This window comes from Bubalus kerabau, chromosome 19 (genome assembly GCF_029407905.1).
Source record: "Bubalus kerabau isolate K-KA32 ecotype Philippines breed swamp buffalo chromosome 19, PCC_UOA_SB_1v2, whole genome shotgun sequence".
Classification (NCBI taxonomy): Eukaryota; Metazoa; Chordata; class Mammalia; order Artiodactyla; family Bovidae; genus Bubalus; species Bubalus kerabau.
Window position 1 is genome coordinate 69,706,905 of NC_073642.1, and position 136,023 is coordinate 69,842,927.

Here is a 136,023-nt window from a genome sequence, read left to right on the forward strand (position 1 = left end):
CTGAGCTGCTCCCAGACTGCCGAGCTGCTCCCAGACTGCCGACCACCCTCATGGCCAAGTCCAAGCCCGCCAGTGTCACCCAGCAGCCCTTCTGAGGCCTCCTCCGTCCTGGTGTCCAGAGGGATACACCTCTCCCACCCAGGGATCAGGAACCAGGGGCACAGCACCTTCCCAGATAGACCCACCTCCACCTGTCAGGAGGGGCCCCTTGGCAGGTGCACCTTGCCAGCTAGCTCTGCCTCCCCTCCTTTGCAGAGCGGGCCCTGCTGAACCTGGGCTTCGAAGAAAAGGTCTCCCATTCGCAGCACCCCATCTCCCACCCCCTTGGTGCCTCAACACAGACTGCCAAGGGCGGGTGTGGGACCGAGGCTGTCCAGAGAGTCCAACCCCAGGATTCTTCCTCCGAGGAATCCAGGCAAGGAGCTGCTGGAAAGACAACGCCGATGGGGTGGAGCTGAGCCTGGGGATGGAGAGGCCCTCCTGACCCCGCTCACCCCCACCATGACTCCCGTCCATCAATTCCCATCAATTCTACCTTCTCTCTTCCACCAGGTTGGGGTTCTGACCCAGGCACCCAAAAGGCTCTTGACTATTTCTGCATCCCTGGACAAGAACCACACATGGTCCCTGGGGCCTTCAGGTCCCTGGGTCCCTCAGCTGCCTTGAGGGTCCAGAGCGCCATTTCTGCCTTCTGGTGGCTTCCCCAAGTCAGGCACAGCAAGGATCGCCCTGACTGTCCTCTGCCTGGCCAGTCCCCCGAAGCCCAGAGAGGTGAGTGTATTCAGGAAGGGGCCCTACCTGTGCTTGCTCAAGGAGGCGCATGGCCCAGGGTGGGGTGAAGCTCAGCCCCTAGTTGCCCGCACCATCGGACAGAGGGGTCACCGCTGCACCTGTGCCTCATTCCCACACCTTAGAACCCACCAGCCCAGCCCAGCTCCCATTTTTGCAGTTGGGAGAGACCTGCAGAGAGATGGGGGGTCTGGGAGCCCCTTCCCCTCCTGTGCCTCAGTTGCCCCCCCTGCCCCACACATAACATGACAAAGGGAATTTGCCATAATTCCAGAAGGGTGGGAAAGCAGTGCAACCTAATGGAGGGGGACGGGGTGGGGTGGGGGGGCGGTGGGAAGCCATAAAGGGTGTCCCCTCCACCCCCTTCCCGAAGGGGCTGACGCAGAAGCCAGAGGAGGGCTTCAGGGTCTCCCCACTCTTAGGTTGATGGTCTCAGGGATGAGCTGCATGGGAGGATGGGGGCTGCTCAAAGGCTCTGAGCTGAGGTTTCCCAGCCTGGGGACAGAAGCCATCGGTCACGGCTGGGGGCGGGGCATGCCTGTGCTGGGCTGGACTCAGGACAGCCCTGAAGGCTCTGGGGTCCCTGGACCGAGCTGAGGGTGTCCCTGAAAAGTCCCCGGGCTGGAGCCCCTGGTGTGGCCTGGGTTTGCTGGCTGAGTATCAGATGCCCCTCCGTGCTGGCTTGTGGGGCCCCTCGAGGGGGCTGAGGAAGAGCGGCGTTGGAAAGAACCCGCAGCGTCCCAGGGCCAGGCAGGGAAGAAGGGCCCGAAGCCTTTCCGCCTTCTCTTCCCAAGGAGACAGATGGCGGTGGGAGCGGCCTCCCCCGTTTTCCGGAGCATGACTCAGACGCAGCTGCCTCCTCAGCCCCACACAGCGGCCTGCCCTCCCTCCCGCTCCCCCAGCAGGGGACCAGGGACCCCCAGATCCACCTGGGGCACGCATGGCTGAGGAGCTGGGAAACTCCCGCCAAGACCCCCACCCCAGGCCTAGGCAGAGGGAGAGGGAGGCTGCCTGTCCCCAGTCTGCACTGACCCTGCGGAGCCCTCTCCCGCCCCCTGTTGGTACCACCTCCCCAAGCCCAGGTGGTAGGGAGACCGGCTTGTTCTGGGCCCCCCAGGTGTCCGCAGTGGGGGAGGGGTGGGGTGGAGGTGGGGCAGCGAAGAGACGGGACCAGGCGCCCGGCTAAGCGCGGTTCCCCCCGGGGCGGGGCTGAGGGGAGGGCGGGGCTGAGGGGAGGGCGGGGCTGAGGGGAGGGCGGGGCTGAGGGGAGGGCGGGGCTGAGGGGAGGGCGGGGCTGAGGGGAAGGGGCGGGGCTGAGGGGAAGGGGCGGGGATTCGGGAGGGTGGGCGGGGATTCGGGAGGGTGGGCGGGGATTCGGGAGGGTGGGCGGGGATTCGGGAGGGTGGGCGCGGCTGCGGGACCCCCGGGGAGGAGGACTAGAGGTCTCCAGAGGCAGCAGGTGTGACGGGGAGGGGTCCATGAAGAACGGCGCTGTCGCCCCCGTGGAAAGCGGACAGGCCGGCCTCCTCCCATGAGAATGTGGGCCAGAGGCGCTCAGGTCACCCAGGAATTCCCCCGTGGACACTGAGTTCAGGATAGTGTCCCGCCGCCCACCACGCCCTGCCCCTGGAAGCCTCCAAGGGCACTCCTGGCGTGAGCCTGGAACCTCTGGACCACCGATAGGAGCCCTGCCAGCCCACCCCTCCTCCCCCGCCTGGCCTGGACGCGGGCGCACACATGTACACACGAATGTACACACGCATGCACACACGCATGCACACATGCATGCACACCCTGAAAACAGAATTCCGTAGTTGGAAGGCCTCTTCCTGGAGCTCCACCCTCACCCCGCCCCTTCAGTCCTAGCTGCCAGTGGGCCGCGAGGAGGGCAGCTTGCCCTGCCCAGAGCAGCAGACCTGGCCCCAGAGGGAACCACGCAGTTCCCTCCACCGAACATCCCCACTTGTCCCCCATCTGCGCTTGTGCCCAGGACCCAGGCCCGTCCAGCCACGTAAGGCCTCCTCTGGGAGGGCTCGGCACCTGACCTGAGGGTCACCTCCCAACCAGGAACACCAACGCTCACGTGTCCTGCTGGGTCCCTGGGCCTTCCTGCACCCCAAGGGCCCCCTGAGAGCTGCACTACAGGCCTGCCTCTGCCCTCTGGGTATCTCCAGTGCGGTCCTGTGATCCCTCCCAGGCCTCGCTGACTGGGCTGCTTCCTGCTCCAGCCTCAACGTCTACATCTGTAGGTTGAGGACAACCAGACCTCACCCCTAGGTCCCAACCCAGCCTCTGGGAGGAAGTGGGTGGGGTGAGAATGTGAAGGGGTGCAGGGGAGGGGAGAGGGGTGCACAGAGGGGCATGGTCCTCCCCAGGGTGGGAGATGCCCACCCCAAGGTAGAGCTGGTGCTGGCAGGAGGACCCGGGCTATGGGCTCCAAGCCCGGCCACGGCGCCTGCTCTCCATGGCCGTGAGCGCACCCTTAGCATCAAGGACCCCATCGGTCAACAGGTGACAGCTGCCAGCAGAGCCACACGAGGGTGAAGGAGGCGAGTCTCTGCAGGCACCTGTGTCCAGTGCTCAGGGCGCCAGGGCTGGCCTCCTGGTCTTCTCTGCCCACTTGGATGCCTGCTTCACTTTCTGGGGCCCTGGGCGTTGACCCATATCCCTCAGTGAGGTGAACCACGAAGCCAGGCTACACTGAGCCATCCAGAGACAGCCAGAGAGACACGGAGCTCTTGGGGTCCCAGGCCTGGTGTGTCTCTGTCACTCTGATGGTTTTAAGCCCAGGACCCGTGGGAGAGCTAGCCACCCCAAGGGGCCTTTCTCTAGGCAGCCAGGGGCTGAACGGGGCCTGAGGCCCCAAAGGAAGGCAGCACTATGATCGAAACAGGTTCTCGAGCATCCCCAGCCTTTGTAAATTGCCAGCTGTTCCCACCGGCCAAGCTGACTTCATCACCAGCGAATGCCAGGGGGCCTGCGCGGCCGCCTTTGCTGCTGGACACTTGAGTTGCCCCCCTCACCCTCATCCCAGTCTTCCCAACACCAGGCGGTGCACCTTCTCCCCCCCGTAGAGTGAAAGCTGACCTCCCAACACTCTCCCACATGTGCACGCCTGTCTAACCCCCACCAGATCCCCCATTACAGCCTCGCCTGGCCCTGCCCCACTGGGATCTTTCACGCCAGAAGTCAAGGTCCCCCACCCCGTCCCTGCTCAAACCTTGAGAAATGGAATATTTTCTGTCATATCTGTAAACAAAGGGTGACACAGTCCCCAGGGTCTGCAGCCCCCCACTGTGAGCTCATGCGCTCTGGGGAAACTCCGAAAAAGAAAACCCAGGAACCTGGCCCCAGACCGCTGCGGTGCTGATCAAAGGAACGGTTGCAGTGAGCCTAGACTCTTGCATGTTCCCATACACAGTAAAGCACTAAATTCTTTAACTTGGATTATACGGGTTCCTTTAATTAAGAATCATCTTTTGACATTCAGACTATCTACCTTCTGTTGCAAAACTTGTAGGTAACCTGGCTCCTCCCCTCACCCCCTCAGAGCAGTTCACTCAGGGTCACTTGAGATGCTGCCTCTCAGGCTTGAAGTCCTAAAGATTCCCACCAAATAAGACATAACTCTCGACTCTCAGGCTGTGAATAATCTTCCAGTCAACAGCCCCTTTGAATCCTTCCTGCTCCCACGTCTTCTTACCCCGCACGATCTCCGCCCTGACTCTGATCTCCACCAGGCAGTGTGGGCAGTGGTGTGAAACGAGATCTTAAGTCCCTGCCCAGGAATTGAACCTGGGAATCCTGGGTGAACACCAGGAATCGCAGCCACCAGACCAGCAAGGGCTAGAGGCTAGAAGCTATTTTTCCCTGGATCTTTGTTCCCAGTTTAAAAAAAAAAAAACAATGCATTTATCACAGAGGCAGAAACTGTAAACGCAGGCACAAAGTTTATTAGTAGAGACAAAGCACAACAATACGTGGAAGAGCACACAGAGGAAACTGTGGAGATGAGCTGGCAGCAAGGCGGAGGCACGCACCCAGACAGAAAGGGTGTGGGCACCCCACCGTGAGGGGGGGCACCGCACGGAGGCGGTTAGGCCATTTATTTAGGTCAGTTCTTCTGGGTCTTGCTTACCCTGAGCAAACTTTCTGATTTCTTTTTCCATACCTGACCTACCCTGGGACCCTCCCCTGGGTAGGACCCTCACCTCAACCAAGATGGATCTCGAAGTCTCGAGATGAAGGTTTCTGGGATGAGCAAGAGTCATTATGACCTGGCGTTATTCCTTGACTTTTGACCCACAAGGAAACTTTCTGCACATGTGTGGTGTTTCCCTTGCCCCCACAAGGGGGGAGCGGAGATCCCTTAATTCTTTACTCAAACAGGGTCTTGCCCCTCTTTGTCCCTGAGCTGAGTGTCCCCTTGACTATTGCTGTGAGTATTACCTTAGGGTGTTTACAAGAGACAAAGAAGGCCTGTTGGCCCAGTTTCTATTGTGACTTCTGCTTTGGAGGCCAAACAAGAGGTTGATTGTAAATTCCTCAACTGGAGCCCACCCATCTCTGGTCTCAGGAAATGCTTGCAGCTGTAAGTATCCGGCCTGAAGCCCACTTCTTTGTGCCCATGAAATGCACACCGGAGCCAGCAGTAAACGTCTAGCCTGGAGCCCATCTACCCGAGCCTCAGGGCTCCCTCTTGCCCGCCTGGCCTGTCTGGAGGAACTGTCCCTGCCCCAGTGAAGCTGCCCGGCACCGCCTCTCCTGGACTTGAGCCAGGGTGCCCGCTCGCACTTCCTGACACTGCTAGAGGAGCAGATGGGAAGGGGACCGCTCAGAGGACCGCCCCCCCCCCCCCCCCGCCACAGTGGGAATGTCACTGCTTTCCCCCTCAACGGGGGCAGGGGGCCCAGCTCTGAGCAGCCAAGGCCAGGCAGCTTATCAGCAGCAGAAACCAGATCTGGGCCTGGGCCGTCCGGCTACACGGCTCCTGGACCGGATTGCTGGACACCACCACCCACCATCTGCAGCGGTGTGCCTGGCTTCCAGCAGGCCGGGACAGGCCCGGAGCTCTGGAATTCTGCCCATGGGCAGCACACCCTGGCTGCACGGGGCCCAGCCCGCAGGCCCTGCAGGCCCCCAGCCCACACCAAGCCTGCCCATTCGCCACTCCCCTCCCCTTCAGCTGCTCTTCCAGATGACGCGGGCCTGAGTCAGCGGCTGCAGGAGGACATGGCCACTTCTCTGCCAACACAAGGTGGAAGGGGGGGGGTGAGTGGGGGGAACCAGAAAGGCCCAGGCTTTGTTAGCTGGGGTCAGCAGGGACCCTGGCCAGGGGCTGCCCGTTCCCAGAGCCCTGTGTCCGTCTTCTGGGGAAAGCTTACACACACATACACACACAGCCCACCCTGGGGCGAGCTGCAGCCGGAGGGACCACAGCCCAGCCGTGGAGGAGGAACCAGAGGCAGTGAGGCGGGGTCTTTCTGGGCTCCCCACCCACATGCCAGCCAATCCACACCCAGCTACCTGCCCATCACCCAGTGCCTCATGCCGGGCCCAGGAGCAAATGAGCAAACAGAGCTGTGCCTTGCGGGGTGCGGGCCTGGGGAGAGGGGCACCGGGTGGTGGAGACCCACAGATGGGAAGCAATAGCATGGGGGTCAGAACTCCCCAGATGCTAAAGCAAGGAGGGGGGCATCTTCCTGCTGCCCTCCCCCTATATAGCCTGGTGAATCTGGTCTTAAGTAATGCGTTCAGGGTTCAGTAAATAAATTGATAAATTTAAAATGTGAAAAGTTAAAAAAAGAACATGCCTTGATAGCCATCAAGGGAAAGCGTGGCGCTGCGGCTGTCCCTCGCCTCTGCAGTGCCAGATGTGGTTCTGGCTGCCTCCCCTGGTGTGGTCTGGAGAGGGTTGGGGTAAGACTCGGGGTAGGACAAGAGTGCCGGGCTTAGGGCATGGCTTAGCACCCAGAACCCTGCGCACAGCGAGGTTCCCGCCCCCGCCCACGGATCCTCCCACACCAGGGCGCTCAAGCAGCAATCGGCTGTCCCTGAGCGCTCCGAGCCGCAGTGCTTGGTCCGGCACCGCTCGTCAAGTTACAGCTTGATTTCTAGTTACCTTTCTAGTTACCTTGGCCGAAGTACCCAAGCATGCCATGTCCGAGGGCACTAAGGCTGTCACAAAGTATACCAGCTCCAAGTAAATATAATATGCCTAGCCACTGTTAACGGAGAAGGCAATGGCACCCCACTCCAGTACTCTTGCCTGGAAAACCCGTGGACAGAGGGCCTGGTGGGCTGTAGTCCATGGGGTCGCTAAGAGTTGGACACGACTGAGCGACTTCACTTTCACTTTCACTTGGCGAAAGTACGGCCAAGGTAATCAGGACCTGATGGACGAAAGGAAACGGTGTGCCACCCGGGCGGCCACAGAGAGGAGGGCTGGGTGCAGAGCTAAGGGGGATGGAGGGCGCGCAGGCACAGAGAGCCTGGCAGGTTCGGAGCTGCACACGCAGTGGGAGCCCCACAGAGGCAGAGCGCGCAGGGTTGGGAGTAGCGAGGCGGCTGGCGCTCACTCCTACCTCCCACCCCCACATCCTGGACACTTGGGGGCTGTTGGCACCCCGAGCCGCAGCCACTCCCCGACTGGAGCTCACAGTCCAGCCAGGGAGCCCGATGGCTGCCCCACAGGACTGGGCACGGAGGGCTGAGGTCCACGGTTCCTGAGAGAGGGGAGCACAGTGATCCTTCCAGGGTGGGGAGGATTGGAGTCGGAGAATCCCTGCAGAGGGGTCCTGGCGGGGGAGTTCTCTAGGAGGTGGGGGAGGGCAGTGCACAGGAGTGGGAAAGACAGTGGAGTCTTAGACCAGGCACTGAGCAGGCAGGAGAGGTGGGTGCAGAGGATCATACTTGGGTTTGGGGTTATTTTTAACCCTTAAACCTCCCCACTGTTCTGGAGGGAAAAAAGGAGAGTTCTGCTGGGGTCAGGAAGAGGCTGAGCAAGGGGTGGGCCAGAAGGGGCGGGGACCCCCAAGGGCGTGGGCCAGGAGGGGCGGGGACAGAGATGTGTCCCAGGGCCTTCGGGGAGCAGAGCACCTCTGGGTGGCGGAGGGGCCACAGGAGCCCCTTCCTCTGCCCACTCACCCCCACCCCCCGCATGAGATCTATAAACTCTTCCTGCACGGGAAAGCTCAGATGCCAGCGGATTCTTCTCCACGGAGGAGAGGCTCAGAGCCTAATTCAAGGATGGCTGGGAGCCAAATGGAGCCAGCTATTCTGGGCTGAGCAGGGGGCTGCGGCGGGGCGGGGCCTGGGGTCTGGAGGCGCGAGGGGCGGCTGCAGCAAGGCAGGCCAGCCGGGATCAGAGACCCGTGAGGCCCGGGCTTGGCCCTGAATCTCTGAAAAAGACAGCCCAGTGGCCAAAGCCAGCAGCAAGGATTGCGGGTCTGGTCTGTCGTGTCAGTCACTCAGTCGTGCCCGACTCTTTGCGACCCCATGGACTGCATGCAGCCCACCAGGCTCCTCTGTCCATGGGATTTTCCAGGCAAGAACACTGGAGCGGGTGCCGTTTCCTTCTGGTCTGTAGAGTCACCGCAAACACTGAACTACGGAGAACTGAGCCATCACCCTGGGGGAGCCCAGAGTCAGGGTCCTCAGACCACGTGGCTGAAATAACAGCCAATCGATACATGACCTTGCTCTGTGTTCCCTACTGTTCAAAGACACTGCATTTGGTACATATTGTATTACTGGTTCAGGAGCCCTGAACCCAAGGCAGCTGCCCTGAAACTCACATGGACAGGAAACTCCCCAAACACACGTGTTTTCTCTGTGAAACACACCCAGCCTTCCTGCACTTAGGGACACTGGACACATTTAGGGCTGGGCCAGGGCCACGTGAAACAGGACTGTCTCCCCCAAAAGCACAAAAATGTGGAAGACTGAGTGCTAAACTGGCCGTGTTTGCAGCGTGAGATTGAACAAGAAAGCCCAGAGTGGCTCCTTCTGACCTCAGCTGGGGACTCAGAAATTCTGCTGGTCTACGCATATCAGCAAATGATTGTGAGACAAGTACTGATTTTAGGGTTACAAATAGATTTTAGCGAGTAGGGAAGTTCCCAAATGCAGAATCAGCAAATGATGAAAATCTCCTGAGTGTGTGAGTGACCCTCAAAGGAAGAGGCTAGACGTCACTGACCTACCAGAGCCTCTGACTGACAATCCAGCCCACCGTCCCACCGGGGTCCCCCCCTCCCCTCCCCAGACCAGGGATGGGCCCTGGTCCATCCTCCTGCAGGAGAGGACGTCCACTTCCTGCCCTGAGAGGGTGTTGAGGTTACAGCAGCTGGAGCTGCCGGGCTACAGAGGAAAGGGGCTGAGGCAGAGGAGTGGATCCAGGGCCAGAGCCCCAGCCGCTGCCCCACCAGAGCTGACCTTTCTGGAGATGAGGAGAGTGGTCAGGCCCCAATCAGCAGGACCAGAGGCAGAGCAGCTGCCTGGGGTGCCACGGCCACTCTGTAGCAGAGCTGGGTCCCACCATTCTTGCTCACCAGGAAGACCTAGTCCTGGACGGATGAGTGGATGGATGAGTGGACAGATGGATGGATGGAAGGATGGATAAGTGGATGGGCATAATGAGTGGATGACTTTGTGGCCGAACTGCAGATTCCCAGCCAATGCCAGGCTTCCCTCTTCAGCCTCTGAGAGGGAGGTTCAGGACTCTGCCTGCTCCCCGCCCCGGGTGGGTAAGAGTTGGGGATCTGGGGCGCAGGACACACCCCTGCTCAGCACTGGTCTCACAGCTGGGTCACCCTCCCCAGCCCAGCCTGAAGGCTGGAAGGTCACTCCCCACCGTCTTCCCCTGCCCTCCTCTGTCCTCTGGATCCACAAACACACCCACTGACCACAACCGGCTATAGCCAGGTGCCAGGCTGGAAGACCGATGAGTCAGTGACTAGTGCCAACCCCCCCTCCCCTACTCTCCCGGGAGGGGCCCACTGCTGCATCCCAGGGAGCATGGAGAGGCCTGAAACCCAGCTCAGGGGAGCTAGGAAAGCTTCAGGAGGTGGAGGAGAGGGCCAGGGCGCCAGGCAGGGGTGCCAGCCAGCCTTCCAGGCAGCGGCATGTCCGCAGAGCTAGGATTTGCGCATTCCAAGAACGGCTGTCCCGGCACGGGCGGCCGCCACACGCACAGGTCCCTGGCTTGACGGTGTCCAGGAACCAGTGCGCCCTCCTTGGTGGCTCACCTGGCACACCCGGCACTCATTCCACACTGGCCTGTTGCCAGAAGCTGCTCCCACACCAGGGCCGAACCAAGGAGACTCCAGGGGCTGAGGCCGCTGGACGGGCAGGGACTGCATCCGCCAGTCTCAGCCCTGCCCCCGCAGGGGTGCACTGGGCACCAAGGGGTGTGTGCTTGGCCCCAGGGAGAAGACGGAGCAAGGCTGTGAAGCCACCTGGACCCCTATCTGAAGGGTCTGCTCCCAGCCGCCCACCCGCTGTGAGCCCTCAGCCCCCAGCCCCACTCCCCTAGGGTCCAAAGGCCACGGTCTCTGGGGAGATTTGATAAGCCAAAGCCTTCAGTGCAGATGTTTCACCCACTGTGCTCATCTCACCAGTAAGTAACCTTTAGGCCGAACTGTCCATCTCTGTAACAGATGGGGAAACTACAGCTCAGCAGTTCAGGTCAGGCCCTGCCAGCACAGGACCCTGCAGGCAGGGTGGTGTCTCCCCCACCAGGCCTGGCGCTGAAGGCACCCTGCCCTTCCCCCAGGGGCTGGCCTCCTGCTGTGCCATGCGGGCCTCCCCCTCCCCACCCTAGTCTGTAGGAGTGATGAAGCAGGACAGAAAGAGGGGGCGGCACTCAGGCCTGCTGCCTACAGCCAGCAGCGTCCAGGCCCAGAGACCACTCAGACCGCATCTCTGCTGGGGACCGGGGACCAGGGACCAGGTCCCGGGCTGGCCCCCCCACCCCGATGGGGACGCTCTGGAATCCAGAAGACCAAGCTACCATGAGGGGACCCCAGGCGTCAGTTCGCGGGGTCAACTGGCCCGAGGGGGCTCCCCCGCGGGGTTCAGCGAGCACGGTCCTGGAGGCTGGTCAACCTGCCGCCAGGCTTTGACAGGAAGCCTCAGTGGGTGAGCCGGTTACCTGGCGCGCTGCCAGGGCCTGCAGGAGGTTTGTGGGAGGGGGCGGAGCAGCGGAGCCCAGGGAGGGGGGCAGGCAGAGAGGGCTGAGGTGGGGGTCCACTTCCAGAGCTTTCCCGGGACCCCCACTCCCCGCTCCGTGTGTCCCACCCCCCAGAGCCACCCCCACCCGGCAGGAGAGAAACTGGGAGGGCCGGGAACAGACCGAGCCCTGGCGGAGGTGGCGCGGGTATTTACGGGCTTGGGGAGAGTCCCTGGGCGCCCCGCCCGGGGGGCAGCGGTGGGCGGGGCCTCTCTAGGAGCCCCCCCCCCCCAGTAGACTCCGCCCCGGGCCCGCGCCCGCTCCCCACGTGGCCGCCAGCGGGCGGGGCTGGGCGGCGCCTCCTCTTCCTCCCGCGCGCCCCTCTGAGCCTGAGCCCCAGCCCGAACCCGAGCCGTGCGGAGCCGCAAGGTGGGCCGGCAGCCCGCGGCCCCCTCATCCGACCCCGACCGGACGCTGGCCCCATCCCCGCCCTCGGCCGCCGTCCCTGTCCGGTAAGTCCGCGCCCTCTGGGCCGGCCGGGAGCCGCGGGGAAACTGAGTCAGGGCCGTGGGGCGCTTGCGGCTCGGGAGCGGAGTTGGGGTAGCGGCGTGTGCAGCCCGGGGGACGGCCCGCAGCCCCGTGGCGCAGGGCAGCTGGGTCCCAGCTCCCGGGCGGGGATCCCGCGGCGCCCCGGCCCCGTTGGCTCGCGCCCCGCCCCAGACTGCCGGCCCCGGCGCGGAGACGCCGCCCGAGCGCGCGCTGCCCGCGAGTGGTGGGCCGAGGGCCGGCCGGGCCGCCGCCCTATCCAGTGCCGGCAGGTTTCCCCCACCTTGTGGCCGCCACATCCGGACCATGAATCAGCCACAGTTGGGAAAATAAACTTCATTTTCGCGACCGCCACCCCGGTGACACAGGGCACGCGGTAGCCTGCGGCCCCGGCTGAGGTGCTGGGTCTGTAGATGCCAGGGAGCAGGTGGGCGCAGGGGTCCTGGGCACCCCTCAGGCAGGCCTTGGGGGATTGAGCCCCCGGCCCTGCCCTCCGTCCTCCGGGGTAGGGCTGGCAGTCTGGCCCCTGCTCCTCCAGCCCCACCCTGGGACCCCTTTCCTGGGGAAGAACCTGGGGAGTGACCACAACCTCAGGAGGGAATCTGTGCCACCCCCCACCCCCGGCTGTGCCCACCTGACCCCTGAGGCCCCAGGCTGCCCCTCCCCAGCCAGACACACCAGGAGTCAGAGGCCCTGTGATGGCCAAGCCCTTGCCCGAGCCAGGAATCAGGAACAAGGCCAGAGGTCGGGCACACCCAAGCAGGATCAGGGGTTGGGAAGTCCCCTCCCCACCAGCCCTTCCCCCTTCTCCCTCTGGCAGTGGGAACCGGCCAGGACTCTGGCCTTCTCTGGCCTCAGTTTCCCTATCTTCACCCGCAGTGTGGGGACAGTGGCTCAGGCCTGGACCTCCTATGTCGCCCAGCAGTGGAGGAGTTGGGGACCTGGAGCAAAGCCCTAGACTCCCTGGCATGGCTGTCCAGGGCAGGGGAGGGGGCAGGGGGGTGGCGTGTATGCTGCGGCCCTCCTGCAGCTGCTGCCAGGGCCTTGGGTCCCAGTCTGGAGTCTGAGACCTCACACCGTTCCCACCCACCCCTCTCCAGCCCAGCACCAACTTTCTGCTCAAAGCCCAGTTGGTACCGTCGGCCCCTTCCAACCACTGCCGAGGTCCACCCTTCCAGGAGCTGCCAGTGCCCAGCTTGGAGCTGACAGGTCATCAGGGCAGGTGTGGGTGGAGGGGGCGCTGGCGTGAACCCAGGTGACCGGTGGGGCTGCCCTCCTGTGACCCACGCAGGTGGCCAGTCCCCTGAAGGCTCTGCTCCTTCGTGACAGAGAGTTAACCACCAGGTGAGGCCCCCACTGCGTGGAGGTGCTGACGGGCTGTCGGAGCTAATTGCACACACCTCCCCCTTACACCAGGCCCGGGAAGCTGTGCCCTGAATAGACTCCGTTTGCCTTTCGTCAAAGTGCAGTTCTCTCCCGGATTGGAAAAGTGAGCTGGTTCGTGAAGGTGGCGGGAGGGAGGGATGGATCCCGGGTGGTGAGAGGGGCATGGCCCTGTGTGCAGGCATGACTAGCTGGTCTGGCCTGGACCCGGGCAGCAGTGTGCCCAGAGGTGGGCTCGAGCCCCTGGCTTGTGAGGGCGGCCAGAGGGGGAACCCAGAGGTGAAGTCCCCGCCACAGCCTGAGGGTCTGTGGGCCGAGTGAATGGAGGAGAGGAATCAGTGAACTGGCCTGAACGTCCCCACCTGCTCTCTGACTATCACGCCCCCGGGTGAGGGTTGGTTGTGTTTCACAGAAGAGGAGACCAAGACGAGGTGGTTGGTTGACAGGATCAGTGCCCGCCGTCCTGGAAAGAGGAGCCAATGAAGCCCCTACTGTTTGCACCAGCCTCTACAGGCCTGGAGCGCGGTGCTCACCATGCTGGGCATAGGGAAAGTACTGCCCCGAGCGGGAGAGAAGTGGGCAGCCTGGGGATCCAGAACCCGGAGGCCGGGCTGTCCCCCTGCCCCTCGTCACCCCCGCAGTCCCCACAGGAACAGCAGGCACGTGGGTGCAGCCACCTCAGGGTCCCGCCAGCGACGCTCTGGGAGCTGGGGGAGCTTCGTCCTGGCCGAGCAGTGCCCCCTGCCCCTGGGCCTGCAGTGGGGGGCAGGTGCTGGCCCACCCTCAGGGCACCCCCCTGTGTGACTCCAGAGCCCAGCAGCCCTTGCAGACAGATGGTGGCGCTGGACGCCAGGAGCCACATGTTCTTTGAGGCAGCGGACCCTCCTAGGAGTGGGAGAGGGGGCAGACATGGGTGGAGGGCCCCCCTGAGCTGTCTGAGGACCGAGGGGCCAAGGGCGAGGGCGAGGCCACTTTCCTGCAGCCCCCGTCCCCCCACCCCTCCCTCACCCCGATTCTTTCCAGCTGCAGCTCCTGAGGGCCCCGCTCAGGCATCCCCCTGCTCATGGGCTAGTCCTGAACCCTCCAGCCCCCGACTTGGCGAGCTGAGTCCCCATCAGAGCACCCTGGGGCCTGACAGGGAAGGAGGCTGGACTAGGGGACCACCTGCTCCCACGAGGCTGTGCCTGGACCCCGACAGGGAAGGCAGACCTCCGGGAGAGGCTGTGCGGCCTGCACTGCTGGGAGGCCCGCTCGACTGGGGCCATCGAGCGGCGCCCTCCTTAGATGGGAGGCCAGCCTGAACACACGCTTGGGGAGGTGCAGGAGAGCGTGTTTTGCACCCCTTCTGCAGATGGTGCCACTGAGACCTAGCATCAAAGGTGAGCGCTGTGCGCTGTGGGTCGGGAAGGCGGAGAGGGCCGTTCCGCTCTGGCCTCATGAACAGCCCTGGGTGGTACTTTCCCAGGGCTCCTCGGAGTCCGCACTGGGCTGCTGTGGGCAGAGGCCCAGCCCCTCGCCCCCCAGACAGTGGTGGTCCCCCAAGCACACCCACGTACACACGCTCTCCCAGCAGACTCCGCTGCTGGGGCAGGCACTGCTCCATCCCTGAGCTTGGCCTTGATCCTTGCCGATGCCCTGGGCGTGGATACCAGCGTGGGCCCTGCCCAGCTGGGTGAGGGGGCCTCAGTCTCCCCGTCTGGCCTGGTGCCGGGTCCTCTGGGACCCTGGGACGCAGCCTCAGTGTGGAGCCTGCCTCCCTTCACCCATGCGCCTGTACCAGCGTCCCCATTTCTGCTCACGCACAGCTCTGCAGGGCCGCCCGCGCAGCAGCCAGGAAGCAGACATCTGCTCTTTCCCAGGCCCCCGGAGCAGGGGGTGTGGGGGGCGCTGGCCATCCCCCTTTCCCGCCTGGCTCTGCCGCCCCACATGCACGAGCGTGAATGGCCTGAGAACACCAGCCCGGGGTGCCCAGATCAGCTGCTGCCCACTTTGGGGACACCCATGCCCACCACCCCGCCCCTGTGCTTCCGGGCTGTTCCCTGGGGGCAGGACCAGGCTGTCCAGACGGAGGCGGCAGTAATGGAGGCACGGCCAGGACCTGGGCGGTCACCTCTGAGAGGAGGAGGGGAGCTGGCCAGGCGGGCCCGGCCCTCTGCAGGCGGCAGTGGCTCAGCCAACCCAGGTCCCTGGACAGCATCCTGGCCATTTTACAGATGCGAAAACCAAGTACAGGGTGGGCCTGGCCCTTGGTGCCTGGCAAGGAACAGCATGCAGGATCTTGTGCCCAACACTCAGGATCCTGCTCGCCCGGTCCAGTCGGGCTGCTGGCACCGGCCACGTGGGTCGGGAGGCCCAGGAGTGCTGAGTGGGGCCCTGGAAGGCGGTGACCCTCCCGCTCAGCGTCACCCAGTGAGCCAGCCGAGGAGGTGGCAGTGGGCAGGGGCCCGCCCTTTCTGGCAGTGGCAGGCCTGCTTTGCAGCTGGCATCCACGGATCTGTTGGCAGATTAGGGGGTGGGGTGGCATCAACCTGCTTATCCCTTGGTGAAGACAGGAGTCAGGGCCCAGGGGTCCTGAGGTCCGTGCCCAAGGGACATGGCTGGTCCGCAGCAGAGCCTGGTCTCAGCTGGAACCTGAGCTGTTCCCTGCCCCCAGGCCCTGGCCACAGCCCCTTGGTGGTGCCAGGCTCTGGAGGCTGGGCCCTCCCCCCCACCCCCCACTCTGCAGCTTTGTTCTCCCTCCTCTGGGCAGGCAGCCTGGACCGGGGACACAGGACAGGCGGGGCTGCGGCTGGGGGGACCCCGGGGCAGGCAGTGGGTGGCCTTCATGTCTAACCCCAAGACCCCCAGACAGGCACAGGGTGGTCAGTGACTGAAGCTGGCCTGACCCCCTCCTTTACGCAACTCCGCAGATCCTCCCTGAGCGGCCTTTCCTGTAGGGTGTAGGGGCCAGGGGAGGGACCCTACACTTCCTGCCCTGAGCTGTGTCTGCTCTTCAGGGAGAGAACCCGAGCAGAGGGGACGCTGGCAGTGAGCCCCGGGTCTGCGTGCGGCCCAGCAGAGCCTGCAGGTGTACGCTGTGGCCAGACACCTTGTCCCTCGGGGCGCCACCAAGTTCCTCACCCTCTAACCGCAGGCCTGCACACGTCACTTCCCTCAAACGCCACCGCTGACTCTGCGATAGACGGTGGCGGTGGTGACCACTGTCCCCGTCGGCCCCCGAGCCGCTCCCCATCTTTCCACCTCAGGCCCCTGGAAGCTTGACCAGAACCCAAGACTGGCAGAGGTGGCCAGGCCTCTGAGCACTCCCTGTTAGCCCGGCTTGTTGTGCACCTGGAGTGCTGAGCCCAGAGAGGGGGTGACAGCGGAAGGCAAGGACAGACGTGGCCCCTGTGAGCCCGCAGGGCAGGTGGAAGCGAAAGCTGGGCTTCCTGGTGTCAGGTGCCTCCACCCTTCCTGTTCTCTCCCTGCACCCAAACCCGAGCCGGCTCATCCTGGGGGAGGGGGACTCCCAGATCCCCTCAAGCCGGTTCCCAAAACCCCACACCCGCAGTGCCCAGCTCAGGGTGGACCCTCCTCCCAGTGCGCCCAGCGCAGGGGCGGCACCACCCACCGCCTCCAGTGGCAAGTGTTTCCTGTCGAGTCAGTCCCCTACTAGGGGCGCCCTGTGGGGCCCCCACCAACTCCTGCTCCTAACGAGGACGGTGGGGTCCAGAGAGGTCTGTGTGTGTCACCCCAACCTGACCCAGGTCCTGGGGCACCAGGGACCAAGCCCCGGCCTGGCTCCTCCGACTGCTGGTGCAGCCCCCCCGGGCCCCGATCCTTCTCCACTCACAGCGCAGGAGACCCGGCTCCTGGCTCTGGTGACAGAACTGGGGACAGAGCCGCTCGGAGCCCAGGTCTCCCTGTGAGATGCGGCTGGTCGCCTTCTGCCACTGTGCTTGCGGACTCCCTTTCTCATTGTGAAATGACCATATTCCCCCTGGATGCAGCCTCTCTTAGTATCTGGCGTGTGTCCTGTGTGACACACCCCATTTCATGTGGTTGGAATCCCACACAGTGCAACCAGCCTTCTGGTGGTCATCTCTGTTTCATAGTTCGGCACTGCCCTGGATGTCTTGGTGTCCACCCGCCTCCCTGGTCCCTCTCTCCTGCTGCTGGGTGCCACGGTGGCCAGCCAGCCTCCTCATGTGCAGTGAGGCTCAGGAGGCAGAGGCCTCGCACCCCATCCTGGAGACGTGGGTGGAAGTGGGCAGGAGGACTGTGTGGACAGGAGATGGGCCAGGGAACCGTGGGACCCTGCATGCCTGAGGCCCTGGGGACTGCGCCCATGCACGGGTGGACGGTGGGCGGACACTCAGTCTCCTCCCTGAGGCCCCCTGTCTGCAGGACCCCTACCTGGGACGAGCCCAAAGCAGGTGACCCACACAGGTCAGTCGAGATCCCCAGAGGGCTCAGGGCCTGGTGAAGATGACACAGAGAAGCAGAGATTCTGGAAAGGAGGGAGACAGGAAGTCACGGCAGGGCAGCCTCAGCTCCCCCTCCCACCGGGCAGGGCCTGGGCTGCCCCTGAGCTCCAGGGAGCTGCCAGGAATGTAATCCAAGAGCTGCCAGGCAGTGGAAAAATTTTGGTTTTGTAGGAGCTAAAAATATTGTGTGGCAGCCCCTGCCTCCCAGTTCCGGAACCCCGCTCCTGCCGGTTTACCGCCCACCCCTGGGGAGACGAGCTCACTCTGTGCGCCCCGCCCCCAGCCTTGCTGGCTCTGGGCCCAGAAGCACCCCAGCTCAGTGCTGATGCCAGCAGGGCTGCCCCAAGCTGTCTCCCCAGCTGCTAGCAACCGTTGCCCGTCACAGGTGCCTTCCTTAGCCCTCATCCCCGCCCCGGCCCCAGACCCCTCACCCTGCACCCCTCACCAACAGGGACTGCAGAACAGAGAACCCCACCCACTTCCACAAGGCGAGAGGCTCAGTCCCGTGGCTGGGCTGCCCACCCACCAGGCTGCCCAAAGCCCAGTGGGCCCTGGACCCCTCCAGGGCCTCCCAGCCGCAGCTCAGTGCGTGTCCAGGACACAGCCCAGTGTCTGCCCATCTCAGCTTCTCCATCTGCAGGGGCTGGTCTCTGGGGTCTGGGAGGCCAACTTTGACCCTGCCCCCTGCTACACACACACACACACACACACACACACACACACAGTTGGATTATTGTAGGCAGAGGTAATGGCTTCCTGTTGGTCAGCACCGCTGCTCGGGTATGAGGGCACCCAGGTGGAGGGGCCAGCATCACCATGCCAGGCTGGCCATGTGCAGGTGAGCCAGATGGGTGTCTGAGGAGGTGGCGCCTGTGTGGGCTGGGTGATGCCCCTGAGCAAGACACCCAGATCAGTGAGTGGACCCTGGGAAAGCTCAGAGGGAGACCCTATCTTCCAGAGCCCCAGTCGGATGGGGAAGGCATGACCCCTTCCCAGAGGACACCCCACGTTAACGGAAGAAGAAAGATGAATGCTAAGAATCCGTGGGCAACGTCCCACTAATGTCAGAGCCTCGGGGGCTTTCCCTGCAAATGGCCCTTCCCTTTGTCCGCTGTAGATTCGGTGCGGGGTGGGGTGGGCTGCTTGGAGGACAGAAGAGGTGCTGAAGCACCTGACCTTTCAGATGCCCAAGGCACAGGGTCTGGCCTGAGCCTCTTGAACGTGGACCCTGGGAGCTCCAGACTTTTTCAGCCTGCGGTGCTGATTCCAAACTCTGCGCAGGCCCTGCCCTTGGCGGGCTGGCCACGCCCCTCGCCTGAGGGAGCCCTGAACGCCGGGAACACATTCCTGAGCTCAGGGCCCCGCCCGGAACAGAGCTGCGACCCGCCCCCTCTGGGCCGAGGCCCCGCCCCTCGAAGCCCTGGTCTCAGCGCCCGGCCTGGCTGCAGGGTGGGCGCTCAGCCCTTGGACAGGGCAGGCCGAGGCTGAGCACGGCCAGGGCTGAGAGCCGGGCATCCACGGACTGAATGACCACAGCCGTGAGAGCCCTGCGCGCTCGCCCTGTGCCCGTCAGGCCCAAGTTTCAGTATGAAAACCCGCTGCGGCCCTCCTTCCGGCTCGCTGCCTCCCACGCAGGGTCCCTGCGTTGTCCCCAAGGGCCGTCGCCCACAGCCTGTGCTCCTGAGAGCCGTAAACGTTGGTTCCCTCGAGTCCCTCCAGTGTTCCCTGGAGAGATGCTCAGTCACCACCCAGAAGGGAACAGGCAAAGCTGTTTATTCAGAATTGCAGCAGCCAGGGAATCACCGCCGTGTGGTTACTATATACATAGAACGCTACCTACACACCCTTAGACTATGTAACACGTATTACTATGTTAAACTATTTTCTGTGTATAGAAAGCTTCTTGATAGGACGGGGCTTCCCAGGTCCTGATGGGGGCTGCAGGGCTGGGGCAGCTGGACGGCTGAGGAGATGAGGGCCCCCATGCGGTGGCTGGGCGATGTCCTGTCCTGTCCAGCTTTCCCTGCTTTGTCCTCAATGGGAAGCAAGGACAAAGCCCAGGAAGCTGTGGGTTACCGATGAAGGCTGTGCCGCGGGGGGATGTCCCAGGGCCATCGTAGTGCTTCCGGTGCTTCCGGGGCTGTCGCTAGAGATAGCGGCCTGACGTCCTGCAGGTCTGGCCCACAGGGAGCGGGCTGCGTCCTGGGCTGCTTCCTGTGGGGTGCTGGGTGTTCTGGTCTGGTGGCTGCAGCTGTGGGTCAGAGTTCTGTGTATGGTCTGGCTGAGGTCCATTTAATATATTCACTCTTTATCCTGAAAAGGGGTTGGAATGTTTCTAGGAAGATGTCCTTGGCCTGGGGCCTGACCAGGTGGACCCTGGATGAGGCTGGCAGCCTGGTAGGCATCAGAGGGAGAAAACGCACCCACCTCAGCCTCTGGGTCCCTAGTTGAGCTTGCTCTCCCAGCTGGATGCCCCGTGCTCACTGGGCCGTGTGGGATGCGGCCTGTGGAGCCCTTTGCATCCTCTCTGACTGGCTCTGTGCCTGTGTGTGGAGGGGGATGCGGACAGCCAGGGCAGCTCGGCTGCAGGACACAGGGCCTAGGGTCAGGCGGACAGGCGGGCAGACTGGGCTGGTCACCAGCTGTGCCTCCCCTCCCGTCAGACCCAGGGGCTCCCCTATGGGGGGTCTTTCGGGGCAGTGAGCCCATGGCCCTGGGAATTAGGGGTGTGTGGGGGAACCTGGGTGGCACCGGAGGGGCAGCTCTGGTGACCGGGTGGCCTCTGGGAGTTTGTTTCTCCACGTCAGGGACCCCTGGGGCTCTTGGCTGGAGACACACTTGGATGCCAGAGTGCTGGCCTGGGAGAGTTCTGCTGTGTCCGCCCAGCCTGTGCCAGGCAGCCGGGGCCTCAGGCCAAGGGAGGCGGGGGCAGGAAGGGAGGGTCAGCTCTGGGTGCTCCTTAAACAGCGGCACCCACGGCCGGTGGCAGTGTGTGCGGAGATCTGTCTGTCTGTCTGCCGGGCTCTTCACGGTACTGGTGGGAGTGCCCCTCCCCCACATCGCGAGGCTGCCGGGGAGGGGCAGCTGGGCGCGTCAGTGGGCAGCAGAGATGAGAAGCCAGGGGAGTGCGGGGGGCGGCCCCAGGCAGGGCCCAGCCTGGGTGGGCAGAGGCAGCCGGAAGGTCCTGCGTGTCTGGGTGAGTGCCTGGGGGCCTGGAGGGTGGGTTAAACCTTGCAGCCGTGGGGCGGGCCAGGTCCAGCACAGGGCCCAGGCCGCAGGGGCCCCTGGGGGAGGGCTGAAGGACACCCCGCATGCCCCCACCCCCACCCCACCAGCTGCTGCAGCAGCCTGACCTGAGGCTCGGCCAGGGTCTGCTGAGAGGGCCGGAGCTGGGAGCACAGTGGTCAGTGCCCCCCCACACCCCCGCTGCCCCAGCCAGTCTGCCTCCTGGGAGGACCCAGGGGTCCTGCAGGGCAGGGGGAAGGATGAGGGATGGGGTTCCCCCTGCAGACAGAGGAGGGGCTGCTCAACTACCAGGAGGCCCCCAGAGGGGTGGGGGGAGGCTCCGGAAACTCAGGTGTTGCCGAAATCTTGGCTCCCTGTCCACCAATGCCGAATAGAAGAAATATAGAAACAGAGCTTGGTGGAGAGAAACGGGCAGCCTCACTATTTGCCAGGCAAGAGGGAGAGGCTTCGTGACTCGTGAAGGCCTTGCCCCCTCTCTCGGGAGAGGGAGAGGCTTCGTGACTCGTGAAGGCCTTGCCTTTTTTTTTCTTTTCCCTTTCTTTTGCAAAGTTTCAAAATGGTCACAGCTGACATCGGGCAACTCAGCTGACATCACCAAGTCTGGTGTCCCTGAAGTTATCAACTCCTGATCGTCTTTTTGAAATGTAGAATGCTACACGTGTGGGGCTTCCCTGGTGGCTCAGTGATAAAGAATCCACCTGCCAAGGCAGGAGACCAGGGTTCAATCCCTGGGTTGGGAAGATCCCTTGGAGAAGGAAATGGCAACCCACTCCAGTATTCTTGCCTGGAGAATTCCATGGACAGAGGAGCATGGCAGGCTACAGTCCATGGGGTCGCAAAGAGTCAGACACGACTGAGCGACTAAAGCAACAGCAAGAGAGGGTGGGAGGGTAATGCCCGACACAGAGTCCAGCGCGCCTGAAGTCAGAAAGTGACTAGCTCTGCTGAGGACAGGTCTACCTACGGGTGTTTGTTAGTGGCAACAGTTAAAGAATAACTAAGATTTTTAAACTCTTTCCGGCCTGTTTACGCTTTTTCCCCAGCCTGTTCACTGATTCCTTATTCTCCTTGTCTATCAGGAAAGTCTCATTTCTATCTAAGAAAAGCCTCACGTCTATTTTGCTGCTGCAGATTCCCCACTGCTGGCTCATCCCTCCGTATCAATGGAGGAAGGGAAACAGGCATCGTTCCCGTCAAACTGAGGGCAAAACTTCAGTTCTGCTCCCGTTTGACAAACATCAGCTGCCTGGCCCAGCGGCCGGTCTGTCCCCTAATTCACAGGGGAGGACACCCAAGACCCTCACCCAGGTCGGGGGGAAGGGCCTCCAGGAGTGAACAGCAAGTGCTGGGGACCCCAAGCCCTGCCCAGCAGCGGCACCTGGGCCCTTAGCCCATTCAGCCTGTCTCCCGCATGACCCCAGCTGGCCTCCGGGGTCTCCCCCGTAACTGGCCAGAGCCAGCAGCCTTTAGGGTGATGCCACAGTGGGTGCCAGCCTCTCAAGGGCCCCAGGCCACCTTCTGGGGGCCAGCCTCGCTCTACCATTTCCATCTCTGGGACTCTGGGCACGTGCGTGACCCTACTTCCGTGGATGCTGCCTCCATTTCCCTCCTGTGAAGTGGGGGGTGTACCGTGCCCCGCTCCGGGTGGTGGGAGGTCAGAGGTCACAGTGGGCAGTGCCAGCGTGAGGCCCCCCGGCATGAGGTGCAGTGGTGTTGCTGTGCCCTGCCCCTTGGGCCTCCAGCCCAGGAGCTCCACGCTGCCCCGCTCACACGCTAAATACAAGACCATACATGGTCACAGAAGAGCCTGGGCTACCTCTGACCCTCTGGGCCAGTCCCAGGGCTCGGGTGGGGGCCCACATCACAGCCCTGGGCCCCAGGAGAGGGGCTCAACTAGTCATAGTGATGACACGAGAGACTCCCCGCCTGTCCCACTCTTCTGTTCTGAGAAGGGAATGTTTGGGAATGTCCTGACCTGGGCCACCCCCCACCCTCTGGGGGATGTTCTCTGGGCCGCGATCAGACTTCCTGTAGCTGAATCCAGGTCAGTGTCCGAGAGCCCCGGGCCTGGGGGACGCTGGTCCCTGCCCCCTGCATGCTGACTGACAAAGTGAGGCCTGCAGAAGCTGGGGCCTGGCAAGGCTGCTCCCCAAAGTTCCCTGGTTGGGCCTGGAATCGAGTGGGCCTTGCATGTGACCCTGGAGCCAGCCACATTCCTGGTGCCGTGGGCAGTCTGGAAATGCCCCGGGTGTGGAATTGTCCCCGCCCACCCTATTATCTCCATCTGAGCCTGTCCACTGGGCAGGGGAGCACCCTGGGGCCCAGTTGAAGGAGCCCCAGAGACACCATTTCTGCTGCCTGAGCACCACGGGGTCAGTGGCCTTCCTGCCAGTGAGGCCTCCTGGGGTCTTGGTGCCTACCGTGAGGGCAGGGGTGCGGCCTCCTTGGTTGCTATGACGACCGAGACGGATGGGTGTAAGAGGTGCTTGGCACAGGGGACACCCGTGGGGAGTGGGAGGCCTGGCGGGATGAGGGATCGCCAGCACAGCGGGTCCCCCGGGCGTCAGCAGGCGAGTCCTCGGTCGGCAGGTGGAGACACGGGGCAGGGGACACTGCCTGCCCCCGCCTCGCTGGGCCGCGGGTGCCCTGTAGGCCCCGGGCTCACATCCGTCTCCTCCCGCCCGCAGTTGAGCAAGATGTCAGTGAAGGAGGGCGCGCAGCGCAAGTGGGCGGCGCTGAAGGAGAAGCTGGGGCCTCAGGACTCGGACCCCACGGAGGCCAACCTGGAGAGCGCCGAGCCCGAGCTCTGCATCCGGCTGCTGCAGGTGCCCTCCGTGGTCAACTACTCGGGGCTGCGCAAGCGGCTGGAGGGCAGCGACGGTGGCTGGATGGTGCAGTTCCTGGAGCAGAGTGGCCTGGACCTGCTGCTGGAGGCCCTGGCGCGCCTGTCGGGCCGTGGCGTCGCTCGTATCGCCGACGCCCTGCTGCAGCTCACATGCGTCAGCTGCGTGCGCGCCGTCATGAACTCCCAGGAGGGCATCCAGTACATTCTCAGCAACCAGGCCTACGTGCGCCAGCTCTCCCTGGGTGAGGCCCGCGCGCGCGCGCGCAGGGTGGGAGCAGGGGCGGGCCGGCCAGTGGGAGGGGGTAGGGCTTCCTGGAGGAGGAGCCAGTTTCCCCGCCCGCCCACTCTGAAGCCGGGACACTGCAGCGTGATCCTCTGTCCGCTCTGCTCTGTGACTTCCCCTGCGTTTCCGCCCGGTGCTAGTCCAGGCTTTGCCGCAGCCTGAGGTTTCTCTGGCCTTGAGGGCCCCGTCCACACCGTGGCAATTGGAGTCACCCGGATCAGAAACACATGTCCATCTGAGGGGGCCCCCCTCCACTCTGCCTGGTTCCCAGCTCCTCGGCCTCAGCCGGGGCTCAGCTCCTCAGGTCTGGTCCCCCAGCTGGCATCATTCTCCACCCCCCACCCCCGCCTCTGCACTGGCCTCCTGGGGGCGCCTCCTCCCCCACTCAGGCTGCGGTGCCCACGTGAGTCCTGCTCACCCTCTGAGCTCAGGCTCACTGTCACCTCTTTTAGGGAGTCTCCCCAGGCTGTGGCCAGACTTAGTCCCCAACCCGGAGGAGACCCCAGGTGGCCCTTGGTGGGCAGTGGTCACTGCACACTCCGCCTGCCAGACTGTGCTGCCCCCACTGATGCATGGGGCTGCAGGGCAGGCAGGGCCCATGTGGGCGAGTGAACCAGAGACCACCCGGCCCAGGCCCGGCCGTTGCCGTCTGCAGAGTCCTTTGTGTCTTAGTCTCAGCAGGGTCAGCCAGGAGATACCCCCAGAGCTTCCCCAGCTCCAGGAATGTGGTGGAAGGCAGGGGCTCCCGGGGACAAGGAGGCTTCGTGGGCTGTCAGTCATAAACACGGTTGCTCTAAGTTTGGAGAAAACATGGGCTCAGTGCTGGGAGGGGTACCGGTGTGGGCCTTGGGCCAAGAGCCCCCAACTTAGACCTGAGGGCCATTGGGATTAGAACCCCAGTGACTGGGGCTGCGCCTGCCTCCACACCCCTTCCGGGGGTCCTGGGGGCAGCCAGCATGTCCAGAGACCAGTGCCTGATGTGGGCAGTGGGCCCTGGTCTCTGCCAGCCCAGCAGGTTGGCAGCTGTAGGGTGGGAGCCTGGGCCGGGAAGCGGGTGCAGGCAGGGGGAGGGCAGGACCGGGAGGAGGGGGCCCCAAGCCCCTCTGAGAGGCCCCTTCCCCCGGCAGCTCTGGACACGTCCAACATGATGGTCAAGAAGCAGGTGTTTGAGCTGCTGGCCGCCCTGTGCATCTACTCGCCAGAGGGCCACGCCCTGACCCTGGACGCCCTGGACCATTACAAGGTGAGCCACGTGTGGCGGGGCCGCACCGGAGCCCGGGGGCACACTGACCCCTGCCCGCCCCCCCACCCTGCAGACAGTGTGCGGCCAGCAGTACCGCTTCAGCGTCATCATGAGTGAGCTCTCGGACAGCGACAACGTGCCCTACGTGGCCACCCTGCTCAGCGTGGTCAACGCCATCATCCTCGGCCCAGAGGACGTCCGCGCCCGCGCCCAGCTGCGCAGCGAGTTCATCGGTAACCTTGACCTCCGCGCCAGGCCCTGGCTACCCGGCCTGCGCTGCCCACTTCTGGGGCGATGCCCCTCGCCCCTCTCCAGGGCCCCGGGGCAGGCTCTGCTTGGGCCTGGGGAGCCTCCTGCCCTCCTGCGCCCTTCAGTGGACGCAGGGCCTCAGGACCCCTGGACGGTAGTGCTGGAGGGATCCTGGTGCAAGGCTGCCGCGTGGAGGGAGGCGGGCGCGCCGGCTGACGTCCAGGCCTGGCCCTGCTGGCTATGGCGTGACTGTTCCCCGGGCACCACGCGTGTCCAGTGCGGTCTTCCCAGAGCCCCATGCCTCCAGCAAGCCGAGGGAGCGGGTTCCCCTCCTGCCCCACAAGCTGGGCACTGTGGGTGGTGGGAGTGAGTCCGGGGAAAGGGTGGAGGGGAAAGTGTCCCACGTGCCAATGATCTGCTTGTCCCTTCCCAGGGCTGCAGCTGCTGGACGTCCTGACGCGGCTGCGGTGAGTCCCCACGCACCTCCCCCCAGCTCCCAATTAGCACCTCCGGGTGGGTGGGGACGGGGGCTTCCCGGAGTAGCCCCGACAGGCCCACCCATCCTGGGACCAGGCCCAGGGAGGACCCAGCCTGCCATCCCTAGCTGGACAGGCCATTCTGCGGAATTTCCCCCAGTGGCCAGCAGCTGCCCCAGAACCAGGGTCCCCGGGTTTAATACAGGATGCCCAGTTAAACAGGAGCGTACCCAGACTGTCAGTGTGTGTCCCAGATATCGCGTGGGACACACTCTGTTTATCAGTGGACCTTTAAAGAAGCCCATGTAGCTAAGAACCCCATCCTGGTCCTAACCAGGACCACGCTCCCCTCAGGGGAGAGGGCGCGGGGCCACCCCATGAGGAGGCTCCCAGCTGATGTGACTGGTGCTGAACTGGCCTTAGTGGAGAGAGGCCTGCTGGATGCAAGGACTGGTCAGGGCTGGCTTTGGTGGGCACAGCACCCCAGCTCAGGCCAGCGCCGAGGCTCGGCGGGCCCCCCAGAGGCCTTGGTGCTCCCCTGCCCTCCACCCCACTCCCCACGCAGCGCAGCCGTGCCGTCTCTACATGCAAGTGTGAGAACTCACGCTTCCTGTTCCAAGGGGGGTGGAGCTGACCGGAGAAGCCCACCTGACAGACCACAGCGCCCCCCGCCTCTGCTGTGGGAACCACAGGCCCTGCTCAGGGTGGTCTGCATGTCTGTCCAGGGAGGGGCAGCTGGCGTGGGGGGGCGGCCAGCTGAACTCTGCCCCCCCCCCCCGCCTCCCTCACCCCAGAGACCTGGAGGATGGGGACCTGCTGATCCAGCTCGAGGCCTTCAGGGAGGCCAGGGCCGAGGACGAGGAGGAGCTGCTGCGGGCCTTCGGCGGCATTGACATCAACAGCCACCAGGAGGTCTTCTCCGCACTCTTCCACAAGGTGCGCGCCGCGGGCAGCGCCTCCCAGGACTCGGGGAGGCGGGGGGGGGGTGGGGGGAGGAGGTCCAGGGCTCAGAGGGGCGTCCTGTCCCACTCACACCCCGCCCTACTGGGCCGCGGGCAGCTCCAGAGCCACACCCGGAGCCCACAGGGGTGGGGGACTGCAGAGGCGGAGCCTGGGGCGGGGACCCAGCAGGACAGGGTGGCTGCGTGGTCCTGGGCCTAGCAGCCCGGCCGCTGTGGGGTGGTCCAAGGGGACGCTGGGACGAGTGAGAGGCTGAGACGGAGCTGAGTTCCAGTCCAGCCCAGGCCCCGTCTTCCCTGAACCCGGCAGCTCTCAGCCAGGGGCCGGGGTCTGCAGAGGCCGTCCAAAAACAGCTGGAGACATTGGGGCTGTCACTCTGGGCAGGGGCGCTTCCAGTGGGCGGGGACCAGGGGCACTGCTAACACCCCACAGGGCATGGGCAGCCCCCACACGCTGACCTGGCCCCTGATGTCACCAGTGTGCCCATCGGGGAGCCCTAACTCAGGCTCATTACCGGGGCTCTCCTTGTAGCTCAGTAGGTAAAGACTCCACCTGCAATGCGGAAGACTTGGGTTCAATTCCTGGGTGGGGAAGATCCCCTGGAGAAGGGCATGGCAACCCACTCCAGTATTCTTGCCTGGGAAATGCCCATGGATGGAGGAGCCTGGCAGGGCCTACAGTCCATAGGGTTGCAGAGTTGGACACCACCGAGCGACTCCACCACCACCACCACCTGGGGCGTAGGGACCCTCGCGGGGGCGGGTGACGCCCACCAACCCGCACTTCTCACCCGCCCCCCAGGTGAGCTGCTCCCCCGCGTCTGCCCACCTGCTGTCCGTGCTGCAGGGCCTCCTGCACCTGGAGCCCAGCCTCCGCTCCAGCCAGCTGCTCTGGGAGGCCCTGGAGAACCTGGTGAACCGGGCGGTGCTCCTGGCCACAGACGGTGAGCCGGCGGGGCTGGGGGAGGAGCACAGAGCCCACAGCCCCAGTCTGCGTCCCCCTCCCCGACCCCAGCCGGGTGGGCAGGCGGAGTTCTCGGCCTGCGGGTGGAGGAGGCCAGCCTTGGCCCCTGACCCCATCCTAAGCCCGGATGTCCCCACCCCAGGCCAGGAGTGCACCCTGGAGGAGATGGTTGAACGCCTCCTGTCCATCAAGGGCCGGCCCCACCCCCGCTCCCTGGACAAGGCCCACAAGAGCACCCAGGCCGACCTTGGCCAGAGCCAAAGGGGCAGCTCCCCGCAAAACTCTGGCGCCCCGACGGCAGACCTGGGGGACCAGCAGCCAGCTGCGGCCCTCGGCAGCCCTCTCGTCGCCAGCGTCCAGGGCGAGCGCGGGCCGGCACCGCAGCCAACAGCCCCGGAGCAGCTGGAGCGCCCCCCGCCCCCGCCGGCGCCCCCGCTCCCTGGCCCCACGACCGTGCCCCCTCCCCCGCCCCCTCCCCCGCCGCCCCCTCCCCCGCCGCCGCCCCCGCCCCCGCCCCTGCCGAGTATGAGGGCTGCATTCCCCTCGCCCCCGCCGCCCCCGCCACCCCCACTGCCTAACTCTGCTGGGACCATACCGCCCCCACCGCCCCTCCCGGGCCTGGGGGGCCCGCCCCCACCTCCCCCACCGCCCCTCCCGGGCCTGGGGGGCCCGCCCCCACCTCCCCCACCTCCCCTCCCGGGCCTGGGGGGCCCGCCCCCACCTCCCCCACCGCCCCTCCCGGGCCTGGGGGGCCCGCCCCCGCCGCCACCCCTGCCCGGGGTCTCCGGGCCCCCTACCGCGGACGGCGTGGAGGAGATCATCGTGGCCCAGGTGGATGGCGGCCTGGGCTCGGCCTGGGTCCCCCGCCACCGGCGCGTGAACCCTCCCACCCTGCGCATGAAGAAGCTGAACTGGCAGAAGCTGCCATCCAGTGTGGCCCGCGGTGAGGCCCGGCCCCCACGGCTTCCCTCCCGGGGCAGGGGGCGGGGACAGGTCAGGGGTCGCCCCTCAGGCTCCTGTGCTCCCACACGCCCCCTGGAGGCTGGCGGGTCTCTGCTGCTGGGGCCCTGCACTGCGTGGGCCCAGGGGCTGGGCGTGCTGATGCGGAGAGAAGGTCAAGGCCAAGGGTGGCTAGAGGCCAGGTCACCGGCCGGCCTGGACACGGGGCCCTGGGCACGCGCACGCACGTACACAACATGGCATCAGCTGGAGGGCTTCTTTGGCTGGGCATTCATCAAGTGCCTGCTGTATGCTTGCCCTGGGCCGGGCCCCAGGCAGGGCACCCCTGCCAGCCCTCCAGGCCTGCACCAGCTGCCTCTGGACTTGGGGGTCAGGCGTGAGCCTGATTGGAGCCCCCTCACCCACAGAGCGCAGCTCCATGTGGGCAACGTTGAGCAGCCCCGACACCGAGGTGGTGGAGCCCGACTTCTCCAGCATCGAGCGGCTCTTCTCCTTCCCCACGGCCAAACCCAAGGAGCAGGCCGTGGCCCCGGCCAGGAAGGAGCCCAAGGAGGTAGGGATGGGGATGGGGCTCAGACAGGGCTCCGTCGCCGCCCTCCAGGTACTGACGGGCTGGGGCTGTTTTACAGATCACTTTTCTGGACTCCAAGAAGAGCCTGAACCTCAACATCTTCCTGAAGCAGTTTAAATGGTGAGCATCCAGGATCTCCATGCCTGGGTCAGAAGCCCAGCCTCTGCCGTGGCCCATCTTGGGCTCAGCAGTGCCCTCTGCAGGCCGCCCTGGGAAGTGTACACCCCATCCCTGGGACTGCAGTCAGTCAGATAATAGCAGCAAAGGATTCCCGCTGGGGGCCCTGAAGACCACCAGTCCAGCCTCCCTGGGGAATATGAGACCCAGAGAGTGGCAGGGATCCCCTAAAGCCACAGATGGGTGGTGGCAGCGGCGGGCCAAGGACCTGGCCCTGCTTCCCTGCCCTGAGTGCTTCCTAGCGGTAGGTGCCCTGCCCAGGAGCTCACTAGGTACCGCTGAGCCTTCACCCTGTGTCCTGAGCAGCCCCCTGGAAGGAGGCAGGGGGCGCTCGGGCAGCTGGGGAGTGCGTCATTCAGCCGCGACCTGGGCAGGTGGCCTGCCTTCTCTGTGCCCTGAGACTCCCTAGGTGGAGGGAAAAAGCCTGCTGTGACCGGTGTGGGGCTGTGGGCCCAGGGCCATCCCAGGCAAGCAGGGTCCCAGGAGGCTGAGAGCTGTGGCTCGTGCCGTCCTTGGCCACCCCCACCCTCTTGCCCCTCCAGCTCCAACGAGGAGGTCACCGCCATGATCCGGGCTGGGGACAGCACCAAGTTCGACGTGGAGGTCCTCAAGCAGCTCCTCAAGCTTCTTCCGGAGAAGCATGAGGTGAGTAAGTGGGGCAACAGGTGAGCCCGGGCCCCTCCATGTAGAGCTGCTCCTGTGAGCGGGCTGCAGTGAGCACATGTGGGCGCCTCCCGCAGATCGAGAACCTGCGCTCCTTCACGGAGGATCGGGCCAGGCTCGCCAGCGCCGACCAGTTCTACCTCCTCCTGCTGAGCATCCCCTGGTCAGCCGGTAGACCCCGGGGTGGGCGGGGGTTGAGGGCGGCAGCTGGGCCTGGGCCCAGAGCAGACGACAGGGCTGTGCAGACCCCTGCCTGGGGTTCCATGAAGGGTAGGGGCCGACATCTCTGGTGCAGCCCCCAGCCTCGGGGCCCTCCAAGGGGCCCTGTGGGGTCCAGCCCTTCCTCCAGGCCAGGGACGTTGTGGGGGTGGGTGGTGGGCAGGGCTCCATGGCCTCCTGCAGGCCGGCCCAGGCCCTCCTGTGTGATCCCTCTGCTCTAGGAGGGGACTGTCCCACAGAGGGCGACTGCCCTTGTCCTCGGCACCTGGGGGCTTGTCCAAAGTGCTCTTGCTGAGCTCTCCCAGTTCTGGCGGATCCCATGTGGGGCCTGGCCCGGGAATGTGCATGTTGAACCAGGCCAGGCCATGAGACCCCCGGCAGCTCCGAGCTGAGAGGACCCTGCGGGTCCCAGGCAGGTGGATGGGGGCCACTGGAGCCTGAACTCCTGCTCTGCCGCCCCAGCTACCAGCTTCGGATCGAGTGCATGCTGCTGTGTGAGGGCACAGCCGTCGTGCTGGACATGGTGCGGCCTAAGGCCCAGCTGCTGCTCACCGCCTGTGAGAGTGAGTGCAGATGCAGGGCTGGGCGGGCTGGCCCTGGACAGCGCCTGTGGGTGCTGAGCTTCCCCTTCCCACAGACCACCGCCCGGTACTGAGGGCCATGCCATGCATGCAGTCACGTGTGCACACGCCATGTGGTCACACACACACACATACACATGCCCACACACATGTTCCCACACATATATACGTGCACGTATGCACACGTGCATGTGCTTGGAAACACCCACACGCTCTCACATATGTGCACATGCACACGCTCTTGCACACTTGCACACATGTAGACACGTGCATGCACACTCACAGGTGCACACACATGCACACATGTAGATGTGTGTATACATGTGCTATCACACAGATGCCCACATGCATGTACACGTGTGCACACGTTCTCACACGTGCACGTGCACGTGCTCTTGGACACATGCAGACATCTGTGCGTGCACATGCTCTTGGTACACATGTGCACATGCTCTCGCACGCATGTACACATGCATGCACACACATGCGTGCAGGTATGTACATGCATGTGCTCTCACACGTCCACAGGTGCACACATGCATGCACATGCTTTCACACACATGCACACACGTCCCACTTTCCCTGAGCGAGGAGCCAGGGAGTCACCACAGCCACGTGGCAGGGACATGGACGGGATGGACCGCCGAGGCATAACCCGGTTCTGCTGGGCATGCATTCAGGGATGATGCCCCTGTCACCTCGACCACAGAGCCGAGAGCCAAGGTGGCTGCAGGTTCCAGAAGGTCCCCTCAGCGTCCTCGCCCACAGAACGGGCACTGGGGTTCAGGGAGCACTTGCTGGTGGCATGCCCCAAGCTTCCTGGGGTCAGGGCTCCACCGCCCTGCCCCTCCCTCAGGCCCCGCGCCCCTGTCCCACCCTGGGCGGAGCCTGGGGGCCAGGCCAGGGGGAGGCATGAAGGGACCTTGTCCTGCAGGCCTGCTCACCAGTCACCGGCTGCCCGTCTTCTGCCAGCTGATCCTGAAAATCGGGAACTTCCTCAACTACGTGAGTGGATGGCACCCAGCCCACCCCTGCTCCCAGACCCCCGACCCACACCCCTCTACCAGCCCAAGGGACTCCGTCCCCGCCCTCCCCTCACAGGGCAGCCACACTGGGGATGCTGACGGCTTCAAGATAAGCACACTGCTGAAGCTCACAGAGACCAAGTCCCAGCAGAGCCGGGTCACACTGCTGCACCATGTGCTGGAGGTACTGGTGGCGAGGAGGGGGGTGCCTCCTGAGTGCAGCACACAGGTCCAGAGGCCCTGGGGGCCCCACCCAGCCCCCCAGGTCTCCCCTTTGCAGCACTGTCCCGCCCTGCAGCCCGCACCCACTCTGACCAGCCCCCGTCCCGCCCCAACCCTGGGACAGCAAAACTGTGAGAATTGCAGTCAGGCCCAAGGGAAGCCCTGGAGGCTCAAGGTGCCGGGGGTTTCCCCGAGGGACGTGGACCAGAGCTGCTGAGGGTGGGGCTTGCATGGCGGCCTTGGGTGTGTCGCCTCAGTGGGCCTCACTGGACACGTTGTGCTGCAGGAAGTGGAGGAGAACCACCCCGACCTCCTGCAGCTACCCCAGGACCTGGAGCTGCCTGCCCGAGCCGCAGGGTAGGTGCTTCCCCTCCCCTGCCCACTCCCTGGCCGGTGCAGCTGGGCTCAACTGGGCTGCTCCAGTGCTGGGGCCCCACCCTGGACCCCAGATCTGCTGCCTGACAGTCTCCCCCTTTGGCACAGGGCCTTTTGTCCACTGTGGCCTGTCCCTGCGCAGCCTAGAGGGACGGGGAGTGACCCAGCCACGGTCACACCAGGGGCTGGTCTAGCACGGCCCCCTCACGAGGCTGACTTTCATGACATGTCCATGCTGCCCCCATTGTACAGTCAGGGAAGCTGAGGCCCCAGGAAGTAGGGTCAGGTCTGTGGGATCACATAGCCCAGGGGCTTCTCGGAGGGCAGGGTCCACACTCAGCACTGGCTGGCCCAGCTCCATGCCACCGTGGAAGGTTCTCTGGTCCTGGGGAGGCTGAGCCTTGCAGAGTCAGGCAAGGAGGGCAGGCTGAGCCGTCGGGGTCACTGTCCTGACACCACCAGCCCAGGACCTTCTCAGGTGGGCGTTTGACCCCACACTGCTCAGCCCACCCTAGAGCTCTGACATGCCTCTGGCAGCCAGCGTGCTGTCGGGGGCCGCTGTCCCTGAGGGTGTGCTGTCCGGGGGCCCCGCTGTCCTAGCAAGGCTGGACGGCAGCTTTTGACTGGTGCCTTCAGGATCAACCTGGATGCCATCCACTCGGAGTCCAGCACTAACCTGAAGAAGCTCCTGGAGATGGAGCGGAAAGTGTCCTCCTCCATCCCGGAGGTGCAGGAGCAGTACTCCCACCGCCTCCAGGCAAGTGCTGGGCGGGCACAGCCCTGTCCAGGGCTGGAGTGTCTGCCGGGCCTGGGGTCTACTGTAAAGGGGGAGCGCGAGCCGGGTGGGTGAGCCTGGGGAGGAGAGAGCTAGAGCGAGGGCCCCTGCAGGAGAACAGCCCCTGCTCCTGGCCCCCAGGCGGTTTCCGCAGCTGAGGGGTCTCGCCTGATGTTGGGCTGAAGGGCTCAGCCCCCCGGCCCTCAGAGCCCTGGCGACGGCTGCCTGCAGGGCTTGTGCTAGTGGCCGGCCTGCTGTGGCCGCACCTAGCGCTCCAGAGGCTCGGGAGCAGGCATCTCCCGTGACAGCGGGTGGGGCCCTGGCCCCGGCCAGCCCCTGACCCTTCGCAGGCCCCGATCCCGCCCCCGGCCCCCTCCCACCACAGGCCCCCGGCCCCTCCCACTGCAGGCCCCGACCCCGCCCCCGGCCCCCTCCCACTGCAGGCCCCGCCCCCGCCCCCGGCCCCCTCCCACCACAGGCCCCCGGCCCCTCCCACTGCAGGCCCCGACCCCGCCCCCGGCCCCTCCCACCGCAGGCCCCCGGCCCCTCCCACCGCAGGCCCCGACCCCGCCCCCGGCCCCTCCCACCGCAGGCCCCGACCCCGCCCCGGCCCCTCCCACCACAGGTCCCCCCCCTCGGCCCCACCCCTTGCCCCCCAGGCCATGACTCGCTCCTCCCCGCGTCTCCCCTCTACACAGGCCAGCATCACAGACTCGCAGGCTCTGGAGGAGGTGTTCCAGGCCATCGAGCAGAAGCAGCTGGAGCTGGCTAGTTACCTGTGTGAGGACGCCCAGCAGCTATCTCTGGAGGACACGCTCAGCACCATGAAGACCTTCCGGGATCTCTTCCTCCGCGCCCTGAAGGTGGGTGGGAGGATGTGTGGTGGGCTTGCGGTCCCCGCTGTCCCCGAGCAGAGCAGGCGGAATTGGGGTGCCGGAGGCTTGGGGTCACGGGCTGCGTCCGTCCCGCAGGAGAACAAGGATCGGAAGGAGCAGGCAGCCAAGGCTGAGAGGAGGAAGCAGCAGCTGGCAGAGGAGGAGGCCCGCAGGCCGCGGGGCGAGGGCGGCAAAGCCGGTGAGCCGGGCAGCGGGCGGCTGGGGACCACCCAGTCTGGGCTGTGGCCTTTCCTCCCTCCTCGAAAGTTGAGGAGCCACTGCCCCTCCCTCTCGGGGTCTCTGGGGACGCTGGGCAGTGTCCCTGAGGGTCTCTGGGCTCCTCAGCCAGGAGGGGAGGCGGGAAGCAAGAAGAGGTGTGTGTCATCGACGCCCTGCTGGCTGACATCAGAAAGGGCTTCCAGCTGCGTAAGACCGCCCGCGGCCGAGGGGACGCAGAGGCAGCCAGCAGGGCAGCCGCCACCGACCCCCCGAGGAACAAGGCACCTGGTGAGACCCTCCACCACCTCCCGTCACCCTTCCCTTCTCACCATCCTTGCAGCCTAGTGCCTCCCTTCCTCCAGGAAGCCCTCCTTGATTGCACAGGAGAGCCTGCCCCTCTGTTGCCCTGAGATAAGGGGCACTTCACTCCCATGATGCTTGCACACATCTCTGCTGCAGCAGAGGGTTCCCTGGTAGCTGTGACAGCCATTCGTCCGGCCCCCAGGCGGGCAGGAGAGCTGGGCCAATGGACTCGTTGACATATGCCCTGGGGCTCAGAGGGGCTCTGAGGTGGCTGGGGGAGGCGGGACGAGGCTCTGGGGTGGGACCCTCCACTGCTGGGCAGGCTGCCTTGGGGGCTCAGGGGGAAGGAATGACATACGTCATCGCCGTGGGCCCAGTGTGCCCTGATCCCCCACGCTGGGCACAGACCATGGAATCCAGGGCCCAGGCCTGCCCCGTGGGAACCCACTCGACCACCAGGGAAGGCTTCCCAGGGAGGAGGCTTCACAGGACAGGCGGTATTGACTTGGGACATCCTGAGCAGGGCCCTGGGGGTTGGGTTCACTCAGGGGGTGGGGCCTGTACCCTCCACTGACCGGTACTTCATCCACAGCCGCCACCAGGGACCCCGTGGGAGGTGCCAGCCCCCCCACCTCTGAGCCTGGTCTGGACACTGCAGCCGCCAGGGAGCCCCAGGGCTGGGACCTCGCGGATGCCATTCCCACCAGCCGCCAGCCCGCTGGAGACTCATCAGAGACGGGTGGCCCTGGGGCCCTGGAGAGGCGCTCTTCCTGGTACACAGATGCCAGCGATTTCCTGCCCACGGAGGACCCCCAGGGCCCCCAGCCCCCTGCAGGGGCTTGGCCAGTGGTACTGGGAGACGCTCAAGCCCTGAAGCCCCTCGACTTCAGTGACCAGCGCCCCAAAGCCATGGATCTGAGCCCAGACGCTGAGGAGCCCCTGGCCACACTGGGTGCCCGCCAGGCTGAGGCCAGCAGTGCAGATGAGGGCCTGGAGGACGCAGCTGCCCACTGCCGCCGCGCCGGCCTCCCCGCTGCAGGCCCTGACGAGGACGGGGACGGGGAGCTCACGGCCCCAGACTCCGCGCTGGACACCTCCCTGGACAGGTCCTTCTCCGAGGATGCCGTGACTGACTCGTCAGGGTCCAGCACCCTCCCCAGGGCTCAGGGCCGGACGTCAAAGGGCACAGGCAAACGGAGGAAGAAGCGCTCCTCCAGGAACCAGGAAGGTAACTCAGGCCCTGTCCCTCCCCACCCTGTGGAGCAGGGGTGCCGGGCGGGCGAGTCACGGGGCTGTGTTCCTCCCCACCCTGCGGAGCAGGGGTCCTGGGCGGGCGAGTCAGCGGGGCTGGGGGCATCGACATGTGGTCCGAGCTCATCCATCCCACGCCGGGGCCTGGACCTCCCCTGAGGCCGGCCGCTGCCCCCGAGTGGGTGATTCCCCGACCCCCCACACCTGCCGCAGAGGAGACAGCAGTGTCTCTGCACCGGGGAGGGCCCCACCCGGCAGCTGCACCCCTAACCCACTACCTCTGCCCGGTGATGCCAGCCCCAGCCGGGCGTGGCGGGGGGCCTGGGGAGCTGCTGCACTTCGACTCCGTGTCCATGTGGCCCCAGCCCCGACTCTGAGTCCAGGGTCGCTCGTGAGGGATGAGCTGTTGAGCGTGTCTCTTTTATTTGGAAGCAGAGGTTGCCCCCGACCCTGACGATAATAAAACAAAAAGGCTCTGTGTGATCCAGTGAGGTAGGTACCCGCCTGGCGCTCAGCACTAACTGGCGGCAGGGCCAGGCCTGCACCGGCTCTCCTGAACACTAACTGCTTCCCCCAGCCCTCCCCGGGACCCTCCTGGTGCCCGGCTTCCCCTCCCGCCCTCTCGGAGCCTCGCTTAGCTGCCTTCCCGTCTCTTCCTGGGGCAGATGGGGCCTCTGCCGCCTGCAGACGGGTGAACGGGGCTCCAGGGCCCTGAGGGTGGGAGAGAGGCCCTCCTGCCTGAGCGGCTGGCTCACTCCCACCCCCAGGGCCTCCCCTTTCTCCGAGTCTCTCCTCAGGGCACCCTCCTCTGGCCCTGGTGCGAGCCACACGCATCCCCAGGGAGCCAGAGAGGGATAGGCAGGCTGCCCGCCTCTGCAGGGGTGCTCAGGCCTCCTTTCTAGGTGGGGAGGAGACCTAGGGATGGGTCTGTAGGTGACTCCCCGGTGACGGGCTCCGGGCCTCCCAGGACCCCTGAAAGTGGGCGGGCCAGTTGGGGTCTTTGACAAGGCTCACAGGTGTGACCAGAGCAACAGGCCTGGGTCCTCGCCACGCACCGGCCTGGGCTGTGGACCATGATCGGATGTGGGGACTGGGAGCCCTGCGGGGTCCGGAGCTGCACGTGGGTGGCCCTGGTTCTCCACGCACCTCCTGCCCGCTGGACTCGAGGCGAGGTCCAGCAGGTGCTGGAGGCTGGGGCAGGGGTGTGGTCCGGGGCAGCTCTGGCCGCCGGGCACAGCCTTTCCCTATGCTCCAGGGGTCGCCCCGGGGGGTTGCCAGCTGGGCTCTCTGCTCTGACACACCTGCCTTCACTTTACAGGAGCCCTGCACAGCCCTCGGGGCCAGGATCCTGCCTTGCAGCCCTAGCTGCTGGCCCTGGGTGTGGGGGACCTTGCGGGGTGCCTCTGTGGGTTTGGGGACAGCAGCCACATGTGACCACTGTCTGGTGAAGATCACTGAGCCCAGTGTGGGGTCTGAGCTCCCTCGAGCTCCCCCCGCCAGCCCCTCATCCCCGGGTTAGGAGGGAGGGAGAGCCCCTCCTCTTTGTCTCCCCGCTTTTTGTTTGGAAAAAAACTTCAAGTTGAAGGAAGATTTGTAAGAAGGTCCCAGTGGACACCATCTACTCTTCACCTTGAAATTTCAAAAACATGCAAAATATAGGAAAACTGCTAACATCTGCTTCCTTCTCCCACCCACACCCGCTCCCCACGCACCTTCACAGATCAGTTTGAGTCGTCAGGACACTCCACCCCTGGGCTCGTCCCTGGTCCCCAGGTCAGGGCTGTTCCCCACCACATACCTGGACGGCGAGCCAGCCTCCCCTGCAGCCTCAGGGCGGCCCCGCGTCTCCGTCTGCCCGTTGTGGCCATTGCTTTGCTTTTCTGGACCGAGGTCCTACTGGGACCGCACACCCAGTCGCCCCCGTCTTGTGTCACGCTGAAGACACAAGTCACTTTGGGGGCATGCTGTTCGTCCCCCGCCGGGTCCAGATTGCGTTGGGGGCAGGACCCACACCCAGTGACAGGAGTCCTCCCCAGAGCACCGCAGGAGGGGCTCACAGGCCCGTCTGCCCCGTGCTCAGCGGCACGGACACCAGTTGAGAGGTCAGCTGGCGGTTTCGGCGGACCCTCTGCTGCCCGAGTGTGGCTTTCACTCTGGGATGAGTGAGCAGCCAGTGGGCGAGGCCAGGGGTGGCTCTCAGTCTGCACTTTGGTTTCTGTCCTGTCCTTCCTCCCACGAGCTTCCCTGCTGCCCTCGCCCTGGTGGGCAGTGTCAGGGGCGGGTGGTCTGTGCCCACGCTGCAGTGCTCCCATGCCCACGGGACGAGTGGCCTTAGGCCGCCTCCTCGGGTCCTTTCTTAAGGACAGCCGCGCCCCCTCCATCTGCCCACCCCCGCCGGCCGGCCCCTGCCTGCCGACTCCTCGTGGGGCAGGGCCCCAAGCGGGAGTGACCGACCATCTGCTTCTGCCCCGGTTGTTCTCGTCTGTCTCTTCCGAGCACTGATGCCCACGCCCCACGAGCTGCCTGGGTCCGTGGGGGCCAGGAGAGCAGGGCCTTTGGGGGAAACAGCCAGGCAAGGGTCCCTGGACTCGAGAGTGTGGAGGGCACTGGGTGCACACAGGAGCAGGAATTGGGGGCCGGGGGGTGCTGGTGCCCTGAGGATGGAGCAGAAAGAGCGCAGGAGGCCCCCCCTGAGGGGCTGGTGGTGAAGTGGCCGAGTGAGCCCCAGGGAGAGCCGGCGATAGTGGGCCGGAGAGTGTGGCCAGGGTGGGACTCGGGAACAGGACACCGTGGAGACCCTGCCTGCCCGTCTCAGGCGAGAAGCATGCCTGGCAACCCCGGTCTGGACAGGTGGACGGGAACCAGCCTGCTGGGGGTCAGCTGGCACCTGCCGCCTGGGGGCACCTCGCTGCTCCAGAGAAAGGGCCTCTGAGGTGGGCACCGTGCCACGGCCCCCAGCCAGGCCGCTCTGACCACGTTCTCTCCTCTCCCCACAGGCCTCAGGCCCAGGTCCAGAGCCAAGTAAGAGGAGCCACAGCAGGGCTGCCGGGCGAGCTGTTGGTCGGGGCCCCGGGCCAGACGGGGCCAGCCCCCGGGAAGCCCAGACTCCGTGCCTTACCCGGCCTCACTGCGGCCTCTCGGAGCCTCGGGCCGTTGAGGCCAGGATCCCCTGGCACCCCCCTGGCCTGCCTGCACGCCCCTGCCCTCGTGGTCTGCTTTCTAAATGCCGCCGCCCAGCCCCGACCCACACCGCATGCACCATGGCCCCCACCCGGCCACCTGGGGGGGTGGGTCCAGTGGCTGCGTCCGGGGCACCCCGAGCTTGTGACCTGGCTCCCAGATTCCCCTGGGGACAGGCCCTCACAGACCTCCCCGCCGAAGTGGCGGAGCCAGGGAGGACCGGAGCCCCGCTCCACAGCTCTGCCCCCAACTCAGTTGGGCTGAAGCAGTCGTTTTTAACTGAAATGGGATGATCTGTGGGTTTCTACTGTTTTATGTGGCCAAGCTGGGGACAGGTAGGTGGGTGAGAGGACCCAGGGCCTTTGGGTAGAGGCAGGCTGTCTGGCCGTGCACAGGAGAGCCAAGGCCCCTCTACTCAGAAGAGGGAGACCCCCATGGAGTTGGCACCCACCCCCACACCTCCAGCCCTGAGGTGGGGAGGGGGCTGCCCTTGGGGTCCCTTCGTCAACAAGACACTGGGCCTGCACCTGCTGAGGGGAGGCCAGGATCCAGGCCGAGGGGCCAGAGGGGCTGCCATCTCCTCACTGACCTGTGGGCCCCTTGCACTGTCCCCGCCCTGTGTGTGTGCTACCAAGACTGGAGAAACTTTGGCCAATAAAGAACAAGGCTAGCCCAGCAGGGACTATGATGTGTTTACAACTCATGGGTGAATGTGGTGTGACCACAACGGCTGTGATGATGTGGGTGGATGGACGGATGATGGACAGATGGGTGGGTGGATGAATGGATGTGTGGACAGGTGAGTAGAGGAAGGGAGGAATAGACAGGTGGATGGATGGATGGGTGGCTGCGTTGGCAGGAAGGTGGATGGGGGGATGGAGGGGCCTCGCTGCCTCCACAGAGCACCTGGGAGAGCGGCAGGGCGGACGGCGAGCAGACGCAGCGCCCTGGTGAGACGAGCATAGCCCCATGGGGCCGTAACTTACACGCGTAAACGTTGCCCGTTGTAAGTGTGCATAATGCAGCTGCCTTTCCAGCAGATTCACAAGGCTGTGCAGTCGTCACGGTCTACTTTTGGAACACTTCCGTCCTCGCCCTGAAGCTCCTGCGTTCCCCCTCCCCACGGCCCCAGCAGCCGCTGCACTGCCTTCTGTTGCTACGGGTTGACCTTCCGTGGACATTTCACTTGAGCAGAATCGGACAGCACATGGCCTCCTGTGACGGGCTCACTTCCTCTGGTGTGACTTGGAGACAGCTGCGCTGTGTGCACTGTTGAGTGTGTCAGGACGCCATTCTTTCGTGTGGCTGAGTGGCGTTCTGGTGGACGGACACACCACATTCTGTCCGTCCGTTCTCCTGTCCGTGGACACCCTGGCAGTCTCCGTGCAAGGCTCTGTGAGCCACACTGCTGTGAATCTCTGTGTTCTGCATGTCCGTCTTCATTGCTCGGGGACAGATTCCTAGGACAAGAATGGCTGGGTCATATGCCAAGTTTTATATTCAACTTTTTAAGAAACCGCCAAACTTTGTTCCAAAGCGTCTGCACCAGCGTTCATTCCTGCCCTGTCTCAGGTTCAGAGGTGTGTGTCCTGGGGCATCGTGTGCGGTGTGCAGTGAGGTCACACAGGGAGCCCTGTGCTGCCCCAGCTTTGGGGACAGACCTGCCGCCTGCAGGGCTTCTGCTGGGGAGCGTTCTAATTCGGGCTGGGCCGTGTGACTGGCCGGGCCCCAGCTGCCCGGCCTGGACAGGGCTGTTTATAGAAAAGCCCAACTCCCCCCACCCCCTGGCATGCTGGCTATTTATAGACCAGGGCCTGGGGGAGCGGGTGCCTCAGCCAGCACCTGGCTCTGGAGCCTGTCTGAAACCCCATGGCACTCCCCTGGCCCCCCCAGGCCTCCATCTCACACCTGCTGGCCTGGAGCCCCGGGGTCTCCCCCGGGCAGGGCTCGGGGCAGCAGCCCCCGCACGGGCCCTTCAGCACCAGTGACGGACAGGGAAGCACCCCACTGCCTCAGCAAAGCCCTCTCCAGGCTCCCGGTGGGCATCCTGAGACAAAGAGGAGACCCCCACCCCTCCTGCCCTACCCACCCTCGGTCCCGCCCACCACGGTCCCGCCCCCTCAGCAGGGACACGGCCCGCCTCCCACGCCCTCATTCCCGAAACCCTGCGCCCCCACACCGTGCTCCCAGCAGCACCCCGCGGCTCACCCACCTTCAGCCTCCGCAGCCTTGCACCCAGCCCGCCTGCAGCTGCTCCGGAGGATTCCCAGAGCGGGTGGCCCGGGGGTGGGGGGATAGGAGCATTGCCCGTCCCGTCACCGTCACCGAGGGAGGCCTGGCACCCGACCTGTAACCCGTGGTGTCCCCGTGTGAGAGAAGAGGGACTCGGATACAGGGGCCAAGCGACCTGCCCAGGGTCGGAGCCTGGCTCTGCCCAGGAGCCCAGGGGATGAGGCTGGGGGAGGGGGGGGAGGAGGGAGGGGGAGGATGGGGCGCGGCGCAGACCCCCCTCCCCCTGGCTTGAATCCCTAATCCCCACGAGGGTGTGACAAGAGCAGGCAGGGAATGTCTGGTCTCCCCCTGCCTCGGGCCTGGGAGCCCAGGGAGCTCGGTGGCTCTCTGAGCCCTGGGCAGAGGCCAGGGGGCAGACTCCAGACTCCTCCGTACCAAGAGTGCCCCAGGAAAGGAACTAGAGGTACTGACTCCCAGCCCTGGGGCAGGGGCCGCATAGACCACCCCTACCCCCTGGGGCCTACCCTGACGTTTCTATGACTTGTAGGGCCAGTCATATCCAAGCCCAAAGTCCACCTAGGGTGTGCTGGGCTGCAGTGCACTCAGCCCGAACACGGGAGCCCAGCAGACCATGTGCACCGTCTCTGGGCACCCAGTCTCTGCACAGGAGGAGCAGGAAGGAAGTTTCGGGGTGGGGTCTCCAAGAGACCCACTGTGGCCAGTGAGCACTGAGGCCACCCTCTCCTGTGCCGGCCAGGTGACCTGAGAACACCGTCGCTTCTCCCTGGACCCACAGCCCTGAGAACCGAGGGCAGCTGGAGGGCAGCCACACTCCTGGATGGATGGAGCCCGCCTGCTGATGCCGGGGTGCCCTGTGACAGCAAGGGGGGTCCCCACCCGAGCGGGTGGACGAGGGGACGGGCTGTCTTCTCTGTGGCCACCAGAGGGCGCCCACGCCAGGCCGGGGTCCCGAGTTCACCGCGGGGCAGGTGAGTGCCCAGAGCGCCCCGCGTGGAAAGCAGAGACGCAGCTCCCTTTGGGCAAATTGCAGGCCCGCCCTGGAGGGGATCTGGACCCCCAAAATGTGGCTTCGCCGGGTCTAGGCCCCGCCACGGGGAGGACGAGCGCGATCGCCCCCAGGAGCATGCCCGGGTCGCTCCAGCCCGGCAGCGCGGGAGGGACCCCGGAGCTCGCCTCTGGCCCGCGAGCCCCGGCCCCACCGGGCCCCGGGTGGCGGCGGGGGCGGGACCAGCGGCCCCGAGGTCCAGGCGGCGCGTCACGGCGCCCGAGAGCCCGCCCCAGCCCCGCCCCCCGCCCCGGACCGGCTCCTTTTAATGGCGCGGCGCGCGGGTGCGGCGGGCTCTCGCGCGGCCCAGCGCAGAGGACGAACCGAGCCAGCATGTCCGGGACCCGAGCCTCTAACGATCGGCCCCCCAGCGCGGGCGGCGTCAAGCGGGGGCGGCTACAGCACGAGGCGGCGACCACCGGCTCCCGGGTGACCGTGGTGCTGGGCGCGCAGTGGGGGGACGAGGGCAAAGGCAAGGTGGTGGACCTGCTGGCCACGGACGCCGACATCATCAGCCGCTGCCAGGTGCGGGCCGGGCGCCGGGCCCCTCCCCCACCCCGATCCAGACGGACCCTGCCCTCCCTGCCCTCCCGCCCTCCCCAACACGCCCCTTGGACGCCTTCCCTCCGGGGACACCCTCCCCAGCCGCCACCCCACCCACTCGGGGCAGACCGTCTTCCCTCCCCCACGGTCTCCCCCAGGGACCCCGCCTTCCCCGCCGGCCCCACCCCCAGGGCCGTGGGCCAGGGGCCGAGCTATAAATACAAGTCGCTGAGTTGGGGACACTCGATCCTCAGGGGGTGGGGTGTACCATGGGTGTGACACTGGGGCGGGCACTGTGGGGGGCGAGGCGGAGACCCCAGGTCCCCAGTGGCTTGGAGGCCACCCAGACTCCACACTTCCTCCTTCTGTCTAGGGCTGGGACAGGGCTGGCTGACCACAAGGGGTCAGTGTGCGGGAGGAGGCTGCCGGCTGGAGCCCAGAGTGGGAGCAGGCATGGCCTCTTGGAGCCGTGGAGGGTCAGCCAAGCAGGGGCAGAGACCCGGGCAGGACTGCTGGCCAGGGCCCGAAGGAGGAGAGGGAGGAGCCTGGGTCTTCTGGCCAGGGTGACCCCGAGGCTGGGGGTGCCACCCAGGATGCCAGACACAAGCTCTGTCCCCCAAGGGCCCCTGCCCACTGCGGGCTGCTCTCTGTACCCCGTCTGTTGTCTCCTGCACCCCTCGGGGCCATGCTGCGCTTGGGGTGCAGGGGGTTGGCCTGGAGGGGTACACTGCTCCTGAGGCTCACAGCCCCATGCGGGGAGGCTGCCAGAAGTGAGGAAGGGCCGCCCCCTGGGCACCTCACACCTGAGCTCCTGCCAGGCGGGGCCCAGGACTCAGCACCACCGTGGGGTGGGGGGCAGCGTGCCCACTGGGGCAGACGCTTCTCGCAGGCCGACTGTGGCCTCCTGGAAGGTGCCTCCTGGAGTAGCGGGAGCCTCCCACCGTCTCAGCCCCTCAGCCAGAGCGAGCAAGTCCACACCCCCTCCCCTGGCCCCGGGGGTGCAGCCTTCTGCTGCATGTCCCCTCGGGGGGCCTGCCTGCTTCAGCCGTGACGCCCAGGGCCCTCCGTGTGACCTGCCCGCTCTGGGCAGCCTCACCCACCCTCCTCGAAGTGACCTCGGGGCTTGGTAGGTGTCCGTGAGGGCCCTCGCCTCGGAACCGCTGGGCTCCCCACTGTTGACGCGGTTCTGGAGGAAGGCCCTCCCTGCTCTGCCACCTGGGTTGGCAGGCCAGGCCCTGCCCTCTCCTGTTGCTTGTGAGAGCCATGGATGGGACCAAGCAAGGGCAGAGCCGCCTGGAGCCCCCCGCCCAAATGGGAGCCCACACGGCACCCTCTCCCTGACCCAGCTTCTCCCTGAGATCCATTCTCCCCCTGCAGGCCTCCAGCTGTCCTGGGAGCCCACCGTGATTTCTCCCCTCCAGCCTCCAAACAAGCTGCTGAGGCAGGGAAACGGGACCAGAGCCACTGAGCTGTTAGAAAAAGAGGCACATATGGGTCCTCCCGCGTGCCACACCCGCCTGGCACCAGTGCTGGGCTCCGGCTGGCACAGGGAGAGTCCAGCCCCCACCCCAGGAGGACTGCTTTTGCCTGGAGCCCAGAGTTGTGGCCTTCACATGGCACTTGGCCCCAGAACTGGGTCGATCTCGGAGCTATGGGCCAGGGCAGCGGGCAGCGGGCAGCTGGCCGCAGAGTCACGGGTGGGGGGCAGGGTGGACTGGGGCCCCAGCCCTGCCTGGGTGGCTGTCTAGAAGGGCTGACCAGCCCTTGACCAGAAGGGTCGCCTGGCCTGTCACCTGGGCCTGGGGTTATCCCGAGTGGCAGCCGCAACCCCCGTGGCCTCCCGGGGACCCTACTCTGGTCCTGCCGCTGCACCCCCTCCCGGCGCCCGCAGGCCCGTCTTCCGTCTGGGCTTTGGTCCACCTGGGAAGCCTTTCAGCGGCCTGGCTCAGGGGAACTCACTTTCCACCTGCCCAGAGGCACCCCCAGTGGCCACCCTCGGTGCTCCCCATCTCGGGGGTTTGGGGCCCACGGTCAGCATGCACCGCAAGACCCCCAAGGCCTTCCTTAGGGTCCACAGACCTGGGGCTTAACCCCCTGCTGTTCTTTTTGCCTCCGTCTCCCCTTGTGGATGGGGCCCGACCCTCCCCCAGCGTCGGGAGGCCCCCTGCAGCCTGGGCGCAGGTCCGGGGGCTGCTCCGGGCCCCCGCGGCTCCAGGGCTCCCTTCTCCCCTCACTCCCCGCCCAACGCCCCCTCCCTCTTCCTGGCCCAGGTCCCGCTGCAGCCACACGACTGCGACCCCTAGCCGCCTCCGCCTGCCGCGCACTCCGCCCACTCCCTGGGAGACCCCGCCCCTGCTCCGGGCTTTCTCTTGCGGTGCCTGCGGGCATCCTTCCTGCTGTTTGACTTGCCTCACCTCCTAACCCGTCCAGATGGAAGCCGGAGAGCCCACGCGCTTGGCCTGCCTGTCAGGGCCCCGGTCACGGCCCCTCCCACGCCGCGTCCTGTCCCCAGGACACGGTGCCAGCCCTCCCTCCGTTTCCAGAGTTACCTTCAGCAGGCTTTGGGCCCCACAACGGCCCTGAGGCCTCAGGGCGACCCGTGCAGGATTTATATACAATTCCCCCCTCCAAGGGCAGTGAGGCCGCTCGGTGCAGGAATCCAGCGCGGGATGCCCTGGTGGGCGCCATCAGCTCCTGGGAGCTGTGACCAAGGGCACAGTGGTCTCACTCCTGCGGGGTGAGGGACCGCGTCCTGTGGCTTGCCGGTGCTCTGGGATCTCTCTCCCACGGAGGGAGGCCGGGAATGCCCGCCCCCCCTCCCCGAACCCCAGGCTGGTCCAGGGGCCTCCCGGGTCGGGGGCACTGGGGGAGACGCCCGGTAGTGCCTCCACGTGTGCAGCCTCTGATGACACCTGTCCCCCAGCAGAGGCTCCAGGGGGAGAGCCTCTGCAGGGTCACCTGGGCAGTCGTGGCCCTGGGCAGGGGAGACCTGTGCACCCACCTGGGGCTCCTGCCCTCCCCTCTCCCTCACTCTGGTGCCTCACACGCAGAGCAGTTCTGTTTGGGGTGAACGGATGGATGGGTGGACCGATGGTAGAGTCCCTCAGAGCAGACACCCAAAAAGAGGCACGCGAGGACTGCCTGGGCTCGCGACCTCCACGCTTTCACCCAGACCTCGGTGGGGGTGGGGGTCAGTTCACAAGGCTCTCCACCCGGAGGGCAGACCCCTGGCTGCTGCCTGCTGGGCAGGATCCTGAAAAAACCCGCTTCTCCGTGGCCGCCCAGAGGCTCCACCCCCGGCCAGGCCCAGGGCCGCGAGCCGAGTCACAGCCTGGGAGGCCTGCCGCCCACACCCACCCTCTGTGCCTTGTTCGTCCACTCTGCGCTGGCCCCAAAGAGGGTGGGCTGGAGGACACCTGCAGAGACAGGAAGCATCGGGGCTGGTCAGATCTCGGAGTGGGCCGGCCTTGGTCCTGTTGCTGTGTCCTTGAGTGGGAAAGCTCCACGTGCGGCACCTGGTGGGGGCATCCACTGGGGACTTTGAGTGCCCGGCCAGGCCGTGGGGGCGGTGTCAGCGTCCCTGGGGACTCTGAGCTGACTGTTCCTGCCCTGAGGCTCCATCACGGAGGGGAGGACCTGGAGGGAGGCAGAGGTCCCCCCAGGCATGAGAGAGGGGTGAGGCTGGCTCCCGGTCACTCCGGATGGGAGCCTCCAGAGCCTGTCCACCTGGGGGGACAGGGAGACAGTGCAGCCCGGGGGCGAAGGCCCTGAGGGGGCCGCCAGGCTGGGCCTGGGACTCTGAACCAGCTGTCCCTTTAGGTGGCTTTTCCTAGCCATGCCCCCAGATCTCCCGGCCTGTGGACTGCAGACCACAGAAGGGCTGGGGCGTTAGGAGTGGGGGCGGGTGGTATATCCCTGCCCCGGCCTCACCCACGCCCTGGGAGAGGGCAGACGGGGGTCTCTGGGATGGTTGCCTGGACCTCTGCAGAGCTGCCGGGAAGGGCGCCCTCAGGTCAGCCGGCCCCGAGCTCAGTGTCCAGGGCTGGCTTACACTCCGGGAGTGGACCATGGCCTGGTGCCTGGGCCCTGTAGCCAGTGGGGGTCATTTGCCGCCCAGGGACCCACGGCGGCCTGCGCCTGTTCCTAGGCACTGGTGTTTACCCCAAACGAAGGTGGAGTGTGCTCGGTCCAGCTGACGCTGGCACTGGGCACTTGAGAACCAGGGAGAGGGCAGAGTGCCTAGGCCCCCGCCACGGCAGGCAGGACGCAGCTGGGGGCGGGCCTGGCTCACAGGGAGAGTGTCTGCAGGGAGGCCGTTGGCCCGCCACCCGGTCTCGCTGCAAACTCCTTTCCTGGGATCTCGGGTCCCCCCACCCTCCGCCAGGCTGCCCCACCTACATGGCAAAGGTCACCAGGGGCATGAACTACACAGAGAACCTCGTGTATGGGGAGGCGCTGTATGTGTCCCAAGGTGAGGGCAGAGTAAGGATGGGGCCTCTGGGGGTCACTGGCCCCAGGACACACACCAGGACCCCAGTGACCCCAGGGGTCAGTTAGAGGCAAACCTGCCCCAGCCCCCCAATCCCGGGGTCATTCCAGACAGGCCTCTGCACATCCATGTGACACATGGAACACTTGGTGTCTGCAGGGCCATTGGGGGCGGCGGGGCGGAGGCTGGGAAAGGGGCGTTGAGGGGTGCTTGGGCTCCGGCCGCTCTCCTTAAATTGCCTGAGTGTGAAGTGAGGGAGGTCCAGGAGAAAGTGCCCCGGCCCGGGTCCCCCCCACCCCTACCTGGGCCCTTTCTGTGGGGGAGACGGAAGGTGTGTGAACCTCCCCAGCCCTGCTGCAAGGAGCAGGTGCCCCCGGGGAAGGACACGGCCCTCGTTTGGCCAGGCCTGGCCAGGCAGGGAGTGACCACGCGCATGTGTGGGGCTCGTCTCTGCTGGGCCCTGAGGGGTGCAGGTGCTGGAACCCTCAGAGCCAGTGGCCATCGCCTCCTCTGCCAGCCAGGAGGACAGTGGGGCGTGGAGGGCAGGGGCCCAGCCGTGAAGGGGCCCCACGGATATCTGAGTGCCTTGCAGGAGCTGAGCTGGTGGGGCTCCGAGGCCTCGGGCAGCAGCCAGGACGCGTCTCCTCCCCGGCCCCTGCTCACTGGCTCCGTGGCCCCACGTTGGGGCCCGCACTGGCCTCTAGATCCCAGACCTGGGACTGGAGTCTTGCTTCCCTCCTGCGTGGGGCCTCCTCCTGGCTACCCCCACACCCCAGTCGGCCTCAGGATGGTTTTTCCCACTTGATTCCTAGGTGGGAGGCGAGGCCCAAGGGAGGGCCTGCTGTTGCACGCCGGCTCCTGGTCCCGGAAAGGCTGTGCTGCCCGCCCTCTGTCCCCTCAGAGCTCAGGCTGTGTGGCAGTGGGGCCTGAATCCGTGCTCCCTGCATCATCCCTGCATCAGAGGAGGAACCCCAGAGGGAGTCGTGGGCGGGCAGGCAGGGCTCTGAGCCCGTGGAGGCTTCAGGGGCTTCACTGAGCCGGCCTTCCCGGAGCATCAGCCCAAGAGGGTCCTGGATATGGGGGCCGGCCTGTCTCTTGGACCCAGTGCCCCGGTCAGGCCCTGGCACCCCAGACATGCATCGGAGCCAGCCACTGGACCAGGGTCCCCACGCCCAAGCAGAGATAGCGTCTCACAGTCCTGCCACCCGAGCAGCGCAGAGGGGGCTCCTGAGCGCCTGCATTTAGAGCTGCCCGAGTGAGCCGGGCGCCAGGCAGGCTTCCCTGGGTGGACGCTGATCAGATTCCTGTCCCCAGGGAGGCAACAATGCTGGACACACCGTGGTGGTGGACGGCAAGGAGTACGACTTCCACCTGCTGCCCAGCGGTATCATCAACCCCAAGGCCGTGTCCTTCATTGGTGAGTGCCCACCTGCCCGCCCGCCTGCACCGCAGCCCGGGAACCCATGGATGTGAGTGGAAGAGGCCTGGACGTCATCGAACCTGGGGGTCCATACACAGGCTGGACGCAGCAGGGCGCAGGGCTGGGCCCAGAAGGTCAAGGTTCCAGCCCCACCGAGACCCCTTGCAGAGGCCTCTGATCTGGGGACCCCGCCTCGGGGCCGCACTCGGAGCCCAGGACCCCCTCCTCCCCACACCTGGGATGGAGGGACGGATGGAGGGTGCAGGAGGCTCCCCGAGCGCTCAGACTCCCCGGGTGTGTGTGTGTGCAAGCCTGTAGGCATGTGTGTGAGTGAGTGAGGGTGTGGGTGTGCATGCGTGTGTATGGCAAGTGTGGGTGTCACGTGTGTGAGTCTGTGTACATGTGTGCGTGCCTGTGAGTGTGTGCGCGTGTGATGCCCATGGGTGAGTGTGCGAACGTTGTGGGTCTGGCTCCCTGTGGGTCTGCGTGGGGCTCTCCATGGGCAGCTGTCCCCTGCCCTCCTCTAGCCCCTGGGCAGCCCCCTCCCCCACCCCTTCCCATCGCCCTCTCCTGCCCATCCCTCCAGGACACACTCCGGGAGCTTCGGGGACTTTTCCTTCTGGCTTTTTCCACTGCTGAGCAGGGCCACACGCGTGACTCACTGCCCCGCCCCACCCCCACCCCAGGAAGCAGGGCTGGCGCAGCGAGTGTGTGCCCGCTGGTGGCGCGGGTCCAGCCCTGGGTGTGAGCCCAGGGACGCTATGGCAGCAGTGGACCTGGGGGGTGGTGGGTGGTCAGGCTGAGCAGGAAAGGGCGGTGGCCCATGGGCTTCTCCATGGGTGTGGACTGGGCCCCAGTGGAGGCTGAGGACCCCAGCTCACCAGGGACCCGCACCCAGGGGCCAAGTCTTTGCCCCAGGAGGCTGCTGGGCACGACTGGGTGGGAACCAGGCCAAGGAAGCACCGCTCACTGCGGGGAGGGGAGAGGAGTCTGCCCGGTGTCCCGGGAGCCGGGGGTGGATGGGGCCAGCGGCCCCCAGGAGCATGGGCAGGGGCCAGCCCGGCCAGACACTGATGGGAGCCCTTTGGCAAGGGCGGGACGTGCCAGCGCTCATGCAGCCCCCCCGCCAGGCCCCGCCCCGTGGCCATCGCGGGGCTCCTGGCATTTAGATGACCTTTCGAGCTTGGTGTGGCTTGCCGCCTCTGAGCCACTCCCATCTGGACCTGTGTCCCAACTCCCTCTGCCAATCCCGGCGCCCGGGGGACTCACCACCCAGGAAGGCCATGGGGGCCCCACCCAGCGGGCTTTGGTCTCAGAGGAAGGGGCAGCCTTGGCTTCAGCCTGGGCCCCCAGTGAGCTCGTGGCCGTGGTGAGGCCCCTCCTTGGCTGGGCTTGGCGCCTGCCCTCTGCAGACCCCCCTTCACTTTTACGGGGATGGGGAGGCCTGGCTCCCGAGACCAAACAGCTGGAGGCTGTGTTTCTCCCCACCTCCTGCTTTCCCGTTTCCGTGTAAATCAAGCACGACAGCTCTGTTGAGGTATAACTTACGCACCATGAAATGTGCCCCGGGAGGGTAGGATGGTGCATCCGTCCCAGGTCAGTTCTAGGACACTTTCTCCCTCCTGAAGACCTCCCGCAGCAGCCGTCATCTGCTGTCTCTGTAAATGAAGGCTTTTGTTTGGACCATTTTTTATTTTGATAGAGTGTACACATAATATAAACTTTCCATCTTTCATAAAACAGAATTTATTTTATGTAAATTCATGTATTTTCTTCTAAATTTTATGCCCTACTTCCTTTCTGGGTATTCAGATTCCCTCTATTTGATGAAACAGTGGCCACATAGTTTTTTTGTAAATGCCCTTTTGTGGCAAAACAGTTGGCAACCCCAGATCTGTGCACTGATTGTTTTTGAAATGTGGAATCTTCTTAGAAGCCCTGGGCAGCTCAGTTGCCTGACAGCCAAGTCTCAGGAGGGGACAGGCAGGTCTGAGTTGAGCAGATGTGAGCTGACCACATCTGAGCTGACCCTGACCCACCACACAGCTGACAGCGAGCTATGTGACAATCGGGGAACATTGGCCCAGCGTGCAATTTAACCACTCATTTCTTCCGAACTGCATCTTGGGAATTTACCATCTTAATAAGAATTATTAAGCTCCTTCTCATGGCAAAAAAAAAAAAAGAGTTTCCATCTTAACCACTTTTAACCGTCCAGTTCAGTAGCATCGAGTACATTAGTCATGCAGCATCAGCATGTCCATCTGCAGAGCCCTGTCCCCCCTGAACTCTCCATCCCCTTTCCCTCCCCTCGCCCCCAGCACCCTGCCCTCTGTCCCTGCAAGTCTGACTCCTCCAGGGACCTCGTACAAGGGGGGACCTCATACAAGGGGGTACCTCGTACAAGGGGGGACCTCGTACAAGGGGGGACTTCATACAAGGGGGTCATACAGAGACTGGCCTTTAGTGTCTGACTTACTTCACTTTATTTATTATTTATTTCACAGGGGGCTTCCCTGGTGGCTCAGATGGTAAAGCATCTGTCCTGCCATGCAGGAGACCCAGGTTCCGTCCCTGGGTGGGGAAGATCCCCTGGAGAAGGGAATAGTTACCCACTCTGGTATTCTTGCCTGGAGAATTCCATAGACAGAGGAGCCCGGCTGGCTACCATCCACGGGGTCACAAAGAGTCAGACGTGGCTGAGTGACAAACACTTCCACAGTTCCTTCACTTTATGTAGTGTGTTACGTCCATCCGTGTGGCAGCCTGCGGCAGCATGCCCTTCCTTTTCGCGGCTGTGTGATAATGCCGTTGTGTGGCTGTGCCACATTTTCTTTATCCGTCTTGATGCCCACTGAGGACGGCTGGGCCGCTCCCCGTCTCAGCCATCATGAACAAGGCAGCTGTCAGCACAAGCGCGTGAGTTTCACGGCGTTTTAAGTGTGGGGTCCCTCTGTCTGTGACCCAATCCAATCTCGTGTCCATGTGTCTCAGGCAATGGAGTGGTCGTCCACTTGCCGGGCTTGTTTGAAGAGGCAGAGAAGAACGAGAAGAAAGGTAGGTCATGTCCCCGCGGAGCCGCGCCGCCCAGGGGCCGTGCACGCTCCCCGCGGAGCCGCGCCACCCGGGCGCCGTGCGTGCTCCCCACGGCTGAGTTGACGGCGCTCCCCATGTGGTTTCTGCCGATGGTGGTGGCAGGTGGGTGGGTGGTGCGGCTTCCACGCTGGCCCCCGGCCCGGGCCTGCTGGCCCTGCTCACACCGGAAGCCTGAGCGCAGGCAGTCAGTCCAGGGGCCCCAGCCTTTGGCTTCAGGCCACAGCCTCTCTGTCGCAGGCGAGCTTTCATGACACTGGGGACCAGTGATGTCAGGAGTTGCAGACGCGGGCTCTCCAGGACAGAGCCCTGAAGCCTGGGCTTTGACCCTGATGTCCCGAGACTGGGGAGGGTTGGGCCGACATCCCTGCAGGGAAGGGTGTGGTCCCTGGGGGCTGCTCAGGGGCAGGAGGCGGGCAGGCAGTGACCAAGGCCGCCGGCCAGGTGTGTGGGCAGGTGGGCCCCCCGGTGGTTGTCGAGAAGCAGGTGGGTGACATTGCAGCCCTGAGGTGCCCTGGACGGAGCAGAGCCTCCGCCTCGGGGCCCAGACTCAGCGCAGGCGCGAAAGGAGCCAGCGGGCCCTGGCCCCGGGATATGGGCTCTGGGAGGCGCCGGGACGGAGCCCATGAGGAGACAGAGCCGCCCGTGGGGACGCGGGTGGATGTCCCCAGGTCCCCGGGGGAGGGCCCGTCACCGACCGCATGCCGTGTCCGCAGGCCTGAAGGACTGGGAGAAGAGGCTTGTCATCTCTGACCGGGCCCACCTTGGTGAGTCCCGGGGCCTCCCTGCCCGCCTGCGAACAAGTGACCCCAGACCCCCCAGGCCTTCTCCGAGGCCGTGCCGGGTCAGGATGACTGCCAGCACAGGCAGATGGGGAAGCTGAGGCCTGGGGCAGGGGCCCGTGGTGTCCCCAGAGGCCCCGTAACCCTCTGTCTCTCTCGCCCGCGATGCTCCCGCCCGCCCGGCCGGCAGTGTTTGACTTTCACCAGGCGGTGGACGGGCTCCAGGAGGTGCAGCGGCAGGCCCAGGAGGGCAAGAAGTGAGTGGCGTCTGCGCTCCCCCCAGCCCCAAGTCCGTGGCCGTAGAGCTGGGGGCGTGTCAGGTGCAGGGGGGGCGTGCGTCCACCAGGAGTCCCGAGGACAGTGTCCGTCAGTTCACCCCACGCCTCCCCCACCCTGAAGCTCAGGCGAGCCGCCTCTCCCGGGGCCATGTGGTCCTCCCCAGGGCCACCCCCAGGAGGGCCCGTGCCGTCCATCACCTGCTGTGCCCCCCGCCCCTGCTGGAATCCCAGGCCAGCCTTGACCGAAGCTCCAGCGGGCGCCAAAGCCTGCCTAGCCGCCTTGATGGCCAGTCACTGGTTCTCCAGAGATGTTCACTGCAGTGGGCCAGGGACAGTGTCAAAGCCGGGACGGGAGCGAAGCAGGCCAGAATCCTGCCTCTCACACACGTGTGCACACACACACAAGCAGTGCATGCATGTGCATAGATTATACACACACGGCCTTGTACACTCATACAGAGGGACACACACGCACACACATGTAGGCACAGCACACGCTCACACGAAAGTGCACACACGCTCACATATGAACATGCACTCACACACGTGCACACACATGTAGGCACAGCACACACTCACACGCAAGTGCACACACGCTCACATATGAACATGCACTCACACACGTGCACACACATGTAGGCACAGCACATGCTCACACACAAGTGCACACACGCTCACATATGAACATGCACTCACACACGTGCACACACATGTAGGCACAGCACACGGTCACACACGTGCACACACACGCTCACACACAAGTGCACACACAGGGCTTGGCCACACACAGGTGGCGATGCTGAGCATCCACACTCGCTGACCTGGGCTGGGCTGTGGTCGGCAGTGGGTACAGGGTGGCATTGCCAGGTTCCAGCTCTGAGGAGATGGCAGGTGCCCAGAGCAGCAGCCTCGGTGCTGGGCAGAAGGCAGCAGGGCCAGGGAGGGCACCGCCGGGCACTGGGCCTCAGGGGGCCACGGGAGGGCCAGGCCGGGACTTGGACCCACGTGCTGCCCCCGCAGCTCCCAGTCCTGGAGCTTGCTGTCAGAGGCATCCAGGGGTTCCCATGGCAGCCCAGCCCTTGGGGCTGCAGCTCGGAAGGGCCCTCGGGCGTCGCCCGGCTCGACCTTGGTTTACGGGGGTGGACGCTGAGGGCTGGCCGGGGGCCCCGGTTCCCAGGCTCCTCCCCCAGTTCCAGCAGGCCTGCCTGGGCCCCCCAAGCTCACGGCCCTCGGCCTGTCTTACAGCATCGGCACCACCCGGAAGGGGATCGGGCCGGCCTACTCGTCCAAGGCCGCCCGCACCGGCCTCCGCATCTGCGACCTCCTGTCTGACTTCGACGAGTTCTCCTCCCGGTACCTGACCCATCCCTGGCCCTGGGCTGGGGGAAGCTGGGCCAGGGAGGCGGGCGCGGGGCTCTGGGCAGACGGGGTGGCAGTCGCTGTTGTTTCCGCAGATTCAAGAACCTGGCACGCCAGCACCAGTCCATGTTCCCCAGTTTGGAAGTGGACGTTGAAGGTCAACTCAAAAGGCTCAAGGTAGAGCTGAGCACCCCGGCGTCGGGCAGGCCCGGCCCTACTGAGGGTCCCTCCACAGCCGCGCACGCTGCCGTGGCACCCCTGGAATAGGGCCTTATTTCCCGGTGGCTGGGCTCGGGGACCACAGGCCTCCTGTGGGAGCCCCCAGTCGGCAGTCTTCTCAGGAGGCCAGGGGCTCACCCGCTGGCCTGGCCCCTCGAGTCCTCTCTGAGGAAACGACCCTGGACACGCCAGGGGCCATAGGAAGACCCTGTCGGTCTGGGGCAGGAGGCAAAGGCATCCCAGCTCACTGCTATAGGGACGGAGCGGGTGGGATGGACATGCTGGGGGACAGAGGCCAGCCCCGTGCATCGCGGGCAAGAGCTCGAGGTGTCCCAGCTCACTGCTAGAGGGACAGAGCAGGCGGGAGACAGGGGGATGTCCGCACGGAGCCCTTCTGGAAACCTCCAGGGCCCAGCTCCTCCAGCCTCGTCTGGGGCTCTAGATGTAGACAGGGATGGACCCACAGGGATGCGTGCAGACCGAGGGCCTCGCTGGGCAGGAATTTGCTGGAAGCCAGAGGCTGTGAGGAGGAGGCCAGAGCCGGGTGGACCCCCTTCTTGCATCCTGGCCCCTTCTCCCAGGGCTTCGCCGAGCGGATCCGCCCCATGGTCCGAGACGGCGTTTATTTCATGTACGAGGCGCTCCATGGCCCCCCTAAGAAGATCCTCGTGGAGGGTGCCAACGCAGCCCTCCTTGACATTGACTTCGGTACGTCCCCAGCCAGAGCCCCACGAGCCCTGCCTTTTTAGTCTGCCGAGGAGACAGCTGTGGTGGGCTCGCCTTCCATACCAGGCTGCCCTCTGTGCCCGGGAAACAGTGCTACTGCCCTCTTCCTGCAACCTCAGCCAGGAGGGGGGAGAGGAGGCCAGGCTGGGGATGAGGGACGGGGTGGGGATGAGGGGTGGGGATGGGGATGAGGGGTGGGGATGAGGGGTGGGGATGGGGGGATGAGGGAAGGGGATGAGGATGAGGGATGGGGATGAGGGGGGATGAGGGGTGGGGATGAGGGGTGGGGATGGGGGGGATGAGGGAAGGGGATGAGGGACAGAGATGAGAGATGGGGATGAGGGACAGGGATGAGGGCCGGGGATGAGGATGAGGGATGGGGATGAGGGGGGATGAGGGGTGGGGATGAGGGGTGGGGACGGGGGGATGAGGGAAGGGGATGAGGGACAGAGATGAGAGATGGGGATGAGGGACAGGGATGAGGGACGGGGATGAGGATGAAGGGGGATGAGGGGTGGGGATGAGGGACAGGGATGAGAGATGGGGATGAGGGACAGGGATGAGGGACGGGGATGAGGATGAGGGATGGGGATGAGGGGGGATGAGAGGTGGGGATGAGGGCGGATGAAGGATGGGGATGAGGGATGGGGATGAGGGCGGATGAAGGATGGGGATGAGGGGCGGGGATGAGGGATGAGGGGTGGGGATGAGAGGGGATGAGGGATGGGGATGAGGATGTGAGGGAATGAGGGACGGGGATGAGGGGCAGAGATGAGGGACAGGGATGAGGGGTGAGGGACGGGGATGAGGGAGAGACTGGCTGGGCCCGGGAGCCCTGACTGCCCCACCTGGGCCTCTATCCCCGCAGTCCCCGCTGTCCCCACTGTCCCAGGCCCAGGGGCACACCAGCCCCGAGGCCACCTGAACTGTCCAAACCCGAGGGACCCTCCCCCTACCCACCCGCACCAGCTCACACACACCCTGTGTTGGCCACACCCCGTGGATGGTCCCTGGGACCACTGGGGTGACCCCTCGCCAGAGATCCTGAGGGGTGGCAGCCCAGCTGGTTCTGTCTCGCAGGGACCTACCCCTTCGTGACATCCTCCAACTGCACGGTGGGCGGCGTGTGCACCGGCCTGGGCATCCCGCCCCAGAACATAGGCGAGGTCTACGGCGTGGTCAAGGCCTACACCACACGCGTGGGCATCGGCGCCTTCCCCACTGAGCAGATCAACGTGAGTCTCCACCCCCGGGGGACCGCGGGCGCCTGGTGGAGGGACCGGGGAGGCCGCAGAGAAGATGCTGAGGCTGTAGCTCCAGCCGCCCCCCAACTGCCGTGTGGCTGTCCCGCAGATCCCCCAGCTCAGGAAGGACGCTGAGAGCCTTCTCTCTGGCCCCATCCCTCTCTGGGTGCCCAGGCTGCCTTCCTCCTGGGGCTGAGCGAGCCTGGGTTTGGTCTCAGCTGGATAAGAGCAGGGTGGAGCAGTGCCCACCAAACTCCCCAGCAAACTGCCCTCCAGCCTCTTGGGTGTCTCTGGAAGCTCAGGACGGCCCCCGCCTTCCTCTCCCCGGCCTTGTGCCCACAAGGCTGGAGGGACACGAGGCTCCTGTCCTGAGCAGGCAAGCGAGGGCCAGAGCAGGAAGAGGATGTGCTGGGCAGGGTTATGAACCCCGGAGAAAGAAGCACAAAATAAGCATACAGCCTGCTCGAGGGCAGCTTCGGGGTCTGCAGATCCACTCTCACCTGCCCAGGAGGCCAGGGCAGGCCTGGTCACGAGGCTCAGCTCGGGCAGGCGTGCTCAGGGCCTGGGGCAGCGAGCGGGCGTGAGGAGGGGTGGCCATCAAGGGGCCTGGGGCAGTGAGCGGGTGTGAGAAGGGGCGAGGAGCGGGCGTGAGGAGGGGTGGTCGTCAGGGGGCTGCAGGAGGGTGGGGTGGGCGTGAGGAGGGGCGAGGGGCGGGCATGAGGAGGGGTGGTCGTCAGGGGGCCGCAGGAGGGCGGGGTGGGCAGCCGGCTTAGGCTCCATCCCCACAGCCCCCAGGCCCTCCCTGTCACTCCGCAGGAGATCGGAGACCTGCTGCAGAGCCGAGGCCACGAGTGGGGCGTGACCACGGGCAGGAAGCGGCGCTGCGGCTGGCTGGACCTGATGATCCTGAGATACGCCCACATGGTCAACGGATTCACCGCGTGGGTGGTGCTGAGGCGCCCTCCGCCCCCCGGGCGCCCATCCCCCGGGGGCCCAGACCAACTGCCCAGACGCCGCAGGAGCAGGGCCACCGGGCCTCGGGCTCAGGGCCACAGTCCTCCCCACACAGGGTGACCTCGCCCGCGGAAACCTTCCACTCAGCAAGGCCACCGGGGGGTGATGGGGAGGGATGTCCAGGGCGCCCTGGGGCTGGCCCTTCCTTGGCTCCTGAGCGCAGACAGGGAAGGAGACATCTCGAGGCCAGAGGGTGGCCCGCCCCCGGAAGCGGTGCAGAGGCTCTCCTGGAGCCGGGGAGGGAGCCCAGAGCAGAGGGCCTGCACTCGTCCAGACCCCTGTTCTGCTGGGCCGTGGGGACGGGGCAGTGCTGGGCTCCCAGCCTAACCGTCGGGGCTCTGCCATCCTCTGTTCTAGTCCTGCAAACAGAGGAGCGAGGGGTGGGGCTGGGCGGGAGCTGCGACGGCGGCTGACCGCCCTCGGCTTCTCCCTGTGCTCTGGACAGGCTGGCCTTGACGAAACTGGACATCCTGGACGCCCTGGACGAGATCAAGGTCGGCGTGGCGTACAAGCTTGGCGGGAAGCGGATCCCCTACTTCCCAGGTGCGGGCGCCGCCACCCCCCTGCCCTTGGCCGCTGGTCTTGGGCAGAAGGGACAGTGTGTGTGCGTCGGGCACACAGGGCAGCCTGTGTCGGAGGCTCTTTCCACTTCTGTCCATGGCAGATTCTCACCCCGAGCAGAGGCCTGTGCGTCCGCACTCTGGGGAGAGCTCAGAGGGACTCAGGGGCCAGCCTGACCCCAAGACCCTGGGGAACCCCCAGGGTCAAGGCCCACCTTCCGGGAGCTGGGGACTCACCTGAAATAGCAGACATGGACTGTGGATGCTCAAAACTTGGGACAAATAGGAAGATGATGTTAACCTAAGAAAACACATGTTTTTGGTTAGATTTTTTAAGGTCTCCCTGAAGTTTCTGTGACCAAGCAAGTGTCCCTTCTAAAAAGCGTAAAGGCAGTGATGTTCTCCTGTGTGCCTGGCCTGGGGTCATGGATGATCCCACCCGCACCAGCAGCCGTGGGCGAGCTGCCCCCACAGGCCCCCAGCATGTGTGTGCAGACTCTCGGCTGTGGGAGCCCCATGCGTCCTCTCGGCCAGTGTCCCCCAGACTGACTGACTCTGAACTCCGAGAGGACACAGCAGGGCAGTGCTGGGACTCAGGGCATGTACTTGCGGTGGACAGCTCCTTCCAGCAATTTCTGACCACAGGGGTGGTTGGCGTCTGCTGTGAGGCCAGGAGTCCAGACCCAGTGGGATCCTTGCCCTGAGGAGGGGAACATAGATCCTTCAGGAACCCTAACACTGCAGGACCTCAAATCCCTTTAGAAGCAGGGGCCTCAGAATTCCTTAGCTGAGGTGTTCCCTGGAATCCGTGTCCAGGGTGGTGTGTCCCTTGGGCTGGAAGGGGAGCAGGTAGCATCCCAGAACCACCCCCCAGCCCTAAGAAAACCAGGAAGGGCTGCTTGCCTTCTCTGCCCCTGAACGCTGGGGCAAGCAGACCCTGGGCTGGGGGTCCCAGGCCCGTGGCTGCGCGGACATCTGTGGCACGCGGCTCACCCAGCCCATGTCCGCAGCCAACCAGGAGATCCTGCAGAAGGTGGAGGTGGAATACGAGACGCTGCCAGGGTGGAAGGCGGACACCACGGGTGCCCGGAAGTGGGAGGACCTCCCCACACAGGCCCAGAGCTACATCCGGTTCGTGGAGAACCACGTCGGCGTGGCAGGTGGGTGCCCTGTGTCCAGCCACCCCCTCCACCCGCCTCGCCCCAGGCTGAACCTCCCCTTCCCCTTTCAGTGAAATGGGTTGGTGTCGGCAAGTCCAGAGATTCGATGATCCAGCTGTTTTAGACAAAGCCGGAGCTGACCCCAGCAGCGTGGCCCGCATCGTGTCCTTTCCTCGGCCGGCAGAACCAACGCCGTGAACAAAGAGATTTGAAAGCTATTTTCTGTACTTTTGTATTTTTCTTTAAGCCTTCAGCCCAACCCTCTGATTTCTACAACTTGAAACATTTGAAGGCCAGTGTCATGTACGTTTTTAAACATCCTGCTATTTCACGTGAGCTCAAACCAGAGCCCTTTTCTGGCTCGTGAACTGTCACGTGGCTGCCTGTGCAGCTGGAGCCGCTGAGCAATAAATCCCACAGCCGCTGAGCAGCAGTGAGCCGTGCAGGTCTTTTTCTGACTTCGTCACCGTTGCTTCGACTTTTAGCTGCTGAAAGGTCCCACTCGGCAGCATCAGCGGCCGGGGTGACTCACGTTTTCAGTGTCAGGAAGCAACAACTGTCTGTTGCTCAGACAACAGAATGGGAGCAGCCCAGGGGAGGAGGACCATGGGCGTGAAGCATGTTTTCCCAAACGGAACGTCTCCCCGCAGACTCGCTCTAGACCCCAGAGCCCTTCCCCACACGGCAGCCCCTGCGTTTCAGTGGGACAGCCTCTCCCCCGCCCTGTGTCCCCTGGAAAAAGAAGACGCTTCTCAGCTGGCAGAACCTGCAGAGACCCTACTGAGGTCTGTGCTCAACTGGAAGCCGTACTCGGCTCATTCAACGCTTCAGAGTTTGTGGTCAGTTTAGAAAAATAATTGGCCTTTTGGTATCATTTCAGAGAGGGAAGGGTTTATACACATGGAGAGACTAGGAGTCTGGTAGGCCTAAATCCTCACTTTCTAGAGCTGAGGATGCCATCTGGGTTCACTGACACTGGGCAGGTGCCCACCCGGCTTGCTTCCCGTGGGCCCCGCCAGCCCCAGGAAGTTCTGCGGGGCCCAGTGTCACCGGCTCGTGCCCTGGAGCCCCAGACCCTTGTGACAGCCTATTAGGTGAACAGGCCACATGTTGGGAGTATGGCTTCACACATGCTAGTGAGCTTTTCCAAACAGCCAAGAATGGCCTTCGGTGATTTGAAAGAACGCAGGAGCACGTGTGTACCAGCTTCCTCGGGCAGCAGGGCTAGAAGTGAGAAACACCAGAAGAAACTGACCTTGGCGTTTCCCGAGAATTATTTCCCTTCACGACAGAGCAAAGGGGGGGAAGGAGAGAGCCCCACGGCAGGGTGAGCTCTTAGGGAAGGAGAAGGTGGACCCCAGCTCTCCTCCCTGTCCCCGGGGACTGTGCTTCTCGTGACCAGATGACTGTTTCATCCCATCCTGCTACAACAGAGGGGTGCATGCTCTGGGCAATCAACCAGAGCGGGCATTTTTCAGAAGAAAGAGAAATCACTTTGTTCTGTGTAAAAAGCTGCACTCCCGGCTCAGCAAGCTCCGCCTGCAACTTAGATTAGAAAGCTGCCGCTAAATCCTTCACTCCAGTACAAGTTGTTTTTCCCTTCCAGCTCTGGGCTATATCCTGCGGAGGCAGCCGCAGGCAGTATGTCTGAGTATCTGCAGAAGTTTTACAGAAAAGACACCAAACTCGAGGGGCGCCATTCTCGGCTGCACCAGCATCCTCGCCCTTGTGTGGCCCAGAGATGGGAGGGTGGGGGCTGAGGTTAGCCGCCTTCTCTCAGTATCAGGTGCTGTGAGGGTCTGAGCAATTATAACCTGGTGCCCTCTCTCCTTGGCACCAACAGCAGACCCCCAGGGAAGAGGAGCTTACACTGGTCTCAATTGAATGTGTGGGGAAAAGATAAGTAAGTGATTCGAGGATGTTGCTCGATAAATTGTGTTTTTCAAGCCGTTTTGCTCAGAAGGTTAATGTTCATTACCCTACCACTGAGCCATTCCACTCCTAGGCACTGACCCGTGAGTGTCCAGAAGAAGCCTTGGAAGAGAATGTTCAGAGCAGCCGCCTTCATCAGCGCGAAACCCGGCACAGCCCATGTGCCCGTCCACAGGGCAACAAAAACTATGGTCCACCTGCACACGGGCACACTCAGCAACAGGAGGGGGAGACCACCGAGGGGTGCGGGACCCTGGATGGTCTTGGAGCCAGCCAGCTGAGGGGGAAAGCCAGACACAAAAGGCTGTGCGCAGAGCGAGCCTGCCCTGCAGGGAGGGATGCAGAGCGACGATCACTTCTGCCGGGGCGGGGAAGGGCGGCGGGTCACCATGGCAACGGGTGGGACCGGACACACTGACCATCCGGGCATTCCAGTGGACGTAAGGACACACAATGGCACTATACGTAAACTGTTTCCCAATCTAACTGTCACTCAAAGTAGCACAACCATGCTGCGCAACTGAGATGATTAGCACTCAAAACCGTAGGACCCCGGGGGAACTGTGATTAAACATTTTAGCGAAAACACTTCCAGCCGGCCCTGCCCCTCTGCATTTGTCAGAAGGGGAACTTTGCTGCACTTCTGGGAAAACACAAAGCATGTTCCTTCCTCATCTGATGTGTATTCAATTCCAGAACGTCCAACTTTCTAAGATCAAACTATGCCATTCCACAGATGCTTTGCATGAGTTTAGTTCCCGGCCAGCCAGTTTTCCTGGGGTGTCCCCCCACCCCGGGAAAGGTAGGTCTCCTTACTCTGCTTCCACAGCCCCTTGTACTTCCTCTTTGGTAACATGTGTCCCACCAGAGGGCAGGGACCCAGTTGGCTCTGCCCAACACCACCCCGAGGGCCTAACACAGAGGGCGGGACCAGTCATGGGCTAGACTGTGTCCCCCTGGAATTCACATGTGGACACCTCAACTCCTAGCACCTCAGACTGTGACTGTGACTGTATTTGGAGGTAAGGACTTAAAAAGAATGACAATCATGTGATTGCTGTTCTTATTCACTCTCTAATGCAACCCCATGGACTTCAGCACACCAGGCTTCCCTGTCCTTCACCATCTCCTGGGGTTTGAGCAAACTCATGTCCATTGAGTCAGTGATGCCATCCAACCATCTCATCCTCTGCCACCCCCTTCTCCTCCTCTCAATCTTCCCAGCATCAGGGGCTTTTCCAATGAGTCGGTTCTTCGCATCAGGTGGCCAAAGTATTGGAGCTTCAGCATCAGTCCTTCCAATGAATATTCAGGGTTGATTTCCTTTAGGATTGACTGATTTGATGGCCAAGGGACTCTCAAGAGTCTTCTCCAGGATCACAGTTCAAAAGCATAAGTTCTTTATATATGGTCCAAATCTTGCATCCATACATGACTACTGGAAAAACCATAGCTTTGACTAGACAGACCTTTGTTGGCAAAGTAATGTCTTTGCTTTTTAAGATGCTGTCTAGGTTGGTCATAACTTTTCTTCCAAGGAGCAAGCATCTTTTATTTCATGGCTGCAGTCACCGTCCACTGTGATTTTGGAGCCCAAGTAAATAAAATCTGCTACTGTTTCCATTTTTTCCCATCTGTTTGCCATGAAGTGATGGAACCAGATGCCATGATCTTAGTTTTTTGAATGTTGAGTGTTAAGCCACCTTTTTCACTCTCTTCTTCAGCCTTCATCAAGAGGCTCTTTAGTTCCCCTTCACTCTCTGCCATAAGGGTGGTATCATCTGCATATCTGAGGTTGTTGATATTTCTCCTGGCAATCTTAATTCCAGCTTGTGCTTCATCCAGCCCAGCGTTTCACATGATGTACTCTACTAAAGAGCCTCTTGATGACAGTGAAACAGGAGAGTGAAAAAATTGGCTTAAAACTCAACATTCAGAAAACTAAGATCATGGCATCTGGTCCCATCACTTCATGGAAAATAGATGGGGCGTGGAAACAGTGACAGACTTTATTTGGGGGGGGCTCCAAAATCACTGCAGATGGTGACTGCACCCATGATATTAAAAGGTGCTTGCTCCTTGGAAGAAAAGTTATGACCAAGCTAGACAGCATCTTAAAAAGCAAACACATTACTTTGCCAACAAAGGTCCATCTAGTCAAAGCTATGGTTTTTCCAGTGGTCAAGTATAAATGTGAGAGTTGGACCATAAAGAAAGCTGAGCGCAGAAGAATTGATGCTTTTGAACTGCGGTGTTGGAGAAGACTCTTGAGAGTCCCTTGGACTTCAAGGAGATCCAACCAGTCCATCCTAAAGGAGATCAGTCCTGAATATTCATTGGAAAGATTGGTGCTGAAGCTGAAACTGCAATACTTTGGCCACCTGATGCGAAGAACTGACTCATTTGAAAAGACTCTGATGCTGGGAAAGATTGACAAAAGAGAAGGGGACAACAGAGGATGAGATGGTTGGATGGCATCACCAACTCAATGGACAGGAGTTTGAGGAAACTCCGGGAGTTAGTGATGGACAGGGAGGCCTGGCGTGCTGCAGTCCATGGGGTCACAAAGAGTTGGACATGACTGAACGACTGAACTGAACCCTACATATAAGTTAAATAAGCAGGGTGACAATATACAGCCTTGACGTACTCCTTTTCCTATTTGGAAGCAGTCTGTTGTTCCATTTCCAGTTCTAACTGTTGCTTCTTGATATGCATACAGGTTTCTCAGGAGGTAAGATGGTCTGGTATTCCCATCTCTTGAAGAATTTTCCAGTTCGTTGTGCTCCACAGAGTCAAAGGCTTTAGTGTAGTCAGTGAAGCAGAAGTAGATTTTTTCTGGAATTCTCTTGCTTTTCTTATGATCCAACATATATCAAGATATAATCGACACAGAACAAGTAACTGGCACATATAATGCACACCTTAATTACACACTGTTGACCTACAACAATAAAAGAGACCAGCAAAATGGGTTTATTTGGAAACAGCCAAGAGTTGCAATTTGGAACATGCAATCTATGGCAAACCACAGGCAAGTCTGGAGAACAAAGAGGCAATTCTTTAATAGAGGAGAAGGGAGAATTAAGAAGGGCCCGTCTAAGCAGAGTCCATTGGTAGAAACTGAGAATTTGGCATGTAAGCGGTCTTTCACCCGCTGGCTTGTTGCCAGGAGTGGAGATATCCTTCCTTTCTCCTCCTATTAGTAAAGTAAGGCAAGGTACACTCTTCCTTGCAGGAAGATGCCCGAGATATGGGTTTAATTCCTGGGTCGGGAAGATCCCCAGGAGGAGGGCACGGCAACCCGCTCCAGTATTCTTGCCTGGAGAATCCCATGGACAGAGGAGCCTGGAGGGCTACAGTCCATGGAGAATCCCATGGCAGAGGAGCCTGGTGGGCTACAGTCCATGGAGAATCCCATGGACAGAGGAGCCTGGTGGGCTACAGTCCATGGAGAATCCCATGGCAGAGGAGCCTGGTGGGCTACAGTCCATGGAGAATCCCATGGACAGAGGAGCCTGGTGGGCTACAGTCCACAGGCTGCAGAGTCTGAAGCCACTGAGCGCACGGCACACACACAGGGCGTGCTTGCTCCCTCTTCTGGCCTCCTGACTCCAATTTATTTTTTTAAATTTTTGACCATGCCGCCTGTGGGTTCCTAGTTTCCTGACCCAACCCTCAACCTCGGCAGTGAAAATGCAGAGTCCTGACCCCTGGACCGCCAGGGGATTTTCTCTGACTCCACTGTATTTTATTTAAATATCGACTTGTCTGTCTGGCTGTGCTGGGCCTCAGCTGCAGCACACGAGGTCTTAGTTGCAGCATGCTTGAACTCTTGGTTGCATGTGGGATCTAGTTCTCCAACCAGGGCTCAAACCCAGGCCCCCTACATTGACAGCCTGGAATCCTAACCACTGGACCACTAGGCAAGTCCCTCTGAGTCTTTTTTAAATGAAGTTTCTGTTTCTTAATTTTTATAACATTGAGGTGTACAGTGTCATGATTTCATACACATACATATTGCAAACTATGATAAGGTGAGATAATACATCCTTCACCTCATGTAATTGCCGTTTTGCTGTTTGTGTTACGGTGAGTACATTTAGGATCTACTTTTAGCAACTTTCACATACATAATACTTGTCAACTAGAGGCACTGTGCTGTACATTATTAGAACCCTGGAACTTCATCTTATAACTGGAAGTCTGTACCCTCAGACCATCAGCTCCCCATTTCCCCCAGTGCCAGCGCCCAGCAACCACCATTCTACTCTGCTTCTCTGATTTTGAATTCCACATGTAAGTGCAATTACACAGTACTTGCTATATTTGTCTTTCTCTAACTCAATTAGCAAAATGTCCTCCAGGTTCATTCATGCTGCTCCAGTTGGCAGGGTGGCCTTTTTTATGGCTGAATAATATTTCATTATATGTTAATTCCAAATATCACTCATTTCTTCATTCATTCATCCACACTTAGGATGAACACTTAGGTTGTCTCCATGTCCTGCAAAAATGCTGCAGTGAGCCTGGGGCACAGCACTTCAGGATACTGGTTTCAATCCTTTGTATACACCAAAGTGGTACTGCTGGATCACATGGTAGTCCTATTTTCAACTTTTTGAGAAACCAGGATGTAATTAAGTTTTCAAGAGGTCTTATGGCTTCGCCTTAATCCAGTCTGACTGATATCCTTGCAAGAGAAGGCGATGAGGAAGACGCCTCAGAAGTCAGCTCTGCCTGCCTCGATCTGGGACTTCCAACTCCCAGAACTAAAGAGAAGAAATGTGTATTGTCTAAGCCCCTAGTCTGAGAGCTTTGTTACTAGCACCTCTAGAAAAGGAATCCAACACCGACCAGGCCCTCCACAAATATTTCTTAAAATTAAGTTGAAATAGAGCTATCAAGATTCTCTTTTAATCACAATGTTTTGCACCTATTGACTATTTACTGTGGCTGAAAAGAGTCTAAGGCAGTTTCAAATCTGAACCCAAAGAAATTTTTTTTAATTCCCAAGATCTGTAAGATTAAAAACAATATTCCTGGGAATTTCGTCCATTTCTAGGATAAAACCAATCAAGCGTCTCTTCAGTCACCGTTACTGCAGATGGCTAACAGGAATAATGCCACACGACAGGGGAAACGCTGCCAAAGCCCCCTCCGGACCTGGTCTTCCAGACCCACCGGGCCAGGCGGGAAGGGACACCTGGACCAGAGGCCGGCCCCGCCCATATTCCTTCCAGGCGGGGTCAGTGTCCAGGGCTGTGAGGGGCGTGTCCTGTAAGCCTGAGGCCCTCGGCTTTGGCACCAGAAATCCGGGCTACAGAGGCACATGCTGGATGGCCCCTGGGCCAGCGGGCAGGACGAGGGTCAGGCAGGCAGGCAGCCGGCAGAGGCCTGGGTGGGACGGAGCCTCCCTGTCCGGTCAGAGGCCAACATGACCTCAGCCCTGCTCCAAATGACGTGGCAGGGCCCAGAACGGCCCAGTGTAAGGCACTCTCCACTTGTGAAGGCGAGACGTTCCTCCAAATTAAGAAACAAAGTTTGCACATGGAGCCCTGCTGCACACTGCGCGCAGCCTGGACGGGGGCGGGCGCGGGGGAGCGCGCACACAGGTGTGCGTATCGGCTCCACACTGCGCGCAGCCTGGGCGGGGGCGGGCGCGGGGGAGCGCGCACACAGGTGTGCGTGTGGCCGAGTCCCGCTGCCGCCGCCGCCGGGTCGCGTCCGTCGCGTCCGACTCTGTGCCCCATGGACGGCAGCCCCCAGGCCCCCGTCCCCGGGACTCTCCAGGCAACAGCCCCTTTGCTAGTCACCTGAAACCGCCGCAACACTGTTAATCAGCCACACCCCAGTGCAAAATGTTTCTGGAGTTAAAGAAATGCCAAAAAAGTGAATCCTCCTCAGACCGCTGGCGATTTAAAGGAAGAAATATAATGAGTGTCCAGAGTTATACCTATGGCTGATTCATGTTGATGCTTGACAGAAAACAACAAAATTATGTAAAGCAATTATCCTTCAGTTAGAAAAATAGAAAAGAGTTGTTTGGGGACCAAAAAGACAGCCAAAACACTCGCCTTTCTCGCGCCGCCTCACACGAGTCTCGCCCCCTCAGACGAGTCCCGCCCCCATGTCGCCTCTGGCCTATCACGGGCCGCGTGTCTCACGAGTCCCGCCCCCACGTAGTCCCCAGCCTATCCCGCGGCGCTTTCGCACCACACCGCCTTCCTATTTCCCTGCCCGTGGCGCGCCCGCTCTGACCCTTGACCTCTCTCCGGACTTTCCCGCGCCTCTGAGTCCCGCCTCCCAGAGCAAGAGCCCCGCCCCCGCCCTCGCCCTGGGCCTATCCCGCGTCGCGCCGCGTACTAGTCCCGCCCCCGCTCCGCGCAGGGTTGGCGCGCGTCTGTGACGTCACGGGCAAGAGAGGCGCGGCAGCCGAGCTGAGCCGCTCCCGGCCGCGGCCATGCCCAAGCGGGGCTGCCCCTTCGCGGATGCGGCCCCGCTGCAGCTCAAAGTGCGTGTCGGCCAGAGAGAGCTGAGTCGCGGCGTGTGCGCCGAGCGCCTCACACGAGAGATTTTCGGTGAGTGCGGCTAAGCCGGGCTGCGCGGGGGGTCCCCACCGTCCGCGCCCCCTGGAGCCGGGGCCCGTGTTCCGCGCCGCCTGACCGGGCTTAGGAGCCGCGAGAAGGACGGCGTGAATGCTCCCGCGTCCACGACCTGCCCCTTCCGCACCTCCCTAAACGGACGGCTTCTGCGTGGGGCTGAGTCGGGGCTCGGTCCTGCGGGAATACTGGACTCACCGGAGCCCGCTCTGATCTGGCCAGCCCAGCGATAGGCCTCCGGGTCCCGCCTCCCGGGACTCGTCCCGGTGGGAAAGCCGGCAGAGGCACCCCTTCAAACCCGAGAGGCTTGTGTGGAGCGCGCCCTCCTTGTCAGGCGGTGCCGCTGCTGACGGGGGCCAGTCGAAGGAGGACTCTCCAGAGGGGCAGGCACGGGTCACCGAAGGACCACCTGCAGGCTGTCAGGTCTGGAGGAACAGAGTCAAAGCCAGATCCTGCGGGGTTAGACAGGCAGAGAGGGAAAAGAAGGAAATTCCTGGCAGAGGGAACAGCCTGTGCGAAAACCGGAGAGCTGAAGTGTGCGGTCTGGCTCAGCGCGGCTGCACTGTCCGGTTGGAGAAGTGTGAGGGCCCTGGCCTGCGCCTTCTCCTCTGACTCCCTCACGCACATTTGTGAGTGCATGGATAATACTGATCATCACTCCGGAGAGATGACCAGGTGATGTGCATGAGTGAAGCCTAGGGTGCTTGGGCCAAACTGCAGTTGTTACTCTCTCGGGACATTCTAGAAATGAAAACACTGCCAACAGAAGGAAGGGGTTCCCTGGTGGCTCAGACAGTAAAGAATCCTCCTGCAATGAGGGAGACCTGGGTTTGATCCCTGGATTGGGAAGGTCCCCAGGAGGGAGGGCATGGGAACCCACTCCAGTATTCTTGCCTGGAGAATCCCATGGACAGAGGAGCCTGGCGGGCTACAGTCCATGGGGTCGCAAAGAGTCAGACACGACTGAGTGACTAACACACACACACAAGTCAGTCTAGCTCTCGACCACGATGTCCTGGAGCATTTGCAGAGCTTGTCCCATGCAGGGCCCATCAGGGAGGGAGTGCTAGGCTCCCTGGACATTCTCTCAGAAGGGCAGGACATCGTGAGGCCCGTGTGAACTCATGTGTAATGATTTCCAAGTCTTTAACTCCGGCCTCTTTTATGTTGAACTGGCCACAGGCCCTTGAAGACAAGTGTTAGTCTTGCCACATGACCTGCCCCCCGCCCCAGTCCCATCCTGTTATGAACGGGGAGACTAGAGGAGGAGGAGCTGGGTGTGGCAGGCTGTCTTCTCTTCAGTTGAGTTATCAGCTGTGTGTTTCTGTCGATATCACCCAGCGCCAGCAGCTTCTAAGGTCTCCACCCTGGCTCTGTTGGGACAGGGCAGACAACCACAGAGCATTGCTGGGCTGGCACCTAGCATTTGACCTTCCGAAAGCTGCTGCTCAGGGGTGGGAACATGTCCAGGTCCCACAGAGGTCTGGAAACTTCTGGGGTACCTTGTCAGGAGCCAGCTATGGCTGTGCCTTTTGCCAGCAGCTCTGCAACAGCCGAAAGGCTGCAGGCCTGGGCTTGCAAGCTCAGCTCTGAGTCTCTTGCTGTGCTTTAGTTGGCGATCCACAGTGCAGAAGGAAATGGAGAAGGAGATGGCAACCCACTCCAGTATTCTTGCCTGGAGAATCCCAGGGACGGAGGAGCCTGATGGGCTGCTGTCTTTGGGGTCGCACAGAGTCAGACACAACTGAAGCGACTTAGCAGCAGCACAGAGCTTCCTCTGTCAGAGGAGGCCTGCTTGTGGGTTCTGGGGAGGAGGTGAGGCCACACGTTGTGAAAAATCAGAGTGACGGGACAGGGAGCCCAGGTGGGGCTGCAGGGTGCAGAACCGGGCTGGAGGAGGTGCCCGCTGAGCCCGGGCAGGAGGGCAGCCTCGCCAGGGGCAGCTTGGTCCTGGGTGGCTGGAAGACTGCTCAGCGGAGGGCTCAGCACACATGGCTCCAGGGACAGGCGGCCCCGCAGGGGCTTCCACACCGCAGGGGTGTAAGTGGGCGATGCTTGTCCTCCCCAGAGAAGACCATGCAGCTTCTCTTCCGTGGGGCCCAGGCCTGCATGGACCCTGCGTGGGAGGAAGGCTGCGCCATCGTCCACACGCCGGAGTCCCCGAGGCCCGGCCCCACAGAAGCCCCTCGGGCCGCGCGCGGGCAGATGCTGATCGGGCCCGACGGCCGGCTGACCCGGAGTCAAGCGCAGGCCTCCGAGGCTGGTGAGTAAGGCCTCCAGCAGGTGCTTCCCAGGTCTCTGCTGCAGACAGGATGCGGGGGGGCTGGGCCAGAGTCTGACGCCGCGAGCGGGGTGAGCGCCTGGAGGCTCCCACTGCAGGAGGCTATCCCTGCTCTGATGTGTGGGAGCTGTGAACAGCTCTAACTGTTCCATCAGAAAGCAGCAGACGCGCCTCTGGTTGGCCCCCGTGGGCGTCCTGCCTGCTCCCCACCTGTGGCTCTCACCCGCATCCCTCTGCGGTGTGCTGCAGCCTCAGGCTGTCACGCGCGTCACAGCTAAAACTCCCCCCCGGGGCCCAGGAACCCCCGTGTTAAGCCAGGACATGTGGACCACACTTTTGAGACCCAGCTGTGAGACACACCAGGGGTTGAAGGCCTGGCGAGTCCTGCTGCAGGAGGTCAGGGGAAGAGCTAGCCCGGGCTCCCGACCTCTGGGTGGTGACAGTCCCAGGTGGGCCTCACGGAAGCCAGCTGGGATCTCCCCCTGGTGAACGGGTCCGAGCGCCGTGCTTCCACACAGGTTGACTCGTGGTGGGTCAGGCGCTGGAGGAGGGCAGCCCGCTGTCCTCCAGGGGGCGAGGGGCAGCCCCCAGCGCCAGGGCTCCCGGTCACCGTTGGACTGACCGGTGTTTCTTCTGCACAGACCCGGCTGGGGCAGCGTCGAGAGCCTGCTCGTCGTGCGTGCGGGCCGTGGACGGGAATGCGGCCTGCGGCCAGTGCGAGCGGGCCCTGTGTGCGCGCTGCGTGCGCACCTGCTGCAGCTGCGGAGCCGTGGCCTGCGCCCTGTGCGCCCTCGTGGAGTGAGTGCAGGCCCTGGGGCGGGGCCTCCCCCTCCTGGAGTGGGGGCGGGGCCTCCTCGTCCTCCTGCCTTCCCCAGCTGCCTGGTCACCAAACACCCGCAGAGCCCACTGCTCACCTGTTTGGTCTCGTGGCCATGATGGGCCGGGCACCCTGCCCTGTGTGATGAACACATGACTTGCTCCAGGTCCCCCTGGAGGCCGGGCTTTGGCCTCCGAGCTGCAGTGTGGCCCTGCCACGGGTGTCCTGCCTGCACCTGGTGGACCCCCTCGGCCCCCAGCTCTGGCGGGACTGTGGGCTGGGCCGCTGCTGAGAGCTGGGCCTGGGCTCCTGAGTGCTGACGCTGTGGTGCCCGCCTGGGGCAGCTGCTGCCTCCTGGCCCGTCAGCTCCTTCCCCAGGGCGGTCTCCTGCCCTTGGTTGCGTTGCCTCTTCCCTGCCCCGCTGGAGCCCTCAGGGGCCAGTCAGCCCTGCCACACAGCTAGGGGCTGCCCGGGGCGGCAGGCCAGCTTGAGGCCTGAGCTGCGCTCTGGCTGGCAGGGCCGCTCCAGTGAATGCCCCAGACGTTCACCATCACCCCCTGCAGGTGGACTTCCACCGAGGTCTGGTATCTGGGGGCTGAGGGGGTCTCCTTGGGGCGCCCCTTGTCAGCAGGCTCCGCACTCTGGCCTCACCCCGGGCCCCCGAGCCGCCTCCCTCGGGAGTGTCTGTCTCCGAGGGCCTGGCCGTGGGGGCTCAGCCGCCCGGGTGCGGGACCCCCTCGTGACTGCCTCTGTCTGGGCCGGGCGGGTACGCAGCTCACGGGGACTCAGCCCTAATGCAGCCCCTCTCCCCGCCCGTCTCTCAGCTACGGGGGCGACCTTCACGAGAAAGTGCTGTGCTCCAGCTGTGCCGCGTTCGAGGCCTGAGCCCACGAGTCGACCACCGCCCCGCCTCCACCACCCCGCCACGGTGACTGAGGAACCGGGAGAGGGTGCTTTTTCTCTTTTGTATTTTGTGCTCCTGACGACTGAAGACAATAAATCCTTTATATTTGGACGAGAGGGCTCACTTGGCAGCGCTCCTGGGGCCTGTGACCTGCCGGCTCCACGCGGCCGCACCTTAAGCCCTCTGGGGTGGGCCGAGTCTCAGACTGTCCCTGCAAGGCCACGAGGCACACTGCCATCTCGGGGCCCCTGCCCAGGACCGGGGGTTCTGGCCAGGGTCGCGGCCCGTGGGGCCTGAGGGAGGCAGCAGACAGGTGGGCCACAGGCCGGTTCCCACACACAGACCCCCACAGCGCTGCCCGCCAGGAGGAGCCGGTGAGCGGGCAGCCCGACTCCCCAGAGAGCCTGGCAGCGTGGAGAGGCATGCTGGGGTGGGGAGCGGGGCGCTGGCAGCTGGAGGGTCAGTGACAGCAATCTGTAGGGTGCTGGACGGTTTCCCCCCATGGGTGGAGCCTGGGACTCCGGAGCAAGGAGACGGAGGGCTGCAAGGAGGCCTTAGGTCTAAGAAAGGGGGTCACAAGTGAGTCCCAGGTCTTCTGAGCTGCGAACACTCAGAGGCTGCCTGGCTCAGCCCCAGGAATGCAGCTCAAGCCCCTGGTCAGCGGTCAGCCATCCTCTTCGGGGGTCACCTCCGGCCCCGCGTCCACCTGCAGACCGTGACCCCGATGAGCATGAGAAGAGAGGCTCAGTGTCGCTCATCACTGGGGACACAGGTCGCTGTTGGGAGGAGTGGCCTCGCCCCCGTCAGGGCGCCCGCGGGGACATGCAGCCCCGGGAGCCCGTGCGCGGCTGTGGACAGCAGGCAGGGCGGCATCGGGGCAGCGCCGCAGTGACCCGGTGCGCCCACCTCTGGCAAACACCCTGCAGGAAAGCGAGCCTTTGTGCCTGTGTTCACAGCAATGCCGTTCACAAGAGGGCAGAGGACCGTGTCCATCTGGGGGACAAGGCTAAGCCAACACGGCCCATCCCTACAGTGGAATCGGGCCTGGCCTTAAAGGAAGGAAACCCTGACAGACTACAGGACAGACGGACCCAGAGGATGTCGTGCTGAGGGAAGTAGGCCAGCTGCAACAGGGCGGGCAGCGGAGGGGTGGGGCCGGGGGTGGGGCGGAGGTGGGCCGTGAGTGGAAGGAGAACAGGTTCAGTCTATGAAGGTGGAGGTTTCTGGAGGTGGTGGTGGTGCGACCACGTGGACGCGCTGAACGCCACTGGACTGGCCGAAGCGGTAAACTTGATGTGTTTTACCAATTGAGGATATTTAAAATGTTAAAAGACAGTTGTTGAAAGCAAAAGTAATGTGTGTTGGGGATTTTGAACGTGATGGGAACAAGCTGTGAGCGCAGCACGGAGCCAGGACGTGGAGGTGTGCGATCTGAGGACTGTGTGCATTGCAGGGTCTCAGAGGCAGGCTGGTGAGTCAGTTACAGACAGGTCCAAGCGCAGCCAGGCCACAGCTACGTCCTCCCTGCAGAGAGCACTTGTTCTGAATTCCTCATGGGATCCTGCGTCCTGGAACTGGAAAGTAACAGCAGTGGGAAAGCTGATGAAATAGGAATAAGCCATAAAAGAAAATGGGATGTTAAAGAACAGTCATTAATCCACAATGAGGCAGAGAAAGAGGAAAGATGGCATAAAGAAGCAGCGAGGCGTGCAGGAGAGCAGCACAAGGGTGTTCAGGCTCAGCCACGACTAGACCCACTGCTGGAGGTGGGCCAGGCACCCCCGAGGGGTGAAGACCCTCAGACAGCCCAGACAACAGCAAGAGCAGACAACCCCCTTGTCGACAAGAAGTCCTGTTCAAGTATAGAGAGGCAAATTCAGAGTGAAAGGGTGGGCTGAGTGCCTGTTGAATGATGAGCCATCTTTGAGCAGACATTCCTGGGCTGGCATCTACTTCGGGGAAGGCCCTGACCCTATGCCATCCCAACACCCCAGCCTGGCCGGCCCCTCGCTGGGAGCTGGCCTGACCCGTGGGCACCCCAGATGCTAAAGGCGCTTCTGTTCCCGTCTCCTTGTCCCTCAGGGGGCCAGCCTAGTGAAGGACAGGGTGGGACGTGGGCGGGCATTACAGCCTCCCTTGCAGGCCAGGCTGCCCCGCTGGGCCTCACTGCCCCGGGGCCACGATTCACCAGGCCACCCTGCCAGGGAGGTGCCTCCACAGCCCCGCCTCCAGGAAGGTCCGGATGTTCTGGGGTCTTCGCCCCTGGCTCATCCCCTCTTGGCCCAACCCTCCTGGATGGGACAGAGAGTAAGGTCACGCTTGTGTCCGTGCCCATGACCTTTAAGCCTGTCCCAGGCCAAGGAATGTCCCTGGGGCCATCACCCCATCTCCCAAGGGGGTCCTGTGGGAAGGAGCGGCTCAAGCCCCTCTCCCTGGCCAGCTGCCCCCACCACGCCCCAGCATCAGCTTCAAAGGCACCCCCCGGGTTTCCACACAACATAGGCCATATTGGGGTACCATTTGCTTGAAGTCGGGATCATCGGGTACTGCTCCCTTTTTTATGGTGTTAAAATGCACACCTCCCCAAGACCCTGCTTTCCCCTCTCTGGGGCACATGCATATTTGCAGGAGTGGGACTGCCGCGCCCCTGGTGGTTCCGGCTCTGTTTTCCACGGGCTGTGCCTGGTGCGCCCCATCAGCGGTGCACAGGCTTCCAGTCTGAAGCACGTTTTTTTGTTTCTGAAATTGATCTAGAGCATGTTTAGCAGGTGACATTTGGCATAGTTTGGTTTCCAAGAGAGCTGCTGCATACTAGAGAGAAAGAGCTGAGAGTCCGTCAGAACTGGGCCCTAAGGGACCACCCAGAGAACTGGGCGGCTCCAGAGCACCCCCAGGCCTGGACTGACCTCCAGCACCCCACACTCTGCTCAGGCACCCCGTCCAGCACAAGCGGGCAGCCACCCCACTCCAAGGAATGCCTTGTCAGGGCCACCTGCCCTGGAGCCTGGAGAAGAGACAGCTCCTGCCCCGTCCCCCCGCCCAGGCGCCAGGCCCTGTGACTGTCCAGCCCACACCTTCAGGGCGGAGTCTACTGGAGGGGAGAGCAAGGCCCCATCCCTCCCTGCTTGTGCCCCGGTGCTGCGCGGCAACTTCTCTCTGCACCCGCCAGGTGGCGCCCGAGGCCCGTCTCGCTGGGCTGCTTAGACACCCTGGCCCCCCCACCCACCCCCTGCCCAGCTGTCCCAGGCTTGCTGTGTGACCCCTGGCAGGCTACCCTCTGGTCCTCTCAGGTCCAGGGCCTGGCGGTGGCTAGAGTGTCTGTCCTAGCCAGCAGTGAACCCTGCAGGGTCCCAGTCCGTCCTGGTGGTCAGGCCTGCTGCATGGACGGTGCTGCTGGGCAGACAGCTGTGCAGCCTGGATGGCCTGCTTGAGGTGTGGGGCTGGGGTGAAGCCGTGGGCACAGGGGCAACCAAGGCATTTCCTCCGAGTCCCTGGCGAATCCTGCCAGAGGCAGGTGAGGGACACCTTCCCTCTCAGGTCGTCCCCGGGCCTCCAGGCAGGCCGCCTTGGGCGCGGGAAGGCCAAGTGCGCCCTGCCAGGGAGTCAGCCACATGCTCCTCCATCCGCCACCCAGCAAAACGAGCCACAGAGTTGAAAAGCAATTTTTATTGAAGAATTTGGAGGGAAAGTCTCATAATAGTAAAAATACTAAAGTTGAGTATAAAAAACGCCTTGGTGCAGCGCAGCATCTGGCCAGGAGGCGCACAGGGCGCACGACGGCCCCTGCAGAGGGTGCCGGGCAGGGCCGGGCGACAGCGGGAGTGAAGCTTCTAGAAGGACAAGTGCTACCGGGGGGAGCCATCGGGGAGACGGTCCCAGCGGGAAAGGGGCGCAGGGAGGGCTTTCTCCTGAGATCAGAAACCCCAGTACGCACAGACAGCGATAGGTGGCACCCGGCCCCTCTATCTTGCCGGAGCCCCAGCCCGGCCTGATCGTGGGGGCCACCCTCCTGCAGCCTCCGCTCAGCCCCTCCCAAGCGAGAGGGGGCTGGGCCAGCACCCCACAGCCAGACGGCTTCCAGGGCTGCGGGGTCGGGGGAAACGGGGGCAGCCGGGGACAGCTGACCGGACGGACGGATGGAGGGGCCACAGGCAGGGCCCATGGGGACCCGCGTGCACACGGCTGCAGAAGTCCTCGTTTTCCTACAGGAATCTAATCATTCCAAAGGCCGAGGCAGCGTCTGGAGAACTGGATGAATAAATTAAGAGAAACCGCAGGACGTCTTCCTCCCAAGCAGGCCGGCCAGGGGCACTCTGCCCCAGTGCGGGCGGCCCTGCCCACGGCATGGGGTGCCTCCCCATCCGTGTTCGAGGATGGCGTGGTTCCACTCAAACGCATCCAGAAATAAAAAACATTAAATACAGATCCTCCGTGCGAGGCTTCCTCCCAGTCCTCGGAAGCATCGTCCAGAGCACGTGGCTGCCCGTGGCGGTGTACTGAGCTTGGCCCAGTGGGCCCCTCAGGCCGTGCCGCTGGCCGAGTAGGAGAACTGGGGGAAGTGGGGCCTCCGTTCGCTGTCCACCCCCTCCATGCTGTCGTCTGTGGACAGGAGGGGCAGCTCAGCTCCCGGGCACCGGGGAAACCAAGGCAGGCCCTGAGGGCTCACCCCCCAAGACTCCACAACAAGCCTCAGTGACCCCCGCCCCCACGATCCCGGGACCAGGGGACTGCGGCCCTGGTGCCCACCCTGCAGAGGGAAGTGAAAAGTTAAGTCGCTCAGTCGTGTCTGACTTAGCGACCCCATGGACTGCAGCCTACCAGGCTCCTGTCCATGGGATTTTCCAGGCAAGAGAACTGGAGTGGGGTGCCATTGCCTTCTCCCCTAACAGGAGAGGGAGCCACCCAGTAAAATGCTGAATAGAATTCTATTGTCTCAAGAGGTGGGGTCGGTGGGGAGGGCCACCCTCACCTTGGTCAGGTGGCGTAATGGTGATCATCTGGGCCGTGAACTCCTCATCAAAATACCTGGTGTCCGTCTCAGATGTGACCTGAGGCTTGAAGGGCGGGCTGAGCTGCAGGAGGTAGGGGTGGGTTACAGGCCTTGCTCCGCGCTACCCGGCGCACCTGGACCCAGACACAGCTCCCCACCCAGGAGACAAGCCTGTGGCCAGGCCTTCCCCTGCCTGGGTGCCCTCGCCCTTCAGGGACCCACCTGCAGGGCTGCCCACCTCACTCTCGGCCCCGGGCATCAGTGGCCAGGCAGTGTCAGGCTGCAGAGGACCCACCATTGCAGAGGATTCGAGGGCAACTTTAAAGGGCCAGGCTTATGGGAGGAAGCAAAGACCCCCGTGTGCTCCACCCTGGACCGGGGTCAGGACTGCCTGGGAACTAGCAGCAACTAGCAGGCTGGGTCTTGCTTGGGTCAGGGCTGGCACCAGAGCCCTCAGAAGGCAGGGCCAGGGCCAGGAGGCAAGCAGGCCCTGGGGCAGGATGCTGGCTGGAGAGGGGCACAGTCGGGGAGCCCCGTCTCAGGGACAGAGGTCCAGCTGGCTGTGTGCAGCCTGCAGAGAAGGGGTGCGCTGGCAACAGGGTAGAAGCGGGCTTGAGGAGAGACACCTAGCAAGCCTAGGGACCAGCTCCCTGGGTCTGTGAGCCACGCTGCCAGCACGGGCCAGGGCCTGGAGCTCGTGGGTCCCACGGAGGGCAAAAAGCAGAGAACCACGTGTGCAGGAAGCATGCTGCCTCAACTCTCGAAAGCCTCCTCGTGTGTGGGGGTGTGAGCAGGTGTGAGGGGTGTGAGATGTGAGTCAGGTGTAAGCAGGTGCAGGTGAGCGGGTGTGCTGGCTGGGGCACAGCCCCACGCACCTTCTTCTCGTACACGTCCTGCCACACGATGCTGGCGAAGAATCGGTGCTGCATGATCTCCTTGGCATCCTCAGAGCCCCCACCAAGCCTGGGAGGGGAAATGGAAGCCAAGGTGACCGGTCGTGCCTGCCGGGCCCGGGGCCTGGGGCTCAGGCTGAGGCTGGCTGCCAGACAGCAAATAACAAGAGCAGCCCCTTCCACGGCAAAGTCCAGCAGGTGTAGGGCACTAGGTGGGCAGGAACTATGAGCCGGGCAGGGTCTTCCTGACCAGGTATGAGGGGCCGCCCTGCCTGGGCCAGCCCAGGCCAAGTACATCACACACAGCCACCAGCAAAGCCTGCTGAGCATTTCCTGGGGGTGTCGGGGGACAGGCAGCTGGAGGGCGGCTCGGGGCAGGGCTCACCGCTGCTTGGGGTCCTTCTTGAGCAGCCCCGAGAGCAGGGACTTGGCCTCCGGGCTGAGTGTGCGGGGGAAGCGGATCTCCTCCATGAGAATGAGCTCAAAGAGCTTCTCGTGGTCCTGGTTGTAGAAGGGCAGGCGGCCGCACATCATCTCATACATGACCACGCCCAGCCCCCACCAGTCCACTGCCCGGCCGTAGTCGTTGTCCTCCAGCACCTAGGGGTGCAGGGCACGGGCTCAGAGAGCACAGGGGACATGAGGACCTGGAGGGCGGGAGTGGGGAAAGGCGGGACCCGGGGACGAGGGCACGGCGGTGCGCACCTCGGGGGCCAGGTACTCGGGGGTCCCGCAGAAAGTCTTCATGGTGGCGCCGTCCTTGATGCCCTCCTTGCACAGTCCGAAGTCGGTGATCTTGATGTGCCCGTCCTTGTCCAACATGAGGTTCTCCAGCTGCAGGAGTTGGCCTCCAGCTCAGCCCGCCTCCCAGCCACCTGGAGCCCCGGCCCCGCCTCCACCCCGCTCCCCTCCCCACTCCCCACCCCGCCCCGCTTCTCCTCCCCACGTCCCTGCCCCAACCCCGCTCACCTCCCCCCTCCCCAGCCCCGGCCTGGCTCCCCTCGCCCCTCCCACCCCAGCCCCGCCTCCAGCTTCTTCCCCGACCCCGCCCACCTTGAGGTCCCTGTACACCACGTTCTTCTCCGAGTGCAGGTAATCCAGGGCCGACACAATCTCGGCGCCGTAGAAGCGGGCCCGGTCCTCGGGAAACACCCGCTCCCGGGACAGGTGGAAGAAAAGCTGCGGGACGAGAACCCTGAGCCGGGCCAGCCACCTCGGCCAGGGCCGCAGGGCAGAGACCCTAACCCGGCGCGGAGTGGGGAGGGTGGCCCCCCGAACACCCGGGTCTCAGAGAGGGCCGCCCTGGGACAGGGCCCTACCTCGCCCCCGTTGGCGTACTCCATGACGAAGCACAGGCGGTCGTGTGTCTGGAAGGAGTACTTCAGGGCCTGCGAGGGAAGCAGAGCTGGAACCTGGCCCTCGGCTGGGCAGGGGTCTGCCCTGTGGAGTGGGGGACCCCCAGCTGCCCCAAAGGCCACGCCCGAGGACCAGCAGCTGCAGGTCCAGTGACCACGTGGAGATTCCCCTGGAGTGACCACGTGGAGACGTGATCCACTGCCCTCAGGCGTCAAACCACAGGCAGCCTCACTTCAAAAGAAAGGCTTCTGATGGGATGGCCCGCTGGCTCCTGAAGATACAGACAGGAGACCCTCCCCCACGCCCTGCTCCATCCCCCATCCCCAGGGAGAACCAGAGGGAGGCAAGCATCCCCAGGGAGAGCAAGTCTGGATCTCTGCAGGACTTGAGGGATCTCTGCAGGACTTGAGGTGGCTGGTACCCGGTGGAGGGCGTGACAAAGCCTGGCCTTCTCCTCACAATCCTCTGGCCAGACAGAGGGGAAGGCGCAAAATGAAGCGGAAGAGGCAAAGCCACGCTCATGGTAAGTCTGGGCAGACAAACACAGTGCCTGCTCTTGACGCCTCACGCTTCTCATGAGAAGACATCTTAGGGACAAAAGCACCAGAAGCCTGACTGCTCCTCGGCTCTCTCCCAGCGTTAGACCAGGTGTCCCCTGGAGAGTGGACACCATGCTGAGCACAGTGGTCCTGGGGACAAGACTCCAGAGGCTGGCCCGGTCGCCTGACTGCTGACCTTCTGGAGCGCGGCCAGCCAGGCCTGGCGGCTAAATCCAGCCAATGCTTTGCTGCTCCCAAGGGCTCAGAGGGCTCAGAGCTCGGGGGTTTTCCATACATCCCTCCTGGGCCTCCTGGACAGGGAGTGCCATGAGCCTCCCAGGGGAAGCAGAGGGGTGGGCGTGGGGAGTGCAGCCTCCCAGGGTCTCAGCAGGACAGAGGGAAGCCGGGAGCCCCTGCTCACTCTGTGTACCCCCACGCCCTGCACCTGGCACCGCCGTCCGCCCCTCCTGCAAGCCCGCCCACCATCGGCCAAGCTCTGAGCCTGCCGGGTTGGCAGGGAGGATAGGCTGGGGTCCCGGCGCTGCGCATCCACGCCTCCACCCCCAGGGGCATGGGGGGCACTCACCGTCAGGAACGGGTGCCGGGAGTTCTGGAGAACGCGGTTCTCTGTGAGCGTGTGGGCCACCTCGTCCTGGAAGACAGGCCCTGCTGAGCCGCCTGCCTGGCCCCGCCCAGGCCCCGCCCCCAGCCCCAGCCCCTACCTTGGCCACGATGACCTCCTTCTTCAGGATCTTCATGGCGTAGTAGCGGCCTGTGGCCTTCTCCTTCACCAGGATCACCTTCCCAAAGGTGCCTTTGCCCAGCAGCTTCAGGTACTCAAACTCATTCATGGTCTGAGGGCAGCATGCAGGCGCCAGGATCAGGGGGCAGCACGGTGACTGCCGGCAGCCCAACAGCGGAGGGGGGGCTGGGGTCTCCGCGGACAGCCTCGGGGCCAAGCACAGTAAGGCCAGGGCAGCGGGCAGGGGAGATGGTCCTTGGGGGTCCAGGGCTCAAGGGATATTGCAGGGCTGTGCCCCGACTGGGAACGCTAGGGTTTGGGGGACGAGATAACGGTACCCAGGCCTTCCTGCACCCAGCGTTTCTCCCCTGCTTCCGTGCAGGGGCTGGGAGGTGGGATGTGGGGGGGCCGTGACTGCAGGGTCCCGGGCAGGGCTGGGGCTTACCACGCGGTGCTTGGGCTTGGCCAGCGACACCTCCATCTCCTCAGCCCCCGAGTTCTCGCTGGGTGAGCCCGACCGGAAGTCCATCGTCTCCTCCTCCTGCCTCTTGAGCCCGTCGGCCACCGTCTGGATGGCGGTGGTCCACTCCTCCCTGCAGGACGCTCAGGTGAGACCCCCGGCTCTGCCTAGGGCCCAGGACCTCCCCGGCCGCGGTGCCTGCGCTCCCTACCGCTCCTCGGGCGTCTCCACGTGGAACGTGCGCTCGATGACCGTGGTCCACTGCAGGCAGCGGATAATGAAGGTGTTGGGCCGCGGCCGCTCCGTCTTCATCAGCTGGCATTCTAGGGGCAGGCAGCACCTGTCTGCACAGCGTCCCAGCCCACCCACCGCAGGCCAGACCTCTCCAAGCCTCAGTCTCCCGCCCTGTAAAAGGGGGCCAGAGCGCCCCTTCCAGCTGGGACCCTGCTGAGAGCTAGGCAGTGCCCCTGAGGGGGTGATGCGACCGGGCGAATCCATCTCCATGGTCTATTCTTTGGTCTCTGAGATCTCCAGCTGCCCAGGACATGGTCCTCAACCAGTAGGAGGGTGGGGGGTCTGGGGGGCCTGAGGAGGGGCTGGCGGGGTGGAGGCCTCTGGGAGAGCAGCTCCCCAGCTTCCCGAGCAGGAATGTCCCAACCCCAGCCACACAAGGACCAGCGGGCTCCCTGTCTCAGCGCAGGGCCAGACCTGGGACGGAGGCTGATGATGACGCACCCTCTGGAGAGGCCACCCGTCCACTCCAGAGGCCACCTGGGCTGACCCTCCCCACACTGCTGCCCGCGACCCCGGGTGCACGCAGGAGCAGAGACAGGCTGGCAGGCCTGGGAGCGCACGGACGTCTAGAGCACGCGTGCCCCAAACACGCACACCTGCAGCAAAGGAGCTGCGGGTGCGCCGGGCCCGGCGCGGGGCTGCGTTCCAGCTCGGCCTGTGTGAGGCAGGAGGGGCCTGGGGCCAGCGCAGGGGCCTCCGACATTCCAGTGTCTAGGCCCTGGCAACCGCGAGGGGCCCCGCCAGGCTCAGCCGAGTGCAAGGAAGCAAGGAACGGTCTGCCAGGCTAGGGACCAGGGCAGGGGGCTCCGGGGAGGGGTTGGGGGGGGGCGCAGTGCTGGGGGCCCACGTCTACCCCGGGCAGCGGAGGGAGGAAAATCTGTGCGGCAGCCTTCTGGGTCTGCACACCCCCCTTCCAACTCACTCCGCCCGTCAGAGACCACCAGGAGTCCCCAGGACCCAGGTGGTCAACCCCCATCCAGGGCCTGACTTCTTGCCCCCACCCCGGGAATCCCTCCCCAGTGAACAGCCCCTGCCACAGAGGCCCCTGCGGAGCCGCCCAGCCCTCCCTCTCGGCTCTGCTCCGGAGCTCCTGCTCCTGCGCGCCTATGGCCTGCCTCAAGCCCCTGCCCCACCTGCTGCTGGAAGCCCCTTTGGGTGGTGCCCACCTCCCATATGTATCCCGACGGCCCCCACACTCCCCTGTGCTGGGTTTGGGCAACACTCCCGAGAGACCTCCTCCCCCATGAGGTGGCAGCTGCCCAGCTGAGCATCCTTCCCAGGCCCAGCCCCCAGCCCGGCCCAGGGGGACGCGTGCGGAGCCCAGACGTGGCCATGGGGCTACCGGGAGGGGGATCTGCCTCCGTGGCCCCCCCGCCTCTGTTCTACCTGCTGCTTTGCTGACACCTGAGGAGCCTGGGAGGAGGGCTCAGGGCTCATGGGAGCCAGGCCCTGGTAAAGCACCCCAGGGAGCCCCCAGCCAGGGCCTCGTCAGGGCCAGGGCCTCTGCTCCCCCCGTTGGAAGCCCTGGGGTAGGGTGTGCCGGCTGGGCCTCCCTGCAGCACGGACAGCCCAGGGACCAGGCCGGCCCCACCCGGGGATCTGCAGGCACAGAGGCTGGGGGATGGGCCATGATGCTACCCGCCCCCACCCTGCACCACAACCCCGATCTGATGCGGGGTGGAGGAGCTGGCAGGCCCCGTGCTCCCACGGCTCGCGGCAGGGAGGGTGGGGGGCTTATGAGGAGCCGGGGTGGGGGAGCTGGCGGACCCGGGCTGCCAGGGCTCGCGGCAGGGAGGGTGGGGGGCTTATGAGAAGCCGAGGTGGGGGAGCTGGCGGACCCGGGCTGCCAGGGCTCGCGGCAGGGAGGGTGGGGGGCTTACGAGGAGCCGGGGTGGGACTGGGCCCGTGTTCTGTGCCCCAGCAGAAGGTGGGTGGGCCCCGGGGCCTGCCAGTCAACAAGCCATCACTCACCCCCTCCCAGGCCTGCGTCCCGGGCTGGAGGCCCTGCCGGGCCGCCCGTCCTCAAGCCTGGGTCCCCCCGCCTTGGGTAGAGTCGCACCTGCCGTCCCCCTGCAGGTGCATGAGGCCATGGCAGCACTTGCTTTACAAAAAACGCGCCCATCCGTTGAGCCTCCTGAGACACCCCGGGCTGCACTGCCGCACCCACCCAGCCCGCACCCTGCTGAGGTGGGCACACGCGCCCCCACAGGGCCCGGGCCTCTGAGAACCTGTGCTGGGAAGACGGAGGTCCCCGAAGCAGGGCGCTCCGGCCTGCCTCGGGCCTGGGCCTTGGGGAGAAGTCCTGGGGGCCCGTCAGCGCTTCCGGGGGGAGCACTCCACCCCCAACAGCCCCGGGCCTCAGCTCAGAGACCCCCGCAGCCAAAACCAGCGACTAACAGTCCCCGAGGGCTGCCGACCCGACACAGAGGCCGGGGGGCCCACGAGGGACTGCAGATGTGCAGGGACCCCCACCCCTGGCTGCCACGCACTTACGGGCCACGGAGAAGTTGTTGAGAGGCGACTCGCGCTGCTCCAGGTCCTGCGGCCGCTCCTTGTAGCCGATGAATGTGCCGTCGTTCTTCAGGAGGAAGTAACGCGGCCGCCACGTCTTGATGTACTCGCCTGCGGGCGCGGAGGGCGTGAGGCTGGGCCGCTGCACCGCACCCACACACCCTTATCCCCAGGTCGAGGGTAAGGCCAGGCCAGGCATGGACCCCGATCCCCCAGGGTGGAGGGCAGGCAGGCGTGAGGCTGGGCCGCTGGGCCCACACACCCTCATCCCCAGGTCGAGGGTCAGGCCAGGTCAGGCACGGACCCCGATTCCCCTGGAGTGGAGGCCGGGTGGGCAGGCGGGGCTTGCTGTGGGAGAGCACCCACCTCTGATGGACAGCCCACCCCAGCCTGTGTTGGAAAGGGGGTCAGGTGGGCGCCTGGACCTGATGGAGGCTGGCCCAGTCCTAAGGGCCCTCCAGGAACCTGGCGTCCAGCGCCGAGCAGCGAGCACCACACTCAAGAGTGAGACGCCCGGGCTCGCCTGGCAGACGCGAGTCCACCCTCAGCAGGTCCCCAGGGTGGGCGCCCGGAGCAGAAGCCCCTGCCCGCATGATGACCCTCCTGCCGTCCAGGGGAGCCCAGCACGCTGTTGTGAAGCCAGGCCTGGAAGGCCCTGCGTCCTGGCCCGTGGGTCACCCAGGTCCCCGGGAAAGTTTCCCCCCAAGTTCTGCAGCATCAGCCGTACACGCGCCAGAGACTAGAGCAGATGTCCTCCGTGACGTCCCAGCGACTGCCATTTTTCATACTGACACCCGGGAAAAACGTTTCATTTCCATTTTGCCGAGCAAGGAGTTTGAACGACAGCGGAGAACTTACTAATTAGGCACCCGCTTCGGCAGAGGGCCACCGGGCAGCGGAGGGGAGGGGGCCAGGCTTTCCTGGACGCGGCCACCTGCAGGCCGAGCGGGGCCCAGACCCCCTCCCCTTGCCCGCTCCTCTGCCCCAGCCCACTCCCATCCGGGGCCTCTGGGGGATGCGAGGGGCGTCCAGGAACTCCCCGCTATCCCCCAGGGATTGCAGGCAGGGGTCTCCACCAGGCCCAGACGCTACTGACCCACCCGAGAGGGCCCAGGAGGCAGCCAGTGACCTGCCCCCACTCCGGCAGCGTTTAGCAGGGTCCCCACCCAGTCCTGAGACCCAAACCCCAGGGGAGGTGGCCAGCACGGTGCTTCCTGTCCCAGGACTGGGGGCCCCTCGCCAGCCTGTACCAGCGCTGGGGGAGGAGGGCGGGGGTGGGGGACAGAGCTGGCTGGGGGCCGCCCGCCCGGCACTCACCCCACCCGCCCGCCCGCCCGCCACTCGCCCCACCCGCCTGCGCGCCAGTCTGGAGCTGTCGGCCCCTGATGGAGAGCCTCCCGTCCCGCCAGCTGCCGCTCCCCGGGACGCTAAGTGCGCTGGGAGAGCGATGCACGCCGCATCCGAGCAGCCCCCAGATCCATCTTCATTCACCAAATGCTGCCGCCCCCACCGCGCCCAGCGTGGGCCCCCAGCGCCGTGCCCCACGCAGGCCGCCAGCAATACCCCCCATGCCCCAGCCCAGGTCTCAGACCCCGCCATCCCCAGCCGCGGACCCCACCCACTCTCCCCCCACGAGCCCACCGCCAGGGCCACGGGGGGTCTGGGACCCAACCCGGGCAGGTGGGGGTGGCAGGGACCACGGGCCGAAAGAAGCCGAGGGGCAGGCACTCATTATGGACAGGCCCGTGAGGAGGGGTCCCGGGCTGGCCGCAGGCCTGCTGGGCCCCCCGCCAGCCCCGCACCCAGTGCACTAAAGGGGGGCCAGGCAGCCCACAGTGGACACGACGGCCGGAGGAGGTGGCCTCTCGCCGCACCCGCCTCAGGCCCCCAGCAGCCGGCGCACAGGCCCCCGGAGGAGGAGCAGGTCCCCTGCTGCAGTGCGGGGACGGCAGGAGGAGGCCAGGGCTGAGGCTCGGAGACACACAGACCCCGTTCTTCAGTCTCTGGGACACTCCCGCCTGCAGACGTCCAGCCAGGCGGTCACTCGGGGGCCGCCAGCTGCGACCTGGGCTGTGGCCTGCATGTGAATGAGCTTGGCACAGACAGGGCGTGGGGAGGGCCGCCGGCCACGCCATGCTGTCCACTTGGCCGTAACACTTGGAGGCCGACGACGGGGGAACGGCAGGACAGACACCCCCAGCCCGTGCTGGGGACAGACAGGGAAGCCCAAGGCGGGGACCCCTCCTCTCCTGCCCCCCAGGGCCCCCTCAGCATCCCCATGTACGGTCTGCCAGCAGGGCCCTCCCACCACGCCAGCTCATCCCCAGGAAGCAGCTACAGGACTCCCAAGGAAGGGTCGGGGGGGGTTCCTCTCCAGCATCTCTGGCCTCCCACAGCCGGGCCAGGGACCAGCTCAGGGACAGGACGAACGCAGGCTGACGGCCAGCCCCCCACATCCCCCAGCACATCTCCCAGTGTGAGTCCCAGCACGGGTCCCAGCGCACTGTGGGTCACGGCACCCAGGCAGGAGACCCAGAGGCCGAGACCCGAGCTGTGGGCCCTGGGGAAGCAGCACGCAGGCTCCCAGAACCCGGGCGTGCCACGGGCACACCCTCCCCCGCTGGGGGTCTGGCCCCTCCGAGCCCCACCCCGAGCCCCCCGCACGGGCCCCTGAGCCCGTCCTGAGCCCCCAGCTCTCGGGGAAACTGCTGGATGAACGCACTGCCACGGCAGTGTCGGGTGGCAGGCAGCGGCTGGCAGGGGGCCAGGCAGCACTACGCTGCTTCTCCAGAGCAGAGCAAGGCCCAGCAGGCCCGGGGAGCGGGCGCCAGCTGACAGCCCTTCCCGCGCGGTGCCCCCACCTCACACCCATCGGCCACTGACAGCCACCGCGCGCCCCAGCCAGCCAGGCCCACAGACGGCCGCGTCCCCACGTCCGCAGGCCCCATCCCACCGGCAGGACACCCAGCCATGGACGGTCAGCACACGCCGAAAGCCGGCGCCAGGGAGGGGGCACAGCCCACCCCAGCGGAGCCCGGGTCTGCGCGCAAACACCACCGCCGGCCCCTTGCTCCTGGGGACGCAGCACTCACAAGGTCCTCCTGGGGGCACACGGGCAGCTCGGAGGAGCGGAGAGGATGGGCGTCCAGTCCTGGCCCAGCGGAGGTGATGGGGGGGAGGGGTGCGCCCCCACACGGGCCCTGAGCCGTCCCTGGTGGCCCGCAGGCACAGAAGGGGGAGCGTCATGACCAGCCGCTCCCTGGGGAATCCGAGGCCCAAGGCAGGGGCTCTCGAGGTCCCAGAGAGACGGCTGGGGGCCACAGTCAAGGTCCTGCTGCCGGGCCGGGCCCGCTTCTGGACAGACTGAGAAGCCGTGAAGTCTCTGGTTCTGACATGGAGTGGGCAGGGCCCAAGGCGCACAGACTGCAGAGGAACGCAGGGAGGCGGGGTGGCAGACAGGGGTGCAGTCGGGGGGCACGCTGGGCCCCCCCTACCGAGGCAGAGCAAAAGGCCCCGGGGGCTGCCCTCCCACTTCCCGCTGCCCCAGGGCAGCACCGGGCCTCCGGGCCTCTTGCCAACCACGACCCACCACTGCCCTGCCTGCACGCCCACCCAGCCTGGACGTCCACCAGCCTGGCCATCCTCTCTGAAAACCCCGCCTCCGCCTTGGGCACCACACATCACCCACTGTACCGGCTAGAGAAAACAGCTGCCCTGACCCCGGCCCGCACGCATCCGGCCGGCACTGGACCCCAGGGAGCGCCCCCACCCCGCCCTCGCCTCGGAGCTGCCCCCTGGCTCCATCCCGGGGCCTCTGCCCGGGACATGGGGCCTCCTGCCCAACCCACGGCCCCGCCTCTCGTCTCCCTGTCCTCCAGTGGCTGGATGACCCTCACCCACATCACCGCTCACTCAGAAACCTCGCCCGCCAAATGGCCGCAGCCCCATTGCCCAGGGGCCACCATGGACCCGAAGAGTTCTCCGTACGGCCACCCGCCAGGCCTCATCCGCCGCCCTGGGCCTGCGTGGGCGCCCAGCCTCGCTGCTGCAGGGGCGTCTGGGGGCCCGCGCTTTCGGGATGGGAGGTGGAGGGGCAGCCCACAGGCCTCTCAGTCCACAGCTTCCTCCCTCAGCTGCTGGCCTCTGGGTCCCAGGCCCGGGCCCTCGGGCAGGGCTGCCCAAAGTCACACGCACGCACGTGCTGGGTTTCCACAACGCTCCCCCAGGGACATACCTCTCAGCCTGTGCCAAGAGCCCAGGATGGACCCAACCAAACCCAGGAAGGTGCCAGGCTCCGCGGGGCAGGGCAGAGGAGATGCGCACGGGGAGGGGAGTGAGCAGACGGGCGGCGCCGGCTCCCGGGGGGCAGCGGGGCCTGCCCTGTGCCCACGGCCCCCACCCGCCGGCCCAGATGCTCAGAGCGGGCATCTAAGCGAGCCCGGCCTCCCCACGGCCAAGAGGCTCTGAGCACCGACGTCCCCCCAGGAGAGAACACCACCCGCACGGCAGAGGGGTCAGCGACCTCGGGACTGTTGGGGCCCCCCGCCACCCAGCCGCCCGCCGCCGACTGCTCCCTAGTGTGGAGCCCGTCGCAGCGGCCCCTCTCCCATGGGCCCCCCTGTGACCAGCAGGCGCCCGGCCCTGCCTCCTCACACTCCCAGCCACACCCACCCTGGCCCTGTCCCCTCCAAGCTCCTCAGAGCCCCCCACTCAGGTTCGCCATGCACCCTGCACCCCAGCCTGGGGCGGAGCAGCACATCCTTGCGTCCAGAGGGCTCCTCTGAGGTCAGCCCGGTGTGGGGCCCCCGACCCTGTGGATCCTGCTGAGGCCTCAGGGCAGGCAGGCCCAGCCAGGCCCAGAGGGCAAAGCCCGGGGTTCAGGGGGATCGGTCCTGGGCGCACACCCAGTGCCCCCAGCCCCCAGCCCCAGGGTTGGCAGGAGCAACGGTACACGTAACCAGCCCCCCCATCAATTCCAACATTCCTGAGACAGGAATCTTATTTCTGACGGTTAGGGAGCCGTGTGACACAGGCGAGAAGGCAGGGAGGGTGTGCGGCGTGGGGCACATGCGGGCCCGAGTCGGGGCCCTCTCCCAAGCGGCCAAAGGGGGCCAGGTCTGGGCCAGGGACCCGCCCGGGGGGCGCACGGGCAGACACCAAGGGCACCCACCCCGTGGGAGCAGTCACGCGAGGCCCCCGGGGCAGCTTCGGGCCACGAGCCTGGCCGGGGGTACGCCCACACCCCCGCCGCACTTCTAGGAACTGGCCTGACGCGCCCTGGCCCAGGCTGCCCCCGAGGACCACGCCGGGCGGGACGCCCTCCCCGACCCTGTGGGGGCGCTGGCTGTGCTCCCAGGGGCCAGGACCCCCGCCTGCCAGCGTGGGCTCCCAGGGGCCAGGCCTCCCCGCCTGCCAGCGTGGGCTCCCAGGGGCCAGGCCTCCCCGCCTGCCAGCGTGGGGCCAGGAAGCAGACAAGGGCAGCCTCTGAGTCTGGGGACCCGGGGCGGGGGCGGGGATGACCCCTCACCCCCAGCGCAAGGACGCCGGAGCTTCCTCTTTTGTTGTTTGTTTTGAAGGGAAAATTCAGCCTGCTCACAAAACAGGAAGCTCGGCCCCACACCGGCCCTCCGGCCTCAGCCTCAGCCACACGCCACGGCCCCAGGTCACCACCGCCCGCGGGCTGGAGGCGCCCCTCCAGGCACGGCCCGCCCCCAAGCGCCGGCTCCCACCCTTGGAGCTGGCTGTCTGCTCAGGGCGGCCCAAGGGGACCACCAGGGCCAAAGCCACGGCCCCCGTGGCGAGACGCGGAGGGAAGCTGGGCACGCCTTGCTGGGCCAGACACTGGAGCCCAGGGATCCAGCTCAGCTGGCTTTCCAGGCCGGGGCACACAGCACAGGGAGCGGCCCCCTCCCCTGGGGGTCCCACAAGCCCCGTGTTCTGGCCAGCAGAACCTCGGCCTCCTAGAGAGGAGCAGGGCTTCACCCCCACGGCCCCGCCCTGTGAGAAGCTCAGGCCTGCGATGGGTGGGAGGCTGTCAGCACGTGGGACCACCATCTCCCGGGCCTAGAGCCAGCAGAGGGAGTAGGTGAAGCCCAGGGCGGCGGCCAGAAGCAGGAACCGGCCAGGACTGAGGTGGGGGCGGGGCAGGCGCCAGCACGGCCCAGAAGCCCACTCCCCACCAGGAGGACTGGGAGCAGCTCAGCGAGCTGGCAAGAGCCTGGGCCAGGGAAAGGTCCGGGCCAGCCACCGGCTAGGGTCGGGATAGAGGCAGGCCTGAGGCGCCCCCAGGACCAGACCCCGCCCCCGCCCCAGCCCGAGGAACGCAGGGCCCCGCCAGGCGGGACTCACTGAGGGAGTGGGGGCCAGACCCAGGAAGGCTCCTGGGCAGGAAACCCCGTGCCCCCAGGCCGGCTCTCCGCCCGCCTCTCAGCCCCACAGCCCTCTCAGCCCCACAGCGTGGGGGCTCCTGCTGGACTGCAGGCCAAGTCCAGGCAGCCCTGCCTCCTGGAGGAGGGCTGGTTTTTCGAACTGTCCACCTTCAGAAATCAGACAGCACACATAGAAGACAAAATCTTTGCGAAGCTGCCTTTGTGAGCCACACTGAGCCCGCCGTCCCCAGCACCTGCGGCTGGAGCTGAGAGGCGACTGCCCGCCACTCCGGGTGTCCACCCACGGCTGGGGGTGTCTGCCCGCCACTCGCGGCATCCCGCTTTGCTCAGGGAGTCCGCCCACTTCTGGGACATCCACTCATACTCGGGAGTGCAGCTGTCTCGCAGGAGCTCTGCCCCCGGTCCCTGCAGCCCCACTTGGCCCAACCCTCGTCCTTCCGAGCCTCTAGCAGCTTGGCCGCAGGCTCCCCGGGACGCCTGGGGACGCGGAGGCCCGGAGGCCGTGCCTGGGTGCCGTGGGGCAGTGGCGGATGCTGGCCGCCAGGCGGGCTCTCCTCTGCCCGCTCGGCTGCTCTGGGCCAGAGCACGCTGTCAGTGAGGCAGCCCCTGAAGGGCGGGGCAAGGAGCCGGGCCCGGGGGTCTGTCCTACACAGATCCTGGCCGCCCGCCCTTCAGCTCTCAGGCCAACACCTGCTCGGCTCCTAAAGTGTCTTCGCCCTTTGCCCACCGGCCCACAGCATCCCCCTGACCTCCATAACAAGAAGCACCGTGGGGGCACTCGGGGGTCCGTGAGGAGCTGGAGGACAGTCAGAGCCCCCCCCACTCAGAATCAGACCCCTGGCGGTGGGGGTGGGGAAGGGAAGGTGGAGCCCCCTGCCCACTCCCGACCCGGGCCCCCACTCCACCCAGAGCCACCCCACAGGGGGCCTTGGCATCCTCCTCCGGCCGGTCCTGAGAGGTGGGGGCAGGGCAGGTGGGGAGCACACAGGAGCAGCTCACACCGCCCCCTCCCACCCACTGCAAGGGGCTGGACGCGTACAGCCACCGGACGCCCAGGACGTGACCCCCAGGACGGAAACACAAGTGCCCCCTGCAGCCCAAGAAACGGCACCGCCACAGCCCGCCAGCCCCGAATCAGGGCCACGCTGGATCCCCCGACCCCGGCCGTGACCTCTGCCCCTTTTACCCTTTCACCCCAAAGCGCAGCACACAGGAAGAGCCCACACTTGAAGGGAGAACAGATGTGTGGAAGACGCACGGATGTAGCGAACAAGACGGTAGTGACACCGGGGTCCCCCAGGGGCACTGGGGGGGGCCGTGGGCATGGACCCGGGGCACCCCCTGCGCGAGGCACAGCCCCTCCTGGGCCACAGCGGTCAGTGCTCCCCGCCACACCGCACACAGCCCGGTGAGCATGTGAGCCAGAGGCAGGGCGGACGCAGGACCTCTGTCAGGCCTGAGGCTGGCTGCGCTCTGCCCAGGTGCCGGGGGCCCACCCCTCCAGGCCCGCCCCCCACTGCTCCCACCATTCAGACAGGGACACAAAGGCCTGAGGACGCAACACACTTGCCCGTGGAGAAGGACACGGTGACGGGGCGCTGCCTGGACGCCCCCTGCCCCTCCAGAAGGCACACATCCTGAGTGGCCCTCTCAGACGCACCCAGGCATCAGAGGGGCGCTTCTACCCGAACCGGGCTGGCCAGTGGACACCCCAGGAGCTGGGCCAGGGGCCCCGGCAGCCCTGAACCCTGGGCATCTCCCAGGTCAGTCCCTGGTCAGTCAGTCGACGAACGCTTGCCAAGGATCAGAGGCCCTGGACCCCAGGGTGTGTCTGTGCTTCCGCAGGTGCAGAGGGGATGACAGGGACCCGGGCTCAGGCCTGACCCCGAGGAGGGCGACAAGGTGAGGAGACAGGGCGGGACCTGGCGGGGATGGGGGGGTGGGGACCAGGAAAGGGTCAACGCTGGGGGAGGGGACCCAGAAGGCCAGCCGCAGCAGGAAGCCCTGGGGGGGCCGGCCACGGACCACAGGCCCCTGCAGCAGCCCCACCTCCATCCAGAGGCCGAGCACTGTGCCCCCAACCGCTGCTGGAGCGAGCTCTGAAAGCTCACGCTGACCGCATCCGTGACCCCTGATTCACCCAGGGTCTCATCTCCGTCTCTCCTGTGCTTCCCAACCTGCTCCGCGGGGCGGCTCCTGTGCATCCCGCAACACCCACTTACACTGCAGCTCCCCAGCTGCCCACCTGTGCCTGAGGTCCCTCTCCCAGTGGCCTGTGGGATCCTGAGGTGGAGAGGAGACACAGTCCCCGGAGGGCATGCGTGAGGAGTGGGGGCTAGTGGCTAGCTAGTGTAGGGCGGCCAGAGCTCTGGGAGGGAGTCGGTCTCCAGGAAGGGGAAGTTGGGGGAGCAGGTGGTGACTAACCAGCCCCCGGCCTGGAGCAGGAGAGCACGCCCTGCCTGAACGCCTCGGACACCTTGACCTCCGGCCCGTCCTGCTCCCGGGGCCTGTCCAGCCTCTATGGGACAGGAGGCAGCAGGGCCGCAAGGCAAGGGGCCCAGGCCCAAGCTCCCATCCCACCAGCTCTCTGAGAGCCCCTCCCTAGGCACATGGGCGAGCAGGGGGCAGGCTGGGCAGGGGCCAGGGCCTGGCAGCACCAGCGTGAGCCTGCCGCACGCCGGGCCCCGGGCAGTGCAGAGCCCCCTCCTGCCCACAGCCCAGCCGAGAGGGCCAGGCCTGCCAGCCCTGCCCTGCCCTCAGGAGCCCTCGGGCAGTGCCCTGGGCCACCAGCGTGCCAGGCCTTGGACGGGCCCCAGTCCTCGCTGCCTTCCAGGAAAACGGGTAGTTCTCCCCGCCCACAGTCTCGGCCAGGCGGCCGCTCCATGGGCTGCACGCCGGCCTGGGGTGCACATTCCCACCCAGGAGGCCCTGCGGGGCCTGTGTCCCCCAGGCTGCAGGGACGTCAGGCCCCGGACGCACCCCTGGGCTGCTCCCAGAGTCCAGGGAGGCCCTGCTCCACCACCCCCAGAGTCCAGACCACCCCCAGCCCCTGAGGAGCCGTGGGCCCAACTCGGGGTCCTCACGGGCCGGCCCGCGGGCACTGACCTCGCTTGTGCAGCCAGCCCTCCTTCACGATGGCCACGTCGTTCATGCTGTTGTGGCTCCCGCGGGCCAACACGGCCCAGACCTCACTCTCGTGCCTCTCAGCGGGGTCCGCCCCACGCCCGGCGGGCCGCCGACAGCCTCTGGAAGGAGCAAAGGGAAGCGTGAGGCTGTGCTGGGCCCGGGGAGCACGCCTCGGAGCCTCAGGGGAGCCCGAGGCCCTTGGTGCCTGGGGCCTTGGCCCAGGCGCGCCTTCCCACGTGACCTGTCCCCCTTAGCCTTCAGAGCTGCCGCCGCCCCCCACACAGCCTTCCCACCCTGGCTCCAGATCCCAAGTCACTCACATGGCTCCCGGGGCCAGGCCTGCCCTCCCCCCAGACTGTAAGCCCCCCTGCCACCACCCCTCCCTGACCCTGAAGCTCTCAGAGCTCACTGTCCCCCTCTCTGACCATTCCCATCTCCCCTGACCTTTGTACAAATTACCCCTGTCCCCAAAAGGCCCCCCATGGTATACCCCAGCCTCCCTAACCTGCCAACCCAGCAGAGGCCCTCTCTTCCAGGCAGTCGCCCTGACTGCTTCGGCCCACACCTCCTGGCCTCCCCAGTCCCCTGGCGAGGGCACCCAGGTCTCCCTGTCCATGGTGCTCCTGCCCCGAGGCGGGCGTTCCCGAGAAGGACCCAGGCCCCCTCCTCTCCGTCCCAGACTTGGACGGAGAGGAATTCCAGCGTGGAGAAGGCAGGGCCAGTGCAGGCGGCTGCTGCAGACAAGCCGGAGCCCTCCAGGGTGACACGAAACCCCTCACACACCCACCCCAGAGAAACCCCAGGCCCCTCCTAAACCTCAGCGCCCCCGCCGGCCTGAATCCAGTTCATTCATTCGGCCGACATGGACCAGGCATCTCTGGTTTTGCCAGGCTCAGCTCTGGGCACTGGGGACAAAGAGAGGTTCAGACGAGCCCTGCCTGTGAGAAGCATCCAGTCCAGGGTGGTTACAGACCCATAATTACAGCATTCGGGAGGCAACCAATCAGGAACGGGGGGACTGTGCAAACACAGAGGCCCGGCGCCCGCCCTTCGGAGGCCCACCAGCAGCCTCCTCGTGAGCAGACACTTTGGCCATTGATCCTGTGTGGCCCACCCCTCTGCTCCCCTGTTGGACGAACTCCTAGGCACCCCTCAAAACCCAGCACCCACATCACTGGTTCTGAGCATCCTGGGAAACAGCATCCTCCCCACAAGCAGTCCTCTCCCCTTCTAGTCGGGCACCCAGGAGGGTAGGCCTGGAAAGACCTCTCTGGGGCCCTCAAGCTGGGCAGACACCCCTAAGTATCTCCAACATGGGATACACGTACATATACACTCTTGCTATACACACTTCCTATACGCATCTCCCACAGCCCACCTTACTGGGCTCCTGGAGGAAGCCGCTGTGCACTGTTCATCCTGGGCTAAACCTAGAAGGGCAGGAAGACCCACTCTCTGGTTTGCGTCTGATATAAAGGAAGCCGCTCTTTGACCCCCCTCAGCAGGCCCACGGGCAGGCGTGGCAAGTGAGACCGGAGAAGGGACCACCAGGGCCGGGACTCAGCCAGCCTGGCACGCACAGGGGGCTCTGGCGACAGTCGAGTGGGCATGGCCTAGAGGCAGAGGGCTGGACTCAAAGACCTCTGCACCCACGGGGCTGAACGGGTCTGCTGCTGACAGGGCCAAACAGCTGTCTAGAGCCCTGCGTGTAAGAATATATCTGCACACACACACACACAGGGCGGTGTGCCTGTCCATAGAAAGGCGCACACGGAGCCGGGCTGGGCTGCCTCCCACAGGGCGGGCAGCTCGAGGGGACCTCTGCTTCCCCTGCTTCGGTCCTGCAAGCGCCTTCACCACGAAGGTGAATTACTGCTATGACTGTTCAAGTCACGACCTTCCAAAAAAATAATAATCTCTGCTCCGAAAGGCCCCCTCCCTTGGCCTCCAAAACACCCGTTTATGAACTAGATGTTCAGCTGGGGGGCAGGGAACAAGCCCCACCAATGCACCCCACTCTTCACTTGAACCAGAGGCCCTGGGCACCTAGGAGTGGCCTGAGCAAGGTGGGAGGGGGCCAGGGGTGAACGTCGGGGGGCTTCTCTGGCCACAGAACACAAGCCCACAACCCCAGCTCTGTCCACCAGCCTGCGGGGACCCAATCCCACCCACCAAGTTCACCAGCTGCCCCGGGACCCCCCCCAGCCTGGGGCAGGAGCCCAGCCTCTGGTATGGGTGGGCAGCACTCACGAACCCACCCAGCTCCGGAACCAGTCTCAGGGCCCAGGAAGGCTGTAGTCCTTTGTGGGAGGGCCTGGGCACCCAGCCACCACGGACAACTTTTTGTCCATGGGAAAATGAAGTCCCTTCCAAGGGCCCACCCACAAACTTGAACGAGAGCCGGGTCAAGTCTTTTCCCCGGGCCCCCGAGCACCCAGTGTGCGCCGGGATCCCGCTGGCAGGAGCCCGGGGAGCCCTCTGCCGCCACGGACCCCCGGCCCCGGCCCCCGGCGCGCGGCCGCACCCCTCCGCCCCGGCCCGGGCCTCGCCCGCCGGGGCCGCTTCCCCAAGGTCATGCGGGAGGCCGGGGCCGGAGGCCCGCCGCCCCGCCGCCCGCTCGGCCCGCGCCCTCCCCGCCCAGGCCGCGCTCGGCCACTTCCTGCTCCCGCGCCTCCATTCCGGCCGCGCGCGGCCCGCGCCCCGGCCCGGCGGCCGCGAACAAAGCGGCCCGGCCGCGGGGAGGAAATCCGGGCCCCGGCGGCGGGCGGCGGGCGGGCGGGGACTCACCGGGCGCCGCGTCCGGCGAGAGCGCGGGCCTAGCCAGGCCGCGGCCTCCGGCGCCCGCTGCTCCGCATCCCCGCGGGCCGGCCGGCCGGGGCCGGGCTGGAGGCCGCGGCGGGCGCTGCTGGGGCGGGCCTCGCGCGCCGCCGGGCCCGGAGCTCGTGCGCGGCCGCCGGCTCGCTCCTCGGGATGCGCTGGCTGCGCGGCTGCGCTGGGCCGGCCGCCCGCCCGCCGCGCTCGGCCCCGCCGGCCCGCCCTCTCCCCGCCCCGCGCCCGCCCCGCCCGGCCGCCCGCCCACATCCGCCTCCGCCGCCCGGGGCGCCCCCTCCGCGGGGAGCGGGAGCGCGCGGCGGGAGGCCCTGGGGCCGGGCCGGGCCGCCGGCGGAGCCCGGCCGCTCCCGCCCCTCCCCGGGGCCTGTCTCCGGGCCGCGGCCTCCCGGGCCTCGGTTTCCCCGTCTTGTCCGGCCAGCCCGCACTTCTCGGACCAGTCCGCCCCGACCCTGTTAACAGGGCCTGCGTGGGCTGAGCCGCCTGCTTCGGACTCCCTCCGGCGGGAGGAGGGCTGGAGTGTGGGTTAGTCTGACTTTTAGAATATGCCCCAAGCTGGGGAGCTGTTGGCTCGAGGGGCCACGGTGGGCCTAACAGACCCAGTCCAAGGCCCTTTGCCTAGCGCAGGCCCCTTGCGGGTAGGGGGCCGTGCAGGAGGCTGGCTGGAAGGTGGGCAGTCATCTGTCCGTGGGCTGAAGGCTTGCTTGGGTCTGGGCCTGGGCTTGGCCCTCATCCCTGGTGGGGGTCTTCCAGAAGCTCCCCTCCCCAGAAGGAACACACACACATCTGGCAACTACAAAAGCAAACAGGGAACTCACGTGGGGACCAAGGCCCGGGGAGGGGCGCCACTCAGCACACCTGGCCTGGAGGGACCCACCTGAGTCGGTAGAGACACCCAGAGGGGGTGCAGGAGGACAGGCTCCAGGAAAGGGCCGTGACAGCTTGAGGCAGCCCGGGGTCCTCCCTGATGTCCCCGGGGGCCCCGGACACTCACGGGGCGCCAGGGGCCAGGGAAGGGGCCAGCATGGCGCTGCAGACAAGCCCCCACCCGACCCCTCCCTGGGCCCGCTGAGCACAACCTTTTCCAACAGCTGCCCCTCCCCCCACCCCCCAGGCCTCCAAGTTGACGGCAGTCCCTTTGGGAAAGGAAGACTTGGGCTACCTTCCTGGTGTTGGTGTGTATTTGGGGGAGGAGGACATTTTTGTTCTTCCTCCAGAGTCAGAGTTTTAGCCTGGTTGGGAGGGGTGGGGTATAGACACTTCATCTGGGTCAGAGGTAGAAGCAGCTGAGCACCCAGGGCAGCGTCCGCAGCTGTCCCTTCCTCTCAGGGCTGAAAGAGAAGGACCAGGGACACTCACTCCTCCGGGAGAGGACGCAAACCTCTGAGCCTCTGCCCCCGACACCCCCACCCTCCCACCCCAGCGAGCTGCCCCAGCGCTGAATGTCCACCCCCAGGCCCCCGTCTGCAGGGGCCAGTGGGGAGGCCTGACCGGTCTGGGCTGCTGGGGCGCCTGACAAGCACTCACCCCCCCAAACCCTCCCCTTGGGCCCTCTCTGGGACCATCCCCCCCACCCCTGCCCACCATTCTCCCAGGAGGGCTTTCCTCTGCACCCGCCCCCCTATCCTGGGCTGGCAATGCCAAGGAGAAGGCAGGGAAGCCCTGGTAGCCTCGAGGGGGGCACTGGGGGCCCGGGAGGGCGCCCTCTCCTGGGTCCTCCGGTGACTCGCAGCCGCCCTCGCCATCAGAAGACAGACAGCGTCTTGGCCAGGAGTGTCTCTGTGGTGGTCAAGCCTCCTCGGCCTGGCCTGTGTCTACGCGGTGAGCCCCACAGCCATGCCCTGCAGCATAGCTGGGAGCCGGCCCTGTGGCTGGAGCTTCTGCGGGCAGGCCCAGCGCCCTCCTCTGGCCTCTGGAGGGTGAGCAGAGCCCCTCTCCTCTAGAACACCTCCTGCCCACTGCCCCCCAAGCCGAATGTTGCTGCCCTGGCTGAGGCTGGGGCCGCTCAGGAGCCCCCGAGGCAGATGTTGGCCACAAAAACTGCCGCACCGGCCTCCGGGGAGGGTGGCCACCTGCCCCTCCTAGAGCTCAGGGTCCTGAGGCCCTGTCACCTCTGCAGCTGCCGGCCCTCGGGCAGGACTCGGGGGCCCGAGGCCTGGGCTGCCTGGTCTCTGCAGCAGCTGCAGGGCGGGGCCTCGAGGCAGCTCCCGGGCCAGATGGCCGCCTGGCTGGCCGTGTCCAGCAACGTTCGGCCCCCGCCGTTGCGACAGCCTCCTGCCATCCCTGTGCCTCAGGCCTTGCCAGCCACAGCGGGGACACACAGGCCAGGCCTGCTGGCTGCCGGGCGCCATCTCAGGTGGCCTGGTGTGGCCCCTCCCGGGCCCGAAGGAGGATGTAACTCCAGGAAGACTGGAGACCTTCGGACCAGGAAAACGCAGGGGCCTCTCTCCCTGTCCCCTCCCCTGAGTGATGTCCCTCCTCCCTTAGCCACTCCTACCCAGCACACCCCCGGCCTCTCGCTGGCTGCATCCCCTGCTGCTACGTGGACCCCCTCCATGCCCCACGACCTCCGTCTGGGCCCCAAGGAGCCCTTTGTCCCACCAGCCAGGCAGGGCAGGCCAGGACACTCTGCCCACCCCAGGACCTTCTCCCCCCGCCTGGCTGGGGAGCTGTGTGCCTGGGCTGGGCAGGTGGGCACGTCAGAGCACTCAAGATCAGGATGGGGCACCTGTGGGCATTGGACAGACACCTCCACCCTGCTTTCACTCAAGAGACACGACTACACCCCCTGCCTTGTGCCATGCCAAGTCTCAGCAGCAAGGATCTGGTGGAGAGCTCGGGGTGGCAGGGTCACGTGACACGGGAGCTCCTTGGAGAGGGTGAGTGGGAGTGATCAAGAAGGCCCACTCCCAGGGGGTGCTGCTGGAGCAGAGACAGGACTGGGGAGGAGCCAGGAAGGGCTCTTGGGGAGACTTGTGTGGAACCTGAGGACTCACGAAAGGCCCCAGGGTCTTGCCGTGTGCTGGGCCCTCCAGTTAATCTCCCCCTTTTGCAGATGAGAATATTAAGATCTGGAGAGGTTAAGGGTCATGCCCAAGGTTGGAAGGGGGTAGAGGCAGGGCTCTGAGCAAGACTCCGAGAGGCAGTCCCCTCTAGGTTCACTCTGACCTGACTTGAAATCAGCTGCCCAAGCTGGGGTGGGGGTGGGGTGTGGAAGTGAAGGAAGGGGCTGACCTCCTCAGGAAGGGGTCCCCAGAGTGCCTGGGCCTTGGGAGCCAGGGCAGTCTTGCTGGCTCTGAGCACAGTGCAAGTCCAGGGTACCAAGCCAAAGACCGCTGAATTTAGGAAATAAAAATGCAAGCTGCCTGGTGAAATCTGAATTTCAGATAAACAAGTAATAGATTTTAGTATAAGAATGTGTCTTTCCTTCCCCCAGACTTTAAGTCCTAACTGTGGTGGGCCCCAGGGCCTCTCGTCACTCTTCAGGCCCCCAGCCCACCAGAGTTTAAATAGGACTCCTGGAGCCCCACCCCTACCCTCATCTCACAGCCAGGAACCCCCCGCCCAGGGGTCCTGGCCTCCCAAGAGCATGGCTGGGGGGCTCCCACCGCGTCTTGCTGCCTCTTTGCCCTTGTGTGCCTGGCTGGTGGGGGTCCTGCCTTTGTAATCCAGCACCCCTGACACTACCCCCGCTTCTAGTCAAGGCCTCCTTTCTACTGCGCTGAACCCCACCCCTGCCCACCCTCTATCTCCCAGGGTTCTGGGCTGTGCAGGTGAGAATGCAGGAGACGCTGCCGGACTTGGATCCTGGTTCAACAACTGACTGCCTGCTGTGTGGCCCTGGCGCCTTCAGAACCAAAACCAGTGTGATAATCAGAGTGCCTCACTAAACCAACAGGGCTGCTGGGATAGCTGAGCAGCGGTCCACAGCGCCTCCATCCTGCTCTGTAAAGGCAGCTGGGAAAAGACTGCCAGCCAACAGCCTCTCCAAGCTCATTGCTCTGTTTTTCTCAGGCTCCTTCCTTAACCCAGGACCTAGGTGACCCTCACACCTTCACGTGGCCTTGCACCTGAAAGGCCAGCTCAACCCCTTCAAGGCGTTACCTCTCCCTGAGCACTCCCCCCTCCCCCCTCCCAGCCCCCAGCCCGGCTCTGGGCTTTGGGTGCAGTTCCCTCTCTCTCCATCACCGCGATGGTCCCCTCACCCCATCACGCCTTCTGGGACCGGCACGGTCCCCAAGGCTCACAGCTCCGTGCACCTGGCTCCCATCAGAGGCTGCGCTGGGTCTGCTGAGAGGATGAGAGTGCCCAGTTTTGGAATACCAAGGCTGAGAACCCGCCCAAGCGTCTGGAAAAGGGGCCCAGCTAAATTAAATTCCATACGAGGCTTTCAACGAAAGGGGGTGTCATCTTCTCAATATATACGACTGCCCCCGCCCCCTCCTCCATCCCAGGGCGGGCACCCCCCGAGGTGGCGGCGCGTCCCGGCTGCGCCTTCGGGAGACTGGCGCTGGCGCCGGCTGGGAGAGGAGCTGGTCCTCGGAAGGGGTCTCTTAACAGACGGGCGCAGTTGGGACCCCATGGGGGGGACCCCGAGGATGAAGCGGCAAGTATCGCGAGAGAGCCCCCTCCCCCGCCGCGTCCCGCGTCCCCTCCCACCCCAGCGCCCCAGATGGCGGCGCGCGGGGCCCGGCCGGGCGGGGCGGACAGGGAAGGGGCGGCGTGGGTGACCTCAGCGGTTCCGCCGCTCCGGGAAGTCGCCTCGGCCCGCCCCCTCCAGCCCCCGCCCCGAGTTTCGCTCTCTCCGGGGCGGGGCAAGCGGCGAGTGCTGCCGGGCCAGCCAAGTTGGAGCGCGCCCCGCCCGGCGCCCTCCCCGTCCCCGCGCCCTCCCCGCCGGGGCGCGCTGCCCGCAGCTCCGCACGCGCCGGGGCGGCACCGGGGAGGGCGCGCGGCGCGGGAAGCGGCCGGAGAGGAGCTCGGGGCGGCGGAGGTGAGCGCGGGGGGCGGGCGCCGGGCATTGCCCGCCCCGCCTGCCGGCCCGCTCCCCGCGGTCGCGCTGCCTTAAATGGGGCCCCGCGGCGGCGGCGGCGGCAGCATCTGGCGGGCCGAGCGGCAGCTGGAGGCGGCGCGGAGGCGCGGACCAGGGGCGGCGGCGGCGGCGCGGCGACTCGGGCGTCGGGGGACGCGGCCGGCGGCCGCCCCAGAGTGAAGTTCAGGGGCGCCCGCGCGGGGAGGGGCGCCCCGGGCGGAGACGCGCGCAGGTTCGCGCGGCTCCGGCCCCCTCCGCTGGCGCCCCGGGACCCGCCCCCGCGGCGGAGCAGCTCCTGTTTACTTTCGATCGAGTTTTTCCTGCTCGGGGCAGGTGCCCAGGGCGGCTCCGGGCGGGCAGTCGCGCGCGGCGCCCCGCGCCCCTCTCCCCGCGCTGCCCGCACTCGGGAAGGGCTGGTCGGGCGCCTGGGGGGGCGAGTGGCGGCCGCGGCGTCTCCAGGCGCGCTCACGGGCGTCCCGTTTGTGCCCAGGTGATGACCGCGGCGGCATGGAGTTCCCGGAGCACGGCGGGCGGCTGCTGGGCCGCCTGAGGCAGCAGCGCGAGCTGGGCTTCCTGTGCGACTGCACCGTGCTGGTGGGCGACGCGCGCTTCCCGGCCCACCGCGCTGTGCTGGCCGCGTGCAGCGTCTACTTCCATCTCTTCTACAGGGACCAGCCTTCGGGCAGCCGCGACACGGTGCGGCTCAACGGCGACATCGTTACGGCTCCTGCCTTCGGCCGTCTGCTGGACTTCATGTATGAGGGCCGCTTGGACCTGCGCAGCCTGCCCGTCGAGGACGTCCTGGCCGCCGCCAGCTACCTGCACATGTACGACATCGTCAAGGTCTGCAAGAACAGGCTCCGCGAGAAGGAGCGCGCGCTGCCCCCGGAGACGCCCGCCCCCGGGGCAGAGCCACCGGGTCGGCCTCCGGGCCCTCTGTCTGCCTGGGCCCCCGCGCCCTGTCCAGCTTCTCTGAAGGCCAGGCTCCCTCCCGCTGGGCCAAAGGCCACCCGCCCTCCGCCCGCACCGGGACCTCCCCCTTGGCAGACGCCTGGAGAATCAGACGGGGCCCTGGACCTGTCGCTGAAGCCCGGCCCGAGGCGGCCGCCCGTCCGCCCACCCTGCGCCCTTCAGACCGCCCCCTGCCGCCAGAAGCAGCCCGGGGCCCAGCCGGTGGTGAAGGAGGAGCCAGACTCGGAGTCCGAGCGGGAGGACGGCAGCAGCAGCCCTCGGAGCGCCCACAGCCCCCTGCGGCCCCCCGGTGTTCCCGCGGCGGAGCCCCTGGTCGGGGGCTTGGGGCCGCTGCCAGTCCGCGGGGTGGGCAGCGGGGCGCCGGGGCCTGAGGCGGAGCGGGGGGAGCTGGAGGCCGCGTTGCGGCCGAGCGGGCGCCTCTGCCTCTGCCCGCTGTGCGGCAAGCTGTTCCCCGGCGCCCACGTGCTGCAGCCGCACCTCAGCGCCCACTTCCGCGAGCGGGACGGCGGCCGCGCGCGGCTCTCACCCGACGGGGCGGCACCCACGTGCCCGCTCTGCAGGAAAACCTTTTCTTGCACGTACACGCTGAAGAGGCACGAGCGCACGCACTCGGGCGAGAAGCCCTACACGTGTGTGCAGTGCGGCAAGAGCTTCCAGTATTCGCACAACCTGAGCCGCCACGCCGTGGTGCACACACGCGAGAAGCCGCACGCTTGCCGCTGGTGCGAGCGCCGCTTCACGCAGTCGGGGGACCTCTACCGCCACGTCCGCAAGTTCCACTGTGGCCTGGTTAAGTCCCTGCTGGTGTGAGGGCCGCGGGGGGGCCGACGGAGGGGTCGAGGTGGTGTGAGGGCCGGCGGAGGGGCCGAGGGAGCGTGAGGGCCACCGGAGGGGCCGAGGGGGTGTGAGGGCCGCGGAGGGGCCGAGGGACGTGGCGCCCTGAGCTCAGCAGGAGAAGCCCCCAGGGCTGGGCCGGCCCAGCGGAAGGAACCCTGCTGCCCTGGGAAAATGGCCCCAGACTTGGACAGCCCTCCTCCAGACTTGGCCCTCCGTGCCAGCTCACTCTTGTCCCTGGACTGGACCTGACCAGACACTGAACTCCTCCGTCCAGCCTATGAACTCCTCTCTCCAGCCTGTCCCAAGGAGTGTCCAAAGGGTCCGAAGGGCCCAAAGGGCCCAGGCTCCCCAGCGAGAGGAGACCAGCTGACCCTCCTCCCAGGCTTTCCTGACCACCCCACGGGCAGGCTCGGGGGCACCCTGTGAGCCTGGCACTGCGCTTGGTGAAGGATGGCCACTCACACTTGCTGTCAGTGTGAGTCCCAACGGGAGCTTGGATGGAACAGACCACTCCTGGCAGGTGGCAGTGGGAACCCCTGCGGGGCGCCCCTGGGCACAGTGAGCACCAGCAGGGCCCTCAGGGCACAGCTGGTGTCCCAGGGGTGCGGCCCCAGCAGGAACCGGGATGGCAGCAGCAGAACCAGCTGGGGGCAGAGGGCTGCGGAGTTGTGGGCGCTGGGGAGGGAGGCAGGCCCTCCGGAGCTCTGGTCCTGCCCACACCGCAACGCAGGGCGGAGAGTGGAGTTTGAAAACATTTCTCTAGATACAGAAGGAGGCTCTGGAGGTTGCCAGATGTTGGTGTGTGGTTGCTGGGCCATGCCACTCCCCTGCCTGAGCACAGGGACCAGTGTGCCTCCTGGCCTCCCCAGGGAGGTGCCGAGGGGGGCTGGGAATGCAGCCCCCCGCCTGGAGTATTCCTGGTCAGTGGTAGGCCTGACCCTGAAGGTCATCTCTCCACCTGATCGTGGTCTCCCTGGAGCTACTGGTCATTGCCAGAGTGCTGTAGGGGGACCAAAGGCTGCAGTTTGGATCAGAGCCAGGTGGGCAGAGTTTCCTTTCCCTCCGGGGAGTGGGGGCGGGGGTCTGGGTGAAAGCAGGCATTGCTCGGGGCAGGGTGGGGGGAAGGCATGTGTCCTCCAGGCAGCGGCCACAGGACCCCACACACTGCTTGCAGAGGCTGATGCTCCTAAAACACAGAAGGCTGCTGCTTTTGTGCTTGGTGGAGGCACTCCGCCTCGTCTGCCTGCTCCCTGGGCAGGTCTCTGCTGGGTCCCAGTGGGTGGGCAGAGGTGGGGCCGCCCCACGTTCTGGGGGTCTTGAAGGCGGCAGAGCCGCCCAGACTCCTGGTTTCCCCAGAGCGTGGGCTCTTTCTGCTGTGACCGGAAGTGGTGCTGAGGTCCGAGTTCAAGTTTTAAATTATTGCTCGGCTCCTGACAACACTTGATGTCGTATTTATTCGTCTGCCTGATCTGGAGTGAGAAGACTGTTGGCCTTTGCAGCAGGTGGGCAAGCGGGGGCCATCCCCCCGCAGGCCCTCAGCCCTCCCGGTGTGTGGGCAAGCTGACCTGCAGACAGAGAGAGCACCGGGGGAAGGGGACCCTGCTTCTGATTGTCCTGGCTCCCAGCCCTGCACCTCTCGAAGTGCTGGTGGGACCGCACGCACGGGTAATGTGCTCCATGATCGGATTTCCATGTGTGAGTGTGTGTGTGAGTGTGTGTGAGTGTGTGTGTGAGTGTGTGTGCGTGTGTGAGACAGAGTCTGCCTGTGTGGGCATCTGTGTCCAGCAGAGGCGGGGCCCGAGCCGGACCAGCACCCGAGCCCCCGCCCCAGCGGGCAGTGGGGAGATGAAGCCTCAGCCTTGGTTTTCCCCACGGGGTTTCCACTGGGGAAGAAATTTATTTTCCTGGGGCAGGAAGCCAGCCTGTCCTGAGTTATCAACACTGGATTCATTGTCTTCTGCAAACAGTTACTGTGAAGTTAATGTACAGAGAAGTGGTCAGTTTTATGTTTAACAACTGACACAGTTCAGATAAAATATATATATATATATACACACACGTATTTAAGACACTAACCGTGTGGGATCGTGTTGCGGAGGCGTGTGTAGAGAGACCTTGCTGGGGGCGCCTGCTGTGTGGGGCCCTCCTAGACGGCCCAGCCTCCCGCCCCTCGGGCGCCGCTGCCCCTGGGGGGTGTCCTCTGTGTGCCCGGAGGACAGTCGTTGGCGCTCGGCGGGAGGACTTCTGGCATGTGCCCGCCTGCTGTGACGGTCTCCCCCCTCCCCACCGTGCACGTCGTCGTCTCAGTGGTAATAAAGCCCACCCCAGGTGGAGATGGCCGTTGTTGTTCCTGGGGACACCAGTGCAAGTGGGAGTCGGAAGTGCCACTGGTCTTCGGGGGGACCCGGGTGTGCAGTGGGCACTCCAGGAGCCCTGTCCCGGGTGCCACCCGCCGTGTCTCCTGGGCGCAGGGGGCTGCAGCATGCTGTGCACCGGTGATGGACCCTCTTTCCCTGGATGGTGACCTCGCCCCCCCCCCCCGCATCCTGGGGAGCAGGCAGCAGGCTGGGACCTGGTGAGGCAGCTCGTGGCCTCACCTGGCGTGGGGGTGCCTCCTGAGGCCCCCAGCCCTCTGGTTCTGGGTCTCATCCCCCTGCTCCAGAGGCAGTCCCCATCTGCTGCCCCCCCTTCACCCTGTGCCTCTCCCCTCCCTCCACACCCCGTTTGTACACCCCTGCCTCCCCCTGGGCGGGACGGACCCTCACAAGAGGCGAGCAAGGCTGGGCGGGGGTCTCCTGTCCGCCCCCCCCACCCCCACCCTGTGGCACCCAGCTTGATCTCGGGACGGCTGAGTGGGACCCGGTCGGGCGAGTCAGTCTGGACAGGCTTGGCCGCTGGGGTTTCTAGGACCCCTGAGCCAGCTCCAGCTGATGGCAGGGCTGATGGGCAGTCTGCATGGGCATTCCAGCCCCCTCCCCGCACAGGGGCCTGAAGCTGGCTTCCCTGAGCCCCATCGCCGGGCCCGGGGCACACAGCCTGATGTGTGTCCCCGGCCGTAACACCCAGCAGGAAGAGCTGAGACGGACCCTGGAGAGGGTGGGGCCGGGGGCCTCGCTTGCTGAGAGGACCCCGGAGGCTGGCCGGGTGAACTAGTGCCCGGAGGACTGGGTCCTGGGCCTTCGAAGCCTTCCCAGCCCGGACCCTGAGTGCACGCATCCTTGCTTCTGGGAGGTGGCACCTGCCCAGTCCAGCCCAGCCTGCCTCTCAAGGAGCCTTCTTCCTGGACCGGAGCCACTGTCCTGCAGGGAGGCCCTGCCCTGTTCCCAGCTGGGCCCGTGACTCAGCCCAGGCCTTCTCAGAACCCAGAGGAGGCTGTTGCCGTGCCAACCCGGGCAGGGCAAGAGGGCAGTCAGAAGGTACCTGGAGGGGGACGCTGACCAGGATGGGCTTCCGGGACCCCTCCTGCCAGCCCGGCTCTGCCCAGCTGAGCTCACACTCTGCCCCCGTGCCCATCATTGAAGCTGCTGCCCCCATGCCTGGGGGGAGCATCCAGCCTAAAGCACATGGAGGGAGGGTGGCTGGCCTGCAGTCGCAGAGCCAGTGGGTGGCAAACCCAGGCGCTCCTACCAACCTCAGCTGATGCTGCCCTGCTGGTGCTGGCGCTGCCCCTCCCCTTTGGCGCAGTGGCACTAGAGGCACAAGGGCAGGGCTCTGGGCTGAGAGGCGTCCCCACGACCACCAGCAGGGCGGGCACCCAGGACCCTCCAGGAGCGCACGGCACAGGCGCCCCAGGCCACGGGCCGCCCTGCGGAGGTGGCAGCGTGAGGGGCCATGTGTGAGTGGGTGCAGCTGTGCGGTGCCCAGGGTGCCCCGGGGAAGCTGCCAGCTTTGAGGCAGGGAGCGCCCAGGACAGGTCCGGCCAACCTCGGGCCCCCATCCCCAGCTTCCTCTGCCCCCCGCCCCGGGCCTCGCTGCTCCCAGCACTCGTGCCCGCTGGTGAGTGACGTCCACCTTCAGACCCTCAGGACAGATGCACAGGCTTCTGGCCCACCGGCTCCATCCCAGCCCGGGTGGGTGGGCTGTCCAGCCTCTGCCGGGTCCCCTGGCCCGACACTGCTCACCCTTTTCCACAGCCCCGAGCCCGCCCGGCCACGGTCACTGGCATCGTCACAGCGCCTCCCCTCCATGCCCCCTGCTCCGCATCCAAGGTCACCTCCACCCACCCTTAAGGCGGGGCCCCACAGGACCCCCCCATCGAGCCCAGTTTCCAAGCTGAGGGCCTGGTGCTGAGCAGCCACAAGCCGAGGAGGGGCACGGCTGTCTGTGCCCCTCCTGTGCTGCCCCCGGCCCGTCGCCTCCCCCCACCTGCTCAGAAGAACAGACGTCTGCGCCCTCCCCACCCGGCCCGGCCACCTGGCCTCCCAGCACCTGCCCCCAGGTCCCATCCTCTCCCACCTCTGAGCCCTTGCGGGGGAACAGGCACCGTGGCAGACAGCTGCTGAGGGGAGCCTGGGCATGGCCAGCGGGCATGCCAGCAGCACTGCTGCTGACGATGCCAACAGGGAGGAAGGCGCAGGGCTTGGCCCCAGGGCTCCCCAGAGCAGGGGAACGCGTCCCCAGGGTGCTGGCCGTGGCGGGGGGTGTGGGGCCTGCCGGCACTTGGAGGAGCATCACTTTTGGGTCCCAGGCCTCCTGGGCCACCACGCCCCCGGCCTGCCTCCTCCCTCCTGCAGCTGCCCTTACCCAGCCCTGGGGGGCTGCGGAGGGTGGGAGGTGGTGGGCAAACCCCAGCAGCCGCGGAGGAGTCCAGGGACGGCTGGTTGGAGGGCCAGGACCCGGCAGGGACAGTTCAGAGAGGAAACCCACTGCTCTGACTCGATGTCCAGGCTGCCCGGCCCCAGCTCCAGCTGGGCCAGCAGGTAGCCCCGTAGAGAAGTCCAGCTCTGGGGCAACCAGAGCTCGCCTCCCTGAGTTGGGATTCAAATGGGTTTGTTTTCACCAGTTGGAACAGAAATCTGTGTACAGAGAAAGCCCATTTCCTTGCCTTCTTCAGCAGACAGCTGGGGCCTCGAAAATTAGGTTCTGGAGCCAATTCCAATGTGTGTGCGTGTGTGCCCATGTGCATGCATGTATGAATGCATTGCGCGGGTGTGCATGTGTGTGCACATGTGTGCACCTGTTTATACGTGTGTGCACGTGTGTGTGCATGTGTGTGTGCGCGTGCGTGTGTGTCTTGGGGGGGAGGTGTTCCCACCCCTCCAACAAGCAGTGCTCCAGTACCAGCTGGGTGGTACAACTCAATCCCATTCTGACACTGTCTACCCAGACAAAGCTCAGACCCACGTTTAAGGGCTCAGTCCCACAAGACAGTCCTGCCCCCCCAATTCTGATGCTAGTCCCAAGCCCGGGTTGTCACCTGTACCGCTAACACTTGGGTTATGGAGCAGAGGCTCCCCTGACCCCAGGAAAACAGTTTTTATTACATCCTTGGCTTATAAAGAAAAAGGATATAATTCAGGATCAGCCAGAGGGTTCCTGGGGCAAGCTGTAGGAGCAGGTATGAGCTTCCAAGCCCCTTCTGGTTGAACCACTCGCCCTGAACCTCCATGGGCTGACCAGCCGGGATGCTCCGAACCCGGTCCTGTGCGGGCTTCCTGGAGGCTTTGTGCCTGGGTGCATTGATTAGGTCACTGACCGTGGATGATCGAGTCCATCGCTGGCTCCCCGCCCCCGAGAGGTCAGGGGGCGGGGCTGTCACCCGTGGTGGTCCTCCTGGCAGCTGTCCCCACCCTCAGGGGCCTCCAGTCACCTCCTTCACAGGAAACAGATGACAGCTTGATGGGTTTCTTCACGCAGGAAACGCTGAGGGTTTCGGGGGCTCTGTGCCAGAGACAGGAACGAAGACCAAATATGTGTGTGTGTGTGTGTTTTTGGTTGTGCCTACCATGTGGCTTGTGAGATCTCAGTTCCCTGACCAGGGACTGAACTCGGGCTCCGGGCAGTGAGACCGCAGTCCTAGCCCCTGGACTGCCTGGGATTCCCTGTATTTCTCACTGTGAATCATGAACCGCAGCCTGGCGTCTGTCTCTACTGGTACTGCTGGTTGGCTGGCACTGCCCTCACACAGCACCACGGGGGGCCTGGACCACGGGCGTCGCCACTCACCCCTGGAGCCTGGGATCCTGGATCCAGGAGCACAGGGCCGGCTCCCCATGAGGCCTGTCTCCGTGGGGTGTAGATGCCGTGTCCTCACGTGGGCACCCCTCTGTGCCTGTCTCTGTCCTCACCTCCTCTTAGAGGGTCTCCAGTCAGACTGGACGAGGGCCCACCCTGGGACCCCAGTTCACGCTCATCACCTCTTCAGAGACGCCGTCTCCAAAAGCAGTGGCGCTTGAGCTTTGGGGTCAGGGTCTGCACGATCTGAATTTGGGGGCACAGTCCAGCCCATACCTTTGGTGTTTCAGAAGGGCATGGAGGCTGGCTGACCCTGGCCTAGGAGCAGGGAGGTTCAGACCCCAGCCTGGCCCTGTCTGGATCCAGACGAGCCACCGCAGTCTTCTTGGAGGTGAAGTTTGTTGGTGTTTCCGTTTTGCCCTTCAGCCCACAGGCCGCGGGCTGCAAGGCACTCAGAGCCACAGCTCTGGGCACGTTGCCCTCCCCAGGAGCCCACAGGCCAAACCCTGTTCTGCCCACACCCTCCCCAGGGGCCACAGCCCTTGAACTCCCCCGCCCCAGGGTGGCCCACACGGGTTCCACTTCCTCGCAGGGGGCACAGACGGACCTTTTCTCCTATCAGCCCCCACCAGCCGGCCAGGAATGGAGGCACCTGTTTCCCCATCACTCCTCACAAGACCCCAGCCCGCTCGGGGCTCAGGCGTCCAGGTAAAGCCCCTCCCTTCCTCACGCCTCTGGGCTCTTGGCCCTCCTCCCCCCTCCATCACCCCCTCCAGGTGCCAAGGCCCCCGAGACTCAACCTTGTGCAGGAAATGCAGCCAGCACCCTGCCCTGGGCTCCCAGGCCTCTTCCCTGCCCCCTCAGCCCCCACCCCCGCCTCCGTCACCACCAGTAAGGGCATCTGCTCTGGGACTCCTTCCCTCACCCCTGGCCTGATCCGGCTGCAGTAATAATTCAGGCTTGCAGGTATGAACCCACAAAACGTGTCACCTCCTCACCACGCCTCCCCCTGCCCCCCTCTCTGTTCACTGCCCCTGCCCAGGCCTTGAGCCACTGGCCCTCTTTTTTGATCAAAGCCCAGGGTAAAACTGGAACCTGGGCAGCTGTAAATGTTCCCTTCACTGTGGAGCCCTCCAAAAAGGCAGGGCTGATGGCTCCAGGACTCGTGAGCATCTACCTGACCTCCTCCCGTTTCATAACAGAGAGAGATGCCAGCGAACCTCACGGTCTGCAGCACTGGGGCAGCATGGCTAGACTGCCCCTCAGTTCAGTCACTCAGTTGTGTCTGACTCTGCGACCCCATGGACTGCAGCACGCCAGGCCTCCCTGTCCATCACCAACTCCTGGAGCTTACTCAAATTCATGTCCATTGAGTCGGTGATGCCATCCAACCATCTCATCCTCTGTGGTCCCCTTCTCCTCCTGCCTTCAATCTTTCCCAGCATCAGGGTCTTTTCCAGTGACTCAGTTCTTCACATCAGGTGGCCAAAGTATTAGAGTTTCAGCTTCAGCATCGGTCCTTCCAATGAATATTCAGGACTGATCTGCTTTAGGATGGACTGGTTGGATCTCCTTGCAGTCCAAGGGACTCTCAAGAGTCTTCTCCAACACCGCAGCTCAAAAGCAGCAATTCTTTGGCACTCAGCTTTCTTTGTAGCCCAACTCTCACATCCATACATGACTACTGGAAAAACCACAGTTTGGACTAGACAGACCTTTGTTGACAAAGTGATGTGTCTACTTTTTAATATGTCATCCCCTACCCCCATGGAAAGTAGTGAGAAATTCTGGGCCAAAAAAAAAAAAAAAAAAGGTGTGTTTAGAGTAACAGTCGGAAGGCACCGGAGAGCGAGTGAAGCAGAGCCTGGGCAGGAGCCTAGCTTTGAACAACAAACACTGCAACCAGCCAGACGTGTCTGTTTGTGGCTGCAGGGACACCAGACATGTCCCAAGGGAAGACACACACATAAATGGCTGAGAGGCGCGTGGAAGAGCGTGAAACTCACAAAACCGCTGTGAGCCGTCACCGCGCCCCGTCCTGAAAGTCGGTGACTGACACCACCAAGTGTGGGTGGAGACGTGGAGCAACCAGAGCACCCCCACACCGCACGGAAGACGGGCTGAGCTTCTTACCAAGGTCAACATGTGCCCACCATTGGAGGAAGCGATGCTGCTCCAGAGCGTGGCCCAGGAGAGCTGACGCACGAGTGTACAAAGGGGCCTGACTCAGATGTTCACAGTGGGGCTTCCGTGTCAGGCCAGGGGGTGGGACTCGGCACTTCCACTGCAGAGCGCATGGCTTCAATCCCTAGTTCAGCAACCGAGAGTCCACATCCCTCGAGGCACAGCCAAAGTATTAACAATTTTAAAAGCCTTAAAAAAAATGTTCACAGTGGCTTTCCCATATTACCTGGAAACTAGATATGGCCTGAACGTCCGTGAATGTGACCACTGCACACTCACACCACATGGTGAAACAGACCCAAAGGGAACCGGCGAGCGAGGCGCACCGTGGGTGGACGTCAGCATTCCCAGGGGAGGAGGCGGATGGGGTTCGCGATGCCTGCCAGGAGCTCCAGGGCAGGCAGAGCTGTCCAGGGGAAGCCACAGGACGGCAGCTGGGCAGAGGAGGGCAGGCCGGGCAGGACACAGGGCACGTGCGGGTGACAGGCATTTCCAGCTTCATGTGGGGGTGTGTCATGCAGGTGCAGGCGTTTGTCAAGATTTACAATTTTTTTTGTGTGTCTTTCCGCACACGTGCTGTGAAGACTGCAAGACAGTTGTGGGAAAACAAGGGCAGTTGGGGGTCTGGACACGAAGAGAACGGTGGAAGGACGGGTCGCTGAGACCCGTGATGGGGCAGGGAGTTCACGCACCGCTGTATCTGAGACTTCACGAAACAGATGTTTAGGGGGGAAAAAAGGAAAAAATGCAATACACAGGTACATTCTACATCAGCCTGGTGAAGCTGACAGCCTGGCACCACCCTTGCTCAGGGCAGCTGTGGGCGGCGGCACTGGCACCTGGGACGGCCAGGGTGCCAGCTGGCCTGGGTCTGTCATGGAAGGCCACTTGACAACTGCTGTCCACGCCACGACAGCACGAGTGCTGGACCCAAGCGCTGTAGGAATCTGCCCTACAGATAAGTGCACACGAGCGCCAAGTGACTGATGTGTGAGAGTCTTCCTCAGAACCTTGTTTGTGCAGCAAGCTGCTGTAAAAGGCTGCGATGTCCAGGGGCAGGGGCCGGGTTAGTGACACCACGGCCCACACAGTGGACAGAATACGTCACAGCTGCGGAGTGGAGGCGCCCTGTGTGGGTCAGGGTGATCTCCACACCGAGAGGTGAACCTAGGAAGTGCAGAGAGGCGCTGGACCACCCTCCCCGTATAACTACAGGGCACCTTCTGTGCACGGGAGCATCGCCGGGACGTGTATAAAATCTCTGGAAGGATACTCAGACAAATAGCTAACTTGGGAGTTTGGATCACTCACATGGCTGAAAGTTGGTGTCTGGTGTGGGAAGTTAGGGGGTCCTCCCAGGGGGCCCTAGTGGTAAAGAGCCCGCCTGCCAATGCAAGAGACTTGAGAGATGTGGGTTCCATCCCTGGGTCAGGAAGATCCCCTGGGGAAGAAAACAGCAACCCACTCCAGTATTCCTGCCTGGAGAATCCCACAGACAGAGGAGCCTGGTGGGCTACAGTCCACCAGGTAGAAAGAGTTAGACACGACTGAAGTGACTTTGCACATGTGGGAAGTGGAGAACCTTTTTAAATTTTTAATCACCTTACCAATCATTTGTTCCTAGATCAAACATTAATTAAAACGTAAACTTCTTTATCCCACACCTCCTTCCACTTTTCATGACTGGTTAGTTCTGTGTACCTTCTATTTCCTTTTCCCCCGAACTCTTGTGTTTCCTTCTTATCATTAAAAGGCACACATTGGAGTGCTCCCCGGACGTAAATTCCCTGCCCGCTCTGTACCCCATCTTTGTTGCTGTTCGGTTGCTAAGCCGTGTCTGACTCTTTGTGACCCCATGGACTGCAGCACATCAGGCTTCCCTGTCCTTCACTATCTCCCAGTTTGCTCAAACTCATGTCCATTGAGTCGCTGATGCCATCCACCATCTCATCCTCTGTCACCCCCTTCTCCTCCTGCCCTCAATCCTTCCCAGCATCACGATCTTTTCCAGTAAGTCAGCTCAGTTCAGCTGGTAAAGAATCCGTCTGCAATGCAGGAGACCCCGGTTCGATTCCTGGGTAAGGAAGATCCGCTGGAGAAGGGATCGGCTACTCACTCCAATATTCATGGGCTTCCCTGGCGGCTCAGCTGGTAAAGAATCCGCCTGCAATGCAGGAGACCTGGGTCCTGATCTCTGGGTTGGGAAGATCCCCTGGAGAAGGAAACAGCTACCCACTCCAGTATTCTGGCCTGGAGAATTCTATGGGCTGTATAGTCCATGGGGTCACAAAGTAAGACACGACTGAGCAAGTTTCACTTTCACATCAGGTGGCCAAAGTATTGGAGCTTCAGCTTCAGCATCAGTCCTTCCAATGAATATTCAGGACTGATTTCCTTTAGGATTGACTGGTTTGATCTCCTTGTGGTCCAAGGGACTCTCAAGAGTCTTCTCCAACACCACAGTTTGAAAGCATCAATTACTTGATGCTCAGCTTTCTTTATGGTACAACCCTCACATCCACACCCTGTCTTTACCTCCGCCATGATTCACTTCTAGTGTATTCTCTAATGTGTCCTTTTATAAATACAGGCAAATATTCTCTCCCCCATCATCACCCCAAAATGTGGCATACCATACACGATGTTCTGCATGTTGCTTTTTTTTCACTTAAAAAAACGGACCGTGGAGACCCTCTCCCGTCAGCACATAGAAAATTTCCTGACCCCGTTGTTGAGGGCTGCAGTGTTCCCTGGTGTGACTGTCCTGACAAGTATTTGGTCCCCTAGACACCTGGCTGGTTACCACTTCTGCTGTTATAAGCAGCGCCTTGGCTAGTTAACCTTGACCTTGCGTCCTTCTGCACAGGAGGTATTTGGTGTACATCCGCAGTGGGGGAAAGCGCCGGGATCCAGTCAGGGGTCAAAATGCCTCCTGGGGGTGGCCCCTCCCCTCGCCCCCGCACCTGCTTCCCCTCCACCTTGGCAGCCCGGCATGGCGGCAGCCTCTGGGACTTACAGGAGGTTCCCCCTCGTCTGTTACGTTTCTCCTGTTGCAGGGGCGCGGTCCCCTCCTTCGGGCGCTCACTCCCACCCCCGCCCACGCCCCCAGGGGTATCTCCACTCCAGCGCGGACAGTTCACCCGGTTCTTTCTAGCACACTTAGTTTCGCTTCTTTCGCATCTTTGTTCGATGCTTTCGTTTTAACTGGTACGTGGTCACACTGAGGACCTGACATTCTCATTATTCGGATGAGCAACACTATTCAAGTGTCCACCTGCACCTTCGCTGACTGGAGAGTGGCCCCCAAAGTCCCACGTGCGTCCAGGCCTGTCCCCTTCCACCGCTCCCCCAAGTCCCTGCCGCCCAGTTCTGCGCTGGACTCAGTAGGCCTTGAGACGTGTTTTGATCTCTGGCGGGGAGAGCTGCTCCCGTTTCTTTTTTTCTGGGTTCCTTTGGCGGGGGGTTCTTTAGCTTGTCCATCTACATGCCAACTCGAGCATCAGCTCCTCTAGTTCAAGGGGCAGAGTTCTTTCTTCTGCAATCCTCTCCAATAAGTTTCTCTCCCAACAGGCCACCAACATCGCAGGTCGCCAAGCCCTGTCGCCCTGCTCTGACTTCTCAGCTGACCACCCTCTGAAAGCCTGCTCCTCAGCATCTCCTAGTTTTCTTTCTACCTCACTGGCTTTTCTCCGCCGCTCTCCTCGGCCCCCACGTCCCAGCGCCACCTCCCTAGGGCCTTTCCTCTTTGCCCCCGAGGTGGAGAGTCTTGCTGGGGCCTCCTAACGCGACGCGGCCTGTCGCCAACTCCCTTCCGGTCACACAGGTGACACCCACACATCCCCTGAGTGCCTTCCAGGAACACAAAGTGAAACCCGGGCTCCTGCCCCGCCCGCCCCACTACCCGAGAGCTTCGGGGAGCCTGCTGACCAAGCCGGCCGCCTGGAAGTCACGCCTGGGTCCTTTCTCTGCCTCCCCCCGCGGCCCACAGCGGGCTCTGGAGCTGCGTGCAGAGCACACCGGGGCTCCGTCCACCTCCAGAGCCGGGGCCCTGGTCCGAGCGTAAGCCTGCTCCGCACTGTGACCCCGCGGCTCAGAACGCCCGGCGGGGCGCCCTCGCCCATCCCCGCCACCCCGGGTCTCATCTCCCAGCATGGTCCGAGCCCTTCCCCTCTGAGGCCCGGCGCCACGGCCCAGCCCAGGGCCCAGGCGCGCCGGCAGGGGCTGTCCCCGGCGGGAAGGTGGTCGCTGCAGCGGCTCACGGGGCGGGCGCCGGGCCCGGGCCGCTGTGACCAACGCCCTGCCCGTCCTCCCGTGCCGCCCGCGGAGGCTGACAGGAGACGACTTCTCGCGCCCCCTCCCCAGGAGGCTCTGCAGCCAGACGGGCGGCGACAGAAGCCGAAAGCCGGGCGGCCGCTCGCCCAAAAGGACAGCGCGGCGCAGCCGGCGCGGGAAGTGGGCCCGGCGGCCACCGCGAACCCACTGCCCTCAGCTCCCTCCCGCAGCTCCGCCGGAAGCGCCGGGCGCGGGTCGCGCATGCGCGCCCCCGCCCCGCCCCGCGCGCGCTCGCACGTCACGTGGGACTACGCGCCGGTCGCTCCGGGAAGTCGCCTCCCCCCGTCCCCCGGAAACGCGAGCCGCGTGGCTTCGGGTTCCGGCCTCGCTCGCTGGGCGCCGGGTGACGCGTTGCAGGCGGACACTGCCCGGCGCCGCGGTGTGTGGCCTGCGCGCGGGGTCCCCGCCGTGCCCAGCACGTCCTGCACGCTCGGTGTGCGTGGCTGCGGGAGCGAAGGCTCGGCGGTTCGCTGGAGTGCGGCGCCTGCGGGCTGGGCGGCGGCCGGCCTTGACCCCCGTGCCCATCAGTGCCTGCGGGATCGCTTCACGTTGGAGGCGAGACCGAGGAGACGTGGGAGATGACCTCGGCCGGCGCGCCGCGGCCACCCTGCGGGAAAGCAGGCAGAGACGCGAGGCCGAGAGGGGCAGGGCAGCGCCCGGGTCCCGGGTGACTGAAGGAAACGGGGAAGCCTGCCCACGGAGGGCGCCCAACCTGCTTTCTTCAGGTTTCACACTCCCTGTGCGGCCCTCCTGCTTCTCCTGCGCAGCTCCAACCCTGCCAATAAGGAGCGGCCATAGGGTCCCCGAAACAGGAGGCGACAAGCCCTGAAAGACTGATGCAGCCCAAGGGTACAGCATAAACCTGTTAGAGTCAAACGGGTCCACGATGGCAGACGAGTCAACTTTGACTGGACATTTATCCTCAGTCAGCACGCTAAATGACACACCAGGCTTCCCTGGTGGCTCAGAGGGTAAAGAATCTGCCTGCAATGTGGGAGGCCTGGGTTTGATCCCTGAGTCGGGAAGATCCTCTGGAGGAGGGAATGGCAACCCACTCCAGTATTCTGGCCTGGAGAAGCCCATGAACAGAGGAGCCTGGCGGGCTTCAGTCCATGGGTTGCAGAGAGTCGGACGCGACTGAGCACGTACAGCTGACACCCCCAGAGGCGCCGTGACAGTCCCAGAGGAGTGCCAGTCCCTCAGCCGCGTCTGACTCGTGGAGGCCCCATGAACTGCACTCAGCCAGGATCCTCTGTCCGTGGGATTCTTCAGGCAACGATGCTGGAGTGGGTTGCCATTCCCCTCTCCAGGGGAGCTTCCTGACTCAGGGATCAAACCCAGGTCTCCTGCATGGCGAGCAGAATCTTTACTGTCTGAGCTACAGGGAAGATCCTTTTCCAAGGTACCAGCAAAAGACCAAAAAGCAGTTGGTGGCCCAACTCCTGGAAATCTCCACCCCTTCCCCAAAGTAGTTGGAATAATCCTCGCACTCATTAACCTGTGAAACTACCCAGTGCGTAAAAGCTAACCAGGCCACTTGGTGGCTGCTAGACTCGCCTTCTACGATGGCCCACATTCTGCGGAGTGTGTTTCTCACTGAAGAAATCCACTTCTTATCACTTTGTCTCACACTGAATTCTTTCTGTGATGAAACATCAAACACCTGAGGTTCATTAGGTCTCAAAACCAAACACTGTGGGTTTTGGCTGGGTTTGAGTCCCAGCCACGTGGGTTGCTGTTGTTTAGTCATGTCCGATTCTTTGCGACCCCACAGACTGCAGCACGCCAGGCTTCCCTGTCTTTCACCATCTCCCAGAGCCTGCTCAAACTCATGTCCATTGAGTCGGTGGGTTAGAGTCCCGGACTGGGTTTTGGCTGGGTTTGAGTCCGCCTAAGGTAAACAGTTTCAGTCCTGATGGTCCTTGCTCAGCCCTGGGGCACAAGGCCAGGGCGGCTCGGAACTGACCCTCAGCAAGGCAGTCAGTGTGTCTTCCAGGTTCAAGTCTCTCTCATTAGAAACCCTTCCACTGCCTGACTGGACTGGGCTTTGGGGAGACATCTTGGTTTTGTCTGAAACCAGGCTCACCCCTGAGCTCACCAAGGAGGTTGGGTAGAAGAGGGTGATGGGGCCAGACAGCAGGGAGCTCCATGGGTGGGTGTCTCTCCAGGGCACAGAGGAACGTTGGAGGCAGCAGGGGGATGGAGGGGAATTCTAACCCATCTCCAAAGCCTGAGATAAGTGAATTCTAGGAGAAAAAGCTCCACTACTTTAGAGGACTATAGTGTAAGTGGTATCCCCACTGGACAGCTTGGTTTTGTATAAATCTAGGAAGCCTTCAAAACTTTGCATTTCCCTAATCCTTCTTCTAACAGTAAACAACTTGCTACAGAGGACTGGAATAACTCCATTTCCATCCCCACTTCTGTCTTCCAATTGGTTTCCGTGCCTCCTCTCTGCTTTATTCCAAGTCTCCAAGTAAACTTAAAATGTCCCTCATTTCCTTAAAACCACTGTAAATCCGTGCACACTTTCCCTGTAAAAGTCAATGTTGACCAGAAAGACACACAAGGTGAGAGTTGCGAGTTAAGTTTTTTTGGGGGGCAAAATGCAGACTGCAGTCCAGGAGACAGCACCTCTCTGGGAGATAGCTCTGAGAGACTGCTCCAAAGAGGCAGTGGGAGGAAGGTCAGTGTATAAGACTTCAGCAAAGGGGGAGTTCAGCGCAATCAAGTGCTTACTTTACAAAGGTTTTCTGCTAGTCACGAGGAGCTGATGTCACCATGAAGGGATTTAGTGATTTTCTAGATAAGAAGAAGTGCAAGGATTGGGATCATGGAATCAGTTACTGAAAATATCTAACTATCTAAAGACCTGTTCCACCAGTTTCCCTGGAGTACATACAGAGTGCCTCTCTCCACCCTGAATTCTCCTCGAGGGGGTGGGGATGTGCAGCCACACAAGGTTCAATCTCCACAGAAACTGAAGTCGTTCAGTCGTGTCCGACTCTGTGACTCCATGGACTGTAGCCTACCAGGCTCCTCCATCCATGGGATTTTCCAGGCGAGAGTACTGGAGTGGGCTGCCATTTTCAGATGGCAAATGCCCTTGTTGTTAAGTCACTGGCAAATGCTCTTGGCAAGTGCCCGTTTGTAGTTGACACTAGGGAGATGGATGGACAGTTGGACCTGTTAACCAAAAATAATGAAATAGTTATTTTTACCAGCAAAGCAAGTTTATTCTGGAGCCGTAAAGGATTGAAATTCTAGACTTGCAACTATGGCAAACCATATGAAATTGTGGCAAAGCCAAAGAGAGGAAACTCTTTTATAGAGGAGAAAGGAAGTTGGGAGGGGCTGTTATAAACACAAAGTCTGTTGATGAAACTAGGAGATCAGACTATAGTGGGTTTTCATTGGCCAAATTGTGACTGTCTCTTATTGAGTGAGCTGTTGCCAGGCAAGGAAAAAATCTTTCTTCCTCCTCCTGATAATAAAACAATGTCACTTCCTGCTGGGGATGTAGGGACCCGTCTTCCTGTCTGAATCGTGTTGCTGTGGTACCTGTACTGAGCGGTACGTGTGTGAGAGCGCCTCCTTCTGGCCTCTTAGTTCCATTTGAGTGAGCTTTGCTTTACTGATTTTCACAGATACATGAATGGACAGTTGGATGAATGTATGGCTGGTGTATCCGTTAGAAGCACTCTTGGTTTCAAGTTCCCTGGTGGCTCAGACGGTAAAGCGTCTGCCTACAATGCAGGAGACCTGGGTTCGATCCCTGGGTGGGGAAGATCCCCTGGAGAAGGAAATGGCAACCTACTCCAGTACTCTTACCTGGAAAATCCCATGGACGGAGGAGCCTGGTAGGCTACAGTCCATGGGGTCACAATAAGTCGGACACGACTGAGCGACTTCACTTCTCTTTCACTTGGTTTCAAGTAGCAGTAATTATGAAAAGTGCAGTGGTTTGGACCAACAGGGGTTTATTTTTCTCCCATAACAAGAGTCCTGGAGGCAGGCAAGTCTGCTCAGCAGCCCAGTCATGTCAGACCAGCATCTCTGCAATCATGTTTGGCTTCCCTCATGCTCACAGAGGGTTGCCACAGCTCCAGACATCACATCCATGTTCCAGGCTAGACAAAGAGGGGAAAGGATAGTGAAAGGGATGTCTACCTCTTTTATCACAGAAATGAACTCCCCAGAAGCTCCCCAGTAGTCTTCAGTGACATCTCAGTTGTCAGAACCATGTCCCACATGACCTACTACAGCAGAGCCCACTGGGGGAGTGGGCACGAAGTGTTGCCAGTGTCTATAGCAGAAGACAGAAAGGGAGAGGAGGGTGGGGGTGTGACTGCAGCGGACGCCAGGCATTGTGGCCTCCCAGCATCTTTTGACTATCATCTCTGCAGTTGGGTGGTTCCCACATTGTGAATCCTGTCCCTCCGGCTTGGAATCCAGAAGGATTGCATTGCCCAGCCTCCCCTCCCCACTAGGGGCAGATGTCCAACTTGACCCAGGAGGGGGCAGCGGTGCCAGGACCCCAGTGGGCTGCTGGGGCAGCGGTTTTGCTGGACTGGTCCTGGCAGAGGCAGCTTGTTTCTGGGGCTGGGGGTGGTGTCCACCTCCTGCTGCCACAACAGCTCGGGCGTGGTGGGGGTAGCAGAGCCCATAGCCAGACCAGTCCTGGCAGGGATTCTGGGCACTGTTCCTGGAAGCGGAGCCAGATCCGTGAGCCCTCTCACAGCTCCTTATAAATCCACACGTGCGTGAACAGGCTAGAGTGGATCCCTTCATCCACAGCCGTTAGGGGCCGGATGTGTCTCCCCAGATGCTGTGTCCTCATCCCATACCTGCGATTGGGACCATGTCACCAAGTCACCAAGAGGTCCTTGGGTTGGGCCTCGGTCCAGGACGCTGGTGTTCTCATAAGAGGGAAGCGTGGAGACAGACCCCCAGGGGAGAAGGCCGCGTGACTGCAGGGACAGACTTCGAGGGGCTGCGGCTTCGAGCCCTGGAAGGCCAGACTGACGGCATCCGGAAGCTGGAGGCCCCTCCCCAAGACCTCCAGAGGGAGCACGGTGTGTCCACGCCTGGATGCTGGACTTCTGGCCTCCGGAGCCTGAGAGAATAAGTTCGTGTGGTTTTAGGACCCCCGGTCTGCAGATCTTTGCTGCAGCAGCCTCAGAACATGTGTACAACAGCCCATCCCTCAAACAACTGTGAGTGTCAGGGTGAGGGAAGAGCGGGCAGATGGACACGTACCAGACATGAGTTGGGGGGTCTGCTCAGTGGCGAGGCCCCCCCCCAGAGAGAGCTGCAGCAGGGGCCCAGACGCCCCTCCTTGTGCTTCCAAAGCAAATTCTGTTGAGGGCTTTGCCAGCCAGGGCCGCCAGCCTCCCGCAACGCCCCACCATCCGGCCTGTCCTGCCCCAGCCCAGAGAGGATGGGTGGGGAGAGCCGCCAATGCTCAGGCCGAGGGAGTGCCCCCTCCTGGACCACCCCCTCCTCCCCGCCTCATCATTCTAGAGCTCCATCCACAGGGGGTGCGTTTATCCTCCCTGAAGGTGGCCGCACACGGGATACAGTGCCCAGCCTCCTGGTATTTCCAAGGGCTAGAGGCCTCTTAGAGCAGCAGGCACCCACGGATGAGAGACGGGCTCGGTCCATGGGAGAGCCGGGGAGAGGGGGTGCTGCAGAAAACAGCTTACCCTGTGGATTCACACAGAGGCAGCATGAGGGGCCTGTTCACAGAGGTGCGGGCGGGGGCGGGGGGCAGGGCAGGGTGAGGGGTGCCCTGCTGGTGAGACGGGCGCCCAGCAGTGCGGTGGCTGGAGGGGTCTAGGGGGACGGCCCAGTGCAGAGCCTGCGGCCGCTGTGCCTGCTGCTGGGAGCACCCTGGGCGAGGGCCGTGGGGTCCTGGTGAGGCGTGTTGGACCCTGCGGACGGGGCCTTCCTGTCCACCTGATTTTAAAGCATCCCCTGGGCAGCAGAGGCTTCTGGGAACATCTCTGCGGGACACAGGTGTCGTCACGCTCTGCCCGTTTCAAAAGCCTCCTTAGAAGAGCCCTGCCCAGCTGTCCATGCCCCAGCCGCCGCCCTGTGGGCCACCCCCGCTCCCACTGGGGGCCACTCCTCGTGAACCAGGCGGTCACACTCCAGGCGGTCCTTGTGACCACTCCGAAGGTGGCTTGGCCGTGGTCCTCCGGGGCCTCCCCAAGCAGGGCTGTGCACCGTGGGGCCAGCTGCCCACTGACACCCTGTCCCAGCTCAGCCCATTCTCCTCTGTTCACCCATCCAAGGTCACCACCTGAGGCTTACCCACACCTGGATGGAGCAGCTGCAGCAGGGTCTCCGCGCCCGGCAGACATTCAAGGCCCCTGGACCCGGCGAGGCCCGGCCTCATGTCTGCTGTCCTCAGTCAGAGACAGAGGTACACGGGGCGGGTTTAACTCTCTGTTTGTGTGGATGGAGGATCGGTAGGGCACCAGGGTGGCTCAGGGTCACCTCCCAACCCATGGTCTCATCTCCTGGGGCCAGCAGCTCAGCCAGGAGCTGCCTGTCGCTACCAAGGCCACGATGTCATACCTGCCACCTCGGGGTCCAGCAGTTCCCCTGTTAGGGCTGCCGGAGGCTCCCCCTAGAACCCCTTCTTCTCCAGCATCTCAGCAGCACCAGCCCCAATGGGTCATGGGTCCCAAATGGCAGGGTGGCCTGGCCCCCGCCTGGCCCCAAGCAACAGCTCTTACTCCTCTTAATCCGGCCTCACTTGAGCCTGGAAGCCCTCGTGCCACTCAGTAAATGTGTTGGGAAACGTGGTCAGATAGTACGTGTTGCCTCCAAAATCCAAGATGGCCCACCATGGGAATTACCCAGCAGTCTAGGAGGGCTCCACACTTCCACGGCAGGGGGCACAGCTTGGGAAACTGAGGTCCTGCATGCCACCGGGCATGGCCGGAAAAAAAGTTCCAAAATGACTCACCAAGCACGGCACCCCATTTTTCGAGCGGGCAGCACAAGTTACGGCAACTCCTTTTTCACGCTGGGGCGAGGGCTGACCGCCACGGTCCGGATCACGGGACCCTGGAAGTATCACCACCTGAACTTGCATGAGGCTCACCTCCCACCCTCTGACGCATGTCTCTCCGTGGCATCTGGCGCCCTTACCGCTTCCCAATAACTGGGTCTGATAAGCATGATACAGTCAATGCCGGGGCGCAGAGCAGTGATCAGCTGCCGGCTGTCAAGTGACCACGTTCCCCGGGAGCCAGGCTGTGGCAGAGGCAGGGTGTACTGATAGCCCTGCCAAGGGAAAGCAGAAGGCTTCTGATGTTTTTAGATTAGTCAGAATTGAGGGGGAAACGAAACACCAGGCGGGCGACTAGCTGCACACTGGGCGCAGAGGACATGGTGGTTTGAGCCACAAGCGCACAGCACCCAGGAAAGCTGTAGATGTCTTATCACAATCTGATTAAACTCATCACAACCTCCCATTGGTCTTCACACCTAGCTGTGGAGACACAGGCAAAATAAACTCACGGGACAAGGGAGCGTGTTAGTTTCCTGTCCCTGCTGTAGCCGATCACCAGACTCAGGGACAGCGTTTATTCTCTCTCGGTTCTGGAGGGCAGAAGTCTGATATCAAGGTGTCGGCAGGGCTGAGTCCAGAGAATCATCACCTCTGTGTTTTCGAGTCTTTCATGATGACGTTAATTTCAATCCCCTTGGGGATAGTTTTAGCAAGGTTGGAGGCCTTACCCTTGGGTGTTCTGCTTCGCCCTTCCTCCCCATGATGTAATAAAAAATGAATTTGGTTTTTGTCCTAATCCCTGACACAGAGCTCCTAAAATCCTTGGAATTTTCTGAATGATAGGGAATGTCTTTTCTTCTTCATAAGGAGGCCTTTTTTGATAACACCTGGATTTATGCTAATGAGTGGTTTGGGTTGGGGCCCCTGGATGGCCTCAGGATGGAGTTGGTCACCAGAAAGGCCCAATGGTAGAGGACTGGAGTGCTCAGCCCTTCCCACTGAGCTCCTGGGAAGCCAAGGGGGGTGCTGCAGATTAAGCTCTATGAAAACTCTCTTACAACATGAGTTTCTGGGTTGGGGAGACATCCAGGTGCTGGGAGGGTTCAGTTCAGTTCTGTTACTCAGTCGTGTCCGACTCTTTGTGACCCCATGGACTGCAGCACACCAGGCCTCCCTGTCCATCTCCAACTCCTGGAGCTTGCTCAAACTCATTTCCATCGAGTCAGTGATGCCATCCAACCATCTCGTCACCCCCTTCTCCTCCAGCTGTCAATCTTTCCCAGGATCAGGTCCTTTTCCAGTGAGTTGGCTCTTGGCATCAAGTGGCCAAAGTATTGGACCTTCAGCTTCAGCATCAGTCCTTCCAATGAACATTCATGACTGATTTCCGTTAGGATGGACTGGTTTGATCTTTTTGCAGTCCAAAGGACTCTCAAGAGTCTTCTCCAGAACCATAGTGCCAAAGCATGAGTTCTTTGGAGCTCAGCCTCCTTCTTTGTGGTCCAACTCTCACATGACTACTGGAAATTAGTAAATGTAAGGAAACATCCCCCTCAGCTTTGTGAGGCAATCTACAAATTATTGAACCTGAAGAGAGCATCATGGGGCCCCTGACATAGAAGCCTCGGAGTCAGAAGCACGGGTGACAAGCTGGACTTGTGCTTGGTACACAGGGGATGGGGCCGTCTTGCAAACTGAGCCCTCAACCTGTGGGGTCTGTGCCATTTTGGGCAGACAGTACCAGGACCGGGTTGAATGGTAGGACACCCAGAGGGAGTCCGCCGAAGCCTGGAGGGGACACCTGGGGTCTGGAGTATTGAGAGAAGACCTGAGTTTCCCTAAGGTGGCTTCTCTGCTCTCCTTCCCGAGAGCAGGAGCCCATCACTCCTGTGCCGTGCCTGCCTGAGCTCAGTACACCCAGGAGCTGGAGGAGTGACCGCGGCCCATTGGCCTCACCCTGAAATGGACTCGGGCCAGACTCTTCCATCACTTGAGCTCCCAAAGCCTCCCCTCTGACACAGCGGCACGTGGAGGCTGGCCAGCATGTGGCCACCCCCAGGACACATGCCTGTTCTTCCCCAGTTCACGTGGTTGGTGACCCCGGTCCTCTGGGACAGGCCTGGGGAAAGGTCTGTGGTGGACACGTGAGGCCCACAGCAGCAGCCTTCCTCGGGGGGACCCAGACCCTCCCTATCACGGAGCTTGGGGGTCTACAGCCTGACTCAGAGCGTGGAGCTGGGTGAGGGTCTCGAATCCCCAGCCTGGTTCTGCTTCGGCCAACAGCCAACAAGCCATCAGGGCTTCCCCTCGTCACTCTGACCCCAGCTCTGCCTGCGTGCACCCACCAGGGGGCACACGGCTCCACCAGCCTCACATCCCGCCCTCAGCGGCCGCACCCCCTGGGTCTCATCCTTCCACGGACAGACTGATTCCTGCCCATGTGAGCAGGTGAGCTCTGGCGACTCATCTGGTGTCCGGTTAGCTCCTCCTGGACCATGCCTGCAGGGGTCCCCCCGACATGTGGGGTGGCACTCCCAGTGGTGAGGCAGGGGAGCAGGGGACAGTTCCCCCGGGGATGCCACTGGAGGGCTTCTGGAGGGTGGCTCCAGCTGAGCCATCTCTGCTGACCGCCTGAGTGGCGGAGGTCGCCATGTGCCGTGGAGTTTCGGCCTCTTCACGGGGCTCGGGCTTTCATCAGTCCTGAGACAGATCGGCAGGTCTGTTTCCTGGGGACACTCCTGTAGCCAGCACTGATGTCGGCAAGCCGTGTTCATCCCAGACATTTTAGATACAGACTCTTTACCAAAGGCGCTATTTATGGAGAGGTGGAGCCGCCTTGGGGACCAAGGGGGAGATGGAGGGGCACTGGAGGCTTGCAAACAGGACACTCACCGTCTTTTGAGCTGGAAGGACGAGGGTAGCAGCTAATGTTTCTGGAACCCACGAGGAGCTGGGCCCATGGAGCAGGACTCCCCAGTGGCTGTGGTCACGGAGGGGCATGGCTGCTGCCAGAGGCTGGGCACTAAAGCTGGGCGGGAGTTCGGAAAGGTGACCTAAACTACCAGGGAGCTCCCTGCCCTGGGCACTTTTTCGTGTCTGCCTCAGGCTGACCCAGCTGGAAACTAGCTGGCATGGGAGCCAGCCTCCCAGGGCACAGGGCAGGGTGGAGGCCTGTGAGTGGGAGGGGAGGCTGGGGAGGAGAGCCTCGGGGGGGGGCAGGCTGTGACTAGGGGCCGCCACCGTGGAGAAGCGCTGCAGCCAGGGACTGCTGCTGGGGGCTCAGCAGAGGAGGGGTCCAGCTGAGGCTGCCCACTGCCCCAGGACAGCCACAAGTGGCCTCCACTGCTGCAGGGGCATCAGACTGCAGGGATGATGCAACCTGGCCAGAGCCCAGGAGCAGGAACGGGCCCCCGCTACAGTGTTCCTTGCTTCCCCACCTCACCTTCTTGCCCCCAAACAAGAAGGCCGAGGCCCAGGAGAGGGAGGCCAGCGATCTTCTCCTGCCGGTGCTGGAGCGAGTGAGCAGACCCGCCCCTGCCCCAGTTCAGAGCCTGGGAGTCACAGGTGTGGCCAGCAGTGGGATTCGCGAGGGAAAGCGGAGGGCTGAAACTGGCTATGAGATGGACATTTCAAACTGTCTGGGATGTTTTGATGCCTGAACGTTGTGGACCCTGCCTAAGCCTGAGATATAATTATGAGAGAGGAAGGGGGATTGGACAGAGGACAGGGACTGACAGACAGCTCATTACACCCTAATGAGCTGAGATGCCTCAAAACAACCAAACAAACAAGTACAGGTGGATGATTGGATGGATGGACGATGGATGGATGAGTGGCATGGACAGATGTCTGGATGGCTGGATGGATCAGAGTTGGCTGGGTGGGTGGGTGGGTAGATGGATGGATGTTTGGGATTGGTGCATGGACAGGAAGATGATTGGATGGATGGATGGATAGAAGGGTGGATGGATGGTTGGTTAGAAGGATGGATAGATAGATGGATGAATGACTGTGTGGGGTGGATGACTGGACAGCAAGATGGTTGGATGGATGGAGAATCAGCAGGGGTGCTTCTTGAGAACTCTGGGAGGCTCAGAAACTGGACCATATCCTCCAGTAGATTACTCTGCTGCTCCGTCTGTTCCCCTCTGCTGCTAAGTCACGGCAGTCGTGTCCGACTCTGTGCGATCCCATAGACGGCAGCCCACCAGGCTCCTCTGTCCCTGGGATTCTCCAGGAAAGAGTACTGGAGTGGGGTGCCATTGCCTTCTCTGCTGCTCCCTTCTACCCTCTGCCTATGTTAGTGAAACCCTGACTCAGTCACTTGCTGTGTGGGTTGAGAAGGCAGGGGTGGGGCAGCTTTCTCCCAGCCAGGTTGGGGTCAAGGGGAGGCACAGATCAGAAAGAGGTGCAGGTAGGCGCTGGGGTTTGGTCTGGACTCTGCCGGGGAAGCTCACCTGGGCCCTCCAGATGATTATTGAAGGCCCCAGGGCCCTTCTGGAGGGGGCTCATGAGGGCAGGTGGCAGAATTCCGTGGCCCTATCCGCAAATAATAAAGTAAATACTGTGGACCAACCTAGAGAGCATATTGAAAAGCAGAGACATTACTTTGACAACAAAGGTCCGTCTAGTCAAGGCTATGGTTTTTCCTGTGCTCATGTATGGATGTGAGAGTTGGACTGTGAAGAAAGCTGAGCACCGAAGAATTGATGCTTTTGAACTGTGGTGTTGGAGAAGACTTGAGAGTCCCTTGGACTGCAGGGAGATCCAACCAGTCCATTCTGAAGGAGATCAGCCCTGGGATTTCTTTGGAAGGAATGATGCTAAAGCTGAAACTCCAGTACTTTGGCCACCTCATGCGAAGAGTTGACTCATTGGAGAAGACTCTGAAGCTGGGGGGGATTGGGGGCAGGAGGAGAAGGGGACGACAGAGGATGAGATGGCAGGATGGCATCACTGACTCGATGGACGTGAGTCTGAGTGAACTCCGGGAGTTGGTGATGGACAGGGAGGCCTGGCGTGCTGCGATTCATAGGGTCGCAAAGAGTCGGACACGACTGAGCGACAGTACTGTGGATGCCAGATCTGCATATCGGTGGGCTGGGCGGGGCGGGGCTTCTGGCTGACCCGGATCTGTGAGCAGAGGCTGATCCAGGCAGACATTGCTGGTGCGCTGGGGGCGCAGAGAGTCTGCGGATGAGGGAGCAGAGGAGGGCGGACGGGGCGGGGGTGGGGGCTCACAGGCCTGGCGGCCGCAGGGATTTCGAGTTTGAGTGGATTCCATCCCCTGAGTGACAGGATGGGACCTGGGTTCTGGCCCCTCTCTGGCTGCTGCGTGGACAGCACACAGCGCAGGGCAGGGGGAGTCGAGGTCAGCCAAGAGGGCACTGCAGTAGCGCGAGCAGAGCGGGGGCTGCGCAAGGGAGAGCTGGGCACCGGAGCTTGAGAGGCCAAGGACGGCGCTTAGGACGCTCGGGCCGGGGTGGGCACCGCCCCTGGGGTGGGCCGCAGCTCGCTCAACTAGTTCTGCGGAGTAAACGGAGAGCCTTGCTGTCTCCACAGGAGGGCTCCGGATCTGGGAGGCTGCGGGCACTGGGACGGTTGGGCGGCGCGTCCCACCTAGTCCTCGCGCTCCTCGCCCGGGAGCGTCGGCCTCGAGCCGGATGTCCGCGTGGAGAGCGCCCTTTCTTCCCGCACCCGCGCGCTCCCCGCCCCCGCGCGCTCCGTGGCGCAGCCCAGCCCGTGACCAGCGCGCCCCCTGGCGGCAGCGAGCCGCAACGGCGCCGCGTCCGTGGCTAACGGGCTTCTTCCGCTTCGCAGTCACAGCCCTGCCCCGGGCAAGGGGCTTGCGCGCTCTCTGAAGCTATGAGCCACGGCGTCCGGAAAAAAAAAAAAAAACCAAGGTGGACGGGTTGTAGTGAAGAGTTCTGACAAAACGTGGTCCACTGGAAGAGGAAATGGAAACCCACTCCAGAGCTCTTCCCTGGAGAAGCCCATGGACCAGTTCAGTTCAGTTCAGTCGCTCACTTGTGTCCGACTCTTTGCGACCCCATGAATCGCAGCATGCCAGGCCTCCCTCAAGAGTCCCATCAAGAGGCTCTTTATTTCCTCTTCACTTTCTGCCATAAGGGTGGTGTCATCTGCATATGTGAGGTTATTGATATTTCTCCCGGCAATCTTGATTCCAGCTTGTGCTTCTTCCAGCCCAGAATGTGGTCCACTGGAGAAGGGAATGACAAACCACTTCAGTATTCTTGCCTTGAGAACCCCATGAACATTATGAAAAGGCAAAATGATAGGATACTGAAAGAGGAACTCCCCAGGTCAGTAGGTGCCCAATATGCTACTGGAGATCAGTGGAGAAATAACTCCAGAAAGAATGAAGGGATGGAGCCAAAGCAAAAACAATACCCAGCTGTGGATGTGACTGGTGATAGAAGCAAGGTCCAATGCTGTAAAGAGCAATATTGCATAGGAACCTGGAATGTCAGGTCCATGAATCAAGGCAAATTGGAAGTGGTCAAATAAGAGATGGCAAGAGAGAACGTCGACATTCTAGGAATCAGTGAACTCAAATGGACTGGAATGGGTGAATTTAACTCAGATGACCATGATATCTAATACTGCGGGCAGGAATCCCTCAGAAGAAATGGAGTAGCCATCATGATCAACAAAAGTGTTGGAAATGCAGTACTTGGATGCAATCTCAAAAACTACAGAATGATCTCTGTTCGTTTCCAAGGCAAACCATTCAATATCACAGTAATCCAAGTCTATGCCCCAACCAGTAATGCTGAAGAAGCTGAAGTTGAATGGTTCTATGAAAACCTACAAGACCTTTTAGAACTAACACCCCCAAAAGATGTCCTTTTCATTATAGGGGACTGGAATGCAAAAGTAGGAAGTCAAGAAACACCTGGAGTAACAGGCAAATTTGGCCTTGGAATACAGAATGAATCAGGGCAAAGACTAATAGAGTTTTGCCAAGAAAACGCACTGGTCATAGCAAACACCCTCTTCCAACAACACAAGAGAAGACTCTACACATGGACATCACCAGATGGTCAACACCGAAATCAGATTGATTATATTCTTTGCAGCCAAAGATGGAGAAGCTTTATACAGTCAACAAAAACAAGACCAGGAGCTGACTGTCGCTCAGATCATGAACTCCTTATTGCCAAATTCAGACTTAAATTGAAGAAAGTAGGGAAAACCACTAGACCATTCAGGTATGACCTAAATCAAATCCCTTATGATTATACAGTGGAAGTGAGAAATAGATTTAAGGGACTAGATCTGATAGATAGAGTGCCTGATGAACTATGGACTGAGGTTCGTGACATTGTACAGGAGACAGGGATCAAGACCATCCCCATGGAAAAGAAATGCAAAAAAGCAAAATGGCTGTCTGGGGAGGCCTTACAAATAGCTGTGAAAAGAAGAGAAGAGAAAAGCAAAGGAGAAAAGGAAAGATATAGGCATCTAAATGCAGAGTTCCCAAAGAATAGCAAGGAGAGATAAGGAAGCCTTCCTCAGTGATAATGCAAAGAGAGGAAAACAACAGAATGGGAAAGACTAGAGATCTCTTCAAGAAAATCAGAGATACCAAGGGTACATTTCATGCAAAGACGGGCTCTTTAATAAAGGACAGAAATGGTATGGACCTAACAGAAGCAGAAGATATTAAGAAGAGGTAGCAAGAATACACAGAAAAACTGTACAAAAAAGATTTTCACGACCCAGATAATCACGATGGTGTGATCACTCACCTAGAGCCAGACATCCTGGAATGTGAAGTCAAGTGGGCCTTAGAAAGCATCACTACGAACAAAGCTAGTGGAGGTGATGGAATTCCAGTTGAGCTCTTTCAAATCCTGAAAGATGATGCTGTGAAAGTGCTGCACTCAATATGCCAGCAAATTTGGAAAACTCAGCAGTGTCCACAGGACTGGAAAATATCGGTTTTCATTCCAATCCCAAAAGAAAGGCAATGCCAAAGAATGCTCAAACTACGGCACAATTGCACTCATCTCACATGCTAGTAAAGTAATGCTCAAAATTCTCCAAGCCAGGCTTCAGCAATATGTGAACTGTGAACTTCCAGATGTTCAAGCTGGTTTTAGAAAAGGCAGAGGAACCAGAGATCAAATTGCCAACATCCGCTGGATCATGGAAAAAGCAAGAGAGTTTCAGAAAAACATCCATTTCTGCTTTATTGACTATGCCAAAGCCTTAGATTGTGTGGATCACAATAAACTGTGGAAAATCCTGAGAGAGATGGGAATACCAGACCACCTGACCTGCCCATGGACAGTATGAAAAGTCAAAAAGACATAACACTGGAAGAGGAGCCCCCGAGGTCCGAAGATGTCCAGGATGCTACTAGGGAAGGGCAGAGGGCAATTGCTAATAGCTTCAGAAAGAATGAAGAGGCTGGGAAAGCAGAGGTCCATCAGTTGTGCATGTGACTGGTGATGGAAGTAAAGTCAGATACTGTAAAGAGCAATATTGCACAGGAACCTGGAATGTTAGGTCCATGAATCAAAGTAATTGGATGTGGTCAAGCAGGAGATGGCAAAAGTGAACATCAAGATCTTAGGAATCAGTGAACTAAAGTGGACTGGAATGAGTGGATTTAACTCAGATAACCATTATATCTACTGTGGGCAGGAATCTCTCAGAAGAAATGGAGTAGCACTCAGAGTTAACAAGAGTCTGAAATGCAGTACTTGGATGCCATCTCAAAAACGACAGAATGATCTCTGTTCGTTTCCAAGGCAAACCATTCAGCATTACAGTAGTCCAAGTCCATGCCCCAACCACTGATGCCAAAGAAGCTGAAGTTGAACGGTTCTATGATGACCTACCTTCTAGAACTAACACCAAAAAAAGATGTCCCTTTCATCATAAGGGACTGGAACACAAAAGTCAGACGTCAAGAGATACCTGGAGTAACAGGCAAGTTTGGCCTTGGCGAACAAAATGAAGCAGGGCAAAGGCTAATAGAGCTTTGTCAAGAGAACACGCTGGTCATAGCAAACATCCTTTTCCAATAACACAAGAGACGATTCTACACATGGACATCACCAGATAGTCAATACCGAAATCAGATTACATTTTTTGCAGCTGAAGATGGAGAAGCTCTATATAGTCAGAAACTATGTAGAAACAAGACCTGGAGCCGACTGTGGCTCAGATCATGAGCTCCTTATTGCAAAATTCAGGCTTAAATTGAAGAAAGTAGGGAAAATCACTAGGTCATTCAGGTATGACCTAGATCAAATCCCTTATGATTATACAGTGGAAGTGACAAATAGATTCAAGGGATTAGATCTGGTAGACAGAGTGCCTGAAGAACTATGGACGGAGGCTCAGAACATTGTACAGGAGGCAGAGATCAAAACCTTCCCAAAGGAAAAAAAATGCAAGAAGGCACAGTGGTTGTCTGAAGAGGCTTTACAGATAGCTGAGGAAAGAAGAGAAGTGAAAGGCAAGGGAGAAATGGAAAGATATGCCCAACTGAACGCAGAGTTTCAGAGAAGAGCAAGTAGAGATGAGAAGGCCTTCTTCAATGAACAGTGCAAGGAAGTAGAGGAAAGCAATGGAATGGGAAAGACTAGAGATCTCTTCAAGAAAATTGGAGATATCTAGGGAACATTTCAGAGATCAAATTGCCAACATCCACTGAATCATCAAAAAAGCAAGAGAGTTCCAGAAAAACATCTATTTCTGCTTTATTGACTATGCCAAAGCCTTTGACTGTGTGGATCACAATAAACTGTGGAAAATTCTGAAAGAGATGGGAATACCACACGACCTGACCTGCCTCTTGAGAAACCTATATGCAGGTCAGGAAGCAACAGTTGAAACTGGACATGGAACAACAGACTGGTTCCAAATAGGAAAAGGAGTACGTCAAGGCTGTATATTGTCACCCTGCTTATTTAACTTATATGCAGAGTACATCATGAGAAACACTGGGCTGGAAGAAGCACAAGCTGGAATCAAGATTGCTGGGAGAAATATCAATAATCTCAGATATGCAGACAACACCACACTTATGGCAGAAAGTGAAGAGGAACTAAAAAGCCTCTTGATGAAAGCGAAAGTAGAGAGTGAAAAAGTTGGCTTAAAGCTCAACATTCAGAAAAAGAAGATCATGACATCTGATCCCATCTCTTCATGGGAAATAGATGGGGAAACAGTGGAAACAGTGTCAGACTTTCTTTTTTGGGGCTCCAAAATCACTGCAGATGGTGATTGCAGCCATGAAATTAAAAGACGCTTGCTCCTTGGAAGGAAAGTTATGACCAATCTATATAGCATATTGAAAAGCAGAGATATTATTTTGCCAAGAAAGGTCCATCTAGTCAAGGCTATGGTTTTTCCAGTGGTCATGTATGGATGTGAGAGTTGGACTGTGAAGAAAGCTGAGGGCTGAAGAATTGGTGTTTTTGAACTGTGGTGTTGGAGAAGACTCTTGAGAGTCCCTTGGACTGCAAGGAGATCCAACCAGTCCATCCTAAAGGAGACCAGTCCTGAGTGTTCATTGGAAGGACTGATGCTGAGGCTGAAAGTCCAATACTTTGGCCACCTGATGCGAAGAGTTGACTCATTGGAAAAGACTCTGATGCTGGGAGGGATTTGGGGGCAGGAGGAGAAGGGGACAACAGAGGATGAGATGGCTGGATGGCATCATTGACTCGATGCACATGATCTTGAGTGAACTCTGTGAGTTGGTGATGGACAGGGAGGCCTGGCATGCTGCAATTCATGGGGTCACAAAGAGTTGGACACAACTGAGTGACTGAACTGAACTGAACTGAACTGAGGGAACATTTCATGCAAGGGTGGGGACAATAATGAATAGAAATGGTCAGGACCTAACAGAAGCAGAAGAGATTAAGAAAAGCTGGCAAGAATACACAGAAGAACTATACAAAAAAGATCTTCATGATCTAGATAACCACGATGGTGTGATCACTCACCTAGAGCCAGACATCCTGGAGTGTGAAGTCAAATGGGCCTTAGGAAGCATTACTATGAACAAAGCTAGTGAAGATAATGGAATTCCAGTTGTGCTATTTCAAACCCTAAAAGATGATGCTGTGAAAGTGCTGCACTCAATATGCCAGAAAATTTGGAGAACTAAGCAGTGGCCATAGGACTGGAAAATGTCAGTTTCCATTCCAAACCCAAAGAAAGGCAATGCCAAAGAATGCTCAAACTACCTCATTTCACATGCGAATAAGGTAGCGCTCGAAATCCTTCGAGCTAGGCTTCAGTAGTACATGAACCGGGAACTTCCAAATGTACAATCTGAGTTTCAAAGAGGCAGAGAATCAGACGTCAAATTGCTAACATTCTTTGGATCATGGAGAAAGCAAGGGAATAACACTTATACTTCATTGACTACACTAAAGCCTTTGACTGTGGGGATCCCAACAAACTGTGGAAAATGCTTAAAGAAATTGGAATGCCAGACCATCTTACCTGCCTCCTGAGAAACCTGCATGCAGGTCAGGAGGCAACAGTTAGAACTGGACATGAAACAACTAACTGTTTCAAGATTGGGAAAGGAGTATGACAAGGCTGGATATTGTCTCCCTGCTTATTTAACTTACATGCAGAGTGCATCATGAGAAATGCCAGGCTGAATGAATCACAAGCTGGAATCAGGATTGCTGGGAGAACTATCAATAAGCTCAGATATGCAGGCGACACCACTCTACTGGCACAAAGTGAAGAGGAACCGAAGACCCCCTTGATGACGGTGAAAGAGAGTGGAAAAGCGGGCTTAAACTCAACATTCAAAAAACTGAGATCATGGCATCCGGTCCCAGCACTTCATGGCAAATAGATGAGGGAAAAGTGGAAACAGTGGCTGATTTTATTTTCTTGAGCTCCCGAATCACTGTGGATGGTGGCTACAGCCACGAAATTAAAAGATGCTTGCTCCTTGGAAGAAGAGTTATGACAAACCTAGACGTGTATTAAAAAGCAGAGACATCACTTTGTTGACAAAGGTCTGTCTAGTCAAAGCTATGGTTTTTCCAGTAGTCATATATGGATATGAGATTTGGACCATAAAAAAAGCTGAGCGCTGAAGAATTGATGCTTTTGAATTGCTTACGAAGACTCTTGAGAGCGCCTTAGACAGCAAGGAGATCAAAGGAGTCGATCCTAAAGGAAATGAACCTGAATAGTCACTGGAAAAGCTGATGCTGAAGCTCCAATATTTTGGCCACCTGATGCGAAGAGCTGATTCATTGGAAAAGACCCTGATGCTGGGAAGTTAGTTAAAGTTAAGTCACTCAGTCATGTCCGACTCTTTGCGACCCTATGCACGGTAGCCTGCCAGGCTCCTCAGTCCTTGAAATTTTCCAGAAAGGATACTGGAGTGGGTTGCCATTTCCTTCTCCAAATGCTGGGAAAGACTGAAGCAAAAGAAGGGGTCCCAGAGGATGAGATGGTTAAATGGCATCACCTACTTACTTAGTGGACACGAATTTGAGCGAACTCGGGAAGACAGTGAAGGACAGAGGAGCCTGACTACAGTCCATGGGGTTGCAAAGAGTTGGACACAACTTAGCAACTGAACAAAAACAATGGGCTTCTCCACAGAAGCCCTCATGGCCTCCAGAGTCCGGAACTGTGGGCAAATGCAGCCCTTCAAACACACCCGACCCTGGTGGGACCAGAATCACCGCCTGCTCGGGGGGAAGGGGTCCTCACAGGGTTAGGAGATGGACGCCTGGGGTCCACCCTTGCTGGGCTGCGAGGGGTCGAGGGGGTGGGGAGTGCTCAGAGGGGCATGGAAGGGCAGAGCTCAGCTCTACGGGAAGGGCCGGGGTGGCCGGGGCCCTGGCCACACCCACTGAGGCCTGGTGCCCTGGATGCTCAGTCCCTCCTGACCTATGGGCAGCAGCAGCCCTGGGGCGGCAGGAGGCAAGAGAGGAGCGGGGTGAACGGGGGCTTAACTGGAGGGTCCCAGGAGAAACGGGGGAGCACGTGGGACTTTGCAAGTGGGAGGGCTGCTCAGTGTGTTGGGGGATCCCCGTGAAGAGGTAGTCTGGACCCCTCCCAGGTGGTGAGGGCCTCAACGGGGGTGGAGGGAGGGAAGGGGTGGTGAGGCAGGTCCTGGGGGTACTGCTCCCCCTGTGGTCTCTGGATCCGCTTGCGCCTCCTGCTGCCCCAGGTCCTGTGTCAGGTGGCCCCAGGTGCTGTCGGAATCCCTCGGGGGTCCCCTCTGCCCATCGCTTCTCCAGGGGTCGGTCATGGAGCAGGGGTGGGGACCATGCGGATCACTTCCACCTGCAGCCATGGGTGGGTGGAGTGGGCAGCAGGCTGGGAGCCGAGCGGGTGGAGGAGAGCTTGGGGACCAGGGCTCGGGTGGGTGCTGGGCCAGGCCAGCGCACAGAAAGCTGGTGATCTCCCACAGGGCACCTCTAGGGTCCCAGCACCGCACCTCCCACTGTTTAACCGAACCCCAACCCTCCGGCCTCGGCGGCCCCCAGGATAAAGGGTGCATGGTGGTTAAAAAGTGTTTAAGCTTATTTCCTGTGTGTGTGTTTAAAATTTACAGGACTAGCAGTATGCTTA

The 136,023-nt window shown here is 62.7% G+C and overlaps 5 protein-coding genes, 1 long non-coding RNA gene and 1 other non-coding gene across 12 annotated transcripts; 5 read left to right on the forward strand and 2 right to left on the reverse strand.

Annotated features, from left to right (window-relative positions):
- Positions 1-11,349: 11,349 nt before the first annotated feature.
- Positions 11,350-39,691, forward strand: INF2 (inverted formin 2). 4 transcript variants are annotated; one of them, XM_055556777.1, is made up of 23 exons: positions 19,665-20,551; positions 23,289-23,688; positions 24,857-24,972; positions 25,046-25,205; positions 25,655-25,688; positions 26,492-26,633; positions 27,459-27,600; positions 27,763-28,563; positions 28,988-29,133; positions 29,210-29,271; positions 29,871-29,973; positions 30,069-30,154; positions 30,673-30,773; positions 31,726-31,796; positions 31,893-32,000; positions 32,325-32,395; positions 33,050-33,170; positions 33,887-34,051; positions 34,160-34,262; positions 34,409-34,570; positions 35,178-35,813; positions 36,272-36,328; positions 38,833-39,691. In XM_055556777.1, the coding sequence occupies exons 1-22, from the start codon at positions 19,853-19,855 to the stop codon at positions 36,325-36,327; spliced, it is 4,485 nt and encodes a 1,494-aa protein (XP_055412752.1). In that variant the 5' UTR covers positions 19,665-19,852; the 3' UTR covers position 36,328; positions 38,833-39,691. The 4 variants fall into 4 exon arrangements, with proteins under 4 accessions (XP_055412754.1, XP_055412752.1, XP_055412753.1 ...); XM_055556778.1 differs by lacking the exon at positions 36,272-36,328; XM_055556779.1 differs by lacking the exon at positions 19,665-20,551 and adding an exon at positions 11,350-11,472 and having other exon boundaries at positions 35,178-39,691.
- LOC129634528 (uncharacterized) lies at positions 28,358-41,406 on the reverse strand. Of its 2 annotated transcripts, none has more exons than XR_008705716.1 (5): positions 41,229-41,406; positions 36,115-40,476; positions 33,965-34,045; positions 33,090-33,265; positions 28,358-31,769 (listed from the first exon to the last, which is right to left on the reverse strand). It is a non-coding gene; the product is annotated as an uncharacterized LOC129634528 (long non-coding RNA). The 2 variants fall into 2 exon arrangements; XR_008705717.1 differs by having other exon boundaries at positions 40,003-40,476; positions 41,229-41,378.
- Positions 41,407-42,565: 1,159 nt separating this feature from the next.
- Positions 42,566-59,659, forward strand: ADSS1 (adenylosuccinate synthase 1). 2 transcript variants are annotated; one of them, XM_055556780.1, is made up of 13 exons: positions 42,567-42,839; positions 48,661-48,763; positions 51,761-51,823; positions 52,576-52,626; positions 52,832-52,898; positions 54,165-54,272; positions 54,374-54,455; positions 55,079-55,205; positions 56,304-56,458; positions 57,284-57,408; positions 57,927-58,024; positions 59,052-59,201; positions 59,273-59,658. In XM_055556780.1, the coding sequence occupies exons 1-13, from the start codon at positions 42,648-42,650 to the stop codon at positions 59,323-59,325; spliced, it is 1,374 nt and encodes a 457-aa protein (XP_055412755.1). In that variant the 5' UTR covers positions 42,567-42,647; the 3' UTR covers positions 59,326-59,658. The 2 variants fall into 2 exon arrangements, with proteins under 2 accessions (XP_055412756.1, XP_055412755.1); XM_055556781.1 differs by lacking the exon at positions 52,576-52,626 and having other exon boundaries at positions 42,566-42,839; positions 59,273-59,659.
- A 7,848-nt stretch (positions 59,660-67,507) lies between these two features.
- Positions 67,508-71,848, forward strand: SIVA1 (SIVA1 apoptosis inducing factor). The gene is made up of 4 exons (XM_055555556.1): positions 67,508-67,714; positions 69,804-69,998; positions 70,658-70,814; positions 71,658-71,848. Exons 1-4 carry the CDS (start codon positions 67,597-67,599, stop codon positions 71,716-71,718), a joined length of 531 nt encoding a protein of 176 aa, XP_055411531.1. The 5' UTR covers positions 67,508-67,596; the 3' UTR covers positions 71,719-71,848.
- A 3,540-nt stretch (positions 71,849-75,388) lies between these two features.
- Positions 75,389-96,056, reverse strand: AKT1 (AKT serine/threonine kinase 1). The gene is made up of 14 exons (XM_055555840.1): positions 95,825-96,056; positions 93,017-93,156; positions 83,505-83,633; positions 80,929-81,040; positions 80,703-80,850; positions 80,238-80,369; positions 80,102-80,167; positions 78,940-79,008; positions 78,674-78,799; positions 78,326-78,454; positions 78,006-78,220; positions 77,603-77,690; positions 76,707-76,809; positions 75,389-76,336 (listed from the first exon to the last, which is right to left on the reverse strand). The coding sequence occupies exons 2-14, from the start codon at positions 93,060-93,062 to the stop codon at positions 76,257-76,259; spliced, it is 1,443 nt and encodes a 480-aa protein (XP_055411815.1). The 5' UTR covers positions 93,063-93,156; positions 95,825-96,056; the 3' UTR covers positions 75,389-76,256.
- A 4,855-nt stretch (positions 96,057-100,911) lies between these two features.
- On the forward strand, positions 100,912-103,760 carry ZBTB42 (zinc finger and BTB domain containing 42). The gene has a single exon (XM_055555851.1). The coding sequence runs from the start codon at positions 101,403-101,405 to the stop codon at positions 102,675-102,677; it is 1,275 nt and encodes a 424-aa protein (XP_055411826.1). The 5' UTR covers positions 100,912-101,402; the 3' UTR covers positions 102,678-103,760.
- Positions 103,761-119,109: 15,349 nt separating this feature from the next.
- TRNAC-ACA (transfer RNA cysteine (anticodon ACA)) lies at positions 119,110-119,181 on the forward strand. The gene has a single exon. It is a non-coding gene; the product is annotated as a tRNA-Cys (tRNA).
- Positions 119,182-136,023: the final 16,842 nt, after the last annotated feature.

What these genes read in the sequence shown, in the direction of transcription:
- INF2 (XM_055556776.1), top strand. Translation starts at nt 19,853, where the DNA reads ATGCGGCCTGTGGAGCCCTTTGCATCCTCTCTGACTGGCTCTGTGCCT. An exon ending in TCGGGAACTTCCTCAACTAC is followed by an intron (nt 31,797 to 31,892) that starts GTGAGTGGATGG and finishes CTCCCCTCACAG; the next exon opens with GGCAGCCACACTGGGGATGC. An exon ending in CTGCCTGCCCGAGCCGCAGG is followed by an intron (nt 32,396 to 33,049) that starts GTAGGTGCTTCC and finishes TGGTGCCTTCAG; the next exon opens with GATCAACCTGGATGCCATCC.
- AKT1 (XM_055555840.1), bottom strand. Translation starts at nt 93,062, where the DNA reads ATGAACGACGTGGCCATCGTGAAGGAGGGCTGGCTGCACAAGCGAG. An exon ending in GTGGAGACGCCCGAGGAGCG is followed by an intron (nt 80,851 to 80,928) that starts GTAGGGAGCGCA and finishes AGCGTCCTGCAG; the next exon opens with GGAGGAGTGGACCACCGCCA. An exon ending in AAGAAGGACCCCAAGCAGCG is followed by an intron (nt 77,691 to 78,005) that starts GTGAGCCCTGCC and finishes TTCCCCTCCCAG; the next exon opens with GCTTGGTGGGGGCTCTGAGG.
- ZBTB42 (XM_055555851.1), top strand. Translation starts at nt 101,403, where the DNA reads ATGGAGTTCCCGGAGCACGGCGGGCGGCTGCTGGGCCGCCTGAGGCAG.
- ADSS1 (XM_055556780.1), top strand. Translation starts at nt 42,648, where the DNA reads ATGTCCGGGACCCGAGCCTCTAACGATCGGCCCCCCAGCGCGGGCGGC. An exon ending in CAGGCCCAGGAGGGCAAGAA is followed by an intron (nt 52,899 to 54,164) that starts GTGAGTGGCGTC and finishes CCTGTCTTACAG; the next exon opens with CATCGGCACCACCCGGAAGG. An exon ending in GCGGATCCCCTACTTCCCAG is followed by an intron (nt 58,025 to 59,051) that starts GTGCGGGCGCCG and finishes CCATGTCCGCAG; the next exon opens with CCAACCAGGAGATCCTGCAG.
- SIVA1 (XM_055555556.1), top strand. Translation starts at nt 67,597, where the DNA reads ATGCCCAAGCGGGGCTGCCCCTTCGCGGATGCGGCCCCGCTGCAGCTC. An exon ending in AGCGCAGGCCTCCGAGGCTG is followed by an intron (nt 69,999 to 70,657) that starts GTGAGTAAGGCC and finishes TCTTCTGCACAG; the next exon opens with ACCCGGCTGGGGCAGCGTCG. An exon ending in GCCCTGTGCGCCCTCGTGGA is followed by an intron (nt 70,815 to 71,657) that starts GTGAGTGCAGGC and finishes CCCGTCTCTCAG; the next exon opens with CTACGGGGGCGACCTTCACG.